The sequence below is a fragment of the Carassius carassius genome, chromosome 25 (genome assembly GCF_963082965.1).
Source record: "Carassius carassius chromosome 25, fCarCar2.1, whole genome shotgun sequence".
NCBI lineage: Eukaryota > Metazoa > Chordata > Actinopteri > Cypriniformes > Cyprinidae > Carassius > Carassius carassius.
In genome coordinates, this window is record NC_081779.1 from 2,497,204 (window position 1) to 2,641,382 (window position 144,179).

Here is a 144,179-nt window from a genome sequence, read left to right on the forward strand (position 1 = left end):
ATGATCTTTTTAAACGAAGCCAAAACAATTACATTCCCTTGACATTTGCTCAAATTTCCAAACTATGCAGAGGATCACGTCATCATAAATCAAGACTTATAAAAAGCTGATTTCATTCTTGGGAGATGAGAAAACTGCAATTCAAATAAAATAAGGACAGTACTGTAAACAAAAATAGCGGTTAGTTTCATCTTTGTGACGAACAAAGCAGGTTCTCTAAAAAATCCTGAACTATGTCACAGTTGGGTCATGCTTTTGAGCAAATAAACACTGACGCAGAGCTGCACCTTTTACACTGGCGCTGAAAAAACACAGCAAGTGGCGAGCAGGGAATTGGAAGGTTTGATACTTTTGGGGTATGGAGTCTCTCTCTCTCTCTGGTCACCCAGCTGTGCAAACATCCTTCAGGCTTTGTTGGGGAACGGCAGCCAGTAATCCAGGGAAACAGTGGGAAGGTGGCAAAGCCTAGAAGGCAGGTCTCTGTCTCCAAACACAGTAAACGGCAACAGAAAAAATAGATAAAACTCTAGATTTGTATATAACTTCATATTATGATGTCACTGTATTAAGCCCCGCCTCTTTGAAAGTTCAGAATGTTGCGATGTAAACTCTTAAAAACTAAGGTTCCAAAAGGGTTTTTTTTTTTGCAGTGATGTAATAGAACAACTATTTTGGGTTCCAGAAAGAACCTTTCAGTGAACAGCTCTTAGAAAAGGCATGTTTCACATCGTAATAATCTAAAGAACCTCTTTCCACTGTGAAGAACTTTTGTGGAGTGGGAAGATTCTATGGATGGTAAAGGTTCTTTATGGAACCACAGATGACAATAAAGAGCATTATGTTTAAGAGTGTGCATTATGGTTGGGATAAAATGGTCGGGCAATTTCATATCTCCCTAAGGATATTTTCCCTAAGCAAAATATCTCAGTATATATTAAATATATTATTGTATATGCTATACATTTTATGCAATATATTAAAGGGGTAATTGATTGGTTTTTAATAAACCTTTTAAAAAAAACTTTTTAATAAAACTCTGTGCTATAAAAACATGTATACTATCATATATATATATATATATATATATATATATACTTATATCCTGATTTCGTTTTTTATATATTTACAGTGGGTATTTTAATTTCTAATTTAATTGTATTTATTTATTTTTTCATTGTGCTTGTTATTTTTTATATTATTATTTATGTTTTATTTATTTTTTAGCTTTAGGGTAGGTTAAATTTGAATTTTTATTAAGTCAACTAGTTTTTTTTTTCATTTTATTTAAACTGTATTTTTAAGTGAACAATTTTTTTTTTTTTTGCTTTTTCGGAATATTGGCAAAATTATCCTTTAAGGCTTGAAACATATTCTATGCAAGCACATGAAATGTTTGTTTGGAGCTTGTTCAAATCTCAGCCCCTTAGCAAACACCATTAATCACGCCAGTGATCTCTGACTGCTGTGTGGTCTTTCAGCAGGTTTCTCTTCTTGTATCTGGAAAAGGTTGCACACAAATGTGTGCACATGTAAACTCTCAAAATCTCACACCAAGCCTGTGGATATTAAACAGTGTGGTTTCTCTAAAATAGGCTTTTACAAGCAGGCCGAGGAATCTGGCGGTGGGCGGAGCCTGAATGTTTATTGGTCTTTTGTATTGGCAGTCTTCTCACTCACACTGGGGGAAGATCGCTCCTCAGGCTCCACACAGCTGGAGAACCTCAGAGAACCTTCTGAAGACCTGACAACCAGTGTAGGATTTAGCAAAGAGTACTCTTGCTTCTTGAGTTGCTATATAGTTTCTGGATTCTTTAAAGCTGAAAGATGTAGAATATCATTCAAAAGTTCCTCATGTCAAAAATGAAGCTTTATTGTCTTTGATGGTTCCTTGAAAAAACTTTAAGCTTAACCTTTCCTTTGCACAAAAGGTTCTTTATAGTGGGAAAATGTTCTTCAGATTATTAAAATGTTCTTACACTAAGAAAAAAAAAAAAAAAGTTCCTTTAAGAACTTTTATGGTATTATGATGAAAAGCCATTCTGGAAACTTTATTTATAAAAGTGTTGGGAAGATTTTTTAGTCTTTGAAAGAAATCTCTTCTGCGCACCAATGCAGCATGTATTTCAAGAAGAATTCAAGAGTTCAAGAATACAGTAAAATAATGGGTTCGGAATGACGTGGGTGAGTAATTAATGACATAATTTTCATTTTTAGGTGAACTCTCCCTTTAATAATCATACCAACACCAAACATTTAAACAATGGTGTCTTTCTAAACTTTTATTTGGCTTCCCGATGATATTTGATTAGTCAAGAATATTAAGGATTAAAGATGTAATACATTCTCTGACACAGTACACTTCAACCCTTCACAGACACAAACTGACCTGTTGGCTTCATCAGAAGGTCAGGGTGCTTGTTTTTCCGGCCAAGATATCCAATAAAGCTGCAGCGCTGATTGAACTTCACTTAACAGTAACTATTCTGCAAATGATAGTTGAAGATCTCAATCTATACTCACAACTGCTATCTAGACCAGATATATTGTCTGTCCTTCAGTCTATTAGTGTGTCTGAGGTACGGTCACCATATTACTGGTTTTACTTGGCTCACATCCTTATGAGGACCATTAGCCATCCTGAAGCAAGTCCTTTAAAACATCCAGTTTCATGTTTCTTTGCTGTTTTTAAAGCTCCAGATCTCAGGGCAGGTCATTTATCTGTCTCTTTTTTGAAGGCCTAAAGATAAATGTTGAGATAAATCTCTCTGGTGATATCTGATACAGTGTTAAAAGTCCTAGATGGATGATTTGATAATCGGAGAAGTGTTTTAACTTCCTTGTTAATGGTATTGCTGTATATAAGCATCAGGCTTTAGAAGTCTTAAAATATCATGCATTAGTTGTATGGACTACTGTTTCAGAGCTCGAATACATCATTGATTTTATTGAAAAGCATTCTTCTAAACTTTTTTTCCCCCCACAGATCACAGAAATCCATACAGGTTTGGAGCAACGTGAGGGTGAGTAAATGACAATCTATCTATTAATCTAATGATTAATTTCCGATTTATTGTTGCATTGTGGCCCAAATGCATTATGAACCCATCCCACAGGAAATACACCAGTTTTGATGCTTTACACCAAACCAGACAACATCAGCATCTGACGAAACACATTACTGATCTCACCTGGTAGCTGCTCATTTACTGTGATTTTGTGTGATAAAACTGAGATTATAAACATTACAAACCCTGTTTTAGTTTAGAAGAAGTGAATGGACTTAAAAACAGGTGAAAAAAAACTGTGAAGAAAGGACACTTTACACTGAGCCATAGTTAGAGACCAGAAAATCACAGAGGAACTGGAGCGCTGAATGATTCATTCATCACACGATCAGATCTGCCAGTATTTTGACTCATTTCTGAGTGACTGTGAGGCGTCTGAAAGGAGATTTGATTGAGTAACTTGTAGATCTGTTTCATACGCTTCAGTCCGGTTTGGAGAACTGGTTCATCTAGTTCACAAAAAAAGAATCAGTTCAAAAGAATGATTCATTCATGAAATGGACATCACTTTTTTGTCCGAGGCTCTGTATTACAGGTAATAATGCTATAAATAATTTTCAGTTTGTTGCACAGACTGATTGTTTCACTTCATAATACCACAATATATCATCAGGAGCCATGAGTATTAATTTTGTATTTTTTACTATTATTATTTTTATTATTAGTATCAAAAATGCTAAATTGCATTTTATTAATCACCAAGAACAAGGGTTTCAGTTAAAAATCTTCTTTACTGTTCTACAGAAGAAAAAAAGTCTTACATCTTTTATTTTTGGGTGAACTATCCCTTTATGGTTGCAGGAAACTTTTCAAATGGCATTAAATATCAATTAGAACATAATTTCATTGAGGCTTACTCCAACCACTAAAATGAAATAATATTAAATAATAAAAAATCTCATTATATTTAACTCTAAGGTGGTTAATTGTTGTAGTGCTTCTCTTGGTGGGAGTTTCTGGTTGGTTTTGCGGTTAACTTCACCTCTCAGCTGCTCATTTAACACCTCTCTGAAAATTCATCACCATCGCCATCTTTCTCCCCGGCCAAGATTACGTTCCGTGTTTGTTTTGTATTCTGCTCAGTCGAGTAATAGCTGATTTTTTTTTTGTAGTCTATCCGCAGATCTCCAACAACAAAGTGAGAGGAAATGATCCCGAGTGGAGCGCTGGGAAGGAGGGAGAGAGGAAATGGAGGAAAACCCCCAGGCTGAAGAACTGGATCTGGCAGGTCTTGGGCTTTACCCCACACTACCTGCAGGGCTCAGATAGCCTCTGTTGGGTTTTCATGTGCTTTTATGATGCATGATATGGACTGAAAGCCCTTGTGAGATTCTGTACTGAGAAAACACACTTTTGTCAGGTGGCAAACGCTCTGGCGGTGTAACTATTTCAATGCCAAACTCAGTCTGCAATTACAGAAATGAAAAAATTACACAAAAAAACGAATAAAACTAAAATTAAAATGAAAACTAAAAATATAAAAAAGCGAATTAAAAATATGAATAGAAAACCTTGAGTTATTTTTAGAGCGAATTTTATGTTGTGTGTTGTTATAATTAACTAAAACAGAAATGTTGTTAATTGAAATAAAGCTGAAATAAAATAAAGTGTAAATATTAAAGAGAGAAATAAAACTGAAATTATAATTAAAGTTGTTACCTTAATGGGCAACTAACTGAAATATGTCAAAATGAAAAACTAAACTGAAACAGAATGAAATGAAAATTAAATAGAATTTCTTTTAAACAATAAAAATGACAAAAGCACATACTGTAACTAAACTAAAATGAAAACGAAACCTAAAAAATGTAAATAAATGCTAAAACATTTGATAAATAATCCTAAAATTTTACTGAAATACTGATTTAAAGGGACAGTTCTCCCAAAAATGAAAAGTCTGTCATTTTTTACTCACCCTCTTGTCATTCCAAACCTTGACTATTTATTGAAACACAAATGAATTTTAGTGAAATATGTATGCTGCTCTTTTCTCTACAATGGAGATGGATGTTTTCTCTAAAATATGCCTTAAATTATCATCCGCTCCATGGATATGTAATGTACAAGTCGTATGGATGCTGTTATGGTGCGTTTTAAGTATTTCTGGAGCTTGACAGCGACCGTCTTCATTGTAAACGTTCTATTTGTGTTTATTTTGGGGTGGGTATTACTGTAAATTGATTTCTGTTGATCTATGTGCAGGTGTTTGTTTCAGTGGTTCAATTTACAGCTCAAGGCGTTTTCAGAAATCATCTTTGTCCTCAGTCTCCTGCGCTTTCGTTTACCTACTGTTCACACAGGGAAACATGCACTGCTCAGCACGGACGCCCTCATTGTCTCTTTACTGTATTTCTTCTAGTTTTATTTCTTATTCAAGATCAATATTTACCCAGCAGCCCCTGGGGCTCAGGATTACCTCATATTCTCCAGGTCCAGCTGTGCTTTCTTAGCGTCTCCATAGCAACCTCAGGAATGTGCACATCATGTTTATCCTAGTGCCAGGAAAACCGAGAGAGAGAGAGAGAGAGAGAGAGAGAGAGAGAGAGAGATTAAGGAAAGGTTTCTCTGCTTGAGTTACAGGTATCTGAGTTAAGCTTGTTCTTTGCTTTAAACCTTTTCATGTCATGTGACACACATAATGATTAGCAGTCACTTCACGATCAGATAAACGATCATTCATAAGTCTGAGGTTGATATTGATATTTTTGAAAGAAGTCTCTTCTGCTCACTAAGGCTGCATTTATTTGTTAAAATATCAGTAAAAACAGAATAATTGTGAAATCTTATTGCAATTCAAAATAAAAGTTTTTTATGTGAATATATAGTCAAATGTAATTTATTCCTATGATTTTTCATCATCATTACTCCAGTCTTCAGTGTCACATGATCTTCACATGATCTTCAAAAATCATTCTAATATGATTTGCAGCTCAAGAAACATTTCTGATCAGTTTAAATCATTTTAGCTTTAGTTCTAATGTTGTTCAAAGGATTCCAAAAGAATTCTGATTATGAAACAATGTTGCAACTGAATTATTTTTATCAGTGGAGTAAAAATAAACAAAGTAGCTGCTGCTATTTTGTGTCTAAATGTCAGTTACTCAATATAAGTTTCTTTTTATTGAACTATTATATTAAAACACAGGAAATAATATACTGAATATGATACTTGGCAGAACAACACTGCTTAAAAAAAGCATAAAGTATTTTCTTTAAATGTACTGGCTGTCTGATTCTTTCTTTTCAAATGAAGCATAAGTCGTTTGGACATTTGGACATGAACAGATTTTTATCTTCTGGCATGGTGAGGTCATGCCACCATCATCTAGCCTTTAATGATGATGGAGCGTTTGGGTTTCTGTCTGTATTTAGCAGATCAGCATGAGTGTTCCTTACCAACTGAGAGAACACATAAATCAGCAGCTGCTGACTGTGCTCTGGACCAACTGCATGAAAACCCACCATCCTCCCACACACATCTCTCTGCTCCTCACATCACACTCATCCTCTAAACACTCCACCACCGATCCACTGCTTCTTCATAAGAAACAGATGGATGGATGGACACATCTATAAATAGATGGATGGATGGATGGATGGATGGATAGATAGCTAGATAGATAGATAGATAGATAGATAGATAGATAGATAGATAGATAGATAGATAGATAGATAGATAGATAGATAGATAAAGAGATAGATAGAAAGATAGATAGATAGATAGATAGATAGATAGATAGATAGATAGATAGATAGATAGATAGATAGATAGATAGATAGATAGAAAGATAGATAGAAAGATAGATAGATAGATAGATAGATAGATAGATAGATAGATAGATAGATAGATAGATAGATAGATAGATAGATAGATAGATAGATAGATGGATGGATGGATGGACGGATGGATCGATAGAGAGAGAGATAGATAAAGAGATAGATAGATAGATAGATAGATAGATAGATAGATAGATAGATAGATAGATAGATAGATAGATAGATAGACATATCGATAGATAGATGGACATATAGATAGATAGATAGATAGATAGATAGATAGATAGATAGATAGATAGATAGATAGATAGATAGATAGATGGATGGATGGATGGATGGATGGATGGATGGATGGATGGATGGATGGATGGATGGACGGACGGACGGACGGACGGACGGACGGACGGACGGACGGACGGACAGACAGACAGACAGACAGACAGACAGACAGACAGACAGACAGACAGACAGACAGACAGACAGACAGACAGATAGATAGATAGATAGATAGATAGATAGATAGATAGATATTTGTGCACTTTCGTGTGATCTGTCATGTTCTTGATTTAGAGAACTCTTGGTTTGTGATTCTCTTATAAGTGAACAGTGGAAATTTTGTCTTTTCCATGGCAACCGGCAGCTATTTGCACTAATTTGCAAAAGAAAAGCTGTGGAAGTGTAGTGTGCTCTGGGGGAATGTTATATTTGGTCTTCCACAGTAATAGAAGTCTCATTATTTAGCCTCTCAGTGCACCAGGAAACCGAGCAAACAGACCGAGTGACCCTTTGTCAGGCACCTCGTCCCCTCTCAGGATCATTACGGCCCTTAGCCATCAAATGGCCCGGCGCAGCACGAAGAGGCCAGGCGGATGTCCCTCAAGTGCCCTTCATTGAGTTAGTAAAACAGATCTGGAGGCGTAAAAGAGGACACGCTTTGGGTGGAATTAAGAGACATATTAAAACAGCAGGACTGGGATCATGGACTGCTGCCAATAGGATCTAACTTCACGGATCTGACCGGATTTGTCAATTGAATTTGGTGATCCACACGACCCGGACAAACCTGGCCACGTCTTCAAAAGCAACAGTGGGTTTAAATGCATGAAGTCTGATCATGTGCTGTCTAATCACAGTGCATATACTCTAAAAAGTATGGATATGCAAAAGTCATTTCTGAGTCCTGCAATGCTTGATTTGGTCACTGACGTGGACTTCATGGAGATATGCATGCCAAACACACCCGGTCTGGCCCTAAAGGAGACCCGCAGCACCGACAGCAATGGACTGTACCAGGACTTGACATCCATCCACGCGCTCGACATCTCAACAGCTCGATCGGATGACTTTTACGACCTGTCATCGAGCACCTCCTCTCCGGTGAGCGCCAGCAGCGGGAAACCCAAACGCAAACGGGTGATCAGCAGCGTCCAGCGCCAGGCCGCGAACATCCGCGAGCGCAAACGGATGTTCAGCCTCAATGAGGCGTTCGACCGGCTGCGCAGAAAAGTGCCCACGTTCGCCTACGAGAAGAGACTGTCCCGGATAGAGACTCTGCGCCTGGCAATCGTCTACATCGCCTTCATGACGGATATTATCGAGAACAACTGAATTTATTGTCAATATTTCAGACACATTGTTTAGATGAACGTTTATCAAGGTACTTAAAGTTTATTATGGAAAAAAACATATATTATAATGATTATTTCTTTTATCATTTTTGGCCTACCTTTATGGCATAGGTTCTGTATGCTGCAATACAATTTGGGCTAGAAAATATTTTATGTAAAACTGTAATATTTCATCATTTTACGCTACTAAAAATAAAGGATTCAAAATGCTTTTTAGGTTTTTTCAAAGAACCTTTCGTTGAACAGTTCATAAAAGAACCTATTTTTTTCGCTATAAAGAACCCTTTGTGGAATGGAACGGTTCTGTGAATGCTGAAGCCAATAAAAATGATTAATTGTTAAAAGCGTATCTGACTTTACAGCTGAAAGGTGCTTTAGTCCAAAGCTTCTGTAGGAATGATCTATTATGATCTTATTTGACTCCTAATCCTTTTGGATATTGCGTCATATTTGTCAAAATCCGTGTTGGAATAATGTTTTGCTACAAATCTGTAGATCCGTTTTTTAATCCAGAAACACTCAAAAAGTAACTCTTCATGTCCAAAGGTGGTGTTTTGGCCTATTGATAATAAGCTTATGTTATATTATAATTTTTTAAATACCAATAGGATTTTTATAGGATTGGTTCTAAATAATATTACATTTCCAATAGGGATTCTTCATAAGTTGTTGCATTGACTTTGGATTTGGAGGTGGTTTACGTTAAAGTTATATTTTAGAAATCACATTAGGATCGTTTAGCATTGGTTCCAAATTAAGGTACATTTTCAACATGAATTTTATATGAATTAATGCATTTATTTAGGATTTCTCAGATTATGTTTGGGTGGTTTTGAGGTGTCAATTACAATAATTTAAATATTTTTCTTAGCTGTAAATCAAACACAAATACTATCTCTGTTTCTACTATAATACTTCATGTTTATTCTATTGTGAACAGCGACTAACGCTGTTTCTTTGTAATTGTTTGTGAAACGCACTAGCAATTTTCCGAGTGAAAAATAGTTTCTACACCAAATAATTTTTTATTTTAGTTATGTGGATTTGTTTCAGGACCGTCGACAGATCTCAATGGACACATAGCTAAACCAAGAGGTAAACCAAGAACAGGTGCGCCGCACCACGATGACGATATATGACACTTTTGTATTAACCTCTACATTTTTAAACAGAGCATTGCAAGTCATTTCGATCAATTATATATAAATAAAAATATTAACGCATATTTATCCGTCATTTGTGTGTTTGGAGTGAATCTTCACAAGTCTCTTCAGACGTTAGCTGCGCATTCGCAGGATGGCACCCATGGATAAGTTTCGTCAATGCGCCCCCTTGCGGAGTCTGTAAAGGGTCTAGTGACACGATAAACCTCTTAGTGGTTTCAATTTGAATTTATAATGCTTCTATGTTCTATAACATTTACATTTACGTCGGTTTGTGCGGATAAAGCGGGCGCTTTGGATGTATGTGGAAGCAGAGGCCGGTTCGGGGAGCGTGTTTGTGTTGGACTGGAGCGGCCACACAGTTTGCGCGTCGTCTGCGCTTGGCGACCCGCTGCGTAAGAAAACGCAGCAGAAGGAAACCTGACTCTGCAATAACACTAACACAGACATGCATTTCAGAACATGTTCAAATAAACAATGAGGTCTACTTAGAGAACCCAGATTCTCTCTATTCTTTTACAGTGACTTGAGGTGGATTTCAGCCCGCTGGCTGAGAAGAGCGACAGATATTCAACTCGCAAACTGGCGGTAAATAATATTAATACATTAACGGCATGATTAATGCTTTAAACGTAAAGCATATCGCTGCTGACCAAAGCAAACCTTAAATGTAAACTTTTTAAACGCACTTTTGGTCCAACATTTGCCAGATCGCGAATCATTTCTCCACTCATTCCAGAAATCACGTTGAAATCTGTCCAAGTGAAAAGCTCTTTTTAATGATTACATATATGAACCACTCTTATGGATTTGGCAAAATAGTCAAAGATTCATTACTGGCTGTTTCACGATTTTGATCGTTTTTAGTGTTTTATGTGTTTTTATAGTTCTCTATCACAGTTCAAACATCTGCAGAAGAATATGTCATCTGTTCATAAGTTCAGCCTACTACAAATTTGTCATCGCATGTTTCAATATTGAATGTTTCAGTATTTCGTCGGATCACATTGATATTTTCACAGTTTCGACATGATGGATGCTTGATATCATTTTTAATATGCTAGGCAATATGTTAAAGTCCAAAAAATAGATTCTATTCCAAATCTGAATTCCATAAACATCAACATTGGTTTAAGAATGAATATGTCATCAGCGCGTACGTCGTGTTTAGTTTAAACGCAGCTCTGTGATTGGCTCAGATGATTGCGATAAAGCACGACTGCTTGCATAACAGAAACCTTTTGGATCGCGCTCCTCTCCTGCCTCTCCCCTCTTACGTAACCGCGCTTCTCGTCCAATCGCAGGCCACCCCAAAAAGTTTGCGCGTTCCAGGCTATAAGAGCCTCCAAAGTTCCCTTCAAGTTTGAGAAACACCTCCGTGACGCACACGAGGAGACACCCCGTTCCGCCGGACAGAGGGAAAATACATTTTCTTTGTGTTTTCCAAACATCAATGTTTGAGGAAGAGGCGATGCACGAGGAGTCCAGCTCCACGGAATCTCCAGTGGACAGTCTGGGAAACAGCGAGGAGGAGCCCGACAGACGACAGCAGAAACGCCGCAGCAGGAAAAGACGCCCGAGAAGAAAGAGCGGCGAGGACTCGGACAGCCCGACGAAAAGCAAAAAGTGCAGCAGCGGCAGCGGCAGCGGCAGCGGCAGCCCACAGTCTCTGGAGGACCTGCAGACGCAGCGCGTCATGGCGAACGTGCGTGAGCGCCAGAGGACTCAGTCTCTGAACGAGGCGTTCGCGTCGCTGCGCAAAATCATCCCCACGTTACCTTCAGACAAGCTCAGCAAAATACAGACGCTGAAGCTCGCGGCCCGGTACATCGATTTCCTGTGTCAGGTCCTGCAGAGCGACGAGCTGGACTCCAAAATGTCCAGCTGCAGTTATGTGGCGCACGAGAGACTCAGTTACGCGTTTTCCGTGTGGAGAATGGAGGGCGCGTGGTCCATGTCAACATCCCACTAACGCACGGGTGCGCGCTTTCGGTGCAGCATGGTATGCAGTGCAAAACCTCGTTTTGGTTAAAAGTCACTCGACAACAGTCAAAAGTTTGGACACACTTGACTGAATGATTGATTTTAAAAACTTAAGACGTAAAAGCACATGTTTAAAATTTCACATCAGTTTTTTTAAGACTAATAGGCTATAAATATTTACCTGAATTCACCCCTGTATTATTATATGGAAATTGAGTGGATAGTGATGGAAAACTACCTTTAAAAGCATCCCAGGATGCACCTTATGAATGTCCAAAGCGAGCTGAAATCTAAACGAAGCTCAAATATAAAGGAGTTAATTTTTGTCATTTTTTGGTCACTACATCCTTCACAACGTGCTATTTCTGAGTTTTAATGATTTTACTATTATTCTACAAAGTAGGAAAAAAAAGGTCAAAATGTGCAGATGTGTCCAAACATTTAACTGTTAACTGATGCTTAAATTAATCTTTGTGCTGATGTTTAATGTTCTCCAGCATTTTCAAAACATGGTTCTATAAAAAAGCTAGTTTTGTATTTTTAATGTAGTTCATAAATTAGAAAAGTGTTTTTTATTGTTCATGCAACCATATATATATATATATATATATATATATATATATATCTTCTGGCATACAGAAATATTATTAATGCTTAGAGGTCAGTTAAATGCATATTATTATTATTATTATTAGATAAATGTATAATATATTAAATCGTGGATTTTTAAACATTATTATGTTTTCTCAGATTGTGGGCATTGAGCATCGAGTCAGAGGAGCTGAACTCACTGGAAGGAGCGACACGAACATTAGGAATATAGAGGGAAGGTTGTGGAGCGTCATGACGCCGTTGCGAGCACTTACAGACACGGGAGCAGGAATTACAATCAGATCTGTGCTGTTGTGACGGAGAATGTGGAAAACATGTGCTTCTGTCTGTCGACCAACAGAGAGACTCGCCGCTTCTGACAGCAGCCGTCATATTTATGACAGAACGAATGAAGGAAATATGAGAGAAACTCTGCTCATAACACTTTCTCTGACTGCTCCTAGTAAAGACATTTATTTATTTATTAATGACTGTCACAATGCAGAACAGATCTGGTGTCTATGCATTTTCTATTTTAAATACGATGTAAATATGTGTATGTTTTCTGCAATAAAACATGGTTTGAAAATGTACTAATTTTAGCATGTTATTATTGCAGTTTTCTGCATTATGGATTAAGAAGAATACATGAAAACAAACGACAATAAGCTTTTACACATAAACAAATGCAGTAATCATTCAGATAAGATTTAAAAAAATACCCTTGCCTGATTTGCAGTTTTTTATTAAATAAATGTTTAAAATATTAGTTCTACTTTGTCATTGACAATAGGCCTGCTTTTAATAAACATTTATTTATCTATCTATTTAATTATTTTTTGCAAGAAAACTATTTAACAATATCATTTCGAAAGTTACAATTTAGATGACTTATTCTAGCACGGAAATGATGCTCGTGTTTTAATTTTTAGTTGCTTTCGCTCCGAATGCATGCTTAATTTTATTTAGCACTTATGATTTAAACATTTGAACGATATAAATGCACCAACTGGACAAAATGTGTTACACATAAATCATGTTTGCATGGTATTTTCTACTATAACAAATAACAACACTTAAGAAAAAAATAGGAAAGATGAATAATGATAATTAAGACATTTGTGTCGTTTTGAGAGGAGATTTTAACCCAAAAGGAGAGCAGGAGGTCTGGAAAAGCGCTTAGGATGTTGTAAAGAATCATTTGAAGGTGTGAAGGGCTCCGAACATGTATGAATTCCCAGATGTCTATAAACTGAGGGGTCAGGAAGGTCACAGAAAGGTACAGCGGGTCAAAACCACAATTTTAAAAACCTTATACTGATTTAGAAAAAAATCAATAAATCATCAAATGAGGTAGGCCTACTAGTTAAGAACAGGCTAATCAATTTTGAAAATACATATAAAGTGGGAAATTGATTACAGAAAGCACCACGAAAACCAGCGCGTTCATCTCAGACAGCCATTGGAAAGCTGCAAATAATGTTTGCAGCATATAATTTGAACATATTTTGTTTTAGGAGACTCGTGCACGAGCAGGGTGTGATTCGGGTGTTTCTGCTGTCACTGATCTCTCCAAACGCTTCCCGTCAGAAACACGTATGTTTCTCGATCCGGGAGTTTGGCCTCTTGGTGAGGGAGAGAGAGCTCAGGCACCTGAATCAAACTTATTTCTACCAGATGTTGCTAATATTTTTCTTAACGTCACGTGAAGAGAACAGATGTTGAGTTGCACAGACCCGCCTTCACTTGCACGCAGTCTGACACAAATATCCTTCGAGTTTCTTAAAAAGAAGTTAGACTCGATGGGATAATGATGGGAGAGAGTGAACCTGGGTTTTGTGGAAAGCGTGTGTGTTTTGAAATGCAGCAAAAGTACGTGGAAAAGTCAAGGATTCGTTTTTCTTTTGCCTCGGGTTTCTGTTGGGAGTTTTGGAGGGATTTCATCATGCACTGAGGATATACTTCTGGTAATTATTTCTCTAAAACTCCGATTCTCTTTTGGATCTGGACTCGTTTTGAACTTAAGTTATCGAGCTGAGCTGGATGCGTTGCAACGCATGCTGCACTTTTGTGTTTTGGCTTGTGTTTATCATCCAGGTGGATGCTGGAGTGCCTAGAAAAGCGCTATATAAATGTAAGGAATTATTCATTATTATCTAGTGATTTTTTGACTAAAATTAATTAAGTATGAATTCTAATTCCGATTGGAATGTTCCTGTTTTTTTAAAACATGCTCAGAAAACAAATAAAATACCTTTACTACAAAATCAAGCATGCATTATGACTGCAGTTATTTAGGCCTTCTGCAGGATCGTCTGAAATCGAGCAAGTCCGTGTTGTCTTAAACTTGAGTCTAAGCGGAGAAAATTCCTGATGTGGGTGAATTATAGAGAAGTGCGCGTGCACAGCAGCTCTTTCACGTGTCATCGGGCTCTCTGAGTGTGCGAGCTGATTGCTCTGACGTCATGATTTAAAATCTAAAGGCCCTTGAAGACATTAACGCTCCAGCACGGGTTCAGTGTGTATAGGGAGAAACCTGCAAAATTTAAATAATGATAAATAAAACAAATCATAAATGACAAATCATGTCTTATATTTGCATAAATTCTGCTTTTAAATTATCTTTACAAATAAACATGGCTTGACTGAATTAAACAGAAGCATTTATATAATAAAAAAGTGCATATAAAATAGAATTGCACTGAAATTATGTCAGCAAAACAAGTCAGGAAAATAAATTGAGAATTAATTATTTTCTGTTTATATTTTATCATGATCTGGGGAAATGACTCTTTAACAGGTATCATATCCAATAAATATCTTGAATCGAAACCAAAAACATTTTTCCAAATGTATTTATGAAATCTATGCATCGATAGTGTGGATGTCTGACAGCTTTTGTTATGCATAATAACTGGGAAAAATAAAGATTTGCTATATTTGATAGTATTTTTTATGAGAAAGAGGAAAACTTTTAAATTCATTGTGACATTCATTTTAAAATACTGTTTTTAATTTTGATGTGAACAAATGCTGAATATAAAGACATTCACAGCAACCCTTTTGATATCTCTGAAGACCATTAAAGAATTAGGCTGCTATGTCAAAATTAAAAGAAAAATTAAAAAATTGTATTGTCTCTGGGATCTGTGCAATAAAGTCAAACTCAACTTAATTAGACACAATACTGACTTCTGCAGAGTTTTTGATGCTGCAGTCAGTGAGGTCAAAGGTCAGCTGTAAATGTGTATTCACAGACTGTTTGGTAACATGATTGCAAAGATGAGATTGTCCCTGACATGTTGAGTTTAATTTCATGCATTCTCGGCTCAATGGAAACTTCTAGCACACAATGATGCTCGGCTCAACAATGATGCTCTCAAACTGCTCGGCTCAACAAAGTATGTCCGTCCTGGAAGACTAGATTAATATATGATTTGATTTGAGGGAAGGCCTTTTCATCTCTGATTCACTGGGATCTGTAAGTGGAAACACATGGATTCAGCTCTTTCCTGTCACTGCAGCAATCCTATAGAGGAGATTCTGATCATATTTAAATGATTATGAGCAGCTAGATATTGTGTGCCTGTTTTAATCTTGTCCAAAGATTCATCACCCTACATTTCATTAATATTCAATGCAGATGGAGAAATGCAGATAATTCAGCCACAGCTTAATCAGATTGTGCTTGAAATGGCATGCTGTCATATGTTTTGTGCACAGCATGCTCATTTTCTATGCGCATGGAGAACCTTCACATGCTTCCTATTAATAAAAGACCTGTCTAAATTCTGCAATTAAAATGGGGCTTCGTTTTTAGTAGGATGCTAAAAACTCATATTTCTTTCTTATTCACATCGATTGTTTTGATGAAAACAAGCCTCCCAAATAAGAAACTCAGTGTTGAAATCTTAAAATTGCACAAACATGACCAACCAGGACATTTTATTGGTGTTAAAAGTCATCCCACACAATAACAGGAATGCAAGATATTTTCAGAACTTGAGCAATATGAAAGCATTGGCTGCATGCTGTTTTGTGGCAGGCATATTTGATTAAGTTTTTACAATGAGGCCTCTTACTGTGGTATACTGTATTTGTGATAAACCCGCCTCTAAACAACACACAAAAACAAAACAAAAAAGTTGGTTTCTTCACATCTGGGGCAACTTAGTGGCTGTTCTTGGCCAGAATAAGCTACAAATTGAACCTGACTTTATGTTGCAAGTTTTGCTTACACAAGGGTTGTGGCTTAGTGTTTAGACTGGTAAATCAAAAGGTTATAGGTTCAAACCCCTAAATGAGTGATTGTGCCTGCAGTAAAAAAAGTTGTGTAAATCACTCTTGGTGTGTCTGGAAATTAAGAATAACATGTAAAATCGAATCTTTCTTATAAAGCCTCACAAATGTGCCCCAGAACAAGGCATTACGCCAGTACCAGACTCTAAGTGTCTGCTTTACCACAACCGGTTTGTCCTGGTCCTCTGGATTGGCAATACAATAGTGGGTTTATTTTGTAGATGTACCACCCAGGCAGCTGTAATGCCATCTGTTACAGGGCAACTCATACACGACCGCCAGCCCACATCTACCTGCCCATCAGCCGACATGTGGTTTCTGAGAAAATAAACAGGCAATCAGAACGCAGTTCAGTGTACACACAGACATCACACGCTTTCATGCAGGATAAAAGAGCTGTTGTCTGATATTCATTTGCGTTTGCTGGTTGCCCCCTGAAGTAAGTCTCAGCCTGTCTGAAGAGGGTAAACACAATGTAAAGTAGAGAGAAAACTCTGATTTAAATCATCCTGTTGCTGTCCAACAGATTTCAGTGATGGAGAGGGTGTTTCTTCAACTGTGGGAGCTTTGGGAAATTAAAATCCCTTAAAACCAGTGTGGGGAAAGTTACTTTTAAAAGTACTGCATTGCAATATTGTATTACTTCATAAAAAAGTCACTAATTACGTCACTTTTTGCGTTAGGCTACTTTTGCGTTACTTTATAAATTAGACAGGGCTTGCTTACTTCGTTTTTAAATAAAAAAGTTATATTTTTGGCAAATATAAAAGCCTTTTCACACCAAAAGTGAAATGAATATGTCTCAGGCTGAAGGGAAAGTAAACTTACGTCCATATAGTAGAATGCAGAAGAAGAAATTTCAGCACACTTCAGTGATTGATAAAAAAAGAGTGATTTTAGCTTAGTAGTATGGTTGAACTGGATCATCGAAGGTCAGAAGCAAAGACATTGGTTTATAGAATGGGATTACATTCATAAAGGATATTTGTGTTGTTTAACCTTTAATTATTGCAGGTTTGCATCATATTCTGAGTTGCATTATTTTTATTCATTTTGAGGAATACTGAATCTGTTTTTTTTTTTTTTTTTTTTAAGTGAGATGAATTAATGCATATTAATATTTATTTTAGAAGTATAGTAACATCTTATGATTTCTCTCAACATGGGGTCAGGAGAGTTGTCAATCAAAAAAACAACAACAAGTAACTCAGATATTCTGTTGTAAATGAAAAGGTAATGCCTTATTTTACTAGTTACTTGAAAAAAGTAATCTGATTACATGACTCATGTTACTTGTAATGCGTTACCCCAACACATGTCAGACGCACTAATTTGTTTAACTTGACTACTAAGAATATCCAGAAGTGAATTTGCATACATATGGATTTCATAGTTAAAGATTGAAAGTTAGAAAACAATAAAAATCCGGATGAAACAATGAATATCTTTACTTAAAGAGCAGAAAAAATAACTTAAGTGATGTGAAGACCTAAGACAGTATTCCTGATGATCACAGTTTAGTAGATCATTGGTTAAACTCCCAGGGAATGACTGAATTGATAAAAAAACAAACGTATACTGTACCTTGACTGCATCGTTGTAATGTAAGTGACTTTGAATAAAAGTGCCTGCATAATACATGAATAGAGATGTTTAATGTGACAAAAATTAAAATGTGGACCGTAAAGTAGAAACCCTATATCATGACTAAAATGAAGGATGTTCTAGGAACCAGAGAATATAAAGGACTGAGTCATTTACTGACCTGTTTCACTAAGATGTATGAAGCCAACTCCCCTCTGACTTCCTCTGTTTCTCCTCTGGATCAGATCCCTGCTTGGAACAGAAAGTTATGAGTGTGCGTTTGCCCTGCTTTATTCCCCTGAATAGCTGGAATACAGACCAGGTCAAATCTATTCACTGGAAACTTTTAAAAGTGAAATATTTTCATTAGACTGGACCCTGAAGCTAGCCCTCGGCATGTCCGTTTAAGAGTTTTCACGCCCCTCGCCAGGAAAATCTGACGGATGGATCAGACACACAGCACTGTGCTTTTTGTTCTTGGTTGACAAACACAACCCATTGTTCTGGGGGTACACGGTTTGGTTTTGTGTTCAGAGATTCAGCATTAACTAGTTGAATTGTGGCGTGATCTGGATGTTTAACACATCGAGCAGACAGACTTGAGGCGTTGGACAACTGGCGATTCATCCAAAACTGAGAAAAGTAAGAGATTTTTGGAGTGGTGGCCTATAGTGGTTAAAGTAGTCTGCATGTTTCTAGAAGTCAGTCACAATTTCCCATCGTTTCTACTATCTTATAAAAGATTACGGAAACAAAACTTTATTGTGGAAAATACAAGTTTATCACATCACATAAATTCTGGCAGAAGTTTCACAGGTTGTCAAACTCTGCTATAGATTCTGATAATGGGATGTGCATTGAGAGCTGAAGTGCATTTCTTCTTAATCTGCTCTTAAACTCATTGTTGGAAATGCTGCATGAGATGTACTTTACCCCTGTGTATCAAATAGCCACATTCTGACAAACTAAAGCAGAGAGTACTGTGCTGGACGGCATCAGGGGAGGTTAACGTTTCAGAGAGGATTTTTTAAAAGATCTGCTTAATGCATCTTTGTCAGGCTCTCCTGGAGGGGATCTGTAGGGGGTAAATGCAGACCAGCATCCCCCTGGGGGGTAATTAGCCTTCAGTGACACCTCCAAACATTCTGCTGCCCCCCTCCAGGCAGAGCTTCAAGGCTTCATTTAGCCTCGTTGACTGGTGTCACCCTGACAGAAATGCTAAACAGATACACACGTGTATAAAGTTCATCATGACCGCATGATTCGTGCTTCTTTTCAACATGTCAGCCAGTTTGCTCAGGGTACATGCATTGTCAAGGCTACAAAAAAGTTCTGTTTGCGAGCCATTTAATTTCTTTGAAACTATTTTTATTCAGAAATTGCTAAATTTCTCAAAAAACGACAAAGAAATGGCAAGTAAATTTTGAAATATTTTCTAGTAAAATGTACTTGTTTTTATTTACAACTTTAAAAAATAATTATTTACAGTGTAGAATAAAAAAAAATACAAACAAACGCATAAAAAAGTAACACTCTGAATTGAACAATACATTTTGAAGTAGAAAATTTGAAATAGTATTTTCATGTAAAAAAAAAAAAAAAAAAAAAGTACTCCAATAATCTTTGTTTTATTAACAACTTTTTTTCTTTTCTTTTTTTTTTGTGTGGTAATCTTATATATTTAATTTTTCAATGGGAATTTTTTTTTTATCCATCATAAACATTTTTTTTCAAAGGCAGGCCATGTGTTATTTCATTCTTGTACATAAATTATAAGAAGATAAGTGCAATATAAGATATATAATTTAAGGAATACAAATACAATATATAATTTAAGGAAATCATCTATCATTAAGAATAAACTGTATTAATGCAAAATATATATATATATATTTTATGCATCAGATAAAATCAGAATGAGCTTTATTGCACAGTGTGTTTCCATGTCAGTCATGATGCTGCCTTACTAGGGAGCTGCCTATGTAGACAGCAAGGCAGCTCATGCTGAGTCACAGCTATGGCATTTTAAGTGTGTATTGCGTTCCTGCTCACCTCACTGTAAGAGTGATTCAAACAGTTTCACATCCTGTCTGTTACTCTGAGTACTTCAGAGGAAACAAAAAAATTACTCTGCATTTGAAAAATCTTTCCTTTATGAGAAAATGTTGTGTACACATGCATCATGTCATTGCTAAAGTATGGCAATGTGATTCTCGAAATGTCAAAAACATCAATGAAGATCCGAGAAGTGAACACTTGCATGCAATCCACCCACCAGAAACAATTAAACTGCACATGCTGCATTTGAAGAATGCTGAATTATTACACGTTCGTTTTAGTTTTAATGCATGTTCCAGAAAAACATTCCTGAGAAGTGAGAGTTGAATTTTATTAACCCTCATTTGTGGGTGATTAAAACCCCATCTCTCAGATCCAGATTCATGAAGCTTGATTTGCAAACTCTGGTCTGAATTACGTTTGCCTGCTCATCTCTAATCTCACTACAGTAATGTTTCCTTCTGAGACTGCATGTGTCTGATTTGTAAACAGTTCATTGTTTTGACTCAGATCTTTTCAATGAATTGGATTTTGTGCTGCATTTCCCAAAATCAAGCAACATTTTAAGTTTTTAAGATTGAACTTAAATTTACAGTGCAACAATGTAAAATGCAGTGGTGTAATGTAACAAAGTAATTCTTCATTACATTAGGCTCCTCATTTATTTGGAGAATCTGTGTTTTATAGTTTTTATATTTCTGTCAACTTTCATTTTCACTCCACTACTTTCCTTATTAAAATGAATACTTTTACTCCAATACATTTCCCCGAAACATATTTGTTACTTTCTAAAAAATAAAGTTGGAAGAACAAGAAGTGTTGTCTTAACACATGCACCATGTGATCTATATCACAAGAAGAGTGCCATTTTTTCTCCAGATATCAGCATCAAAACAAATGTAAGATTGATTTTATACAACTTTAATAAAGATAGCATTGGTTGACTTATATTTTGACACAATATTGCCTGTTTTTGCTCAGTTTTGCCAACAAAAATAGTTCCAAACAAAGATCACAGCACTGTTTTGCATCTCTGAGAAATGTTTCCTTATTGAATGTATCAGCTTTTTGAACGAATCAGTGGAATGAATGCTTCAGGGACTCACTCATTATCACAATTAAATGCTTTGTTCCTGAATGAATCACCTGTTTTAACGAATATTTTTTCATGTTTTAAATAATTTCAATTATTTCAATGAAAAACTATCACATGTGAGCTGTTTTTTTTACTGTAAATTATAAGATGACTATATTTAATGGTATTTAACTGTAATTTTGCATGAAATGCCCCAGTAGATAAATTTTTCACCATATACTGTTTAGAAAAGAAAAGTTAACCATTTAACAAGTTTTAAAAGTTTTTACCGTCTTTTACTATTAAAATTATGATAAAATACATTACGATTATTTCATGGTCTACACCACGGCTTTCAATCTTATAAAAAAATTTTTGGATTAGTTTAGGTGTTTTATAAAGGCTTTTCAATTCAGTTGCCCAACCAAAACTATTACAAACAGACAGTGTTGGGGAAAGTTACTTTTACAAGTAATGCATTACAATATTGCGTTACTCCCAAAAAAGTAACTAATTGCATTACTTAGTTACTTTTTGTGGAAAGTAATACGTTACATTACTTTTGTGTTACTTTTTCTCATTAGGACTTTTCTCAAAAGTTTTATGGTTGAATTGGATCATCAAAGGTAAGCAAGAAAAAAAACATTGCTTAAAAAATGGGATTGAATATGTATAATCATATTTTTTATTATACATACAAATGTTTAACATATTTAATTATTGCAGGATTGCAACATATTCTGAGTTTGCATTTCACAGTTTTTATTGATTTTGAGGAACACTGAATCTGTTTTTGTGTGAGTGAGATGAATAAATGCATGTTGACATTTACTCCAGATCTACACTAGTATCATGTTCACACAACGCCTCCTGATTTCTCTCTACATGAGCACTGGAGAGCTGTCAGTCAATACAGGGGAAAACTAAGTAACTAGCGTTTACTTAAAAACTTTTGTTTTTACTTAAAGTAATGCATTACTTTACTAGATACTTGAAACAGTAATCTGATTATGTAACTTGATTTTGAAGTTGGCAATGCTGGTTTCTAGAGGTCAGGAGCAGGTATCTCCTGTGTGCACCATTGCTCCACAGAGGATAAGAAAAGTAAAGACAGAAAACCTGAAACAGATGGTCCATCGCCCCATGCCGTCTCAACCAGCAAGCGCCGCTCTAGCACTTCATCACCCCTGCATTTTCTGCCCCCCTGCCTGGGTAAAAGAGCCTCTCGCACCCTCAGCTCCTCCGCGGGGGCCCGCCAGGACTATACGGAAGTGTGAAGCTCAAGTTAAAAGTTGTGGTCAGATAAGAGGTTTTAAAAGCCCAAATTGGGTTTTTATGTCTCAGTGGGGTGTTGTGAGTCCTTCCTCATTAGGTCTCCGTTCCTCCCTCTTCCCAGGATCTGTTTGCGTGTTAAATTAGTTTTTAGTGCCGTTTGCAAAGTCAAGCATCACTGGTACTATTGCTCAAACTTAGGGTAATGATTTCAAACAACTAATCCTGAGAATTAAACTAAGTTTGCATAATGCATCCAATGCCATTTGTGCTACAGTGACTAAATAATCACCTAAGAACCACTCGCAATGTGCAAACAACGCAGTTTATCCATGTAGCAACCCCCTGGCATCATGGCAGCACGTTTTAAATCTATTTGACCTTGTCTTCATTAAAACCTGTAATTATGTCCTGTTTTTATATATTCAACTGAAATACCAAGCTATAATTAATAAAAATAAAACTCGTTCCACTCATTTTTTCCACTTTTCTTTCTCTATTGTCCTGCCAACGCTTTCTCATGAATTCCTTTATGAACGGTAATATGCAGATGAGGTCAAACCCAAGCTTTCAGTTGCATTAAAGGGATATATTTACTCACCCTCACTCACTGTGTGAGTTTCTTTCTTCTGTTGAACACAAAATCTGAAATTTGGAAGTATGTTGGAAAACAAAAAGTTCAAACAGTAAATATTGACTTCTATATTATGGAAAGAAAATACTATGGAAATCAATGGCTACTGTCAACAGAATGATAATAAAATAATAGTAAAATATTGTTACAGTTATTGTTTTTGAAGGTGAAAAAGTGGTAGTTTATTTTATTTTATTTTACTGTAAATGTAAGTAACTTCAATCCAAAAAACGTAAAAAGTTGCTGCCTTTTTTTCTTCGTTTTTTTTTTACGGTACATTTCACTATTTTTTGATAATGCCATTTTAATACACTGCTGCTTTTAAATTAATCACATAAAAAAAAAGAAAAATTTACTTACAAAACAGTCACAAAAAATTGAATAATTTACTGTCAGAAAATGCAAAAAAAAAACATCTTTCATTGGTCATTCAAACAGATAGTCCCGCCCCCAAACTCACGCCATTGGTTGAGCCACTGTTGCTGTGTTCGGCTCAAACTATAAAACAACAACAACAACAAAAAACACCACAACGTTTTAACCTATGAATGTCTTTCATCTCTGCATATTAAACTGAAACAGGGAGGTGTTTTAACTGAGAAAAACAACAGATAGGCTACATCACCTGTCATTAATCATTATACTGCGTGAGATTCCCATCCAGTCTTGAGTTTTTCTGCACCTCCTTTTGGCAACCTTTCAAGCCACTTCCCTCCACATTAAAAAACCAATATGGATCAAATACATAATGACTCTTTTCCTGTGCTGTAAACTCCAACGGCAAACGGACAATAATTAGAGTCTCGATGGCAACAGGCCAAGCAGGCTGAAGTTTAGTTTGAAAACTCGCGTTAGACTGAAGTTTAAGACACTTCAAACAGGCCTATGTGAACATGAGAGGGAGAAAAAGAGAGAGACACTGACAAGGAGAAAAAGAAGGAACGAATAAATGGATTTGAATGAAAACATAGTAAAAGAGAGAGAGAAACCGAACAGATTTAGACTAGGTCTGGATTTTATTAGAGCCAATTACCTTATCTGTTTCATCTCTGGAGTGACCCGCGGGCGCACTGGTCCAGACACACGCTAATACACACACACATGTAACCATACTCGCCGAACATATTCAAACACACACGCAATCTCCACATGAGTGCAAACCTACCAAAAGAGAAAAACCAGCCACGCTTCACTGCTCTTAACTTCAGCGCAACTCAAAAGTGCCATGTTAGATTATTTGTCATATTAAAGTAAAAAGAAATAATGTTTTTCTCTCTTAAAGGCTTTTATATGCATAATGTTCTTTAGTGAAAGTGTTGATCTTTCCACTGTGCAGCATCTGAAGAGTCATTCAAAGCTAGCCTATTTGAACACAACAAAATACAACTGTGTTTTGCGGCTCAAAATGTTGTTAAACATCTGTTCAGCACCAAAAGCCCTCAAAATGCCACATTTAATTCTAAAATATTAAGGCCCGGTTTAACAGACAGGGTTTAGCCTAAGCTAGGATTAAGCCATTGTTCAATTAGGACATTTAAGTAATTGTTATAAATATGCCTTAGCAAAAAAAAAAAAAAAAAAAAAAGCATCACTGGTGTGCATCTTAAGACAAAACAAAGGCACTGACTTGTTTTAAGATAAGTCATTGTGAGTTTTCTTACTCAATATGATAAAAAACTGTAATACTGTAAAATAAAGCTGTTCAAACTTATTAAACATTTGCTGACAGCCCAGTGTTAAATTGATATCTTTTAACAATCAAACAAGTCTTTGAGGCTTTCCTTCAGGACTTTGCATGCAGATGTGGCTAAGATGAGTGTCAAAATCTTAAATATTTTTTTTGCATTGCAATTATGTATCATATCTTGTATCATTTGATTAATGCATATCCCCAGTTGCTATTTGCTTTACTAAATTCATACTCATCCTCACCAAATATCTGTCCACCGTAGCAATTCAGCTGAAGGAACCAATGAAGGAGACCGAACAAAATAAACAACGACAAAAGAGTCGGTTCGCTAACCTCCACTGATGCTAATTCTGCCTAATGAATCATGACACAATCAAACCCAACCGCAGAGAGGAAACCGCTAAGATAAACACATGCGATGTTGCTAAACCTTAGCTTGCTTTCCTTATTTTAATTCAAAGAGCAGAAGACTATGAAATACAGTGATCACCACACAGAGAACCAAACACGGTCCAAACCGAAACCTCCGAAGAGATTCACTGCCATGTTTGATTAATGGCTTTGAATATGAGAGGAAAACAAACTTTATGCTATGCTAACAAAGTCCCATTGCACTTGAGGCAGATGAATGGGAGAAAAAACCCTCAACTTAAACCACTTAAGAGCATCTTGGTATTTAAGATTGACCAAACTAGTCTAAGATAGCAAATGCTTTTCCTATTACTGGCAAAGGCTAAGCAAAGCAGCTTAGAATCAGCATAAACTGTAAGCAAAACCAGCTCGATATACAGGGTTAAGATGGTTTTCATCTGAAATGCATGAAACCCAGCTTATCATATAGAGCAAGTCACACGGTTTCCTTTGACAAAAACCCAATAGGATTTTTTTTACATTTGCATTTGGAAAAGTAGAATAGTTTGCACGAGTGCAATTATTAACACAATGAGCGACTAGTGAGTAGATGAGTTAATCTGTTGGATGTGATGGTGTTTAATGTCTCGATTTAGCTACTTGTTAGCAACTGAATCTTTAAAGACTAGTAAAAGCTTCAAGAGGGGATTACTGTTGTATTTTATCTCATAGAATAAAATATTAAAACAAAAGAATAAATACGGCACTTGCAAATGTATCAAAACACAAAGTATTCACTCGTGACATTTCAGAGCCATTACCTTCATCATAATCGTTGATTGATATAATAAAATATAAAAAAATTCTTGAGCTTGTGTTAAACACAGACCTTATTTCAAACATTTAACCAAAAAACATTTAAAAAGAACCCACTGATTTTACTGTAAGAAGACAGAAACTGAAGTTCAGAAATGCAACTCGTTTCTGGGATTTAGACTCGTGAGGTGATTTTAACTGCAGCATTTGATTACCATTAAATAAATAAATGGTGAAACCTGTCTGAGATGGTATAGCAAGTGCCCCAAAACCATCAAATGTGGCTAGACCAACACAACACAACACCGTCTGGTTTATGTTTTTTTCCTGAGCTAAAATGTTTTAGTGGGGAACCATTGTTTTCTAGTATAAATATATATTAAATTTGGCCTTGGCAGCTAGCTGAAGTATTGATATTTATGTTTTATTTATAGTTATTTTATTTTTAATTTAAAAAAATGTACCTTTATTTTACTTAATTTCACTAAAAAATAGTTATAGTTCACTAAAATAGCCTTGTGCAAAACATAAAGTATCTTTAACTTTGTAGCACAATGCACCTTATTTATGTGTTACTTCCTGAAGTTCTTACATTAGAGAGAGAGAGACCTTCACACAAGCACTCTGCGTTCTGATGGCTTCCATGTGTGCCGAGTCCAGCTCTCTGTCCGATGTCATATCCTGTTCCAGTCTGGATGTGCTGTAGGGGTCTGCCGTGTCACAGAGGGGGAGTCTGGGTAATGACTGCAGGAGACCCTGCAGGTGTGCAGCTCTCCTTCCAGACACATATACCATGCCTTGTCAGAATCTCGCTTTTTTAATACCCAATGAAGCCCATGTTTACCCCAGGAGATGATTTTCAGGGGCATTTCTAAACTATTTGTCATATACCTCAATTTAATCAATGCTTAACTTTCAATGTTTAATATTTAACTGAAAATATTTAATTTAAAACATTTAACATTATATATACACAATTAAATTAATATCAGCTCATGTTTTGTATAAGACTTTTAAGGGTCTTTTAAGGGTCTCCACATGAGCGTGTCATCTCTGACACTGATACTTTCACATACATGTTTACTTAACTAGTATTACAGTTTTCTTCGATTGCTAAACGACAGCGAGCACAACTGGAGACAAATGTGCAAAACTCTAACTACAGTCTGCACAGCAGCAGTTCATGTGGACCAAAACTCTACACACTTATCCCACGACTTTAACCACAACCTGCACAACACTGTGGATTTACAGCACTTTGTTCAAATGCTAACACACTGCTGTCAAAACTGTGAAGCACACATTCAAAACAGAAGAGATTTCAAACACTGCTGATTGCAATTTCAAGATTAGCCCCTCAATTATTTGTTCGAATTACAGTATGTACTTTTAGTTTCTACCTTTTTTTCTCCTTACTGTAATTGTTGTAATTACTGTAAAATTACTACAGACTATTGAAGCCAACTGCTAATTTTCATTTACCTTAAAGAATTGTTATGTTCTAAAAATGTAAATAAATCATGCGAAAGAATGTCACTTGTCTTTGAAGAAAATATGACTTTGTATGAAGTCAATGAAATAGTTTAAACTATTAAAATGAAAAGCTTGTATTTTCTGTATTGGTGTTTGATGCTAGTGTTTTTCCTCTCAGACTCAGTGTGTTCAGGGTGACAGTGTGTGTTATCTCGGTGAGGGTTGTGTGTAGTGTTTGGTTGCACTGAGCCTGTTTTGAGCCGTGTGTTAAGAGTTGTGTTGCTTGGAATGAGTTTTGCAGGTGATGTGAACTGTTTAGCTCAGGTGACTGTTGCTAGTGCAGACTGTAGTTAGAGTTTTGCACATGTAGCTCCAGTTGTGCTCACTGTCATTTAGCAATCGAAAAAAACTGTAATATATTTAGTGGGTTAAATATGAATTTAAAACAATTAATACATTAATAAATACACAATAATTTTTTAAGAATTTTATTTTAAATTAATTACTGTAAATTCTTTCTTTCTTTCTTTCTTTACTCAGTATGGTACACAATAATCCCATTCAAGTCTATGTGAGAAACGAGATAGGTCAGAAGTAATCTAAAAGTGATCAGAAAGTAATCAGACTACATTACCTAATATGTTTAATCTAGACTGTTACTATTCAATTGTAAGTAATCTACCCAGTGCATATAGATGATATTCTCAGAATGACAACAGATATAAACTAAAATTTATAGTAAAAAAACCCTGACCCTATTTTGCAAGTAAAAACTTCAGAATTACTAATTTTTTTCACATTTTCATTAATTTATTCAGACATGTGATCTGTTGACTTTGCATGAACCCCAGAGTGAAGCTGTCAGTTAAATAGTTAAGTTGTGTTTGTGTGTGTGTGTGTGTGTGTGTGTGTGTGTGTGTGTGTGTGTGTGTGTGTGTGTGTGTGTATGTGTATGTGAGTGTGAGTGTGTGTGTGTGTGTGTGTGTGTGTGTGTGTGTCTGTGTGTGTGTCTCTGTGTGTGTGTGTCTGTGTGTGTGTGTGTCTGTGTGTGTGTGTGTGTGTGTGTGTATGTGTGTGTGTCTGTGTGTGTGTGTGTGTGTGTGTGTCTGTGTGTGTTTGTGTGTGTGTGTGTGTTTGTCTGTGTGTGTGTGTGTCTGTGTATGTGTGTGTGTGTGTGTGTGTGTGTGTGTGTGTGTTTGTCTGTGTGTGTGTGTGTGTGTGTGTAGCATCCTCCACCTGAGCAAACAGGAAACATGGCTGTCTCAGAGAGAGACGGATGATGATAGTCAGCATATGACAGACAGATTGAGGAGGAAAAGAAAGAAAGGACTGTTAGGTCAAGGATGCCGAAATATCAAGGAGTCCCAAATCCCAGCCTAGTCACACCAAAACATCTCTAAAGCTGTTTTTACCTCATTTTTGGATGATTCCATAAAGTCTTGGTTAGCTTGCTAAATGCACAAATGTAAACACAAATGCTGATCACTCTGTGTGATTGAATCTGACATGTTCACAAATGTACATTTATTTATATTTCTGGATTTGGTGGATGGATTTCCTACAGCTTAAAACAGTAGAGCACGCCATTAGCAACACCAAGGTCATGGGTTCGATTCCCAGGGAACTGATACAATGTAAATGTGAAGCTTGAATGTGAAAGAAATGAAGAAAGTAAACTTTCATCCTGTCACACTCTCTTTTTTATCATTCAGTTATGTCCAAATGGATCAAATTAATATCTTAGCTCTTGTTCATTGAGAAGGTTCAGAGATTGTAGAGAGAAGATGGTGGATTTGTGCAGATGTTTCTGAGATGCGCAGCTCTTCCGTCAGTCAAAGCACAACACACACAGCAGGAGTCTTTTGAGTCCTGCTGACCGCTGACACACACACACACACACACACACACACACACACACACACCATCTGTCTCTGCTTTCATGCAAAACTAAAGCTTAACTCAACTACAGAAGCACATTTACTTCAAACAGCAGCCAAAGAGACTCTTGGTATGCAGGCGTCATACAAAACAGAAGCAGAAACAGACAAGAAAAAACTTTCACATACTTTGCAAAGCCTTCTGATAATTTAAAGTTCACTGATATGGGAATATGTATGGTATATTGATAATGATGCTGATAATACTGTAATTAGATGGGTCCAGTGTAATTATACATATAATACGGATAGAGTGTAATGATAATATATCATCTGTCTGGAATATGAACACGTGATCTAAAATCTTATATCTAACTGATCAATTAAGATTTTCGGTGATGAAGGACATTTTTTTCTTTGTCATTGGACGGATATCGTCCTCTGTGTGAACAGGCTCATAACAGATATTTTAGTATCATTGATAAAATATACAATTGGTAAAAAAAAAAATTAGATTTTATTTTCATATTTTCTGTTCTTCTTACTTTTTGAATTTTTATTTATTTATTATTTTTTTTAGTTGTAGTTTAATTTACTTTTAGTTATTTCAAGTTAAACTACAGTTTTTTTTACAATCACTTTGCTACTATTTTCAGAACCTTGATGTCATTTCAAAACTCAAAACGGTTATCACTTGTAACACAGGCTGTCTAATGCTCAAAACATTGCCTTGCGCATTCACATCTTAAAAAGAAATCTTGCACTTGCACAATCATTGGTTCAAAACACAAATTTACTGTGAAATACCATTGAAACATAACTATAGATCACCCACACACAAGCAACCGATAGTTTCACTGTGTCATTGTTCGTACAATCATTAAATATTGTAGAACAAAATAGGTGATACAGGTTTGATTATGGTACTACATGTACAGTAAATACATCTCTGTAAAAGTACTGCAGTAGTAGAGAGAATACTACAGACACAGTGGAATCATTGAACAAAGTTTGTAATATATTAATGCAAAACACTACAGTACAATCACACCATAGGTTTATTTGAATCAAAGCAAAAATAATTTGCAATGAAATAGAAAAGAAAAGACAGTACTGTAAAACATCAAATGCAGTGTTCCTCAACTTGCTTGCTTGTATTGTAAGAAAAAAAACAGTAGTGATTACTGTACTTCTACATGGTCATCAACTCTGTGTTGTGGATTTGGCCACAGGTTCTCATCTACATCACAATGGATGTTTTCATTAGCCAAACATCTTGGAAAAAACCTTGGGGCATGGCGAATTCAGGCCTGACACTGGTCTGCTGTGATGTCATTACAGGCGTCATCCATGGCCTGGAGAAGAGTGACTTGTTCATGAACCTTCCATCTCCATGCGGAGAAAAATTCCTCAATCGGGTTAAGGAAGGGAGAGTATGGGGGTAAATACAGGGTGGTAGATTGTGCATGGGCCTGAAACCATGCTTGTACCACATGAGCATGATGGAAACTGACATTGTCCCACACAATGACATTGGTCACACCTTCAGCTCTACAAACCTGATCGAGCTCATCAAGAAAGGTGACAAGGAGAGCTGCATTATATGGTCCAATATGAGGTCTGCGTCCCACCACACCATCTTCTGATAGCCGCACACATGGTAATGTTGGCCCCACGTTATTCAGGTACTTGGATGGTTTCCCGCTGGCCAATGAAATTCAGACATCTCCCCCTTATCTTGGCCAGATTAAAACCTGCCTCATCCAAATATATGAATTTGTGATGGTCATCATCAGCATCCAGCTCCATCACCCTCTAAAAATACATTTTGGAAAGAGATTTAGAGATTACTGTACAATGTAGAATTTTTGGCAATATTTTTACAACAGCCATCTTGAAACTGAACTTACCTGAACATACTCCGTCCTCATTTGCTTCACTCTGTCTGCATTTCTTTCGAAAGGCACACGGTATAGTTGTTTTATAGATACCTGGTGCCTTTTCAGTATGCGTGCAATAGTCGGCAAACTTATGGATCCCACATTGTTGAACATGTCTTCATTGTCCAAGATATGCTGGCGAATTTCTGTAAGGCAAATATCATTTCTGGCCCGAACCAAATCAACCACAGCCTGCTCTTGTTGGTCAGTTAGAATTTTGCCTCTGCCTCCACTATTTGGCCTGGTCACAGAAGTACTGTCAATACTGTAAATAGTCTGAAAAGGTGGTACAGTATTTGGGGCCATAGACACAGTGTCTGATGAAGCATTATGATAAGATATTAGGCTTCATCCATGGATATTGTAGTCTAATTGGTTCATGCTCCACGCTAATTGGTGACAATGAATCTCGTTATCTTGAAACGTTCATGATTTACAGTAAACATGGAAGATTGTTTGTGAGTTTCCATACTAAGAGTAATGCAACAGTAACTTATCATTTGAGCAGTTGTATCAATTGATAGTTAGAACATTGTAAGGAAATGAATAGACACTCATTTCGAATGTAATGTGTGAATTGCCTTTTGAAATAGTAGCACTTTGATGTTAAGTTGTGTCATATTGAACGGGTGATTTTTGTTGAATGAACAAATGATCTAAGTTTTATGTGTATTGTATCCAAGCAATTGAGAAAAGGGTTAGAGTTTTGAAAAATTTGCAATTTGATCATTGGTTGTGAGTTTTGTGTCTAGAGTTGGGAAAAAGGACATCAAGGTTCTGGAAATAGTAACAAAGTGATTGTAAAAAACTGTAAATGAGATATGTCTTGGGATATAACTGAAATAATTTTTTTTTTATGGATTTAGTTTTAGTTAACGATGATAACCCTGATCAATATGAATGCATTATTTCAAAAGTTCAGAGTCACCAAGGCTGCATTTATTTGATCACAAATACAGTTAAAACAATAATATTGTGAAATGTTAATACAATTTAAAACAGCTGTTTTCTATGTGAATATATTGTAAACTGTAATTTATTTCTGTGATGCGCAGCTGTATTTTCAGCATCATTCCTCCAGTCTTCAGTGTCACATGATATTCAGAAATCATAAAAAATATGATGATTTACTGCTCAAGAAACATTTCTGAATATCATCAATGTTGAAAACAGTTGTGCTGCCCAATATTTTTGTGGAAACCATGATACATTTTCTTTTTCAGGATCCACAGATGAACAGAAAGCTCAGAAGAACATTATAAATGACGTTACTGTCCCTTTTGATCAATTTAATGCATCCTTACTAAATAAAAGTATTATTTTCTTCCTGACCCTAAACTTTTGAACAGTAGTGTATATTTTAATGTGAAGAAGTCTTGTGTTTAGTATCCATCTCCACTAACCTGAAGGCAGGAAGATTTCCTGTACAAATACAGAACAGTGATTGTATTGTTTTCAGTTTTGGAGCCAAATTGGATTTGTGAATTTTCCTCTATGAATAAATACATCCAGAAATACCGCAGAGTGTTTGCAGTGAAGTGTACCGTATTGTTGCTCTTTTCTTTGCCGTGTTGCTCTAAAGGAGTTTTTCCATTTTGGGGTTCCTCAACCTCCAAATCCACATGAAACAAACCGAATCCTGCTGGATTAGAAACAAAATGCCAATAGAAATAACCAAGACAGAAAGCATACAGTCTCGCTGTAATACCACCCTCATCCTCGACCCCCAAACAACACCAGCCCTCCAGCCCAAAGCTGACTCACAACCTCTCTGCAAAACAATATTTATTCTTCATCTAAAAATTCCTTTTGGAAAAAAGGAGGAAAAACAGATGTCTTTGTCTCACTGGCTTGGGTTTTGACACCGATAGCCTTCACGGTTTGGAGCTTGAAACACTCCAGACTGAAGTGGATCAATCATGTCGGACACAGGAGCAGTTGACTCCAATCAAAGACTACAGTACTACAGTAAATGTCAACCTGACATGATTCATTCTACACTTTCATAATGGATCTAACGTATTCCTATTCCTCAAACTCTCCGCCAGTGTTTTTTCTAGCATGTAAGTCATGCATAGAGGCTGTGAATGTTGGGAAGTCACGTGGTTTCATATTCCGAGAGATTCGTCTTCTGGAATTATTTCGTAATTTCTTTCACAGCTGGAGTTGCCCAGGTTTGAATGGCTGTTTTGCAACTGAAAGCGTGATTAACCAGTTTATCATGCCAGGTAATGCTGTCATGAAGTGCATCTCTCCGCCTGTCTCCATGTCTATCTGTCGCTCTCTCTTTATACCACTTCATTCATCTCCAGACTGCTCTGTCCACACCGTCCAGATAAGCCAGTTCAATATTTTTGATGGAACTGTATATTATAGTTGTTGAAATGCAGGAAAAGTCCAATGCATCGGTTAGATTTGCTCTGGCCGAGATTTACTAGGGTCATATTTATCTGCCGCCCCAATGGACCGCTTTAAAAATAGGGAGGCTCAATCCAGCAGCACATGAGATGAAATATAAACTCCTCGAAAATAGAGGATCAGTCAAATAAAGGGCTATTTGAGTGGAACACAAATTTTCACTCCGAGAAAATGGCAAAAAAACATCACTTTATGAAATGTGCAACCATGTTTTACTGCTCAAAATGTTAAACATATTTCCAGATGCCAGTGTAGGGCTTAACAGGGTTTTGCTCCATTAAATTCCTTAATTTCAAGTGAGTTATTGATACGATGCAGAATTCCCAACTGAATTTGGATGTAAGGCAGCAGGATTCAAGATTCAAGAGTTTATTGTCATGTGTAAAGGTCTTTCACACTATACATTGAAATTCTTACTCTATGAATCCTCTCAGCAGCCTCTGACATAAACAAGTTAAGGACATAATAATAAAAGACACAATATGTAAATTACAAAATTACTACAATTACAATATCCTGATAGTGATTTTTCATTAGATGAATTTTATTCATTAAAAGAGATTAAAAAGTTTTGCAAATTATAAATATACATATAAAAAATTATATAAATAAATACATATATATATATATATGAATTACATTTAGAAAATGTAAAATGTAAAATAAAATAATATACATTTATATATATTATGCATGTAAAAAGAAAAATAGTCTAAATATTTATAATTAAATTTTTTAAATGAAATTTATATCGTTTTTATGTAGATATTTATAAAAAAATATTTAATATTTAATAAAAAAATATAAAAACACACACACACTATATATATATATATTTTCCCAGAATGGATTACCTGTGTTGTGGCCATTTCAGTTCAAATTCACACAATATTTACATTCTTCTTAAGTCTAATATATGCAGGACTATCAAGCTTCAGAAATCACAGGCACTCAACCCTGCAAATCTCCTGTAATTCAGTGCCAATCAAGCTGTGATGAGCGGTGCATACAGTCCAGTTGCACAAACTTCACGGTCAAGCTCGCTTTGAACATCTGCATTTGTGATGAAGCAAACTGAGGTTTCCGTGCTGTTGCAGTTCAAGGGGCAGATCCCCCCCCCCAAAAAAGCTTTCCGCTATAATCAAATGCTAGATTGCAATAGCAACCGTCCTGTCTTACTGAGCGCTTGATCAAAAAGCAAAGCAAGGGGCTGAGGAAGGGCTTTCCGCTGGCTCTCCTCTCTCACACACAGGGGCATTTGTTCTGCAGCGGGGGCTTGATTTGTGGTCACGTCTGAAAGCAGATCTGCTCCCTTTGACCCACGTTAGCAGGAGGGAAATCAATGTGCTGATTAGGAGAGTGGATCGAGTTTCTGATTAAAACCACAGAGTGTAAAAAACAAAAAAAACAACAGACACTGAATCCTCTTCTCAGTGCAGGAAGATTCCCAGAATTCCTTTAAATGAGGCATCAGTGACATCACAGCCTGATAACGGCACAGACTGATTCGGGTCGTCGAGTTTAGGGATGTGAGTGTTTTTTTGGACGTAAATGGCTGAAATGAATAGTGAGATGAATTAGTCAGCACTCACACTTTTACAGGCAGTAAAAGGATTGATTATCTCGCTCAATGTGAAAAAAACCTCTCAAAACACCTTTGCAATAACATATCCTTTTAATTTTTTGCTTTGCAATTATTATGCGAGTAAAAATATTGCATAATAATAAGATTTTAAGAGAGTAAAAGATCCGGAAATCAAACTTGTGCCAGACTCAAATTTGTTCAGTGTGAAATCAATTAGAACTGGGATCATTTTGACATTTGGATTAAATGAAAGAGCCTGAATATAGTTGAAAATCAGTAACACTGTATATGAGCACTACTAGTAATAGTGATACTTGCCTGTGCACACACACACACACCTAAAAATTCATATTTGCATTGATCACAGTGACAAATTGACAACTAACAGAGATGTGTAAAGATTATATAAACTGTATCTGCTTTCAATAAAGAGAGTCGCAATCTAAAGAGCATCTCAAAGAATGAGAGAGAGACGGACAGAGAGTGAGCCAATGAAAAACTACCTTGCTGTGGGCTATTTGTGTTAGTAAGTAAGTTAAGTATAACCTCTTTAGCCTCGGCATACCAAAAAAAAAAAAAAAAAAAAAACTCATTTTTTGATGTGGCTCTTAAATGAAGAAAAACAAACATGGATGTATTACAGAGGGCAGAGCAGCTCTGATTCCAAGAGATATGTGTGTAATTAGATTCATGCCATTTTTTCATGCCTTTTATTAAGTTATAGGGAGTTTCAACAATATTTTTGTGAACCGAATTCCTCCCTCTTGGGTTTTTAGGCATAAGAACTGGGAGAATGTAGACTGATGATGAATGATACTTTTAAAGAAAAGACAAGTGTGAGAGAAATGTTACAACTGAAAACTTATTCAAAGAGAATGAGAAAAATACTACTTCAGCTGAGAATATTAAAGGAACAGTTCACCCAAAAATGAAAATTAGCCGAAAATGTCCTCAACCTCATGTCGTCCAAGGTGTAGGTGTGTTTGTTTCTTCATCAGATTTGGAGAAATCTGCATTTCATCACTTGTTCACCAGTGTATCCTCTGCAGTGAATGGGTGCCGTCAGAATGAGAGTCCAAACAGCTGATAAAAACATCACAATAATCCACAAGTAATCCACACCACTCCAGGATCTGGAGATTTGTAAGAAACAAATCCATCATTAAGGTGTTTTAACTTTAAACCATTGCATCTTGATAAAATATGAAGAAATATGAGTTTATAATCCATAATAATCAGGAATGAAATCGCAACAGATCAAGAACTTTTTACAGTCCAAAACAGCTCTAAACAAACATGTGGGTGGATTTTGATGTGAGAGACAACAGGAGATGGACTTTTTCACTGGAGGAAACTCGAAACTTATTATCGATTATAGATTCATATTTTAGCCACCAACAATGGTTTGAAGTTTGTTTCAAACACACTTTTGGCTTTAAAAGTCATTAACTGATGCGCTGGAGTGGTGTGGATTTCTTGTGGATTATTGTGATGTTTTTATCAGCTGTTTGGACTCTTGTTCTGACGGCACCCATTCACTGCAGATTATCCATTGCTGAGACACTGATGCAATGCTACATTTCTCCAAATCTGTCCCGATGATGAAACAAAGTCATCTACATCGTGGATGGCCTGAGGGTCGGCAAATCCCTAAAATCCCTAAACTCATTCATTATATCATTTTTGTGTCTCGTTGATTAATTTTTACCAGGTAAAAAATTAAGCATTTATTATTTAACATGTGTTGTTGCTAGTTAATCAACAGTTAGTGCTATATAGCAAACATACATGATTTCATGCCAAATAGTAAATGCTTAATGAGTAAAACAGCATTAAGCTCATTTTTTCACATAACCATCCTCAACCTAAAAGCTCCACTTTTCACTGCAATGATGATGCAACAGAACACAAACCATTCAAAATCCCAACATAAAAGGATATTGAACATAAAAGGAGCCATTTTTCTCAGCTTGTGCAGAAACGCTTAAAATAACTCCCAATTTTAATGTTTGCTCTCCACATGAAGTCCCATGCAATGCACACTGGGAACTACAAATCCCTGGCCCACGTTTGCCAACAAAAATGATTCATGCTTCCAATTGCCTCTAATTTAAAAGTTGCAACAAATTGATCATGAATATGTTGCATTAGTTAATTTTAATTCAGTAAACTGAACAAGCAGCTTGAGTTGCATCAGCAGGACTTTTAATCTTTGAGGCACATTTACCAATTTAAACTCACACTGCATAAATTATTCCTGATCTTGCATACTATTTACAGTAAGACACATCTACAATGATGAGACACAATCATGCTGATGTGCATTGGCTGAAAGACTGATGACGTGTTTTTGATGGGATTGGGTGAGGTGGAAGTCACCTAAACCTGAATGGATGAAGATCTCTTTGGACTGGAGTCTGTCTCCCATCTACAAAATGTCTCTCCATCACCCATCAGATAAAACTTTTCTCTTTTGAACTCCAGAAGTGAGTTCTCCTCCTCCAGTGGTCTTATCTCCCATAACTTGAGAGGGAGTGCTGATCCTTCAGAAGGGTTGAGATAACAGCGTGGACCATAAGAGCAATCGGCCTGACAAACTCATAAACCAGCTCCACTAAAGGCTCATTCATCTTTCTATACATGAGCTCTGTGTGTGTGTGTGTGTGTGTGCATATTACATTGTTGGTTTACTGAATTCCATGGTGCAAGACATTTAAAAGGTCAATTCAATAATTAAACTAAAAATTGTGTCAACATTTATTCACACTTGTGTCCTTTTATATTTCCATTCTGATATTCAGTGGAAAACCGCTCATGCCAACGCTGCCATACAAAAAACACTTCAAGACAAGGCTGTCAAGCTTTAAAAAGACAAAAATGTAGTCAACACAACCTGAAAATTGTATGGTGCACTTGTATAGAGTGATGGAGTAATAATGTATTTTTGTAGGCCAAACCAGAAGTCCGCATCACCCTGGTTGCCTCAAGAAAAGCTCAATAGGATTTTTCCACCGGCTTTTGGATTATTGCAGAATATGGGCTCTGTGACCAATAAAAGTTTATGATTCTTTATGATCACAAATGAGCACAACTCTGATTAATTTTGAAGCCTAGATACAATCTGTAAAACTGAAAAGCTAAACATCACAGTTCCACGACTTTAACATCACCCCCATTAAGCTTCTGACAAATCTATTTACAAGATATTTTCTCTGAAAGTTTAAGTTAGAATAGTGTGCAACAGAGCAATTATAAACAACCTGTTCAGTTCGATGACGTTTAATGCCCATGACAACCTCTGCAGTCCCGTTTAGCCACTTGTTAGCAAGTAAAAGCTTCAAGGGGATATTAATAATGTATTTTATGTCATCGAATAAAACATGAAAATATCTTGAGCTTGTGTTAAACGCAGACCTATTTCATGCATTAACCAAAAACCCTGCAGAACGATGGAGCTTTAAGTTAAAAAATGCAACTCGTTTCTGAGTTTTGGCCTAAAATAATGTTATCCCTACAGCACTCTATTCAAAGCTCCATATAGCTGTTGGCAAAGGCATTTGGAGGAAACCCTATCGCCCCCTCGAGAAATGAGGTTCATTAACACCATTGTAACTCAATGGGACCACATACCTACAATGCAGCATTGTTGAGTCAATCATTTTCATATCCTCAACTTATATTGGAGCATGAGCAAACATCTCTCTATAGCTACTTTTAACTTTGTTTCAGACGATTGCATGAGTTCTTCAGATGTTATCATGCATTTTTAAGATGACAGAATATGTAATTAGATGACAAACACAATTAGTTTTAATGACAGTACTGTGCAGTTGACAGTGTGTTTGAGTGCTGTTGACTCTGCATGCTCTAACACGTAATACCACTGCAAACGTCAGCAGGCAAAAAGCTAACATGCAATGCAATAGAAGTTTTATATTAAGGTTATCAGGCAGATAAACTGGCAGTAACATTTGTGTGCATTAATTAAATAAAAGTAGTTTTATCATTGCAAATCCAACAAAATTACACAAAAAAACAAAGATATCCAAAGATGAATGAGATTTTGTGGTCAAAATGTGGTGTTTTTACCTTACGTTTTGACTTAGGGTCAACTTCTATGCTATTCACTTTCCAAAAGCATGCTTCTGGTCTTATGGTGAATGATTCATCAATGCACAAATACTGCATCTAATAACTTGCTGACCTACAAATGCCTCCAACCACTTTGCTCCATTTTGCGAAATAACTAACTTTTTCCATGATCCAGGTGGTTAAAATAAAGTTTGACCTCACTTTTCTCTGTTTTGTTAGATTACAGAGCTAAAATGCGTTTTGTGCATTACTTTATGTTACATTTAGGTGTGGGATTTTTAAATATTGGTGTAATTTGCACCTGCTTCCGCTCCAAAACCAAAAACCAATGTCTACGCTGATTCCCACCGTCATTACGAGACTTTAGACAGCTGCACCCGAGAACAGTGATCATAAGTTCAAAACAAATTCATTCATAAACAGCAGAGTGTTTTGATTATTCGCCTTTAGCGGCTGCTGCTATGTTATTGTAGCCTTTAAAATCTACAGTGATAAAAACTCATGCTGACTTTTTAAAGAATGAACCTGTTAGGCTTCATTACGAGTATTTTCAGTTCTGTCAGTCACTGGAAAAAAGGAACAGAGAGCAAAGGTTTGCGGTGGTCTGCATTGAGCGCATGGCTCATTGCGTCATTTATCCTGTAAAACTCAATTTTCTCCATCCATGCTGAAGCTGTAAGTGTTGCCTAACCGAACAAACCCATGTATTATAGTAGACGGGTCGCTCCTAGTCATTTTGCTCAGGATGAACAATCGGACAGCTCTTGGCAGCTTCAGAATCAAACAGAGAGGCTACACTGGGCCTGTGTTAGAGTCCAGGGTGGTCTGTTTTATTGTCACACATCGAGTCTTTTCCTTTAGCCCACTGCCAGCATTGTCCCACACCAACCGTGCGGTAATAATGTACGGAAAGAATAACAGCCACAATACATTAGCGCTTTATAGCCAAGCGCCTGCGCACACAGAAGAATAATAAACCAGATTCCACATGCACACGGCTCATCATCTCTCCAACTTTCAAATGTCTTTCCTAATACTCTGTGCTATATTTTTTTCTACAGGTGGACAATGTAAAATTGCCACCAATCACAGAAGTTACGACTGTTTTACTAACACAGGACATCAATTGAGGAACCGATCAAATACCATTAATGAACAGCCACCCCAAAATAAAAATCACCATACATTCCAGATCTGCATGCCGTTTTTGCATCCACAATACAATATACACAATATATTTTCCATATTATGACAGTTTATAGTGTTTGTTATGGAAGCTTGTTTCCAAATGGGGGAAAAAAGTAAATTGCTACCCCCCCCCCCCCCCACTTCACAGATATAAACTCGCAATTGTGAGGAAAAAAGTCAGAACTGTGTGATTAAAAAGTTGCAACTTTCTTTTTCTTTCAAAAAATTAAATGGCAAACTTAGAATTCGGAGAAAAAAAAATTCTAAATTGCGAAACCTAAACTTAGAATCACGAGATGTACTTTTTTTCTTGCAATTCAAAAAAAAAGAGAGAGAGAGAGAGATTTGAGTGGTAAAAAGTCGCAATTAACCATTTCATTTTTTTTTATATTTTGTTGCAGAAATGGTCTTTCACATTCAAGACCAAAATGAATGTGTTTTGAGAGCTTCAAAACTTTTTGTTTGTTCTTCAGACAAAACTCTTGCACTTTAATGGTGCTTTTGTGTCCTTTACAGTGACTGAAAAATAGCCTAGTTAAATTGAAATTGAAGTGACATATTTTTTTCTCCTCTATTTCTGTTGTTTTTACTAGAACACCCAGTTATGACATTTTGATTAAACCTATCAAAAAAAAAATTAAATGCATAGACCAGGGGTATCAAACCCAATTCCTGGAGGGCCAGAGCCAGAGCTGCAGTTTTGTTTCAACTCTGCTCCAGCACACATATCATGTAGTTTCAGATAAGCCTGCAGGACTTGATTAGTTGGATCAGGTGTGTTTAATTAGGATTGAAGTTAAACTCTGCAGGGCTTCGGCCCTCCAGGAATTAAGTTTGACACCCCTGACATATGAATTAAGATCTATAATATACATTTGAAACAGCATTTCATGTCAACCTTTTGATGATTTCTCTTTCCTAACCTTGCACAATTATAGTTTGTTGCATTTATTTATAGTTTATTAATTGCATTTAGCATTGTTTTTCCCACAGTTTTCCCCTGACAGAACAAACCTGCAAACCACCAGGTGAGAAGAGTTTAAAATCTTTTCAAACATTCAGTGAGTCTCAAATATATTTCCCCACAGTCCGCAATGCCGGATTTGTTTCTTCAGGGGCGCATAATTCTCTGCATGGGTTTTGGATGACGTCATTTGAGCCCCATTTCAAAGCATAAAAATGAAACTGTTTTATGCATTTAACACTATTTTATGGCAGTATAATTCTTAACACAGCATCTTGCTGACCCTCAAGGTAAGTCTTTGAGCTTTTCGAATGTGTTGATATCACATATTTTATGCACAACACAAAATTATTACCTTTCACACTGGGGTTTCTCTGCAGCACAGGTCATGCTGCAAGAATGTGCTTTCCTTCTCTCCCTGCCATCTTGAGTAAAAGAAGGGAATAATAAACTTCTCGTGGGACCTCAGTGTCAATGCAATAACAGGGATGGATGTTTTGTTTGTTTAATGATCAGCTCCGAAGCATTTCTAGATTACCCGGGATAATTGTGAGGTACACGTAAACTGAACACGGGCACTTTGTTATGATTATTTCCCTGGTGGAAGGGGGTACGGTCTCCATAGTGTTTGTGGTTCATGAGCCTCCCTGTTCTCCAAAAACATGCATATATTCTGGTTTATCAGTTGCTTTACAATCATTTTGCCTTCTTCACTTTTAGTACTCCCTTTATGTAATGGTAAATCCTCAGGTGATATAGTCAGCTTCATCAATTATAAACCCCTTCTGGATCAGATATAGCTGCTGAAGTGTCTTCTGGTTGTTGTTGTTGTTGCTGATCTTTTCATTTTCTATTAATCTTTGCGAAAGAACTCAGACTCAGGAGTCTTTCTGTGATGAGTGACAAGTTTCTCTGTCAGAGTCGATCCGTACAAGATCATTAAACTAAACGACAGGAAGTTTCTCATCAGTAACCTCAACAACACACAACACGAGGGGTTAAAACAGCACAAAACACTCCTGAAAAAAATATATATATTGGCAGTTTATTTCTCAATCCGGTCCACGCATGTGCTCCAGTTTGATCCAGCACACATTCAGCCTTGAGCAAGAGTTTTTGCTTAAAAAACCATTTAGCAAGGAAAAAAACCATGAACAAAACTACAATTTAAAGGTTTTTTGAAAAGATTACTGAGGTATGTTTTAGAAGAAAACATGGTTTCAGTTTCTCTACTTCAAAATGTCATGTTTAACTCAACGTGTTACTTGCTCTTTCTTTGTACTTGTGAAATGTAGCTATTTCTGAGTGAAAACTGTTTCTACACATTTTTTTAAATCGTTAAAATGCAATAAACACGGCTTGTGTTGATCAGAATGTGAGGTGAATTATCGACTGCTGAAAACTATGAAACGTTCAACTGATGTTTAGAAACCAAAAACTGTAAGCACTTCTGCTGTTGTTTATGCTTTTATAAAATGTCAGTTTTGCTCATGGTAAATATTATGCATACTTCCGGGCCTCTGTAGTTTATGGATATATAAATAAATAATAACAGACAGGTTTACAAAGCATTTTCACTGAATGTTCTGCTGAGTTTGGCACACAGCACTGCTTAGAAATAAAGGTTCTTTATTGGCATTGATGGTTCTATGAAGAACATCTAACATCCATAGAACCTTTCCATTCCACAGATGGTTCTTTGTTGTGGAAAAAGGTTCTTCAGAATAATCTTTGCAATTAGAAAAAAACGGTTGTTACACTCTTAAAAATAAAAGTTCCAAAAGAGGGTTTTTGCAATGATAGAAGAACCATTTTTGGCTCACCAGAGAACCTTTCATTTAACAGGTCTTACATGAACAAATTTTTTTTTTTTTTTTTTTTTTTTAAGTGTAAAGAACATTTTCATAATCTGAAGACCTGTTTTCACTATAAAGAAGCTTTTGTCCATTGGCCATTGTCATTGCATCACTGAAAAAGAGTGTGAGAAATCAATTTTACCACAGTTCAAATAGCGATAAATACTACTTACACAAAAAACGAATCATGTAAGATATTTATACTTTAAGTTATTTGCACCTCAGTGCACAAATAGTCACTATAAGTAATCATAACAAAAAAAAATCATACAATTATTGTTGTCTTTTGTCCGTGCAACAAATTTAACATAAAATAAAACATAAATGGAACATTAAAATAACTCTGATTATTCAATTTCTCCCATATTATTATTGTTATTTTTTTAGTTGCTTTTACATGAATCTTTAGTGTTTTTCATCATGCTGATTTTTGGCAAATTGCATGGAAACCAGTTTGAACCCCAATACATTTGAAAGCTTCTGTGGGAAACCCCAAAAGGTTCTTTTATTTCATCACCTGCAAAAACCTTCTTTTGAAATCTTTATTTTTAAGCTTACCGCCAAAACCGCTTTTCCTGCTACTCAGATTTGGCTCCAAAGTGAACAAAAATCAGTTATGCAATGCCTAACATGTTACTTGCACCCGTCAGAATAGCTGCTAACAGAAGTATCCCATGTAGCATTTAATCTGCGGCGTTGGAGTTTGCTTTCACAGCTGGCTGCGGATTCAGGTGGGCCTGTTTTCTGCCGGTGGGAAACCCTGCTGAGGCTCAAGATGAATGGCATACCAAGATGGAAGGCGGTATTATTGGGGGCGGGTGGAATAATTCCTCTATTTTGAGGCATTTACTAATCTGTATGTGAATGATGTTTGCCCTCATTTGTGGAGAACCAAACGGCCCCTTGCTCAAAATAGAGAGCAAATATCAAATTGGGGTCTGACCGCATTTTCCAGAAAATAAGTGTACAAAACCAGGATGCTTTCTGAGTCGAGAGCGTCTGAAAGCAAACCAAAGGAAGGAGTCACTTTACAGCAGCTGGAAGAGCGTGGGAAATAAATATTAATTTGACGAAAGATGTATGGCGTATTTAAATCTTTCATTTTCTAGATGTTGGTCAAACATAGTCAGAGATTTGCTTATATATGAGCATTTATTTTTATTGTTTTGGTTTAGGTCAATGCAAGTTAAGTTCTATCAACAGTCACATTAACAAATGCAGATTTAGTTTCAGTAAATAAGCAACAATTACAGTAATGCACTTACTGCACTGAATCATGTGAATCTGTCGTTTACTGAATCTCTGAATTTGTACTACCAAAACTTTTTCCTGAAGTTCATAAGAATATTTTCTTAAGATTGTTCTGAAAATAATATTCTTAAAAATCATAATTCTTAAAGTTAAGATAACCTCCAACTTGTCTTAAATTCTGAAAGGTAACTTGTTCAATGACTTTAGTGGGTTTTTTCAATATTAGGCGCCATTACAACATAACAATAGCTACTATTACTATAGGGATCACAGTTATTATAGTTAACTGGAACTCAAACTGCAAAAAAAATGCCATTTTTGATAGAGGAATTAAACATTTTTAGCACATATTTTAAATGTAAAAAGCCATTTTCTTGCTTACTGATTTTGGACATACATGGTTATTAAGCAATTATAAATGCATAATGTTTAAGACTTGTGTTAATACTTTCAAAACAATTTGTAAGCTGCATTTATTTGATCAGAAAAACAGTAAAAAAAAAAAGTTAAATTGTGAAATATTTTTACCATTTTCTGTGTGAATGCACAATTACTCCAGTCTTTAGTGTCACGTGATCTTCAGAAATAATTCTCAATAAATATTTCTGATAATTATAAATGCTGAAAATAGTTTTTTGTGGAAACTGTGATACATTTTATTTTCCAGGATTCTTTAAAAAATAGACAGTTCAAAAGAACAGCATTTATTTGAAAAAAAAAAAAAGATTCTTATAAATGTCTTTATTGATCCACTTAATGCATCTTTGCTAAATAAAGATATTCAGTTGTATAAGTATGGTAGTGTATATTGTGCCATAAATGTGTAACCTTTAGCAAAGCCGAGTCCCAGAGGTCTGAGATGTGATGGTCGTATATCTGCGTCAGACACATTCCCTTGATAGCAGCCAGAAGATCACAGATTCTCTTAAGCACACTTCAAAGGGTTAACCTGATCCCACAGCTCTGCTCTGAGCACAAGAGGTTAACGCAACGCCTGAGACATGAGGAACTGTGGGAAAAATGTGAGGTAAAGACAGCGAGGTCAAAACGGAGAGATCGCAGTCCCCTTCGCTCAGAATTACCTTCAATAATGCAACGAGTCTGAGAGGTTTAGAGAAGTTTTACAAACAACTTTTATTTTAAAACTATAATTTCAACGTAAACATGACCTTTGACACAATGTTTTTCATGCAGTTATTGTTTCAATCTAGCGTAACAGTGGGTAATAAACGTTATTTACATAGCAGTGAAGTAAAAACAGGCTCTTGTTGTACTTTTATGGCCACATGATTAAGAATCCGTCAATCATTCGTTTCATTAGTGTGATTAGTGACGGCGATTCTCACAGGCCTTCAGCACAGTGTATGATCACAAACTGATAATGCAAATTCACAAAACTTTATACATCTCTGTGCTGGCGTCATTGTGAACTGTGAAAATCTTACATTTTAGATGTTATAGACATGAAATATCAGTGTTTTTTCCTACAAACATCACATTGAGAAAACGTTTCGTCATTGACACCATTGGTGAATCATATTATATTGTATTACATAGTATATTGATTCTGTTCACTAACAAATGAGAATCAAACACCAGGCAAGACATAAGACACATCTAAACACCAACACAGACTGATCTGAATCACTGAATCATGTGAATCCAACAATGAGTGAATCACTGGATCACGTGAATCCAACATTGACTGAATCACTGGATCATGTGAATCCAACAATGAGTGAATCACTGAATCACGTGAATCCAACATTGACTAAATCACTGGATCATGTAAATCCAACATTGACTAAATCACTGAATCATGTGAATCCAACATTGACTAAATCACTGGATCATGTGAATCCAACATTGACTAAATCACTGAATCATGTGAATCCAACATTGACTAAATCACTGGATCATGTGAATCCAACATTGACTAAATCACTGAATCATGTGAATCCAACATTGACTAAATCACTGAATCATGTGAATCCAACATTGACTAAATCACTGAATCATGTGAATCCAACATTGACTAAATCACTGAATCATGTGAATCCAACATTGACTAAATCACTGAATCATTTGAATCCAACATTGACTGAATCACAGGATCACGTGAATCCAACATTGACTAAATCACTGGATCACATATATCCAACATTGACTGAAGCATTGAATCACGTGAATCCAACATTGACTGAATCACTGAATCATGTGAATCTGACATTGACTGAATCACTGAATCACGTGAATCCAACATTGACTGAATCACTGGATCACGTGAATCCAACATTGACTGAATCACTGAATCACGTGAATCCGACATTGACTGAATCACTGAATCACGTGAATCCAACATTGACTGAATCACTGGATCACGTGAATCCAACATTGACTGAATCACTGAATCATGTGAATCCGACATTGACTGAATCACTGAATCACTGAATCACATGAATCCAACATTGACTGAATCACTGGATTACGTGAATCCAACATTGACTGAATCACTGGATTACGTGAATCCAACATTGACTGAATCACTGGATCACATGTATCCAACATTGACTGAATCACTGAATGATGTGAATCCAACATTGACTGAATCACTGGATCATGTGAATCCAACATTGACTGAATCACTGGATCACATATATCCAACATTGACTGAATCACTGAATGATGTGAATCCAACATTGACTGAATCACTGGATCATGTGAATCCAAGAATGAGTGAATCACTGAATTATGTGAATCCAACATTGACTGAATCACTGGATCATGTGAATCCAACAATGAGTGAATCACTGAATCATGTGAATCCAACAATGAGTGAATCACTGAATCATGTGAATAATTGACTCTCTGGACTGCACACGTCACAAACACAGATCCCACATAACATAACACTGAAAACCCAGGGCCGGATTCACAAAACATTCTTAAGAATAAAATAATTTGGACTGCTCGTACAGTATGATTTAATTCATTTTGAGTCCTACATACATATATCTGAGAACGTTTCAAGAATAACACTTAGGGGCATTCTTTTAAACTTCTTAGAGTTAATCTTGAGGAATTCTTTCTTAAGAAGATTCCAGTGAATCCTGCCTCTGGATGGATCATTGCCATCATCTCTTCCATGTCAACTTCAGTTTTTGTCCGCGATCGTGAAAAACAATGAGTGACCGAATAGTTTTCATTCCAACAATAAGTGTTTTCAGTAAATGTAGGCACATCACTAAGTTGTATTGCGTTTACACTGACACTGGCCATTGGCCGAGCACCAGAAACCAGACAAAAACAGTGACAGTTTCAGGACAAGGACGTTGTTTAGCATCATTTCTGACAGACGTTCAAGCGGCAGCAGAAAAGCTCACTAGCATCATTTCCTCTGCTCACATGACAAGCAGCTGCTGCGCTACTGTTGGTTTAATGTGGGGGGTAAAATGAGCTCCATGGTCATCGCTTTTCTTTATTTAGCTTCACACACAACAACAATGACCGAGAGGGAAGATCACAGCAGAGACAGAGGTCAGAGGTCAGGGACAGTGTCACACTAACAGGGCTGAGGACGGACACAAGACAGACAGGCACATGTTCGCCCTTATACTTTCTGCAGACTTTCTCTTTCCTTTCAGGATTCCTCTTCACTTTCTTTTTTCTTTCTTACCACTCGCTGTCACTCTTTCTTTGGTTAAACCTCAAATAAAATGTCCAGGTCACGTTTCACTCACATTTTACTGAGTTTTGCTTAAAGTAAATGGAACCTCTTAAGTAAGATTTATTTATTTGTATTTATTTATTTTGCATTGTGATGGCAACAACACATGCCTTTCCCCCCAAATCTTCAAAGAAAGACACCTTATTAATGTAATGCAAAATTAATTAATCAATTATTGGTAGTATTTTTGCACAACGGCTTAATATCTTAATTAGTTGGATTAAAGGTTAGTTTTTAAAAAATGTTGTAATATTTTAAACTATTACGGTAATTCTCTCCCAACTTTTCAGCATCATAATGGATCTAAATGAAAATTATATTATTTGTAGAATCTCTGCAATCTGGCAGTATTTGTTCTAAATATCTGCCTTTAATACATGCCTAAATAAAAATAAAATGTTGTATTTCTTACTTTATTTAATTTTATCGAACCCAATGTCTCATAATTGTAATGGATCTGAACATTTTGCTTTCAAGTTAAAATATTCTATAATTTAAACTTTAAAAAATAAATGTCACAATGCAAAAAAAAAAAAAAAAAAAAACCTGTAAAGCTATATTTACTTTAAGCAAAAAATATTTTAGAATATTGTTTATATATATATATATATATATATATATATATATGACCTAGACATTATTTTTGGAAAGTTCCATGAGATTCAGCCCTTCCTTGCTCATCTCTTTCTCTTTTTCAAACATCAGTTTCCGTCATATTTTCCAGACTGTGTTCCTTCTGTTCTTCACCTGTATCTCTCCCCATGTCCTCCTCTCTCACGTCCCGTCTCTCTTCCTCTCTCTGTGTGTCCTCGGGATCAGTTTTCAGCCGGATGACCCTGGTGTGGGCGGCCTCGGGGTCACTGTGAGAGTTTCTGTGAATGACTCCAGCAGGGGGCGGCGTGATCTCCGGCTCTCTGTGCTCCACAGACGCTCCCTCGTCCTCCTCCTCTTCCTCCAGATGAGTGCTGGGGTTCCTCAGCTGCTCGATGGACTGAGACAGAACCTACAGAACAAACACGAGAGAGAAAGAGAGAGAAATAAGATGTTTTTCATTTTATATCATCACAGCTGATTCGATTCCATTACTCGTAAAGCTTCATGGGATAAGTAGTTCATTGCATTAAATAAAGTAGGGTATTTTTCTTCTTCTTCTTCTTTTTCTTTTTAGATTTTCTGACTTTCTAAAACCTTGTCAGTTTGTTTGGTTCATATGGAGAAAATTATTTGGAGAGGTTATTTTGGCATTACAATTGCACAGTATTGTTAATCTAGCTTTAACTGCATTGAGATCAGTTACGCGTCATATTTAATTAGAAGTGGCACATTATTACTATATAAAAAATTATTGCTATATTATCATAGCAATTATATATATAAATATATATACATACATATATATATATATATATATATATATATATATATATATATATATATATATATATATATATATATATATGCTATAATTATATAGTAATATTTGTTTAATAATTATCATTAATAATATTAATTATATGTTATTAATTATATAAATTATATATTATTTGACCTTTAATTACTCTTTATTTTAATGCTATTACTTTTATTTATTTATATTTTGATCAGTTTACTTTAAACTAATTTTTACTTTCTTTTTCTTTTTCAAAATACCTGCCTTTTATTTATGCATAAATAAAAAGCAAATTTGTTAATTGTTTTTACTATATTACAGTGGGTAATTGTCTTCCAACTTCTTAGTATCACAGTGAATATTATTTATTGTAATCTTTTATTTTTTTGTATAAATACAGAATATTATTTGTTGAATTGTTTTAGATAATAATTAATATTCTATAAATTATTTCAATTTTAAAATTTGACATTTCATTGATTTTAAATTTTAATGAAGAATTGAAACAATTATTATCACATCGCAAATTAATTAATTTATTTATTTAAATAAAAATGACAAATTAAATGCATTTATTATTTATATATAATTTATTTATTTAAATATGACGAACATATTTTTGACAAGTTTACTGTTACTATTATTGCTACATCTGTCATTTATTTATAAAGTTTGTTCAATTTACTTTGCACTCATTCATCCATTTTTCAATGTTATAACTTTTAAAACTTATTTGTTTGAGTAAATGGTTTGGAAAAGTACTTTTGGAACTTGAAACAGTGACTGAGTTCAGTTATGTGTCATAATTTATTAGAAATGACACATTAACATCATCTTTCATTCTTTCTGGTATCCTCTTGTTAAAGTGGCTCATTAAATCTGTCTCTCTCCCGAACACGCCGCCCGTCTGCCCTCAGTCCTCCTGTAAAAGGGTCAAATAATACCAAACCCCCAAAAACAGCAGCTGTAAAAGATCTAGATGAAATAAAAAGTGGATGAATGATATACAAGGATACATGTGTGTGTTAAACTGCCTGCAAAATCCTCTACTAGACCTTCAGGAAATGAAAGAGAGAGAGAAAGTAATACTGAATAGAGGAAGAAAGCAAAGTGTTAATAGAAGGAAAAAAACAGGGTGTATGGGGCACTGAATAAAAACTAAAACTGCCCAGTTTAATCATTTCGTAATGAAAACTGTACAATTTTCCAAAGCTAAATTGTAAATATTCAAATAAAAACTAAACTAAAATAAAATATAAAATGTATAGAAAATGAAATGAAATATTGATTGTTTGAATGAGAGTGTAAATGTTACATGAGTTAAAAGCAGCCGCAGGAAATCGTCCTGCTGGGATTTATTCACTTCCTCTCCTTGTATTAACTCACTTCCTGTCTCAACGAGGCATCAGTCAGATCAATTTACACTGTCATTTAAGAGAAAAGAGCCCTTAAAAACTCCTATGAGGACCACACTGCAGGAAACACAGGTTAAACACACACACACACACACACACACAACGTCCATGCACACTCTGAAATGTTGTGAAATCGCTGCAGTTCTGAAAGGCACATTCATGTTCCTATCAATCCATCGATCATCATGTCATCATCATGTCACACTCTCCTTGTATGATTATACACACACGTTCAGGGATCATGAAGTTTAAAGGAATTTCTAACTGTAATTTTCAGACACAGTCTGCTGAAGTTGCTCTCACACAACCCAGATTGTGTTTTGTCGCTGTATCGCCGTTAAGCAAACTCTCTTAAACTCTCTATTTCAGATACGTTTATCTATTACAAGGTGATAAATCATGACAGTCCTTTTTGTTGTAATGATGCTCTATCCATTAAATGATCCTGAATGGAAAGCATGAGGTTTTAGTGCTTTTAAAGGCCCAAACCTTTGTTTAAAATAAAAATCCTGAACGTTTGAATGCAAGTCTAAATGTTAAATGTGTTAAAAGTCCCATCAAATCATCCTGCGGGGTTTCCAATCATCCAAAATACAAAAAATTATATTACAGTAATTCCTTTCCAACTTCTCAGTATCTGTTTTTTAAAAAAAGTGAAATTTTTAATTAAGAATTGTAAAAAGGCGTTTAAAGGGCCTCTAATAAGGGCTTTATTTTCTTAAAGCCAGAATATTTATTTTCATTTAATTTCCTGTTTCATGAATTCAGCCCTTCCTTCCTTTCTTTACTTTTTTATTCTTCTTTCAAAGTTTGACCAGTTTTATTTAATTCCAGATAAAATGTGAACTAAAACAGGGACCCAATCTTCCGTTGTTCTTGTTGGAGCTGTGTTAGCCGAGTGAGCTGAGATACCTGGCTGATGTGGACGTGCTGGTGGAGCTGTTTCTGTTTCTCCATGAAGTTGTGGTGCTGTTGCTGGAGCACGAGCTGAGCCAGTGTGCTCTGTGGCAGCGGTGCTGACTGCGTCCGGTTCAGAGGTCGGTGCCGTGGTAACCTGCTGCGAGAACTCCCTGACGCACGCTCCTTCATCACCAGAGGAGACGAGGACAGCACAGGAACACTACCTGTGACTGAGAGAGAGAGAGAGAGAGAGAGAGAGAGACATCTGACATTTCATATGAGCCGCTCACACAGGATGTGAAAAATAAAAAAATTAAAAAAAAAATATATATATATATTAAAACCAAATAATAAATGTTTTATATAAATTAAATATTTGATGTTTGAAAGCAAGTGTAAATGTTAAATCTGTTAAAAACACTAAAAAACCTATTAGTTGTATGATTGTATTTTAATGCTACTATTATGGTAATGATACTTATGGTATTAATTTATACAGTTTTTTAAATTCCTTGTTTACTTTGCACTATATATTTAATGTTTTTTATTATTGTTAGGAATTCACTCCATTTTGCACCACTGTAGTTTTAGTTTGTATTATTTTTATTTTTATTTTTATTTTTATTGTTTTCATTAAATGCAGTTAAGAATCTACATATCTAGCACACTAAGCCAGAATTTAGATCAAGAATTTGAAAGAATAGGTTTTGAAAAGGAAAATTATTATATAGAGAGCTAATAAATTTATTGTTAATTATACTTCATTGATTTGGGAAGATCAGAAGCTCTGCTGCAGTATTATTTTACTATCACAAATATATTATTTTTATCAAATTTAAATAATATATACTATAATAATGATATAACAATAACATATATCAACTTAATAATATAAATAATAATTATAATTAATATAATTGATAATATCATTTTTGATGGTTTACTTTTTTTTACTATATTTTAATGCTACTGTTACTGTAATGCTCATTTATTTATGTACTTAATATTTATTTAGTATAAATGCATTTATCAAGTTTGTTGAATTCTAAGTTCACTTTGCACCATTGTTGTTTTACTTTGTATTATTATATTATATAAGTTATTCATTTTTTGCCACTACAAATCCATTCAAATGTATCATGTTTTAATTATTTTAGTACTTAAAATGAAACCAAACAAAGATGAGAAATGATGCCTTGGCAACTAACTGAAATAAAAAAAAAGGTTAAATTTTTTTACATTTTATTTCAAGTAATTGTTTTTTGTCATTTTATTTTTTACTTTAGTTTTAGTTAACTTTAATAAAGTTGCGCCGTCACTTTAAGAACATGCACTTCCTGTGTGCTCTGCTCACCAGGTGACATCATCCTCTGCTGTCTCTGCTCCTTCAGCAGGAGGTGTTGCAGGAGCGCCTGCTGTCCGTGGCTCACTTTAGCCTCCATTGAGACGGGCGACACGGCGGGCGCGAGTCCTTCTGCACTCTGATCCTTCAGCGCCGTTCCCGTCTGAAACACACAGATCAGACAAACACTATTAATATTCAAAGTTTGCCTATTTTTGCATTTAGACACGTATTTTCACTCAAGCATGAGCGAGACTTACATAACACCAGCATATGAAATATTAATAACAGTGCTGTTTTAAAAAGCATCCAGTCAGCGTTTGTACCCGGCGTCCATCATAAAGTGCTCATAATTATCAGTCCACATCTAGAGGTCCCTAGTGAGTCATTCAGCTATTTTCAAATGTGAAAGTGTTGAAAGTATTTGGTAAAAGTGATCCATGTTTTGATATGCTGGCATGTTAACGCACTTTCCTGACACCATTTCTTAAACTATTAAAAGCCTGTGATGAACGAAATGCCCTGAAACACTAAACCAAGGGCATGTTTACCTAAGGGCTAAAGATCCCACGGGGTCAGAGGTCACGAGCCCCAATAATCCACACAAGCACTCAGAAAATGAGACGTGCTCCTAAACCCTCCGCAAACAACAGCTCAAACCTACATCTCTGTAAAAACACGGCTCATCTTTGCGCTCTATAAAGAGGATCATCTCATCTCTGTCTCCTAATACACATGGCACATTCCTCATACAGTATTTTGTGCTTTCACCACAAATAGATGCGACTCCGTGTCTCACTGTCTCCTAAAATACCTTTCTTTTTCTGCAGGATCTATTTATTTCTGTTGGGTAGCAGATCGAGAGCTGGCGATGCTGCTTTTGTCTTTAGGCCTCATATTTCTCAGGAGTTGCTCTTTCAAAGAGCACGAGACCTTGTCTCCAGATTTTCATGAGTTGCTATGTAATTCTTTCTTTCTAAGTTTGCCAGGTGGTTGCTGGCATGTGTAAAAAGACATTTAAGAGATTTCATCAGTGTTATTATATCGAATTCATTGAATTCTAGTAAATGTGAAATAGTTGCAATGCTATAGATCCAGTCAATGCAGTTCACAGGTTTCATAAAAAGAGAATGATGTCACTGTAGAAATCTAATACAGCAATGGTTGTACATGAAATAGCTGAACCTGAGAAGCAAAGCAAACGTAATGACATCAGAAATTAAACCTCATCATGTTTTAAAGAAGAGTGGCTTGATTTAGTGGTGGAAATAGTGGATGATAGACACAGAACATATTATTTCTTGGTAACAGCCACTGTAAAAATGTTTTCTCAGGTAACCTAAAATGTGCATCATTTAGTTAGATCAAGGTTTAAAATCAAATATAAACAGTACATTAAAGTTAAAAGTTACACTGTTTTTGTGTGTGTGCTGCTGTACGGGTCTGATATAAAGAATGTTTTGCTGAAGTGGCCAAAATGACCATTGCAACGCGACAAAACAGTTGGCTTTCATCGCCGCTAGTTCTTTGAGGTTGCCTTGGTGTGTCCTGGTCATAATGTACTTCAGAACCTGATTATATAAATCAAGCATTTCTAGGTTTTTGTTTTTGTGTCTTTGTGGAGTTTGATGTGTCTGTGATAGACAACTTACGCAGATGTGTGCGTGAGCAGGGTGCAGAGCCAGCGTGAGGTTTGGCAGAGAGGGGGACGTGTAGAGATTCAACAGAGACATGGACCCCTCCGTCTGTAGGACGCCCCCCTGAGACAGACAGCGCTGGAGGACAGACAGACAGAAAGCATTACTTCAGCTCTTATATAACGCATTCGAACACTAGCACAGCAGCAATAGTACAGCATGATATTGAGAACATCTGAAGAAGGAGAACCAGTAGATCTCCCATATCAATGACGTAACTTTGCATAAGCATTCAGAGGGACAGAATTAGATATTGACATATGAGCTTCCTCACTACAGCAATCAATCTGTGTATGTGTGAGCGCGCTTTAACCAGTTGTGATGTGACAAAATCACAGCCAGAATGCATTCTAGGTTTTATTAAAGTATACATATAACTCCACGGAAGGGGATTTTCACTTTAGCCCTTTGACGCTTGAGTGGTTGCTAGAATGTTAGTCTGTGTGGTGATGCTATGAATTATTTAATTAATTGTGAGTTACATTTGTTGACATTTATGCATTTTAGCAGATGCAAAGCGACTTACAGTGCATGCAGGATATACATTTTTTTAACCAGTATGTGTGTTCCATTGGAATTGAACCCACAACCTTTTTCAATTCTAAAGCAATGCTCGACCACTGAGCCACAGGAACTCACAGGAACACAGTGTTGCTGGGTGGTTGCTCTTCTGAGTGTTCCCCAGTAGTTTTTAGGTTGTTTCTCGAGTGTTTTAGGTAGTTATGTCAGTCAGTATCAGTTAATGGTGTGAATGTTAATGATATGAGGTCATCTTTAGGTACTAGTTTTGAAGCTCATGAAGCAGTGAAGTCTCATGCTCACACACATGGCTGGCTGTAGGGCTGTAAGCATGAACTCATTCGGCCGTGTGCCTACAGGAGGAGAGGAGAGTTTGGCCCGTGAGGAAATGCTTGGGCAGAACTTCACAGGAGAAACTAACCTCAGCATCCCAGAACACCTCACCCCTTCCCCAAACCACCAGCATAGCCAAAACCACAGCGGAAAAGAGCTGTCACAGTTAGTACAGCACATCACCATCAAACATACTCACACACACGCACACACACACACCTTAAACTCCATTTAACTCTACTGCATGCTGCACTGATGTTCTGATGTGATTTTAAAGTCAGTGTTTGTTTGTCAGGCTGATGGTACGAGCGCCCTGGGACGGGGTCTGTGTACTCTCAGCTCCAAACAATGGATCATTGGGGGCCCGACTCCTACACCCCTTAGTCTGATAAGAGTAATGAGACGTGGGACCATGACCATTTTATTTAGTTTCAGTTTTATGGGCTGTATGCTTCAGTTCTCAAGAATGCAATCAAAAGCTCGAAACTGCACGCAAGCGCATCAAACTCTGTTCCACAGCTGCCTTTATGTGCTGAAGGATACTAACCTGTTTGCTTAAAGGGAGTTTGTTAAAGAGGACATTTATTAGAAAAAAACAGGAGTTCATTAAAAGACACTGCAAAAATGGCTCAGTAAAGCAACAGAGTTCTGAGAAATGCTTATGCAATATTTGTTTGCTGAATTGCCACTTGCTTCAATATTTTGTTATACAATGTCATGATATTCAGACATTTTTATTAATACTTGTAGCCCACAAGTTAGTCATTTCTCATGTCAAAAGGTTAGTCATAAAAGAAGCTATATATAAGTTTTTACAGTGACAAAAATAGTATAAATGTATATTTACATTTACATTTAGTCATTTAGCAGATGCTTTTATCCAAAGAGACTTGAAAATGAGGACAATAGAAACAGTCAAAATCAACAAGAGAGCAATGATATGCAAGTGCCATAACAAGTCTCAGTTAGCTTAACACAGTTCACATAGCAAGGGCTTTTAAATAATATAATAAATAAAAAGAAAACCAATAGAATAGAAAAAGAATAGAGAAAGCTAGTGTTAGAGGTCTTTTTCTTTTTGCTTTTGTTAATTGTATAATAAATGAAAAGAAAACAGATAGAATACAAAAATATTAGAAAGCTAGCATTAGTTTTTAGTTTAAAAAAAAAACAAGCAGCAAATGAATAGGGTGTAAGTTTAAAAGGGACAAGTGTTTTTTAAGTATAGAATTAGAATAAAGAGTGAAAGAGTTCATATTATTATTATTATTATTATTATTATTATTATATTAGTAAGTATATATGGGCATTACATATATATATATATAACATACATATATTACATTTACAAAAAATATATATATATATATATATATTTACTATATAAAGAAAGATAAATGTCTGCCAACTAACTTTTGTGAAAATAAAATGTCAAAATATGGGTGAAGTAATGTTCCATAGTCATTCAGCCTAACAGATATAATTATAAATGGTCCTTTCTGGACCTCAAATCTGATTGGCTGAGAGCCTTTTTCAGGAGTGCAATATTCTAGTGATAACTGAACTCCAACCAGTTCACCATTTGTATCACTCCGCTTGCAGTTTGTCTCACGGTGAGAATCATGGCAGATGCCCAAATCCACTATAATTTAAAGAAAAATACTGTTTTTGTGTCACAGAGTGTAGATTCAAGTGTTTTTTTTTTAGTTGAGAATATGCTTGTTTAGACTTCAAATATGCAGTTTATTAATAAAGATGACGTATGGAATTTTGCCGTTGACTCTGATGTCTCTATAGTGGTTAAACATGAGATATAATTCGTTTGAGGAAATCTAAGGTGCTATTTTTGGACTTAATCTATTATTTGTTCCAGAGCAAATAGTTTTGGCTGAGGGCAAAATTTCTTAACGTTATATTTTATGTAACTTCAATGCTGTATATCACGAGCTGCCTTTGTACTTTTGACTGAGTTGCCTAGCAACTTTTATGATGGCTGTTGTTGTTGTTTATTAAAAATTCTTGTACTTTTGACTGAGTTGCCTAGCAACTTTTATGATGGCTGTTGTTGTTGTTTATTAAAAAATATTATAAAAAATATAATACTATATAAATAATAGTATTTAATGGTAGTATTTAGTTTGGGGAAACTGCGTGTGTTCGTGATGGCGATTTTATTTACATTGTACAGGTACATCATTCAGGTTTTTCTGAGTGAGTCCTCAGTAAAGACTTTTATATTGAAAAAGACTGAAACACGTGGTGAACATGGAAGTTTTTTTAACAACAGCTTGTAAGATGCAGTTAAAAATGCAGTGAGCAGAGCTGTCATGGGAAATCACCCTTAACAGATGAAAGGACAGTACGACAAAGAATTTGCTTTCCTTAGTGGGCATTCAAACTAATGTTTTATTGTGAATATGAGATTGAGCTTAAAAATGAGTGCTGTACCAGATGCAGGTAGTCACACTCGCTAAGTCAATCTTTCTCTTATAATACATGACTACATAATACAATAAACTTTAAATGAAGCAACTCAACTTTCCTTCCTTATTGAAGTTCTAAAGTAACGTTCTTGAATTAGTAACGATCTTGAGCTCAGCTGTTAAACTCTCAAACTGATATTTAAATCTGTGGCGGAAGGAAGTAGTTCTGCACAGAAGAGGTCTTTAAAGACACTCATTGTTATTTCTTATGTATTTACACTTGCATGGCAGCAAACTGTTTTATAAATGCAATTTCACAAAACAATGTACTTATTCTGACCTTTACCTATTAAAATACTGTATGTAAATCAGTGATCATACAACATTTAATTCTGTTTTAAGTGCTTAGAATTTTTTGCTAATAAATGGGTAAAACTGGGTATATATTATAAAAAAAAAAACATATGTAAATTTTTAAATGTAGAAGTGAGATGAGTGTATTTGTTACCTTGATTTGAGTGGTGCTGGACCGGCCGTTCTCATTGTTGCACAAGCCAATGGGTGAGCTCGGTCCAGAACCTGCAGGGCTCTCATTGGCTGAAGAATCTACATGGGAGGAAAACAGGAAGTGCTTAAAGAGACTGCAGCGGTCAGCTCTTATACTGACTGTGAGCTCCGCCCACAGTTAAAGCTCATTGGTCTGTGTATCAAACATCAAATATGATTTGATTAATTAAGATTTTGTCTCTTCACATAAAGTAGTTTGCAGCAGATCTGTTTTGTCTGATATAAGGGCTGTCTATCTGTGTTTCAGGTAACAGATAGGGGGTTGCTTCCTCACCTGTTAGTTCAAGAGTTCGTTTTTTCAGCGGTGTAACGAGGACACTGCCGTCTCTGCGGCGTATCGGTCCGCTTCGTCTCTCAGAAACTTTCTGCTTGAGTCTGGAGCGCACCTTCAGATTGGGCTCAGACGCTGAAGGGAGAGAGAAAACTGATTAGGTTAGTCATTATTTTTATTAATTATCTGATATTTGGCTATTTTGGGATTATCATTTAGTTCTAACATCTATTTATACTGTTCTCAGTGGATGATAAACAATTTCTTTATCAATTTTTACAATAGTAAAAATTTTATTCAGTGCCACTTCCTTTCAGTAATTTTGTGTACATCTCATCTGCTGTTTATATTGTATAAAATACCATTACACATTGCAAGAAATGCTTTTCTCACTCAGTGTTTTGCCATTTTTCCAGTTCAAATACATAAACATTCCTAAAACAAGACATATTACATATATCAAGTCTTATTTTCTGTAAAAGTTAATTTAAATTAAATTAATGTAGGCTTCCAATGGGGTAAGTGGGGGATTTTAAATTAAAAAATAACTTTTTTTTTTACTTCTTTTTTTTTCAGTAAATGAGACTTAATATCTTAAGTCATTTTGATTTTCAAAATGTATCTTGATTTAAGCAATGTTTAAATATTTGTACTGGAAAACAAGACAAATAATTTTCCATTTTAATGCCCTGTCAAACATAGATAGAAAATCTAAAATGTAGAAAATATAAAATACAATAATAAAACCATGACTTCAGCGCATAAACACTCATAGAAGTGTTTTAACAGACAGCTCACAGAACCTGCTGAGTGAATGTGTGGCTGCAGTCCAGCTGCACTGAGGAATTCTGGGATATCTAGCAGCTGTAATGAGGTAAGAAGTGGAAGATCAATTCCATTGATCATCTGGAGGACATTAAAACTGTCTCCACTGGCTGTAGGAGTCCAGGACCTGCCAGATTGCCAACCACAAACCTTGACGGTAGCCGTGTTTAAACCAACACAGAGATATCGGCACCGACAGAGAGAGCAAGAGCGAAAGAGAGAGAGATTTGGCTTTAAATAAGGGGAAATCCTATTTTTTCTTTCGTCTCACTGTGACCTGTGAAGTCCCAAAATTCCCTGGATTTTACTCAGGCTGGGAAGGAAAGCCAGCAGCCCGACTGACGCCACCTACCGCCGGTCTGACCGCTGAGTGGGCATCAAACATACACACATCAGGAGCCCGACATGATTACAACACACTGTGAGCTGAGAGCAGAGATGAAAGGAGATGAGGAGGAGTATGAAAATAAACACACACACATACACACACTTCACTGCCAAGATTGATTCATGAGAATATACTAAAGTGGTCAAAAAAAAAAAAAACTAATAATAATATTTGTATAAATAAAATTGGAATTAAATGTAATTGTATTTATAATAAAATAAAACAAAAATGTATTTCAAATATAATTTATAATAAAAAAAGATAACTAACAGATAACTTTAAAATAAAATAAGATAAACTAATATAAAATAAAACATTTGAAATGCAATATCATTGTATTTATAATAATATAAAAATAAAAATGTTTAACATTTGCAATTAAATGAAAATTTATTTATAATACAAATAAAATAAGATGACTATATCCTATCCCTAAACGATAACATGTTGACTAAAAAAAACATTTTTGCATAGTTTTAAAATAAAGTAAAATTCTAGCTCTTAAAGATAGTTTTAAAATAACATTTAAAATAAAATTGTGTATAACACAATTATAAAATAAAATTGAAAAGTAAAATTAAAATTAATTAAAAATATAATTGTAATTATAATAAAATAAAATGACTGCACACTACCCCTAAAAGATGGGTACCTGTTGACAAAAGAAAGTTTATGAATAATTTATAAATAAAATCCTACCCTAAAAGATAACTTTAAAATAAAATGTATAACAAAATATTAAAATAAAACAGAAATTAAATATGAATGCATTTATAATAAAACAAAAAAGCTTGAATGTGAATCCTTCTGAATGTGTTTGACTTCACAATCATGCATATAGTTCAAGGATAGGGAAGTTTTATGTTTCCGAAGTTTTTACCACCCCTGTAACCCTTCAGTCCCTTCACCCTTCAGACTCGTTTGGGAAAAGCCCAACATGCAGTGTTTTGGCCAGAATTGTTTTTTACAAGTAATAAAAAGAACATTGTAGAATAATAATATTGAAGACGGCTGACAAAAAAAAGGCGATTGTAAAAGGATGCTTATGAGATTATAGCGATGGTGAAATACTGTTATTTCGTCACTCTGACACACATGATGAATAAAAGCTATTAGAAAAATGCCGAAAAAATATTTGCCCAGCAATTAGCTGGAAGGATTTACACGTTTTTAATGCGTAGGGAAAATACGCAGAGCGGTCGGCATGTTTACGTTGGGTAACGTCATTAAAGGGCAATTTCAGCAAACTTCTTTAAACCAACAGCTGTGGGACGGAGGTGCACGAGATCCATCCTCCCAGATCTCACGTGCACCTGCCAGGCTTTTTTAGCTGCTGCTGACCGGTTCCATATGTACACAACCCCGACATAACCACATGCTTCTCATCTGAGGAAACTCCTCTGAAGTGCTGTCAGACTGCAGGACTGGGGTTACCAGCACAGATTATTAACCACTAAACCACAATAGCTTATAAGAGAGTGTCAAATCCACACAACAATACCACCAAAATACCACTGACACTGCAGTAAAATCAGATCAATACAGGATCTGCATCAGACCGAGTTTTGAATTTATAAATTATTTTAGAAGACAGAAGTGTCTAATACCAAAGTTAAAAGTTTCACTGTAGTAGAAATGAATTTATTTAATGTTTCATGAAAATTTTAGTGTTTAACTTACTTTCTTGATGTATAATGGTTGCCAGAGTGTTGCTATGTTGCTGTCTTGAGTAGGTTTTTATTTTTTATTATTTTAGCACATTTCTGGGTAGTTGCTATGTAGCTATGTCTAGGCTCAGTTACATCTTTCCAATATGGCACAAAAAAATTATATTAAAATATATTACAATCTTAAAAATACATTTTGGGTGAATGCAAAATTTATTTGTTTAAAAAAAGATTTTGGACAATTTAATATATTCACACTTAAATAATATATAAATAAATGTATCAAAAATATATTTTTTTGCATTTATATTTGTGATACATTGGCCTTTTTTCTACATTTTAAAATATGTATAAAAAAATAAATAATTATATATAAATAAATATATATATATATCGGTATTCAAGTGTCTCTCCTGCTGTTCTCTTTCCTTACACAAACAGACCTGTCACCTGCACATCACCAGCACTCAGAGTCCCGCCCCCCTTCACACCTGTCAATCATTCTGCCGTGAAGGTCCTGACCGGGGCAAAGAACAAACACTACCTTCATGATCACCAGCCCCCCATCCCCCCCATTCTGAGCAGGAATCTACTGGGAATGAGGCTTCAGAGCAGTGTTGCCAAGTCACTGGTTTTCCCGTATAATTGGGCTGCTTTTATACTGTTGCTGCAGGTTGTTTTTCTGTTTCGTTTTTTACAGGATGAAGCAAAGCGTCCTGCCACCAGGAATGCTATTTTGAGCGCATATTTCTCCCAAAATGGGATTGGTCTAGTTTTGAGTAGCTGTTAAGCTGGTTTTGTTAAGCAGACCTGGCAACCCAGAAGTCAGATATTTCAGTTTATGCATGAAAAAACTTTTTTTTTTTTACGTTTAGCAGTGCTTAAACATCTTGAAACATCATAAAAAAGCCTAAAAGTCATTCCCTTCAGGCACAGAGAGGTGTTTTGTGTTTTAATTGGCTGTGTCTGCTCTATTCTTGTTCGTTCTGATCTACGGTCTGAAACCGGAGCCGCAGGAAGTGGCCCTGCAGACCGTCTTGTCAGCGTTGACAAATTATTCCATTGACAAAAAAAGCTGGCTGTTTTTCTTCTCATTTTTTTTCTGTTTTTGCGTCGTTCCTGTTGTTTTTGTATCCCCACAGCCCCCCCATCCCCCAATTTACCGGACGGGCCTCTTTTTAAAAACTGTTACCTGAGTTATTGAGAGGGGATGAAAATACATCCCAGGGTTTCGTGCTGATCTCTGATGCGGTCCGAGGCGCACGCAGACCCCTGTGCTCAGGAAAAATCTCTCCGGAGGTTTGCGGTATTCCGGCCCACTGAGAAATTCCGTGAAAACAGTGCCTGGATGAAAACCAGGTCTATTTTTGAATTTCCTTTGAAAGGGGTTTCAGTCTTATCATGGAGTCAGGCATATCACCTTCCTCTGCAAACTCATCTCGAAACCAGACTCGCAACGAGACGCCGAAATACATCTGATCATGTTGACTCAAATAAGAGTTCCTAGAAAAATATGCATGCTTTCAGATGTACTTTTTGTTGCAGTGTTTGCAAAGTCACTCTTACTATCACTATGTACACTAAAGTTTGAGGTCGGAAAGATACTTTTCTTTTTTGAAAGAAATTAATGCTTTTATTCAACAAGGATGCATTCAATTGATCAAAAGTGACAGTAAAGACATTCTAAAATGTTACAAAAGATTCTATCTCAAGTAAATGCTGTTCTTCTGAACATTCTACTCATCATAGAATCCTGAAAAGTAAAATGTATCACAGTTTCCACACAAAAAAAGCGAAGCAGCACAACATTGATAATAATCAGAAATGTTTCTTGAGCAGTAAATCATCACATTAGAATGATTTCTGAAGATCATGTGACACTGAAGACTGGAGGAATGATGCTGAAAATACAGCTTTGAGTCATTAAATTAAATATATATATATATATATCACAATAGACATAAATACAAAAAAAATAATAAAAAAGGTATTTGCACAATTCAGAGGAAAAGGTCAGCATTGCAAGATATTAACTCAGAAATCTGACTTTATATCCGAGTGCTTATCTCACAATTGTTTTAACTGTATTTTGTTCAAATAAATGCATCCTTGTTGAGCAGAAGAGACTTCTTTCAGAGACTTACCAGCCCCAAACTTTTGAATGGTAGTGTAAGTTATGTATTATAATAAAAAAATCACTTAAACTGTAGTTTTGATTAAATAACTGCATCTTAGATGAGCATAATGTTAAAAAAAACTCCAAACTATTGAACATTACTGTCACTAAACTCTCAGACATTTTAACCTAGCAGGCAATTAAAACATGCAAAACAATCCTAAAGACACGGGGTCAAAGGTCAAATGCTCACAATGACCATCCTGAGCGCTCCTCTGAGGTGATTCGTCCCCATACGACCCAAAGCCACCTACTTCCTGTTAACCTCTGCGCTCTGATTAGGGGGCAGAGAGCTGGACCCGGTCCGTCTCTACAAGCCCTCCGCTGGATAATTGTTAGCAAACCTCTGCACCAGCCGCCCCGGGGCATTCAGCGGGCACAAGTATGGTCATTCTCACTCTGCTGACCCGACAGCTAAACAGGGTCACTCACCGGTACCATTGAGCCGTGCCCACAGGCCACTGCGCTCAGTGACATGCTCAGTTGACTCCTGACCCGGCGATAAAATATCGCCCAGATTCATCTGCAAACATTTAGGCAGTGTCACCTCCACCAGGACCCCGTGACACTCGACTAATGCTGTTATATTCTGCACGAGCAGCAGGAACACACATCTGCTCGTGTCACCATGACTGTAGGTCACTGGGCTCTGTTCCAAAACCTAGTGAGCACCCTTTGTAGACAGCATCAGAATTATGCTGCCTTCTGTCAAAATATCCTGTCAATCTCCAATAAGAATCATACATTTTATTTGAACCTGGATCACAAAACAAAAGTTTTAAGTGTCAATTTTTCGAAATTGAGATTTATACATCATCTGAAAGCTTTCCACTGATGTATGGTTTGTTAGGTTTGTTTAGGTAGGAAGTTTATAAAACATCTTCATGGAACATGATCTTTACTTTATATCCTAATGATTTTTGGCATAAAAGAAAAATCGATAATTTTGACCTATACAATGTATTTTTGGCTATTACTACAAATATACCCCAGAGACTTAAGACAGGTTTTGTGCTCCAGACACACACACACACACACACACATATATATATTTGTCCAAATATGTAATACAATTACATATTTGAAAAATATGTTTTATTACATACTGAAAATTATGAATGTACGTAGCCCAGCACATGGCATGCAAGAAAAAAATTATTAAATTGTGTGCACAATTTACTACTTCATTCCCTCAATGTACTAAAACATGCACACGATTTTGCAAATCGAGGGAATGCAATGATAATCGTGTGCATGTTTTAGTACATTGAGGGAATGAATTAGTAAATTGTGCACACAATTTAATTATTTTTTTCTTGCATGCCATGTGCGGGGCTCCATAGAGTTTAAACTTAAAACAAGAAGAGAAAAATTGTCTTGTTTTCCTTCTGAATTAAGTAGATTTTTCTGGCCCCACTGGCATACATTTGTTCTGGTTTTATTATGCCTAAACTCACATTTTGATATTAATATAACATTTATTAATATAACACTTAATATGATTTCAGAAAAAAATACTTAATATTTTGTCTGTATTTCTATTTTATTAATATATATTGCATTTACTCAAGTAAATATATCTTAATTTAAGAATGTTTAGATATTTGCACTGGGAAAAGAGACAAAAAAGTGTGTCCTAAAATGTATTTTCTTATTTAGTGTTTTATTATTATTATTATTATTATTATTATTATTTATCTAGTATAAATATCCAAACATTCATAAATCAAAACACAACAAAAATATGTATTATTTATTAAAAATAATTTAGCATTAAATCTTATTTTCAGAAAAATTTAAATGAAATGAATTTATGCTTAAAGCAAAAAAAAGGAAAAAAAAGAAAAAACATGCCATTAGGTTAAAAATATATATTGTTTTTATTTTAAATTACATTTATTTTTCTTACTCTCTTGGCAGATATTTTTTCTTGCTAAAAAACAACAACAACAAAAAACACAAACTTAATTTTGAAAACTAAAAAAAAAAAAAATTCCCCAAAATATTTTAGCTTATTTAGTATTTTAGTATAAGATATTTGGATATAAGTATTTGTTTTCTTTCTGTAAAATTCATCCAAATTTAATGAGTTTATGAGAAACAAAAATCTGCCAATGGGGTTAGAAAAAAAATCTTTTAAATTAAGTTTATTTTTCTGACCTTTATTTTTTTTTAAGCAAAAAAAAAAAAAAAAAATTTAATTAATTTTGATTGATTTATTTATTTAATAAAAACAGCAAGGCAGCTCAATAGCTTTTGAAACAGAACAATTCAATCTGGACTAATCAAATTGAACAATGTAAACACATTGTAAGACCTCTACATATATTCAGAATGAAGAGCCACACACCCTTCCCATCATCCCACTGCCTTTCTCAAAGACCCAAACCTGAAGACTTCCAAACATGTCTCAGATAAGAGTGGTTTTGTAAAGATCATAGGACGGCGTGACCTCTGAACTCTGACCTACCAGTCTTCCTGAGAGGGAAGTCCTCTCTGTAGTCCAGGCCAGAGGTCAGAGGGTATTTGAAGGTGGGCGGAGTCTCTCCTAGAGGAGGTGAGCTCTGCTCTGCAGAACCTGAGTGGGCGGAGCTGTGAGAGATGACATCATCAACACCACCTTACAAATGGAAAAAAGTCTAAAATGCTCAAATCTGCAGGAGGCTGATGTACCTGTACCACAGTTTGGAGCGGTTGAGAGGGTAACCAGCGCTGGACACAGATGGGTCTTTAGCTGATTTACTCATCAGAAAGTCATGCAGCTTCTGACGGACTTCAGTGCTCGCCATCGCACCTGCAGAAAACAAGTCAGAAACAGATTAAACCATCGGCTTTAAGCCTATATGTGATTCATTTACAGAGTTAATATATAATGGAAATGAACAGTTAATAGCATGGAACAGTGCTTAAATGTTATTTTATTAAATATTCATTTAAATATTTATTTAATATATTTTCAATCTATTTGTTAATATTAATTTTTTTGTTTTTAAACCCTAATTTCCTTGTAATCTGTTTATTAATGTAAAATTCTGTATGCTATCTTTATGACAATTTCGTATTTTAATTTCTATATTATATCATTTATAATTACTATTTAAATATAATAGTTAATTATAGTTTTATATTTAAATATTAAGTACAAATTTAATTAATATTTCACATATTTTTATATTCATTCACATTTCATTATAAAACAAATTAATAGTTTGTTTTAAAACTGTATGCCATCTCTATGACATTATCTCAAGCTTATTTTTATATAATTGTATATTTTAATATGATCCATAATTATTATCTTAAATTCTTAAATATAATTTTATATCCAAATATTAAATATTTCATACCTTTTATTATTTGTTCTTGCATAGTTCATAGTTTATTTAGTTTTAAATCATAATAATAATAATAAAAATGTTATCAAGTAATTAAAAAAAATCGAATTTTCTGTTCTAAGTATACTTCACAAATTAAATAAAATTTGAACTGTCTGAAAAGTTAATATAACTTTAAAGCACAAATATTTTTTTATATAGTGAAGTCAATGCATTTTGATTTTGATATTCTCACTCTGCTCAAGTTACACGTGCAGCTCAGAAATTAGAGCCGTGTGCAGAAACAGCGTCACCTAGTGGAGATTGAAGCAATCTGCAGGATTAAGTCATACACGAAACGTTTCCGGATATAAAAATACAAGCAAACCCAAAAATACTGCTATTATTTTTATACATGTATATAATGATTCCCATGTATATCCTGAAGAAAAACACTATAGGACCAGTTTGGGGAATTATCAAGATTTTCCATGACTGTCACTGAGGCCTGGTGGCAGGAAGCAGTTGTATTCTCACTCTCTTTAGATCTCTCCTTCCTCCTGTGGTGCTGGTGTTTCTGTGTCTCCCTCCTGTGAAGCTCCTTCTCATCATCCTCTCTCTCCTCCTCAGCCACCAGCCGACGCTCCTCAGCGAACACCTCCTGCTGCTGTCGGAGAGTTAACAGAGCCTGCTGGAGCTGAAACAGAGAGAAGATCAACAGAAACATACAGTTTAGAGGGGAAAAAACCTGGCTGGTGTCCATATTTAGAGATCAAAGTGGCCTCTGACTGACAGAATGGTGATATACAGTGGCACCAAGAAGGGTTTGGGCATTTAAAGCACACTTTATCTATAAATGTCATGTATTGAATAACACAATTTGACAGCAAATGACATTTATTTTAAATAGGCTTGTGCAAAAATACTTTTCAAAGATTAAATGAATAATCGCCCTCAAGCCATCCAAGATGAGTTTGTTTCTTCATCAGATTTGGAGAAATGTAGCATTGCATCACTGTCACATCAGTGGATGGTCTGCAGCAGAGGTGGAAAGAGTACAAAAATATTCTACTCAAGTATAAGTACCATTACATTAATGAAATTTTACTTAAGTACAAGTAAAAGTACCAGTCTAAAAAATCCACTCAAGTAAAAGTAAAAAGTAGCTCATTTAAAATTTACTCAGAGTAAAAATTACTTAGTTACATTTTAACAGTGGGAGGGAGTCAAAAATGGGACAGGCCAAGGGTATCAAACTCAGTTCCTGGAGGGCCACAGTCCTGCACAGTTTAGATATAACCCTAATTAAACACACCTGATCAAGCTAATCTAATCATTTAGGTTTATTTGAAAACTACATGATATGTGTGCTGGAGCAGGGTTAGAACTAAACTCTGCAGGGCTACGGCCCTCCAGGAACTGAGTTTGACACCCCTGGGATAGGTCTATTAATCTCAAACTAGTTGTTTTTAATTAAAGGAATCAGTTATTTAGAATAATAAAACATTTGGGCTGTTACCAGGCAAATCAGTATCAACAAACTCATCTTTTAATGCAGAGGAAATGCAGAAGCTTCATCGGACGTGACATTTAGATGTATTACACTGTTTAGTGCAGGACAAGAATGCATTTAACCTGCAGTTACAAATGCATGAATAATGTTTTGATATGCCAGACATAAAATGTTGAATACTCATTTGAAATTATAAAAACTTAATTATAAAAAATAAAAAATCAAAAGATACTTTAAATGTGAAATTAAAATGGCCAGTATGTGTTAGCAAGTCACTGTTAATAAGTGAGTCATTGTGATTGAACCGAATCATTTAAACGGTTGATTCATTCAGAAACGAAACACTGTCATGTTGCTCAGAGATGCAAAATTTTGCTTTGGTGGCTGTGTTTGGAATAAATTTTTGTTGTAGAAATAGAGCAAAAACAATGGCAATATGGTGTCTAAAACACAAGTCTCTTAGTTTACTGTCCTGTTGTAAAAAAAAAAAAAAAAAAAAAAAAAAAATATATATATATATATCAGTGGCGGCTGCTGGTCTTTCAAAGAGGGGAAGCTCATTTTCGGCCTACATTATAACCCTCTGATGGTCTTCATTTGTAATGACACTCGGGGTCTTTTTGACCCCAGACAATACCATTTCATTTTGTAATAGTAAAATATTTAAATTTTTTACAAATATAATTTTACTCTGTTCATTTATGTTTTTACTAAACTTTGTACAGTTTTTGGAGGATTTAAATCTTTTACATTTCTATAAATAAATAAATATTTATTTAAATAGGCTTTTTTTTTTTACAAAAAAAGAAAAAAGCATTTCAGGTAAAATTCACTTCATAAAAGACCCAGATTTCTAACTTTCATACATGGGGATACCATGGATAATTTTATAAGGTTTAATGTAAGATTTTTGCCCATTTTTGGGGAAATTCAGTTTAAAAATTGTAATAAATCACTTTAACCACTAGATGGCTATAGTGTGTGTGTGTGTGTGTGTGTGTGTGTGTGTGTGTGTGCGCGCGCGCACATTTTCAATCTGTCTTAGTTACCAATTTACTTTTGTGGTGGTTCTGCATTTTACAAATATCAAGAAATATTGCCGCAGTTTGTCTTTCGAATACACTTGAGAAATCCGCGATCATGGGACTGAGCGTGAAACAGCTTCGCCGACTTCTTATGGTGCAGACCGCTGTCAGTCAAAAGGAGATCGACAGATCCTCCAATCATCACGCGGAAGCCCAGTCTTCATTCACCTCCAGAGACGCTGAGCGTCCGTGGGCGGGACATAATCGCAGCATTTATCCAATGACCGTCTAGCTTCGGAGCACTGAAAAAAACTGTTCAAAGCAGCCCCATCGAAGTCAATGGACGCTCGGCTTCAACAGGGAAATGCACTGTGACGCTACGGGAATGTATGAGAAGAAAATCGAGTCAGCCGACATGTAGCTGATTAACACAATACATAATACACAATAGTACATATTTGACCGTTGGGTTTTTTTTTTTTTACATTAGAGGGGAAGCTGAGCTTCCCTTGCAGTCTTAAAGAAATCCCCACTGATCTATATATATATATATATATATATATATATATATGTGTGTGTGTGTGTGTGTGTGTGTGTGATTATGATTTTTAGAGGAAAAGACAGCATTCTTTGTGTGATTTTGATTCTAAATGATTTTGATTGATTTCATTCTAAATGCATTTCAACAGACTGAATCACACAGTGAAAGAACACTCTAAATGCGCGCGTACATCATTAAAACAACAATTATGATATTATCGCAGACAATATATATCGCACACTCCGCACCAGTCTTTTTGGCTAATTTGTGCAAAACCTCTTGCTAAAATGTCAAAGCATCATTTTAACCACCAATGCAATGACGCAATTATTTAGCTCACCTCTATATGCTTACGTGGGGTTGATGTCTTGTCGAGATTTTATAAACTGCTAGTTTGGTCTCCCTAGGCAAGCACAGCATACACAGCATAATAGAGCATACATATGGCCAGGGGTTCACTTCATTTCCTTGAGTTCAACTTCAGAATATGACGGGGTTTCGTTTTCAGCGGTGTCTGCACCACTAACGCCTGTTTTGTCCGTCTGCATCTGTCTTGTGATTTTAGCGCCAGTTTGCCCTCCTGCCCATTATTTACTGACTTTTTTTTTTACTCAGTAATTAATGTGTTTTAAAATGTAGCGAAGTACAATACTTCAAACAAAATATACTTAAGTAAAAGTAAAATTACAGATTAAAAAAAATACTTAAAAAAGTAGAAGTACACAAAAAAGCTACTCAATTACAGTAACGCGAGTAAATGTAATTCGTTACTTTCCACCTCTGGTCTGCAGTGAATGGGTGCCGTCAGATTGAGAGTCCAAACAGCTGATAAACACATCACAATAATCCACAAGTAATCCACTCCACTCCAGTCCAGCAGTTAAGATGTTTTAACTTTAAAAAACGTTGCTTTTGGCTAAAATATGAGTCCATAATTAACAACAATGCTTCCTCTGGTGAAATCTCAGCTGAATCAGGAGAGAAACAGCTCTAAAATAAATATGTGGGTGGATTTTGATGAGAGAGACAACAGGAGATGGACTTTTTTTTACTGGAGGAAGCTTTATTATGGATTGTGGACTCATATTTTAGCCAAAAGCAAAGTTAAAGCATACTGATGGATTTATTTCTTAAATGCACAGCTTTTGGCTTTAACTGATGGACTGGAGTGGTGTGATTACTTGTGGATGTTTTTATCAGCTGTTTGGACTCTCATTCTGACGGCACCCATTCACTGCAGAGCATCCATTGGTGAGCAAGTTATGTAAGAGAGAACATTTCCGAAAATTGAAATTTTTGTGTGAACTATTCCTTTAAAAATCATTGAAAATGATTTAACCACATCAACTCTGGGGACCCACCGGTGGGTCCAATATTGCATATGCCTAATTCTCAAAAAATCAAAATAACAGCTCAAGTGGTTAAAACACTAGAGAGAAATACTGCAGCATTCAAGCGCAGAAGACCATTACTTTGATATTTTGTGATTTACTTCATTTGTGATGACCGCTTCACAGTTTAACATTTAATTCAGTGGTTTACTTGCCACTTCTTTGTAATAATTTGTAAAGTTTACCAGCGGTTTCTAAGTGAAAATAGTTGCAAAGGAAATCCTAAACAAATAATTTTCATGGCTCAGTTATCAGTATTATAGTTTCTCTATTCTGCACGTACTCACTCGTTCACACTCACTGAAGTAATGAGATTAAACACAGTAATCGCTGACCGAGCAGCTCGGACTAAATCAAATGGTTTCCTGCAGGTCAGTCAAGTGATCTTAAACCACACTGACCTTCATCCGCTTCATCCGATCTACAAATATCTGACACAAACAGCGTTTTGATTTGATTTTGACAGTCAGGGTTGGTGATTTTGCTCAGTAGTGTCACAGTTGATGTAATAAATTCTAAACAGTGTGCTAATCGCATACTGAATGTTTATTTGCAGACTGTGCTGCATTTGCAGTCATGTTCTTCCACGAGGTCAAGGTGAATGAAGGCTTGTACCTTGACGTGCTCCTCGAGCTGGGCCTGATGTTGTCTCAGCAGGTTCTGATGCTGTTTCTGGAACTCGGAGATGAGCAGCTGTTTCTGGATCTGCTGCTGTCTCTGGATCAGAAGCAGCTCGCGCTGTAACTGCTTCTCCCATTCGTCTGAATCACGCTCCCTGTCCAGCATGCTGACCCCAGACGTGCTGCCCACCGCCGACAACAACTCTGAATCTGAGAGAGAAAGAGCAGATCGAACAGAATAAGGCCACATTTGAGATGAGATTGTTTTCAAAACGGAGTTGCTTTTCAAGTCACACTTTTGATTCGTTTTAGTCAACTTGTTTGCTCAGATCAAAAACAGATTACTGCCAAATATTGCAAAAAATAAATTACACTACCCTTTGAAAGTTTGTGATCGGTAAGATTATTTGATGTTTCACAAAGATGACCTTTTTTTACTCATACAGTAAAATCAGGAATATTGATAAATATTATTGTGATTTAAAATAACTGTTTTCTGTGTGAACATCTGTTAAACTTTATTTATTGCTGTTGTCAAAGATAACAGTGTCAGGTGATCTTCAGAAATCATTCTGATATGCTGATTTGCTGCTCAAGAAACATTTCTGATGATTATTAATATTGAAAACTGTGATTCATTTTATTTTTCAGGATTTTTTTGATGAAAAAAAATTCAAAATAACAGTGTTTAATTGAAAAATAAATCTTTTGCTGCATTATAAATGTCTTTACTGGCACTTTTGATCAATTTAATGCATCATTGCTTAATAAAAGCTTTGATTTGTTTCAAAAGAAATATAATTTTTTTTTACAAATACCAAACTTTTGAACAGCAGTGTACATTTAATTGTAAAAATATAGTGCCCCTTTAAACAGTAAAGGTACTTTTTAACAGTAGATTAATACTTTCAAACTAGGCTACGTGCACTTTAAAATAGCTTCTCAATACAGATCTGAGCTTTGCATCTGTTAATTAGTTGTAAACATGTCAACAGTTTAACTAACTTTAACTAAATTGCTCATCAAGATTTTCTTTGATCTGTTGCTCGACTATGACAGCTGTCGACCTGAAACTGAGACAAGTGTACAATAATATACTCAAATTTGCATTGCATTATGAATTGTGTTGTGACACATTTCTCTACGCAGCAAAATGTGAAAGTGAGAAGATTGCTTCACATTTCAGACAAATTAATTCCCCCGGTTTAATGCTCACATACAGACTGCAAACTAATTGTGTCAGAAATGAAGGATTGCAATGTTGGCTGCATGAAAACAACAAATTAAACCCTTCTTTAGGTCTTTAAATAAACCCAAGGGCAATTACAGGCATAATCTACAGGGAGGGTCTTTTTATGGGGTCTATTTCGAATGCCTTGAACATAAACATGGAGGTATTTCAACAACCTCCTGTTCGAGGCCCAACTCTTATTTGAGCTCAATCTAAAGCGAGACAGCATGTGACTGTCACATTTGAGCTGCACTTAATGTATTTTTACTCATGTGAACGAAACGGTGAGAAAAGGATAGGCGTTTGGCGTGTATGTGTGTAGTATGTGTGTGTGTGTGTTTAGAGAGAGAATGATCTGGCCTCGTGCCTTAAAAAAGCTGCGCTGTAAAAACTCACTCGTAAACATGCCCTTAATCTGCTGCCTGAAGCAAACTCCTCACTGATAAAACTATTAGTGCATGTGCTGCTTTCCTCGTGGGTTCATCTGGCCCACAAATGCAGCCATATAAGAATGAAATAAAAAACAATGAGATATATTTGATCTCTTTTAGTATCAGTATCAGTTTCTCAATTGTTTCTCGTGAAAAGAAGACCCCAGCAATCTCAAAAGCTGAAAGTAGAGAAAGTATTATTGATTGTGAGAAAGTGAGTCTAAATTATGACTTAAGGTGTAGATGGACAAAAATGTATAAAAAGTCATAATTATGACTCAGTGCATCATTTTATTCTGTCATAATAATAACTTTTTAGCATAATATGACTTTTTGACTTTTTATCTCATATTTATGACATCTTTGTAGTCATAATTTCAACTTTTTATCTCATAATTAAGACTATGTGTGACATCATTTTGACTTTTTTTCTCATATTTATAACTTAGATTGTGAAAAATTCTACTTTGTCTACTTTATCTCATAAATATGACCCAATATATTATATTCTGACTTTTTAATCTCATAAATGTGACCTAATGTCATAATTTTTACTTTATCTCATAATTAAAACTTAGTATGCCATAATTGTGACTTTGTCTCATAATTATGACTTATGCCATAATTTATACTTTTTATCTCATAATTATGACTTCGTATGACATCATTTTGACTTTTTATCTCATATTTATAACTTAGTTTGCAAAAAATTCTACTTTGTCTAATTTATCTCATAAATATGACCCAATATATAAATATTCTGATTTTTTTATCTCATAAATGTGACCTAATGTCATAATTTTGACTTTTATCTCATAATTAAGACTTAGTATGTCATAATTGTGATTTTGTCTCATAATTATGACTTATGTCATCATTTCTACTTGTTTTCTCATAATTATGACTTCGTATGACATCATTTTGACTTTTTATCTCATATTTATAAATTAGTTCGCAAAAAATTCTACTTTGTCTAATTTATCTCATAAATATGACCCAATATATAAATATTCTGACTTTTTATCTCATATATGTGACCTAATGTCATATAATTTTGACTTTTATCTCATAATTAAGACTTAGTATGTCACAATTGTGATTTTTGTCTCATAATTATGACTTATGTCATCATTTCTACTTTTTATCTCATAGTTGACCTAGTCATATTTTTTACTTTTTATCTTATAATTATGACTATGAGATAAAAAGTGATAAACTATAATATAAAAATAATATAAAACTAACTTTCAAAACATTTTTAATGTCATAATTATGCCATTTTAATGATTATGATTTACCAAATCATGATTCTTTTTTTCTTGTGTGGCGGGAATTGGGCTTCGATACAAAAGATATCTCAATGTGCTCAGTTTTGACATGTCTGAAATCTCAATATGAACTCATAAATTTCATACTTTATCTATATACTCTTACAGTATGTCAGTAATTCTCTCTCTTGAGTCTATTTTTATTTTTTCCTCAAAAATTTTAAGCGGAACATCTGAGACAAAGTTCTCCATGAAGTCTCCTGAGCTATGAAAGAAAATCCTCATTGCAATAAAACTTTCGTCTGGTCGCACACAGTTATTCTTTGACGGTAGGTTATGAGGCTAACTATGTAAGAGGCGACAGTTGCATTTGACTCAGAATATCGGCATCACGTTCAGGCGTTGAAATAAAAACCTGTGGCGTTGTGAAACCATCTCTCGCCACAGAGACTCCATCGGGCCCCCGGCCCAGAATACACAGGCCACAAAAAGCACAGACCACCAAAACAGAACCACAACACTGGCCAAAGGTGTCAGTCGACACCAAAAATACTGCAGCATGTGCTCTGAATGCAATAAAAAAGCCGAGACGTACATGAAACGCAACTCTCTGTCTGACTAAAAATCTCAAAAAAATTCTCCCGCTGTTATTAAAAAACAGAGAAAAGAGTGTGCATTATAAATAAAGCCTTCCGGTATGTAGTTATGTGAGGAGTTAACTCAGACGGAATGATAACCAGGGCTAATCTTAGCATCCTAATGCCTTAAGCCTAAAATACGGTGACTAAGAATAGTCGAGCTTGAAGTCAAGAGGCCAGAACGTTCAACATGCAGCCGCGGGGCAGTAACGGAGCACAGAGGCACAGAGGGGTAAATAACTGCCCTCTCACGCCATTCCTAAAGTGGGACACCGCGCACAAACACACCTGAACACAACACAACACACTTGTCAAAAGATGTTTCTTAGAACCAACAAATCAAGTATGAAGTAAACATGCATCCACCTGCTAAACGCTGATTAGACTTGACAGGACACTACCATTCAGAAGTCTAGCGTTCTAAACGAATGCTTTTATTCATTAAAAGTGACAGTGAAGACAAAATAAATTTCAAATAAATACAGTTCTTTTGAACTTTCGAATAAGCAAAGAATCCTGAAAAATAAAATGTATAACGTTTTACACAAAATATTAATTTTCAACATTGATAATAATCAGAAATGTTTCTCGAGCAGCGAATCAGCATATTAGAATGATTTCTGAAAGATCACGTGACACTGATGCTGAAAAGTTAGATTTGCATCACAGGAATAAATCACAAATATTCACATAGAAGACAGTTATTTGAAATTTTTATAATATTTCGCAATTTTACTGTTTTTACTGTATTGTTGATAAAAGTTAAATACAGGTGGGCAGAAGAGACTTTTTTCAATGTAAAGTATATAGCCTATATATATAAATATCTTACTGACCCCAAATTTTTTTACAGTAGTTCAGTGTGTTTAATACATTAGTTGCTTCTCAATTTGCATACTATCCATCCTAAATATTATGCAAGACTACAATTTGTGCATTCCAAATCACTTTACGTGAAAACAGCATGCTACAATGCCTAGATCAAACTTTGAGTTTGTGACAAAATCACTTTCGACATTTTTAGCTGTAGAAAAAAGTACATACATACAGTGCATAGTAAATATGCTAAATGGGACGCAGACACACACTTGGAGGACCTTCTGAGGAAAAAAACACCTCACAAAGAGCACATGCTATAAGCAGAGTCCAGGTCACATCACTGCGCTGTTCAAAACTCAGTGAGTGAAATCTGTCCCTGACAAGCTGCTGGACTCGATAATCAATAGATATTTATAGAAGCATACTAGAATCGTACTCTTACTACACAGCAAAAAGTATTTTTGTCTTGTTTTCCTTTACAAGTGTCTAAAATTCTTAAAACAAGATACAGGTATTTGTAAGAAAAATATTTTTGCAGTGCATTTCTGCAGCGTGTATGCAAATGTTGTTATTCACACAGAACAACTAAATGACTGAATACATTTGCAAAAACTTAGCACACACCAAAGCACTTTGCTTGAGATACAGTATGCCACAATGCAATGCTCTAAGTGACCTTTCATTTCCAGCAAAAGGGAGTTTGTTTGAGTCCAGCTGCATTAAATGGATCAAGATTTATGAGGATATACTGATCTGAGATCAGAAACCTACAGCTGGATTTTAATGAAGCCTGAAACAGGCCTGATGAACAGGTGAGCGTCAGATGGAAACCTGTTTTGATTCAGTGAAGTGAGTCACTTGCCTTTCTAAAAATCAAACAATGAATGTGAGATGAAACAAAACATGAAGATCTCAGTGATGTCTGGATATAGATTTGACCTGGTTGGGAGATGTTGAATCATCCACACACACTCAGATGTGAAATTCCCCATAACTCACATCACAAATACAGCAGAGATATTCAAATGAACTCAATCATTTCTCATCAACACCTACCAAGAGCAAATGATCTGAGTTGCTCTCATAATCTTACTTTGTAGCTTTGTTCTCTTACACATGACAACCATTTGTCTTTATACCTCTCTTTTAGATGAAACATTTGAAACAAGGCTGATTTATAAATGATACAAATTAAATGTATTCTAATCATAAATCATAAATATTAATATAATTAAATTTGTTATATTTCAATATGTTTTTCACATTACAATAATCCGCTTTCTCATTCTAATTACTGGTAATTGAAATGAATTAAATAAATAAATTAAATAAAAAAATATATAAAATATGAATAGATTTTGTATTACTTTAAATTATTATTTTATTTTGTATAAAACAATTATTATTATCATTAGATTTATTTAGATTTCTTAATACAATATAACTTAAATTATAAAGTATTTTTTTACTGAATTCAATACATTAAATTAATTAATATTTAGAATTTAAAAAAATTGTCTCAGTTACAAATTAGCTTTGTCTCAGACGTTTCTCCTTAGCAAAAATTAAAATATTTAAATATATACAGTATTTAGATTTAAAAATGGTCTGTAAACATAACAAAATTAAGTGAGTTTATACTTAAATCAAGAATAAAAGCAAATCTGCCAGTTGAGGTTTTATGCATTTTTAAGCGAAAATTTAATTTAATTTTGATAGATTTTTCTTTGTATTGTATGTCATTTTGTTTCTCCTGTTAATATGCCTTGATTTAACGTTTTGATATCTGTCCTGGAAAATGAGACAATGTGTGTAGACAGCAATAAGAGCAAATGGAGAGTATCTCGATAGTGATCACCAACAACTCATTTGTTAAATCTTGCAACATTGTATCAGACGGAATTCCATCAGTGGAATTCTGAGAGGAGCATCTGACAGAGTTGTGCTGTTGTACCTGAAGCGAAGGCAGTGCTGTGAGAGTCCAGGCGTCTTCTCCTCCACTCTGCAGTGATGCTGGAGTCAGATTCATAAATGGTCTGCAGCATAACTTGAGCTTCAGACCGTCTCCACGCGCTCTCAGCGGCCTCTGCTCCTGTGCGGTGTCCTTCAGGGTTTTACAAGCTTCTTTGTGCTTCTTCTGTGAGTTTGTCTAGCTGTCCCTGCTGGGTTTCTTCAGGTAGATGAGCGAGGAGACTGCCTCTCAGCCTCTGCACAGGAAACTGAAGCAGCGCTCTCACGCTTTCTCTCTCTGTTACTCTTCATCACTGCGCTGTCTCTCTCTCTCTCTCCCTCTCTCTCTCGCTCTCTCTCAGGTGCCAAGAATAGCAGCACGACCAGCCCAGGACAGAAATAGGCCGGGCCAGACCAGGGGAGTAGAGCAGCGGCCAGACGCTCAAAATAGCAACACAAAAACACAGCTGTCTGGCTTCATCTCTTCCCTCTGCTCTCTCTTTCTCCTTTCATTTATCTCTGCATGGGTGAATCGCTTGAACAAACCACCAGCTCCAGTTTCACCACAAACCCAGAGGAAAGAAATATAAGTATAAGTAGGTTTTAGGTAAAGAAAATGAAGGATGAAAGGCATTGTGATATTATTTGCATTAGAATTAAGCACATATCCACCTATTAAATTCTCATGACTGTGAAAAAAGAACTTACTTATTGCTGTAACATGAGAAATGTTATTATCTTTTAGCATTTCATTTACTTTAACAAAGAAAACATTTTTAAATATCATTATTGAAATTATTGCAAAATTACTCAAATTAAATTTGATTGATTTTAAAATAAAAATGTTATTTTTTTATTTTTGTATTGTAATTTATTTAATAAAAATGAATTCAGTTCAAATTCATTTTTTACTTTATAATTGTACTGTAATATAAAAAAAATGTAATATAAAAGTTTTTCATACTGTAGAAAGGAAAATGCTCATTCTTAGCATTGTAGTTTATTGTCGTGGCCTAATGGTTAGAGAGTCGGACTCCCAATCGAAAGGTTGTGAGTTCGAGTCCCGGGCTGGCAGGAATTGTGGGTGGGGGGAGTGCATGTACAGTTCTCTCTCCACCTTCAATACCACGACTTAGGGGCCCTTGAGCAAGGCATCGAACCCCCGACTGCTCCCCGGGCGCCGCAGCATAAATGGCTGCCCACTGCTCCGGGTGTGTGCTCACAGTGTGTGTGTGTGTGTGTGTTCACTGCTCTGTGTGTGTGCACTTCAGATGGGTTAAATGCAGAGCACAAATTCTGAGTATGGGTCACCATACTTGGCTGAATGTCACTTCACTTGTCAACTTGGTCAAAAATGAAAAATATAAATGCAGTAGCATTTTCATTTACTTCAACAAGATATATGTTTATTTTTTATAATTATTGTCGTTATATACAATTATTCAATTTAGATCAATTCTAAATTGAAAATATTTTAAATTTGAATACTAAAAATAGAATTTTCATTTACTTTAACAAGAAAAATATTATTATTGTTATAACAGTAAAATTACTCAAATTGAATACATTTTAAAATGAAATATATGAATGTAATTTGACTTTTTGTGTTTGTAAATTAAATAAAAATAAAAATAAAAATGAATTACACTTGGTAAAACCTTCACCCTAATGTACTTTATTATAGAAGCACTATATCAAAGTTTTTCACAGTGCAGTAATGAAAATAAAAAATTAAATAGATAAATTGTGGAGAAATGTGGTTAACTGTCACAATAATGTCACAATGCAAAGCATAAATATTTATTTATTAATATAATTTTAACATTTATTTCATAAAATTTTAGCCATATCAAGAATTATTTTTTTATTGCTGCAAGTATTGAGACAACTTAAAATAAATTTTATTATAAGACAAAACTTCAAATAACATTTTTATATATATATATATTATTTTTATATATAACATGGGGTCTAATTATATTCTTACATTTATTCTTTTAAATGACATTTTTCACATTTCTTGATTTCTTTCCTTTGATCTTTTGGGAAAATACAAGCCAGACGTCTTTCTCCTCTGACTCTGAATCAGTTTCTGTGTCAGGCTGTTTTTCCTCCAGCTCGTGTGGACAGTCTTTCTGTCACTGTGTGTTTGATCCTGCTCTCAGACGCTCTGTCTCGTCTCATCTTCACCTGTTTCTCTCAGCGGTCTAATCTCAGTAAACGCATTAGCAGCACGAACGCAGGCCTGTTTCAAAGGCGTTGTGTTGACATTAAACAGTCCACTTCCTGTTTCCCAAAGCTTCATCTGTAAACAAACTAACAAGTCTTTGATTTGAAGAATAAAGAGATGACTTTTGACTTTGCAGACCAAAATGTCTCTTCTCAGATACTTTGCATTATACAGTAGTTAGACTTGGGTGTTTAATCTCAGGAGAATCATCTGAAAAGCAAAATTCTCCATTTGATCTTATTGCTGTCTAGAGAAACAACTGAGATATTAGAGATTTGGGATTCTTTATCCAAATTCCCTGATGAAACTCATTTAATACTTTTATAAATACCAATGAAAAATACTTAAAATTGTACTTTTCAAATGTTTTTGGAGTGTATAACTGAAGCAATATACATATACTGTACAACTTCCCAAATTTCTTTTCACGTTGGAAAACCAAAAACCAAAAGAAAACAAGCTAATAATAAGATTAAATCCAATATTTGGTGATTTACATGGACTTTTTAAAGGGGACTGGGAACACCCTTCAAATCTCTCTCTTCACAGAATGTTATTTCATGGGCTCTTTGCTCTTCAAACAACATCATGAAAACACTGGTAAACCACCCTGTGGGGAAAACACCTGACAATCAGCCAGTTTAAAAGAATAATAGCACGTAAAACACCGGTTCGTGACGTGGGATACCCTCAGGCCTGCTGAATGAATGAGGAAACGGAGGAAATCTTTTTGTAATCCAGAAAAAGCACGATTCCCAGGAGCGAGACATTCCTAATGCTTGACAGAGATGAAGTTCCTCTGTGGCAGCAAATGGATCACAGCACTATTTTCCCAAGCAGTTTTTAGAGCAGTTTGCTAAAGTATGCATCACCCGGGACCTTAGCAACCAACCAGAGCACCCTAACAACCGCATGACAACACCATTAAAACAATACTTTATGCAACACTTTAGCATTGCACTTGTGCATTTTGCATGGACAAACACTGCATGCTTTCTTGTGAATAAATGCATTTATTGATTCTACATGCTTGCTCTTGATGATACTTATTGAACTGATTCTTGAACACACACAGAGACCTACAGTATAGCTTTCCTGATCTTCCTCTCCAGACAAAACAATGGATGTGTTGTAAAATAGGTCATCTGCACAGGTCTGGGACAGAGAAACAGACACTCCCAAGGTAAAAGGGGACAGATAAAAATATCCACACCAGCAAAACAGCCTGTCCTATAAAGACCAGAGTGAGTACTGAAAACTGTGTAATGCACTGTATATACAGTTTGTGATTGCTTCATGTGTTCCTGTGGCAGTATCTATACACTACCTGATAAGACTATAGATGTGAAACTATGCATTATGAAATTAAAAATATTTCAAACAGCAGCTGCATGCTCTTTCATGAAGTTAATGCATTACTTGTTTAATCCAGGGAGTGTTAAAGCAAATAATTATTTTGAATATAACAACAACAAAATCATAAGCAAATCAGACACACTGGACACCATCTACATACCAATCCTCACAACACACATGCAATGAATAAGACAAGGCACGCATGAATCAATAGGGCTTTTGGGGTTTGTTTGCAACAGCGCCCTCTGAAGTACACAAGTACATGGGATTTTTATATATTGCTGGTGGAGATATGATGCAAAGCAGATGTGTGAGTGAACTACTGTTCAAAATGGGTCAGTCATGTATTTTTTGAAAGCAATGAATGCTTTTGTTCAGCAAGGATGCAATAAAATGATAAAAAGTGACAACAATGTTGCAAAAGAGTTCCATTTCAAATAAATGCTGTTCTTTTGAGTTTTCTATTCATCAAAGAATCGTGAAAAATAAATAGTAGCACAGTTTCCACAAAATTATTGGGCAGCACAACTGTTTTCAACATTGATAATAATCATATAAATTTATTTTTATCAAGCAAATCATCATATTAGAATGATTTCTGAAGATCATGTGAGTCTGAAGACTGGATTAAAGTATTTTTTAAAGAAATAAATTCAGCCTTGGAGACCAGAACAGACAACCAACTTTTAATCTGTTGTGTGTATATGTATGTTCATTGAATGTGTTTTATAAGTTGTTTATCTGTTCATATTTGTGTGTTTTGTATGTCTGACTGTGTGCGTGTGAATCTGTGTGTATTGTATTGTGTAACAGACTGTAAAAGGAACTACATTCATATGTCAGTGTGTGAGGAATGTTGCTGGTCTCCACCCAGAAAGCTTTAGGATGGATGAGATAATATGAAGCTAAAGTTTTCAGTGTTGACATCATTCAAACAATCACACCATCTGCGTCACTCAAAACACAACAGATGAGATGAGACGGTCACACAATATACCGGAATATCAGCTGCACTGATTCACGTTACATTCACATGACCTTTTCCCATGTTGTAGAATAATATTAAATAAAAAGTCATTAAAACTATGAAATAACAACTTTAATCAGTAATTCATCTTCAGTACGTGATCAGATGTACATCATGTAAGAGGGAATCTGTCTGTTTGTGTCACTGATCACTGACAGACATGTACCTTCAGACCAGGTGTGTGTGTGTGTGTGTGTGTGTGTGTGTAGAGGTCAGTTAAAGAGAGGCACCTGCATCCAGGAGTGAGTTCATCATGAAGTCAGCCAATGATGAAGAGTGTACAGCATCATGTGAGTCCTTTATTCACAAAAACACATAGAGACGCAAAATAAACTACAGTCCAAACAGCTGATAAAAGCATCACAATGATCCACAATAATCCACAGCACCCCAGTCCATCAGGTCACATCTGGAGAAGACAAAAGCTGAAACAAATCCATCAAGACATTTTCAACTTTAAAGCATTGCTTCTAGCTAAAATATGACTTAATGCTTCATCTAGTCGAAAAGTCCATCTCCCGTTGTTTCTCACATCAGATTGTTTTGGCTTGTAAACATTGCTTGATCTGTGCAGATTGCTCTTCTTATTCAGACAACTTTTTCAAAATGTCTTGATGGATTTTGTCTTCTCAACACATTAACTGATGGAATGGAGTGCTGTGGATTACTTGTGATTTCCTTGTGAATTACTCAAGACATGCAAAGCATTTCTTCGAATCTGATGAAGAAACAAACTCATCTACATCTTTGATGGCCTGAGGCTGAGTTTCAGCAAATATTTTTGGGGTGAAGTAGTCCTAGGTGAGTCACTATAGGCAAAAACATCTTGAGATTTGGGGCTGTTTGGCTTTTTGGTGTTATTTCAGGCTAGTGGAAAAACTCCCAAAATACATTATTTTATTAGACATATACTCATGTTATTGATTTAATTTTAAAATATCCAGTAACATACACTAAACTTCTGAAGGTTTCTACAGAGGTTTCTACAGATCAAATATCATTCACCTGCTTTTATACAACATTCAATTCCTAACAACGTTGATTTTTTTTTTCTGGTTGTTGACTGTACTTCAAGATTTACAGAGTGATAAAATGAGATATCCCCTCTGTAACAACCTTTGACTTTATGTCAACAAAGTGAAACTAAATTTTGATGCAATGTTCAGTTTCCTGTTCCGGAAATGTATGCAAATTATGTTTCATTTGCATACTTTAACCTGACATTAAAAAATGATATTTTGATATTTTTAATAGTTACCTTTCATATTGTTTCACAGTTTGTATTTGACTAAAAGCAGGCTGTGTAATGGCAGTTCAATAATAGCGTCAGACAGTGGCACATTCACACCCTTATTTATAGCAGACCTGTTGATGTAACCTGTTGCCATACAATTCAGCTCTGCATCATATGAGTGTTATGCACAGCAATGCAGTAAGATCAGCTGAGATGCACTGGAGAAACAGCTTCTGTGAGGCGTCTTCAGTGTAAAAGCAGGAGGCTCTGTGTGTGTGTGTGTGTGTGTGTGTGTGTGTGTGTGTGTGTGTGTGGCTGCTGTCAGGTCTATTTATAGCTCAGTGATGTGTCCCCCATGCGTCCTATGAGCAAGCGATGCTGGATATATTCTTTACCTGTTACCAAGAGCTCTACTTTAATAATTATTCAGCAGTGCACTCTCTCACTCACTAACTCACTCTCTCTAGGATTATAAAATGAGACATAAAGCTGACACTCGCCTGAAAAGGTGTATCTCTGTTCCTGTTCGTTTGTGGGATGCTGTGACAGGCGACGGCGGCGATCACACACTCATTCATAAAAACGCACCGCGGATCTTTTGCGCTCACAGTAGACGCGCGCGCGCGCTCACGAGCTCAGCAGCCAGACGCGAGATCTAAAAATAGCGCGACAGAAGAGACGCAGCAGAATAACCCACAATGACTGTTTCTCACATCACCATAATGCCTTATATTACTCAAGACATGCTGACAGAGTAAAGATTATAACGCAATGAGTGACATGCTCTTTTACAACAGTCACATTATAGACATTCTGAATTGAATTGAATTGAATTGAAAGCCTTTATTTATTTGTCATTGTATTTTTCTGCCTACAACAAAATTAGGAGCACTGCTCCTGGGCTGGTGTTAGAAAAAAAAAATATCCACAGACAATAAATAAGACTAGACGGTACAGTACAATTTCACAATTAAATGCAACAAGTGACTGCATCCAGCAATCTGAGTAAAGTGACCATTTACAGTATTGCACGTTGGCCTTCACATGAAATACATAAGTTTATACAAAAGTAAAATTTAATTAATGAGTAACTGTGGCGATTTAGTGACTATGTATTGCACATTGACATATTATTGCACATACAGTATATTATTGCACCTTTACTGTAGTAGTGTGTTTCACATTTAGTAACCAGATATAGTATTCGACCCTAACATATACTATTTAGTGAATTTGTTTGAAGTTATGATAAATAAGTGTTTAGAAATAGTTATACTTCATATTGTAGAATATTGTACATATTGTATAGACAGCAGTATAGACAGAAGAGATTTGAATGAAAAAAGTGACTGTAGTTGAAAGAAAACACATGGTGAATAGTATTAGAACATTAATGCATTTATGCGTTTAAAGTTCTGATAGCAACTGGGAAGAAACTGTTCTGTAAGAGAGTAGTTTTAAGGATCTGATACAGATATGATTTATTTGGCTTTATTTTCATTTCATTTAAATGATCAGCACCATTTAAAGTTGAATTGTTGGGGATTTATATATATATATACTGATTTTTATTTTTATTTTTTGTTATTTTTTTCCATTACATGTATATTTTCCTATTTTTCCTAATTCACAGCACTATATGGAAATTAATTTAGATTTATTAATTTATGACTATACAAAGTTAAAATAAATTATGACATATAAATGTTAATATAAATGTTATCATAAAACAGTGCTGTCTGGAAAAAGAAATATTTTTATGGTAACACTGTCTTTATATTTGTTCAATTGCAAAAAAAAAAATAAACAGTAGCTATACAGTTAAGTTTGTATAATCCATTAATCAAGAAAATAAAAAAGAACAAGTGGGTATAAAAGAAATACTCTGTAAAGTTTACAAACATTTAGGGAATCTTTAGTTCCTTATTCAAAGAGTCTCTAAAACTGTACAATTTTCTTTCAGTGAACAAAATCAAAAGGTTGGGTTTCTTATTAGAATATTTGCATTTATGAATGTGGTGTTGTTTATTAACCATAGGCCTAATCAATTGACATCCATTTACAATCTCTTTCATTAAATCTTTTATACCATTTAAGTCTGTGTGCTCAACTACAGTTCTATCAGTATCACTTTCATCAAGAAAATCAGTTTAATGATGTGTTTTTCTGTACTGACTTAACTGATCATGAACCTAAATAAGGTCCAAAATTAGTTTGGGATCATTCATGATGTCATGAGGAACATTTGGCCTGGCATCAACCGGTCTTTATCCTGTTGTGGGACTGACATGGAGGAAATACAGTAAATGGAAATGGAATCTAAATATGCAGTATGACCTGCCGGAGGATTTGTGCAACTAGAAACAGGTAAATGCATGATGCATTCAAATTAAATAAATCCATAAATAAATACAAAATAATTAAACTTTCACATCATGCAATACTTCATGCTCTTGCAGCTTACACAGAAAATTGGCAACACATTGTGGAATACTTTAGTATTGACAAAAAAAAAAGACAAAAAATGAATTTATTACAGCTGTGCATCTGAACATGTTTTATTGTGTCACATGTTCAGAGCACTGTAATCAAAACTGCTGTGCTGTATCAGTGCTGGACCAGCATACTGCCTTCAGATGACGCACGATTTGTGAACTAATTTGATTGTGAAATATTTTTCCACAAGCCGAGGCACGTTACTATCTTTAGATTGTCGATGCCAAGCAGGGTTTGTGCTATTTAAATGTATCAAAGAGATAATCCAGCACGAGTCACGGGTAGGATAGGTGTGTCATCACGCGCTGACCAATCACGGATAACGCTACAGGTAAACTTTTTGACTAGTATACCCACTCTACAGCGCCGCCCATTGGATAGTTGAGCAACAGCACATGCGAAATAGAACACAATACGGCTCACGACTAATGCTAATAATATAATTAAAAATGAGGCACTTAATTAGAAAATATGTACTCATACATAGAAGTTTATATTAAACAATAAAAGATAGCCGTGTAGGTAATCTTCCGGGTGATAGAATCCTTCGAACCAATCGGAGCCTGCGTTTATTATCACGTGACCTCCCCTCAGAAGCGCGCTGGGCTGTGCGCTCTAGTTTTCGCGCGGAGACTTCTTGGCTTGTCGGGCTCGCGCTCATGGCGGCTGCAGGCAGGGCGCGCGCAGTCCCGAAGCGCCTCGGTTTATGAAACGCGAGAAGGAAGGAGACCGTTAAAAATGTGGCGGGGATAAACCAAACGACCTCCGGTTTTACATTTTAAATAATGTTTGCAGAGGTAAGCCACGATTTCCCCCTCACTGCTCAGTCCGATTTGCTGTGTTTTCACTGTATCGAGCTGCTGCTAGCTTAGCCGTGTGTTACCTGAACAGGTAAACACATAACGTACACACACACATTGAAGTACACACACGGTTATACACATTACCGCACACACATTTTAAATGCGGGATTACACGCATTAATTTGAAGAGATTAAATGTTTCTAAGCGCTGATAATAAGTCTGCAGCTAGCTCCGCTAACATCAGCTGTATTTACTCCATAAGTGTGTGTGTGTGTGTGTGTGTGTGTGTGTGTGTGTGTGTGTGTGTGTGTGTGTGAGTGAGACAGCTGTGTGTTTTCTGCGTGCTTCAGTGAGAACTGGTGGAAAATGACAGATGCGTCGTGGCATGTGTGTGAAACTCTTGCTACTGTTTGATGTTTGTGTCTGGTTGTGTTTCATTTGAGCTTCTCATCATGTTTTTGCACTAACAGGACACATATGATGAAGTAAAATGCCAGTTTTGAGTTTATGGGACAAGCAAAGCCTTGTAGGATAGATCACAACTTTGTTAATGATGACATACCTGATAACAGACACTTGTTTTGTGTGCTGCTACATTATTTCAGTATCTGATCATGTGTTTTTATTCATTTAGAAACCTAACGTTTACCAAAGTAAGAACGCCTGTTTGACTGTGGATTTTGTGGTTCAGGTCATGAATTTGTTAATTTGATGAGAAGCGATGTTATTTTAACCTGTCATCATATGTTTATTGTTTTTTTTTTTTAAATAAACAATTGAAATAGAAAGTAGACCGGAATTGGTGGTATATAGCCTACATGCATACAGACATTAATAACAAAGACGATATTTACAAACATAAAGACAACAAATAAACATTCCTTTGTAAAGTGTATTATATCGTCTTATAACTATTACACCAAAAGCTAGTTTTACAAACGGTTTCTCTTTAAGTTCAAATAAATGTCAACATCTTTCTTATAAAAATTAATTCAGTTAGGTGTTTCCTTTTAAAAATGCATGGAAACTTTATGAACTTAATATGGGTCTATTTTCCCCCTAATTTATTGAATAATATAGAAATTTTTGGATAACTAACTTTCTACAGAATTAGAAAGGTCGTCTCAAAACAAGCAATGAGGTGAAATATTGTAGTTAAACTTTGCACATTTATAGTTTACTGGGTAAAGACAAACTTGCAGCAACTTTGTTGGACAGAATAATTTTTTTTGATGAAGAAGCCAGAATTCTTTCCATTCCAGTGAGATGATAAAGTTGGTCAAGATAAGCCCGACTTTGAGACTGGTCTTGTTTGTGAACGTTATTTCAGTTTCTGAGCATGCCATTTTAAAGTGCCAAATGTGTTTGGCCTCTGAGCAATCTGTAAACCAATGCAAATGTTGTGGTATAGTTGGTTTTGATGACCAGATAACAGTGTGGTTTGCGTGACACTTATTTTGTTTGTGGATGTGCCATTTCAGCCTCAAATGATATTTTTAAAACAAACTCCTGTTTTGTCTGTAAGTGACATTTAAAGGAATAGTTCAGCCCAAAATGAAAATTGGTTGAAGATTGGCTGAAGTTTTTCTTCATCAGATTTGGAGAAATGTAGCATTGCATCACTTGCTCTGCAGTGAATGGGTGCCGTCAGAATCAGAGTTCAAACAGCTGATAAAAACATCACAATAATCCACACCTCTCCAGTCCATCAGTTAACATCCTGTGAAGACAAAAGTTGCGTGTTTGTAAGAAACAAATCCACCATTAAGACATTTTTAACATCAAACGGTCGCTTTTGGCTTAAATATGAGTCCATAATAACACTTCCTTCTCTAAAAAAGTCCATCTCCTGTTTTTCTCTCACATCAAAATCCATACACATATCTTTTTTTTGGCTTGTAAATGGAGCTTTATCTGTGCAGATTTCTCTCCTGATTCAGATCAGACCACGTTTTCACTGGAGAAGGAGATATTATGGATAGAGGACTTAGGAAAAGTCATAACAGTCAATTAGAGAGAAGTGTGGGAACCTGGTGATTTTGAGAATAGGTGTGTTACCTTGTGTGTTATCGGTTAGGCATTGTTGAAACTTATGAGGACAGGCCTGATTACAGGTATTTTAGGCGAATGGTCTAAAGGTAAAACAGTCTACATTTTACTATACTTGTCTTATGAAGACAAGCTTGGCATATTTCATCACTGTAAATCATGATGAGGTCACATGACAACACAAGTCTCGGCTGGCGTATCAGGACTTGAACGCAGTTTCAAAATGTTTCACTAGCCTGATGAACCAAAGCATTTCAGGTCAGCCTTCTGTGATTCATGTGACATTATATTACAGCTCATTTCATTTATTTATTATTAATAAGAACAGATATAATTAAAGGAATGTCATGCACAACAGGGTCATTTCATGTTTGCTTCTGTTGTTTCCTCAGCACTCCATGTGTAAATATTAAGAAGTATGCATACTTGCACGGTACACCGCTGGGTTGTGTGTCACCAGAGTAATGCAAAACTGTAAATGGGCAGCACTTGAGAGTCAGGCTCGTATTTCCCCAGGAGTAGCTCAGTTCACCTGTGCGCTGAATCTGTCCTGGAGTGATTGACATGCTCTCAGCGCGTGCCCTGTTTATGCCCATCAGATTTGTCCGATATCTACTTATGTAAATCTTTTCATCTGCTCATTATCAAAGCTTTGGGAAGCTCCTGGTGATGGGGTGTTAATTAGCTGGTATTATTACTGACAGGCTGTTAATTCACAAAAGCAGGAAGTCTTTTTTGTTGTTGTTGTTTTTTTATATATTTACAAAGCCTTCAAGTTTGAGATATAGATGTTTCAAATTTGACCAATATAAATTTGTATTTAGTTTATATATTTCATCATATTTAATAATAAATGAACTTTGGTAGATTGGTAGAACTCCAGTGTTATTTTAATATCTGTTATATGAATATTTTATATCGTAAATAGATTTTTATTTTATATTTTGCATATTCATTTTATTTGAGAAGTTTTAGCAATTTTGTGTTTTTGTGTCATTTAATTCTTTTTTTTTTTTACAAATAGTTGTACAATATTTTTGTTTTAGTTTATTTTATAAATTTTTAAAGAAATATTTATAATATTTTTATATTTTACATTTTCATTTTAGTTAAAGTTTTATTATTTTCGTTGTGGTTTTGTCATTTGAATAGTGTTTTTTTTTTAAAACTTGTTTTATTTTTTTTAGTGATTTAAACTTAAAAAAATTGAAATGGTGCTAAAATTGTAAAGTGCATAAGTAACAAAATGTATTTTTTTTTCGTTTATTTTTGTTATAGTTTTATATAATTACGTGTAATATTTTTTTGTTTCTGCCAGGTTCAATTTCGTAAGTCTAAATGCTAAAAACAAGGAGAGCAATAGCATGAGCAACTAATATCAAACACACAGTTTTTTAGAACTTTCTTTATTTTACTTTAAGAAAAAGTGTCAGTAAGCACAATATGGTTTATAGAGATCTTTTACTCCTTTCTCTGTAAGTGCCAAGGTTTATATCTGGATTATACACACAGTGTTTGATCTCAGGACAGCTGTACTCGAGCCTAGGATATTTACAGCTCTCTTAAATTAGACCTCGAAGACCAGCCTGAATTAATGGTGAAGCCTGATAAGTTTTGTGCAAGAAACCTTCGAGAACTTCTTGGCACCTACTATGATCATTCACCATCCAACTTGATCAGGTCAGACTGTGTATAATGTCCTTATCTCTGGATATTTAGACCTATAGCGCTTCCATGCAGCGCAATGTAAATGAATTTGACCGTTTAAGAAAGTGGAGCTTGTTTGCAGCAGGTGATTGAATGACATTCGGTGGATAATAATCTTAACCTGACTAAAGTCTTTGCTGACCTGTCCTGTGAGGACACAGCAGGACAGAATGAGATCATCGCTGTAAAGAGGCCTTTTAACTCTACAGCTTTACATCTTTCTGCTGAGAAATGAATGACTAATTGGTTAATCTAGTAGACTGTAATGAGCTCGAAAGCTCACAGCGCTTGTGTCTTCTTTCTGGATGGAAATGATGTGATGTGCTCCGATGTGGAAACATGATAAAGGTAAAACAGCTGTTGGAGTATTGTGTGTTTGATGACAGAGAGCAGCTTTAGTTTTCTAGTGGGCTCTAATCTGCTTTATCTTACTTTGGTGGCGATTAGGGCTGAAACATGTTTTTCAGAGCACATGGAAAGCTTACCACAGTCAAGGATATTTTACAAACACTTAGATTGTATGTGCATTTGTGCAAAACTCTTTATCTAATGAACACAAAGCATAAGCTGCTTATATTAACTAGTGCATTAGACTTTTTTTTAATGACCTAAACAAGACGTTTCATAAAACCAGTGATTGTTGATTTTTCTTAGCCTAGTTTTTGTTGGATTGATGTAGTTGTTTAAACAGGTGATAAAATCCCACAGAATCACAGGACTCTTGTAAGTTGAGTCTTAAAATGTTTGCATTTTTTGGGGGGCTGTATGTTCATCCAGAACACGCAGAAAGAAAATATACAAATATCAGTTGTTTAGCTGTAATATTGTTGTTGTTTGCTGATGTGTCAGAATAGTTTGCCCACAGTTGCTTTGCAGTCCTGTGACGCTCCACTCAAAGCCTGTTTGTTCGCTCCTCTTATAACACATCCATGCATTGTGTGGCTAAAACAGTCTCCAGAAAGCTACAGCAGATCCACAGTATGTCAGCAGAAGTCATCATGAATGGTCTGCTGTGGGCAGATCACTCAACAGGTTACAGAGGTCAGCGGGTCAGGACAAGGGTTTGTGTTCCTGAAATGAATCACAAGGTTAACTCCGTGCTATAATTTGGTCTACAGCTCTTGTGTAGCCAGACTTTTAACATTGCGGCTTATTCTGGTCTGCCCACTTTGACAGGAAGACTCCATCTGATTGACATGTAAAGAAACCAACCATTCATCTTTTATGTGATGTTTATATGGCTCTATTGAAATATGTAATTTTTTTCCAAATGTTTTTTTTTTTTTTTTCTGTTTCAATTTTTTTGGATTCCATTTGAATTGTTAAATTAAATGTTATTATTCAAAAAAAATGTCTAATTAATTGAGATTATTAAATTTATACAATTTAAAAACATATTTAAAAGCGAACAAAATAATTTTTATGACCCTATGAAATGTGTTTTATTCTTTTCTCAAATTCCATTTTATTATTACCTAATTCTTTTTCCATTTCCATTTAGGATTTCAATTTAATGATTTAATCAAAAATATTTCTAAGAAATCTAATTAATAAAAAACTACTTAATTTATTAATTTGTTTACAATAATAGGGTCCAATTAAATTCTTTGTGTATTAATTTTTCTGGTAAAAATTTTTTTCTAGTTTTGACGATGCATTCACACAGAGACATGCAGGAATCATATTTAAATAGTCTTTTTGTGGTGTCATTCACAGTCAGACACTCGTCCATATTGTGATTTTATTTCAGTGTATTGACCTACTTTTGATTTAGTCAAATTTGGACAAATTCCATGACATTCTATGTTATAAAGTAAATTCCATTTTTAGGAAAGAATTCTGTAATTCCTCATTTTTCCCCATCACAGAAAGGGATGAGTTCATATGGAACTAAAATGTTCTCTAAAATATCTTCATTTCTTTCTTTTACTCTTACTCTTTGCACTTTCTTTTCTCTCTTCTTTCTTTCTCAGTCATGTTACTTTGATCATATTTTTGGCTGATGTTTATTTAAGCGGAGCAGGACACACTCCAGGTCCGACCGTTCAGATGCAGAGCGCACAGGGGATGTGTGTGTGTGTGTGTGTGTGTGTGTGTGTGTGTGTTTGTGTGCACGATCGGCTCAGGAAGGGAAGCGCACAGACTGGGTCACCGGGTTTCCTGTCCTGGCAAAAACAGGAAACCTGGCCATTGGACTCATTCACAGTCACACTCACTTCTCTCATTTGTTTCGTCTTAATTTGTTTCCTCCCTTCAATTCTGTTGAAATCCTTAACCTGTCTGCTGAAAGAGCCTGCACTGTGCTTTCAGTTCTTCTGGTTCTCTCTTATGATGATGAAGATTTGGAGCAAAGTGCAGCTTGGCGAGATGGCCTGTAATTTCACTACTTTAATTACAATGTAAGAATGATAGTCTGACCCTTACTGATTATATCTGGCATGGCAAAACAAAAAGAGAAAACCTTTTACCTATATGAGCATGAAAGCAGAAGTTGAGGCTGCTGAAATGATGATGCTAACTCGTAAAGATAAAATATATAATTTTAATAAAAACGTGCAAAATGCATTTGCATGACTGGTAAATTTCTCTTCACCCACTAAACATTTTAGACCCTGATGATGTTCACTTCCAGTTGTTCAGTAGCTGCGATCATGTCATGGTTTTCTTCTGTACAGTACGTTTCAGTTGCACTGTATTCATGCTGCTTTCATTCAGATCAATCAATGCTCTTCAGCATGAGCACTCACCGTCAGCCAAAGATAAGAAATAATGTCATCAACTCTGTGTGTTTCAGGCCAGTCTGTCCGTCTGGGGATGGGGGGGTCTGGGAGTCGTCCTCTTCCTCATCACATTTGGACCTTTTGCCATTTTTTATCTGGCCTTCTACATCCTCTTTTTCATTGGCGGGTAAGTGGATCACGAATACGTCTCATTTCAGTGCGCTTTAAACCGATAGTTCACCCAAAAATGGAAATTACCCCATGATTTACTCACCCTCAATCCATCCTAGGTGTATAAGACTTGCTTCCTTCAGACGAATACAATTGGAGTTACATTAAAAAACATCCTTGCTCTTCAAAGCTTTATAATGGCAGTGAATGGCTGTTGAGATTTTGAAGTACAATAAAGTGCATCCATCCACCATAAATTATACTACAGATGCCTCCGGGGGATTAATAAAGGCCCCCTGAAGCGAATCAATGCGTTTGTTTAAGAAAAATATCCATATTTAAAACAAAACACCGATCACGAATTAGAAGTACAAAATGAGGATTTGTAGAGAAATTGTTTTCGAGATAAGCCAAGAGGAGACTGGTTTTCCTTTTGCTGTAAACAAAACTTGGTTCTCATGAGACTAGCGGAAACTAGAGATTACTTTATATAATATTTTAAATATAGATATTTTTCTTACACAAACACATCCGTTCGCTTCAAAAGGATTTTATTAATTCATTTTTATGATGGATGGATGCATTTTATTGGACTTCAAAATCCTAACAGCCATTCACTGCCATTATAAAGCTCAGAAGAGCCAGGTCATTTTTTAATGTAACTCTGATTGTATTCCTCTGAAAGAAGAAAGCATTATACACTTGGATGGCTTGAGGGTGAGTAAATCATGGGGTAATTTTCATTTTTGGGTGAACTATCCCTTAGACTTCTTCAACACCTGTTGATGCTCCAGTGTGATGTTGCAATCTCGCTCTTCTCTCTTTCTAGGTGCTTCGTAGTGCTTCTTTTATTTGGAAAGATAAACTCTGAGAAACACTTGGAAAGGTGTGAACACTCCTACCTGCCATCAACACAGACGGCCATACTGAAGGTGTGCAAACTCCTGAATGTCTGTCTTCCCTCGTATTCACCACAACACACAAACGCATTTATAATACATTGAATCAGTAAAGTATGACCTGAAGCTTTTTTCTTACAACATTTTAATTAAAAAAATTATAATTAAATGAACATTTTAATTTAATAATAATAGTTTATTAACATAAAAAAAATGTAAAAAAAATATTGTTAAAGTATGACAGGCAGCTTTTTTCTTAAAATTATTAAATGAAATGTAATTAGTTTAATCATAATTTAATAATGTAATTTATAAAATTACTAATTAACATTTAAAAAAATATTTATATTCATAAAAATATGTACATTTGCATTTTTATAATTTCTGCTATATATATATATATATAGATATATATGTATGTATATGTATGTATATTATGTATATTATGTATATATATATATATATATATATATATATATATATACATACATACATACATACATACATACATACACATACATACATACATACATACATACATACATACGTATGTATGTATATATTTTCCTTTTTCTCCCAGAAATTCTCAAATATTGGTGGTAATCAAATAAAAGGCATTAAACCATTAGCAATTCAATTAATCTTTAAAAATATATATTATTATATTGGACATTTTGGAAGAAAGTGTTTGTTGATAATATTAAAACATGGAAGTTTTTTTTTTTGTAGTTATTATTATTAATTTGGGAAGTACATTCTACCATACAAAAGTAATATATTTCTGTCACAGTTTCTTCATATTTTTTGAAGACTTTCTGTGGAGTTTCTGTGTATTTATGACAAATCTGTTAACATTTTTTAAGAAAGTAAATTGCTCATTTTTATTCCATGTTGTCTTCGAATTGCATTCATGTTCAGCTTCTGAGTTTTAATTCCTTGTGTTTGTTTGTCAGGTTTTGGAGGAGATGAAATCAGAGTCCAAACCCATAAAGATTGATCGACGTTTGACAGGAGCCAGTATCATAGATGAGCCACTGCAGCAGGTACTGTCATCATAACCAAACGGGCTAAAAGAGCAGGTCCATGTGCTTGAGGAACCTGTGGTTTCTCAACTAATGAGTTTGTCCAGACTGTCGAGCTTTCGCTTCACAAAAGCCATTTGTTTCCGCCCGTAACACACGTCAGATGCTGGATCAGCACATTTGAGAGTTTAGGCTGTACTGTTTTTTTCATAAAGCAGATGAACACATGACACTGGTTTTCAGTCAATGGTCTCACATGCTTCACTGAAAGTCTGCTTACAATGCATATATTCTGCTAGGGTCAGTTTTTTTTTAATGCTACTCTTGTAGCTTTTATTTTGAAATTTTGGAACAAAACGCCAAATAACAAAGTGTTGTTTTTCTATAATATTGTAAGTGCAGTGTTTGTATGCAGAACAAGTTGGATATACTCGTTCTTTATATAAAGAGCTAAACTATGATATGCTTTCCAACGATATTAACAATAACGCTGCTGAGATTTGAGACTTCATGAAAGTGTTGTCTAGGTCCAGCAGCAGTCTTGGTTTTTGAAACAAAGCTGATGTTCAAAAGTGGTTCCTGATTTTTTTTTTTCTTTGTGGATTAGTTTCAGTAACAGAAAAAAGTAAGACCGGAGAGAAAAAAACAACAATAAGTATCCTGTTTTCCATGATATGACCGCATCTTGTCCCATAGTATAAGACCTCTTCATGAGTGAAATCGTAGTGTAACTCATCCTATGTAAGTCTGCGGTTTTGAGGAAATTGCTTTAAGTTACAGACAGTCATGAGAGTGTGTCAGCAGCTCCAGCTCTCAGTCTGTTCTGCTGAGCTTCACATCTGCTCAGGAATGGCTACCCAGAGTCCTTTGCGGAGAAGTGATGGGGTCATTGTGTCTGTGCCAAAATGAACTGATACAGAAAAATACATTTCCTTGTTGGGGCCCAATGAAATCCAATTTTTTTTTCCTTTCCTAAATTCCCTTTCCCAAATTTAGTTTATTTCTGTTTAAATTTTCTAGATTCCCTTAACAGTTTAATTAATTGATGTGCAATTTAATAATCAAACTTTGACAAATAAATTATTTGTCATATTGTCAAATATTATTATTTCTTTATTTATTTTTACAATAAGGCACAATAATTTTTTTTTTTTAGGAAATTCAGTGTTATTTCTCTGGATTTCTGAAATTTTTCTTGAGTGTTTTATCATTAAATTTGTGAAAAACTACTATTATATATACACATTCACAGCAACCTGTCAAAATAAAAGTTCAGTTTAATTTGAAGAAATTGTGACAGAAGTAAATTAATGTTGCACAGCAGACAGTATATCTGTTTATTAATAATAATAATAATAACAATAATTATTATTATTATTAATAATAATAATAACAATAATTATTATTATTATTAATAAAATTGATTATTCAAAATTAATTAAATTATTAAAATAAAGAAATGCATAAATACAGTAATACAAAAAAATACAGAATTTGGTGACTGCATTTGATAAACAATAAAACCTATTTCTTATTGCCCTTAAAACATATTTTTTGTTAAACTTTTAATAGACTGTATTAAATGTCAGTTTAGTTTAACAGAATTCTGAAAAGTGACAACAGAAGAACAGAATAAAACGGATTTCATGTGGCATGTTTGTTTCAGGAAACGCTCATCTGATCCTCTTCTCATGTCGTTCATCAGGTCATCCAGTTTGCTTTGAGGGACTATATCCAGTATTGGTATTACACATTGAGTGAAGATGAAGCGTTCCTCTTGGAGATCCGTCAGACGGTCCAGAACGCCCTCGTTGAGTTCTCCACCAGGTAAGACACCCCTCCGACCCTTTTTTCCTCAGATCTGCTTTAAAATCACTTCTGTGTCCGCATGTGAGTAACTCATGTGAGTTTTTTCAGGGATAAGGCAACACTTGAACACAAAACACACACTGCATTCAGATGTTCTGACACATTTTCCCTGGTAAACAATGTTGAAATGGAGACAGTTTAGTCCGTGATTCATTAAGCGCTCAATATTTCCACTCCTCAGGTCTAAAGAGGTGGACTGGCAGACGTATTTCACCACCAGACTGGTGGATGATTTCGCCAATCATCTGCGTGTTTTCAGGAAAGCTCAGGAGAGGCTAAATGAGCGAGAAGATCCGAAACAACGTAATGGTCATTCTCTTCTCTCCTCTGTTCACACTGTCTGCAAAACCTAAGCAAACAGTTTATCAGAGGCTATGCTGTAATACTGGTAACACTTCATAGTAAGGTCCCATTAGTTTTAATGGTAGCCAATGCATGAATTAACTTTAACAATGCGTATAGGCCTACTGCATTTATGCATAACACACTATTTACTCATGTTTATTTACATTGGTTAATAAATACAACTGTTCATTGTTAGTTAATTAAATAATATTAACATAATTTATTTTAATATTTTAAGTATTAAAAAGCCTTTGTAACTAATATTATTAAATTCTTAAAAAAATATTTGTCATTGTTAGCAGGGTTATTATTAACTAAAACTAATCGTTGTTTGCTCCTTGGAAAAAAAAAACTGAAAATAAAGTACTGAAAACTTTATATAAATATATATATATATATAAATATATATATATTAAAAAAAAAAATATATATATATATATATATATATATATATATATATTAGTGCTGTCAACGTTAACGCGTTAATGCATGCGATTAATTTTTGTCTGGTTTAACGTGTCAAAATATTTAACGCAATTAACGCAGCATCGTTATTTTCTGCCATCCGTTGGCTAGCTTTACATTATATGATCACGCTCTTATTCATTTAAATGCTTTTAAACATTTCAAGCGTGGCAAGACAAAAGAGAATGCGCTGTCTGTGAATGCCCTTATGTGACACGTACACACACACACACACACAATGCATAGACAGGGTGCCAGAATCCAGTTCTCTTAAGCGCTTGAACTAACAATAAACATCCCAAAGTGCCAGTTTTGTCGATTATCCTCATAAGAGCAATCTTAAATGATTTATATAAAGTCTAAAATGAACAAAAAGAGTTGTGAGAGAATGAGGCGAGATCCATAGACAGTATATAAACGGTGAGATCCGCGTGTCTTCTGCTCTTAAAGGGACAGCAGCCAATAAAGCTTCCTGTCAGTAAAGTTAAAGAACAAAGGGAACAGAGAAAATGACTCGCTGCTCTTGACTAAATAACTTTTGTAGCTTTAATAAGGATTAACTATTTAATTTATAGTTTATGCAGTGCAGACTGCATATAACTTTGATAACTTTATAAAATTTCTGTATATTTCCTAACTGTTAAGACAGGAAGGGCAGGAGTAAACATGACATTTATTATGTTAGCATTGTTTTAAGTTTACTTAAATTAAAAACTGTTATATTTTTGAAGCCTAATAATAAATGTAAAAAATAAAAAAAAATTAGTAGCTGTATTAATATCAGTAATACTGGCCTTCATTCATAAAAAGATTATTTAAACAAGTATTTAAAATATACTGTCTTTATGTTGTTTCTACATTAATTTGATTAACTGTGAAATTATTACATTAAAAATATATATTAAAAACGTACAAAAACATTTATTTTTTTTATTGCGATTAATCACAGAAAAAATGTGTGATTAATCGAGTTAAAGTTTTTAATCGATTGACAGCACTAATATATATATATATATGTGTGTGTGTGTGCGTATATATAATATTAATTATTATTACATATTTTTTTTAACTGGTTGCCAAAGAAACGTTTCTCATTTTCATTTAGTTTATATTGGTGAATTTAAATAACTAAAAAAAATCTGCAATACATTTTTTTTGACTATATTAAGAATAAATAAATGGTAAACAAAAAATATTCAATTACTATTTTGAAATAAAATCTATTATTTAATTTGAAATGTAATTATTAAAATTCAGAAAATCTAAAAATAAAAGCTAAATTAAATAGTAATATATATTGCTATAACTGTATCTCAATTAATGTTATTTTTAGGTTAACCGATTGTTAACTAATTGTAACAAATGAACCAGAATGTAAAGTGTTACTGTGTTACTGTGATTCCAAACCCATATAACTTGATTTCCTCTTTGAAATGCAGAAGTAGATGTTTTGAGGAATGATAATTGTGCTATTTTCAATATTTACATTTTTGGGTTAACTAACCTTGTAAAATAGAGTTGGATTAGAAGTGAGAAGTGCAACCTAGAGCCTTGTATTGCATCACAGCTGAATGGACGTGGTGTAAAGAGCTCAGTATCAGGTCTAAAACTGTCATAGCATGTAAAAAATAGTTGATTTCCTAATGCCAGTTCCTGTTCACGGAGTACAGAGCATCTTGATTGGGAACTTGATTTACTGACTCATAGTGTTAGCTTGTGCATGACACCGTTTGTGTGTTTGCGGCAGGTGACTCTTCGGAAGAGTTGTTGGACTCGTTTTTTGAGGCGGAGGTGGAAATGGAGAGGAAGATCTGTAGAGATGTTGTCTGCATGTCACGCAAGGATGAAGAAGGTAAGACAAACACAGAGGATTTGTGTCTATAGACCGTTCAGAGACTCCAGCCCAGTGATTCAAGGCGTGGTTTTGCGTTATATTAACAATAGAAATAATTATCTTGGGCAGATCTTATAAGACTAGCAAAAAATACAAACACACACCCAGTTATTAATGCAGTGAATGGGGCACAAAAGGAGATGTTTTGATGAATATTTATGCTGCCGTTTTCCACGCACTGAAAGTGAATGGGAAAACTGGCTGCTTTGTGTAAAAAATGCACAAAAAACACCATAAAAGAGGTTTGTTTAACTTGTGCGCTTCATTTAAAGACATCTGAAGTCACACAATACAGGCAACCTTCACACAAACCTATAATATAATCGCTATTGGCTAGTAAATATTTCAGACACACACACACACACACACACACACAGGATTAGTGATTAGAACTAAAACTTGGTCACCATGTATGAATGCATATTTGTCATTTTAACTTAACTTAGGACTGGTGGTGATGCTTAGGGTATTGTTGGCCATTCAGGGTTTCAGAAAAAACTAGAACTATACTACTACACTAACAATATACAGTTCACTAAAAATTGAAGAGCTGCTGTGTTAATGAATCTTAATCATGTTGTCAGCGTTACCTCAAACTGATTTGCTGAAATTTAAATAAGGGACAGGTCTAGATGATCGCCAGCCTATAAGATCGCCAGTTTGCACATTAGCTCCGCCCACAACCAAAAAAACTGGTGTGTTTCTGGTGCAGGTTACCTGCGGGATCTCTGTGAAGTGCTGCTATACCTGTTACTACCTCCTGGAGATTTCCACAACAAGAATATGAGATACTTCCTCAAGGTGAGACACACACACACACACATACATGCATGCAAAATCAGGCCCAAATTCATTCACGTAACATCATAACTTTCAGCTAATGTCATGACCAGATATAAAAGGGATGAAAACTGCAAAGCACAGTTTGTGTGGAGAAAACCCTTACAATATAAATACAAAATACAAATACATAAATACAACTATAACCCAAAAATATTAAAAAAAGATTCAAAATATTGATAAAAAGTATAATAGTATCTCAGTGTCCAAAATAGCATTGCTCTTAAAACATTTTGACTCAGCAGTATTTTAATGCATTTATAATTATTATAAATATGATATAATTGTTATAAATGCATTAAGCTAACTTAATAACTCTAACTTTAACACTCACTATTCTAATTCTATTCTTTTAAAAAAATTCTAACTACCTTTCTAATGTTTTTGTACTCTATTTTCTTTTCATTTATTATGTGTGTGTGTGTGTGTGTGTGTGTGTGTGTAAAGATCTCTAACACTAGCTTGCTCTATTCTTTTTTTTAATTTATTATATTATTTAAAATCCCTTGTACTGTGTTAACCTAACTGAGACTTGTTATAGCACTTATATACTGTATCATTACTCTTTTGTTGTTTTTGATTGCTTCCACTGTCCTCATCTGTAAGTCACTTTGGATAAAAGCGTTTGCTAAATGAATAAATGTAAATGTAAGCTGCAGTAATTTAATGCATTTATAGCTAAAGTAAAATATAAGATGAAAAACTTAAACCTGTTAAATCTTGCCAAAGCAACTACAATGAAAATAAAGTACTTAAATTGCTCAAACTAAAAGTATTATTATTATTATTATTATTATTATTTTGCTGTTATTATTATTTGCTGTTTGTTTTCTTTCTCTATTTTGATCTTGTGCTTTTCACTGGGTGTTGAATAAAAATAATAAAAAAGAAATGTTGTCTTGGCAAAAAAAGTAATAAAAATAAATAAAGTACTAAGATTTCTTAAACTAAAAGTAAAATGAAAAATAAAGCTATATAGAAATAGAAAAAATTAAATGAGAGAAGCACATAACAAAATTACTAAAACTTAAACTTAATAAAATAGTAATAAAAACAAATAAAAAATGTATATTGGTAAATACTATAAAAATATACCAAATAACACTGATTGTAATTTGAACAATTAATTGTAAATTAATTTTCAATTAGTGAAGTGTCTAAATTATTCTCTGTGCAAATTGACAGTATATGACAAAAGCTGTTGATAGAGTTTAAATTGCATGTAATCCAGAACAGTCCCTTAAGACACTAGATCTGGGATTTACGGATCTTGATGTTCAGAGGACAGGATTCATGAGCAAACCTGTTAAAGTTGATTAACTGATTGATTCTCTGGTGTCCTGCAGGAAGTTTTGGCCAGAGGTGTTCTGCTGCCCTTAATTAACCAGCTGAGTGACCCTGATTACATCAATCAGTTCATCATCTGGATGGTGAGACCTGCCTCGGCTCTTACAGTCCAGAAGCGTGTCACGAATGACCTTTAAGACGTTTTGCGTGTGTGTTTAGATTCGTGACTCCAGCTGTAACTACGAGGCCTTCTTGAACATCTTAAAGCTGACAGACAAAGTGGACGAGCTGGAGGCCGTCAAAGACAAAGTCCTGGAGGAGCTTCAGTACCTGCGATCTCTGGACACGGGAGGAGACGGTGCACACGCTCACACATGCTTACACACTTACACTAAAATAAACAGTGATTTCTAGGGTTTGTGTTGGAAAATATGAGTGCAAGCTCAGGGCTTTATAACAACACAGTTTACAATATGTCTCCACACACAGATATCAACTTCATTAAGAATCAAATCAATAGTCTGATCTTTGTGAAGAAAGTCTGTGAAACACGGATACAACGGCTGCGATCAGGGAAGGTAGACAAATCTCTCCTGCTTCATTCACATTTGCTTTATTATAATTCATGAATATTCATTAAAAGATTTCAGATTGTATATTTTTAGTCCATTTATGTTTAACAATAGTGTAAATGAAACATTTAATAATTCCTCTTAATCAGGGTGTTTAAAGTTAACTGAAACTAGAGTAACCATTTAAAACCTTTTCGTTTCTTGATATAAAACTGAACTGAAATAAAAACGTTTTATTTCCGCTAGTTGACAAAGGTAACATTTCTCATTTTTGTTTGGTTTGACTTGATGTACTAAAACATAAACTGAAGTATAAATGCATAAAAAGCTATATAAACATGTTTTAGAAACACACACAAAAAAATACAAAACTATAATAAAAAAAAAATTAAATATAAAAACTGATAAAGAAATATTAATAAAAAATATAATAGTATCTTGATACTAAAATAGCAATGCTCTTAATTAATTTTCAGTCTGCATTAATGTTTAGTAGGAGTTTAATTTGTTATAATTAAGACTATATAGAATATATAATTAGGAATGTATAACAAAATTATAATTAAATATTAATAAAAATGATTAAAATCATTAAATTATGACAGAACGTTATACAGATAATTCAAATAATTAATTATTTTTGGAAAATACAGAAATATCTATTGAAAAAACATAAAATACACAATTAAAATTAAATTTTAATACTTAAAATTGTACTTTTTATAATCTATATTATTAACAGCAATTAATTCACCACTTGTTTAACAAATAATTCACATTTAGCCTGCAAAAATGACTATTGAACACATTTTGGTTGTTTTTTCCAAACAGGAAGTTGACGCTTTGAAACTCGCTGCTAATTTCGGGAAGCTGTGTGTGATTCCATTGGAACATATATTAGTGCACAACATCGCGCTGCAGTTCTTTATGGGTGAGTCGAGACGGGTGCACACAAACGGTCTTCTCATTCGAGCGACATCGTCAGCTTGTTCTTTAATGTCTCTCTCTGTAGACTACATGCAGCACATGGGCGGTCAGGCGATCCTGTTCTTCTGGCTGACGGTGGAGGGCTATCGGGTCACAGCCCAGCAGCAGCTGGAGGTCTTACAGAGCAGCCAGAGAGACGGGAAGATTCAGAGCAGCCAGACCACCAAAGGCCTGCTGAGATCCGCCGCGCTCGGTGTCTACGACCAGTACCTGTCCGAGAAGGTGAGGAGATAGATGTACCAGTAAAAAATGCAGTAAGTGTCCATGAAGCGACGTTTGACTGGTTTATTTCCACTCAGGCCTCTCCTAGGGTGGAGGTGGACGAAGCGTCTGTAACCAGACTGGCTCAAAAACTCAGTAAAGAGGATCCCACACCAGAAATATTTGATGAAATACAGAAAAAGGTGATAACTGATTCTTTTCTCTTTTTTTGCATGTATGTGTGATTTGTACATTCAGAGCTGTATGATGTCAGTTTGCATGGTTTATTTTTATTGTCTAGTTATTGATGTATTATATACACACACACACACATGTATAAAAACACTCTTTATATGAAAACTTGTACAACAAGAAGCTTCTCTCAAAAGCCAAACCAGTAATAATAATATCAACTCCACCAGTTCCAAATTATGTTCATGTTTTTTTTTTTTTTTTTTTTTACAACAGTAAGTGCATGTATTCAACCTCCGTTGCAAACAATATAGTCAGGATTCATATTCATTTACTACAGATCAGGTCTGCTTGCAGATTTAGCTGCTGCAAAAAGCAGAAATGACTGAATATATGAAAATATCACAGAGGATATCCCTAAACTCACATGTGTGCAGTTGCATTTTAGTCATCAGTGCTTTTTCTTCTGGTATGTGGTTGCCAGGTTGGGAAGAGGAGAAATGTGTCTATTTAAGGTAAAAGCTCTTACTGGGGAAGTTAAATGTTAATGTCTTAATCTCCAGATGCATGAAAGCTTATTGCAAATGATTATGCTTAATTAATTGAGAGAAGCATAAATCATGATAACAATGAAACAATTTATTCCTTTTTTGTGTGTGAAAAAGGTCTAGATTTAAAACCGATCATGTTTTTTAACTAGTACAAGCTACATATATATTTTAAAAGATAAGATTAAATTTGGAGGAAATATTTGTTTATTTCAGCTGTCAAGAATTTATTCATTTGTTGTACTGCCTTTAAATTATGTATTTTTTAAGTAACTATAGTTAAAAAGGTAATTAACATCTGCATAATCTGCATCTTATGTATTCTTGACACACACACACACACACACACACACATATATATATATATATATATATGAGATTTGGTGGGAGATGTGTGTATTTATATCAAAAATATTTTTACTTTAATATATTTGTGTGTGTGTGTGTGTGTATATCTCTATCTATCTATCTATTTATAATCTATGATTTTTGTTTTTGTGTATTTTTATGGGAATTTAAAACTGAGATTTTCGATGATTTATCATGCAGCCTTTTTTTGACTAATAAAAGCAATAAAAATGCCAGTTCATGAGCTGTCCGTGTTCCTCAGGTGTATGACACGATGTTACGGGACGAGAGGTTCTACCCGTCGTTTAAGCAGCACCCGCTGTACGTGCAGATGCTGGCCGAGCTGGACATGCTGAAAGAGCCCAGTTACAGGGGTTCAGACGACGGGGACGGAGGTGACGAACTCATGCGCTGCCTGATCTGTCATCAGTCAGTCTCTTTACACATCACCTCCTGAAACTCATTATTAATTCTCTGTTTCTCCAGAGTCATTCAACGGGTCCCCAACAGGAAGCATTAATTTAGTATGTCAAATAAAGCCTTTTGTGTGTATATTAACATACATCATGCGTTTTTGAGTGTGTTAGCTTGTTTCTGATGCTTGTGTTTTGTAGTCATTAGATGATCTCATCAGCGGGACCGTGGATGAGTCTGTTCAGCTTCATGCCTTTATCTCTGACACGGGTGAGAGTTTGATTTTAATAGTGTAATAATACCATTCAGTTTCAAAAACGGGCACTCAAAATGTCTTGTTGCTTAGTAAAAACCTTTTATTTTATTGCGCCTGGTTACAACATGATGAAACAATCTGCAGAGGTGAACCTAGTCAAGAATGTCTGGGTCATATTTTACCCTCGTAGCAAAGGAAGCCAATAATACATTTTATGTTAAAGGTGCCATATGTCATGTCTGGCAAAAAAATCAAGTCATACTCCACATTCCATACCAGATGGGGGCAGTATGCCTCAATAAAGTGAATTGGTCTACTCTAGAGTAACAAACGAGAAACGGCATAGTCTCTATGCTCCGCCCCTACCTTCACAACAACCCTACAGCCATAGCCGAAGCCTAAGAGGACGTTTTGCCTCCAGAGGAACGTTGGGTGATGTCAAGTGATTTTGAAACATGACATCTTCAAGCTACTCCCCTTCACCTTTACCAGTGGATATGTTCATATTCGTTTTGTTCATATTACATTGAGTCGTATATACACATTATTTGAATTAAATTAATTTGACAGACAGCATTCTGTCAACATCATTGGTCAACATCAGACAGCTGATGTTGACCAAGCTAGCGCCAACCAACGTAACCAGAGCTGCCAACTCTCAAGCATTCGCTGTGAGACACACGCAATTGACTCTTTTCACACGCTTTCATGCCACACATCAATTTTCTCACGCACAGAAAAACCACGAAGCAAAGAGGACACGGAGACCAACAGACTAAGTTAGACAGAGTATGTTAGTTATGATATAAAAAATGGGTAAGTTATAGCTAACGTTAGCTAATTATCAAACGCAGCTACAGTTAGCCATCGCTAACATTAGCACGTTTATCGAACAGCCTTCGGTACATTTCTATGTTATAACTTCCCGAAAAAAAATACACAAACATATAAAGCAAACTTCTAGCGAAATACTAACAGCATCTAACTTACCAATCCAAAAGAAATGTTGCAAGTTCGGTGTCGAACCTCATTTCTTTCAGGTCCATCAGTTGTCTCCAGCGATTGAAAGCAGTGCCGATGTTTACTCTGGTTCGGCTCCTTTTCTTAGCGGATTTGATTTGTGTTTCCGAGCGCGGTTGTTTCCCTGTAGCGGGTGGTGGTCTCTTGCCAAGGGCTTCAACCATCCTTCCGCTTGATTGACATCAGGTTAGATTACGCCCACAAGCCGTGCGAGTTATTCGTGTATTGCAGGTTGGCTGGTGGTTATGTTGCTTGCATACCGCCTCCCATGGCCGAAACTGGTATTACGACACCTGTCGGGCCGGGGCTAGTAATGCTAATGCTAATTAAGGTTGATATCTCTGCAGCACTATAACTTGACATTTTTTTAATGACATCATCGCCCTTATTTCTTCTCATTCTTTTGAAGAGTGTAGGTCATTTTTTGGATATTTTTACCTCAATTTTTGCACATGGCACCTTTAAAAGAAAATTAAGTCAATTTTAGGCTCCTCCCAGTTCGCATTACTGCAATGCAAGAAATTTGCATTTAAATTGTTATAAATTACTTAAAGCATGCTCTTTATGTAATGGTAGTATTTGTTGTACTTCCTTCAATTTATGCTGGTTTTGTGTTGAATTAAAAAGGAATATAAACTGTAATACATTAGTAATAATCACCACGATTAAGTAATGCAAATCGTGTCACAAACATCTTAAAAGGATAGTACACACAAAAATGAAGATTATCAGTTTGTTTCTTCTGCTGAACACAAAAGAAGATATTTTGAAGAACGTGTGTAAGCAAACAACTGACGGTAGCCATTGACTTCCACAGTACTGAACAAAATTCTGTGGAAATCAGTGACTTTCTGCAAGGGTTTGGTTTCACACATTCTTCAAAATATCTTCTTTTGTGTTCAGTAGAAGAAAGAAATTCATACGTGAAAATAAGTAAATGATTTTGTAAGTATTTTTGATTTTGAAGTGAAATATGACCTCAACCTGTTTTAACTTGCAGTTGTTTTTCGAGTTGGTCTCTAACAAGGCCCTGATTTCTATTTTGAGATTTAAATGTTGAGCTGTTGAATTGAATTTTAGTAATGACTCGTGTAGCTGTCAATACTCGGTGTGATTTCAGAGATGTTCAGTGTGTGTTCTGCTCAACTTTCCTCTCTTCTCTAGTCATCACTTCTTCTCATTTTCAAGCTTCATTTATTTGTCACTTTGTGTTGATTCTTATTCTGTGACACTATCATTCCATCAGCTTTATTTCTTTATTTTCTTATGTTCCTTTTTTCCCTCTCTCCCCCTCTTTGGCTTCGTCTTGTTGTCTTCTCTCTGCTGTGTCTCTTCATCTCTTTCCCCTGCACCATCGTCTCCATCGCTCCTGCCTCTCTTCCACGGTGCTCTGTAGCTGATGCTTTTCTAAACCCACTTCCTGTGGCAGGCGTGTGTAATGATCACGGGAAGACGTACGCTCTCTATACTCTCACCGTCGTACGCAAGAGCTCGGACGGCAGCGAGGACATCTGGAAGACGTACCGCCGATACAGCGATTTCCACGACTTCCACATGCGCATCACCGAGCAGGTGAGACAGATTTACCTTTTAATGAACGTCACACGCCACCTAGCAGAGAACTTTGTTGTTCTGCCTTTAAGTTATGCAGATTTTATATTATATTACTAAATAATAGAAAGAAAAAAAACTGCAAAAAAAGGTTAAAAAAAGGTTAATTGTCAAGAATTTATATAATGTCATATATATAAGTTATACAGATTTTACTATTATTATAATTTTTTTTTACTATTATAAAATAAATATAACAAATCTGCAAAACTTAAAAGCAATACAAAAATCTACCCTGATATATAAATTCTTAACAATTTGTTTGTAATTTTATTCTTAAACGTGATGAATAATGCCATAACTTTAACCCAACTCTCATAAAAAGTAAGTAAAATTTTAACAATTAAAACATCTAAATAAATATGTATATAGCAAAAAAAAAAAAAAAAAACAATATATATAAATATATATATATATGTGTGTGTCTGTGTGTGTGTTATGTATGAGTTTTTTTGCTATTATGGTGATAAGAAGTTTGAGTATTTAAATTTTTATTAATTAGAATCAAAATATTAATATTATTATCATGGGTGTTATTGCAGTAAAAAGGCATTTACAGCTATATGAATTTAAACATATAGTTGGATGTGGCATGTATTGTTTTTATAAAAATGTCATTTTAATCCAGACCTTTATTTGTGTTGATTTTAATTAAGAATTTTAAACCTGGTAAAATGTGTTAAACAGTGATGTGGACTGCACCCATATTGATATCAGTTAGTCAAAATAATGAACATTTTTACTAAGCAAACATTAAAAGAGACGTGTTGAAATCTGTGAAAGCCTGGTGTTTAAATTCTGTGTAGTTTTGTGAACACAGAGTCCATGTTGTTCTGGTCTAATGTGGTTTGATAGATGTGATGTTTACTAACCCATGTGTCCCGTCTTTAGTTTGAGACCCTCGGTCCGATTCTCAAGCTTCCTGGTAAAAAGACCTTTAACAACATGGACAGGGAGTTTTTGGAGAAGAGGAAGAAGGACCTGAACTCTTATTTACAGGTGGGTCAGATCGGGACGGGTGTTTATTTTGGGTTCTGCTGGCTCAGGTGTGCTGAGAGCTGAGTTTGTCTTACAGCTGCTGCTGAACCCTGAGATGGTGAAGGCCTGTCCCATGCTGGTGCCCTACATCTATGACTTCCTGGAGAACAAAGCCTACAGCAAGGGCAAAGGAGACTTCGCACGCAAGGTGAGAAACGCCACATTCACAAAAGCTTCAAACGATCAGTGAAGGGTGGGAGATTTAGCTGATCAAGTTATATCGTGATATAATCTAGGCATTCGCACCGCATTTACACTAAATAACTTCATGCATTTGTATTTATATGCTCCAGCATAAGAAAAACGAATGAATACGAGAATAAAAAAAGCAAGATAATGTCTGTAAAAGAAGGCTCTCCTTTTATTTTTCAGGATTCTTTGATGAATAGAAAGTTCAAAAGAACAACATTTATGTAAAATTGAAATCTTCTGTAACATTATAAATGTCTTAATTATCAATTTAATGCTTCCTTGAGGAATAAGAGTATTCCTTTATTTAAAAAAATTATTATATCGACCCCAAACTTTTGAAACAGTAGTGTATATTTTAGTAAAAAAAACAAAATAGTGCTTTACATGCAGACATGTATTCATTCATCATAAAACCAATGCACTCAATCAAAAAACACTAATACAATGATATAATATAATAAACCCATAGATGCAATCGTAATCTTCTTCTCATCCTTTTGATAGATGCATGGATAGATAGAGAGAGCGATAGACTGAAGGGCGTTCACACAAACTGCGATTTGCAGCGGTGAAGTTAGCATAGTCATTAATTTTCAATGACGATCAAGACAACCTGAAGAATAGTAGAAAGTTGAGCCGGTTTAATGTTAAAGCAGCGGTAAAGACACAATCTGAATGCTGCAGTTCAGTAGGAACAGTGATGAAATTACTCCAGAAGGGAGCGGCCTACAGCTGTTGTCTCCTTGGATTCGCCGTTTTTTGTAAACTTGTCCTGTTCTCTGGACTCGGACAGATGGACACGTTTGTGAATCCTCTCCGGAGCTCCATGAGGAACGTGTCCAATGCCGTGAAGTCACTGCCGGACAGCCTGGCCGAGGGAGTGTCCAAAGTCTCGGCGGATATGGGCCGCATGTCAGAGAAACTTGGCCAGGATATTAAACAGTCCATATTTAAGGTAGAGCACGTCTGGAGGATCTCAGAGCACAGTGGGAAATGTCCAAAAGACCAGATACCTCACGAACTTGACGCTTTGCATGATGGTTGCCTGTTTTGTGTGACTGGGAAACTTTGTCTGTGCCGTTTGTCATTCATTTCATATGCATAGCTTGAGCAGGGGATGTAGGAAGTGTTTGCGCTCGACTGACGTGATTTTACGAAGGTATGTCACCTAACTCCAGATGTGTCTGATCCACAGGTGCCTCCTTTAATTGCAAAGTCTGACATCGATCCCGAACACTACCGCATCTCGGCCCAGCTGGACGACAATGTGAGTCAACATCAGATCAGAAACTTGACCAAATCACTCCAACACAGCCTCAAATGTTTTGTTGTACAATACGTGTGAGGCAACCATAAATAATGGCATTTATTTTAATAATTGTTATTAGCAATTCTAGTGCAAGCTGTGTGGGACAAGACATCCATAAATATTGGTGTTATACCCCCCCGCAAATTATTAATATTTTCTTTAAAGTGAAAAGTGAAAGTGAAGTGACATTCAGCCAAGTATGGTGACCCATACTCAGAATTTGTGCTCTGCATTTAACCCATCCGAAATGCACACACACAGATCAGTGAACACACACACACACACACACTGTGAGCACACACCCGGAGCAGTGGGCAGCCATTTATGCTGCGGTGCCCGGGGAGCAGTTGGGGGTTCGATGCCTTGCTCAAGGGCACCTAAGTCGTGGTATTGAAGGTGGAGAGAGAACTGTACATGCACTCCCCCCACCCACAATTCCTGCCGGCCCGGGACTCGAACTCACAACCTTTCGATTGGGAGACCGACTCTCTAACCATTAGGCCACGACTTCCCCTTTAATTTTATAGTAATGTATTAATATAGCAATATATTTCTTTATTGTTTGTATTTTTATAACTTTATTATTATGAAATACTCTATTTTACAGTACAATAGTATTATCATAATATTGTATTTCTTTATTGATTTTTATTTTTTATAATTAAGTAAAATAAAATATTCATTTTATTACCAAATACTATTTAGATTTTACAGTAAATGAATGTAGTAATACATATCTTTGTTGCTTTTTATTTTTAAAAGTAATGCTGTATTTAATATATTGATATTTGTTTTTTTATTTGTATAACTTAATAAAATATATATTCATTATTAATAAGTACTCTATTTTACAGTATAATATTATTATTACCGGGGTAAACTCCAACACATGGCAGCTGAGCTGGGGGGCTATAAGCAAACCCACACCAGCCCGCCGCCTCTCACCATGGGCAACTCCAGAGTGGTGAAGAGTCCATCCTCTCTCGAGGAGTGTGGTACCAGAGCCCAAGCTGTGCGTAGAGGTGAGTCCGACTATCGCTAGTCGGAACCTCTCTACCTCACGCACAATCTCGGGCTCCTTCCCCGCCAGTGAGGTGACGTTCCACGTCCCTAGAGCTAGTTTCCGTGTCCAGGGATCAGGCTGTCGAGGCCCCCGCCTTCGACTGCCACCCGATTGTGAACCCTCTCGGTGAACGATCTGGGGACTCCATCGTTTTACTGGGGGACTTCAACGCCCACGTGGGCAACGACAGTGACACCTGGAGGGGCGTGATTGGGAGGAACGGCCCCCCTGATCTGAACCCGAGCGGTGTTCAGTTATTGGACTTCTGTGCTAGTTACAGCTTGTCCATAACGAACACCATGTTCAAGCATAAGGGTGTCCATCAGTACACGTGGCACCAGGACACCCTAGGCCGTAGGTCGATGATCGACTTTGTGGTCGTTTCATCCGACCTCCGGCCGTATGTCTTGGACACTCGGGTGAAGAGAGGGGCGGAGCTGTCAACCAATCACCACCTGGTGGTGAGTTGGATCCGATGGCGGGGGAGGAAGCTGGACAGACTCGGCAGACCCAAACGTACTGTGAGGGTCTGCTGGGAACGTTTGGCCGAGTCTCCTGTCAGAGAGATCTTCAACTCCCACCTCCGGCAGAGCTTCGACTGGATCCCGAGGGAGGCTGGAGATATTGAGTCCGAGTGGACCATGTTCTCCACCTCCATTGTCGAAGCGGCCGCTCGGAGCTGTGGCCGTAAGGTTTCCGGTGCCTGTCGAGGCGGCAATCCCCGAACCCGGTGGTGGACACCGGAAGTAAGGGATGCCGTCAAGCTGAAGAAGGAGTCCTATCGGGCCTGGTTGGCTTGTGGGACTCCAGAGGCAGCTGACAGGTACCGGCAGGCCAAGCGGACTACAGCCCGGGTGGTTGTGGAGGCAAAAACTCGGGCCTGGGAGGAGTTCGGTGAGGCCATGGAGAAGGACTATCGGTCAGCCTCGAAGAGATTCTGGCAAACCGTCCGGCGCCTCAGGAGAGGGAAGCAGTGCCCTACCAACGCTGTTTACAGTAGAGGTGGGGAGCTGTTGACCTCAACTGGGGATGTCGTTGGACGGTGGAAGGAATACTTCGAGGATCTCCTCAATCCCGGTGTCACGTCTTCCATTGAGGAAGCAGAGGCTGAGGGCTCAGATGTGGACTCGTCCATAACCCAAGCTGAAGTCACCGAGGTAGTCAAGAAACTCCTCGGTGGCAAGGCACCGGGGGTGGATGAGATCCGCCCTGAGTACCTCAAGTCTCTGGATGTTGTGGGGCTGTCTTGGCTGACACGCCTCTGCAGCATCGCGTGGCAGTCGGGGACGGTGCCTCTGGGATGGCAGACCGGGGTGGTGGTCCCTCTTTTTAAGAAGGGGGACCGGAGGGTGTGTTCCAACTACAGGGGGATCACACTTCTCAGCCTCCCTGGGAAAGTCTATGCCAGGGTACTGGAGAGGAGAATCCGGCCGATAGTAGAACCTCAGATTCAGGAGGAACAGTGTGGTTTTCGTCCAGGCCGTGGAACACTGGACCAGCTCTATACCCTCTACAGGGTGCTGGAGGGTTCATGGGAGTATGCCCAACCAGTCCACATGTGCTTTGTGGATTTGGAGAAGGCATTCGACTGTGTCCCTCGCGGCGGCCTGTGGAGGGTTCTCCGGGAGTATGGGGTCCGGGGCCCTTTGCTAAGGGCTATCCGGTCCCTGTACAAACGGAGCAGGAGCTTGGTTCGTATTGCCAGCTGTAAGTCAGACTTGTTCCCGGTGCGTGTTGGACTCCGGCAGGGCTGCCCTTTGTCGCCGGTTCTGTTCATGATTTTTATGGACAGAATTTCTAGGCGCAGCCAGGGGCCGGAGGGGGTCAGGTTTGGTGACAACACGATTTCGTCTCTGCTCTTTGCGGATGATGTTGTCGTGTTGGCCTCATCAGGCCAGGACCTTCAGCATGCACTGGGACGGTTTGCAGCCGAGTGTGAAGCGGCTGGGATGAGAATCAGCACCTCCAAATCCGAGGCCATGGTCCTCAGTCGGAAAAGGGTGGCTTGCCCACTTCAGGTTGGTGGAGAGTTCCTGCCTCAAGTGGAGGAGTTTAAGTATCTTGGGGTCTTGTTCACGAGTGAGGGAAGGATGGAACGGGAGATTGACAGAGGGATCGGTGCAGCTTCTGCAGTAATGCGGTCGATGTACCGGTCTGTCGTGGTGAAGAAAGAGCTGAGCCGCAAGGCGAAGCTCTCGATTTACCGGTCAATCTACGTTCCTACTCTCACCTATGGTCATGAGCTTTGGGTCATGACCGAAAGGACAAGATCCCGGATACAGGCGGCCGAAATGTGCTTTCTCCGCAGGGTGGCTGGGCGATCCCTTAGAGATAGGGTGAGAAGCTCAGTCACCCGGGAGGAGCTCAGAGTAGAGCCGCTGCTCCTCCACATCGAGAGGGGTCAGCTGAGGTGGCTCGGGCATCTGTTCCGGATGCCTCCTGGACGCCTTCCCGGGAAGGTGTTCCGGGCACATCCCACTGGGAGGAGACCCCGGGGGAGACCTAGGACACGCTGGAGAGACTATGTCTCCCGGCTGGCCTGGGAACGCCTCGGTGTCCCCCCAGAAGAGCTGGAGGAAGTGTCTAGGGAGAGGGAAGTCTGGGGTTCTCTGCTTAGACTGCTGCCCCCGCGACCCGGCCCCGGATAAGCGGTAGAAGATGGATGGATATTATTATTATTATTATCATAATATTGTGTTTCTTAATTGATTTTTAATTTTTATAATTTAATAAAATATTATTATTATTATTTTTATTATTATTATTAAATACTAATTTTATATTTTGCAGTACAATATTATTTTACCAAAGCAATGTATTTCTTTATTAATAGATGTTAATAATTATTACGTTTACACTCTTTATTTATCATTTAATAAAATAATAACATTTATTATTATTATTTTATTCATTGTTATTATCATAATTATTAAATATAGATTTTTTTTTTATTTTACAGAACTAGTATTTTACCAAAGTAATGTATTTCTTTATTGGTTTGTATTTTATATAATTGAAAAAATATATATAAGAAGAATAATTGTCTAATAAAAAATAATTAATTTAAAATAATTGATCTATTTAGTTTGCATCCCCGATAAATTTTTCCATGGCTTGGAATGGGATTTGAATGAGATGGTAGAGTTGAAGCTGTCAGTTTAATGATGTACAGTTGTTTTGTTGTACAGGGGGATGATAATATCCCACTTAGGGTGATGTTGCTGCTGATGGACGAGGTGTTTGATCTGAAGGAGAGAAATCAGTGGCTGCGCAGAAACATCAAAAACCTCCTGCAGCAGCTCATCCGAGCCACGTCTGGAGACACCATTAACAGGTGCCACAGACACACACTCATAGAGACTCGCAAACGGTTGCATTTCTGCTCTCTGTTCAACGGTGAACATTCGTTTCCCTTCACTGCAGGAAAATCGTGGATCATGTCGACTACATGACCTCGCCTGAGCAAGTGTCTGATTACGTGAAGAGATTCAGGTGATGATTTCACTCGCTGTCTGTTTTGACGTGTGTGTGACTCTGCTGCTGATTCTGACTGGGTTTTTGACTCTACAGAGACTCTTACTGGCCAAACGGGATCCTCGCCGAGACGCCGCCCCGCAGAGACAAAAGCTTACGCATGAGGACACGAGTCGCCGCTAAGACCACACTCCTGGGCGTCATGCCAGGTACACACACACACACACACACACATTACAGCCTGGATCTTATGACCATGCATAGACTATAGTGGAAAATCAGATCACACTATATATATTATCATATAATCCAAAATGTTTAATAAATGAATATTTAAGGTGTGGTGGATATTTTGAACTGTGAATAATGTCCATTCTAATTCTGTTCATATATTCGGAGCTTTCTGCATAATTCTACTCTACTATTCAAAAGCTTGGGGTCGGTAACATTTTAAATGTTTTTGAAAAATCTCTTCTGCTCACCAAGGCTGCATTTATTTGATCAAAAATACAGTAAAAACAATAATATTGTGAAATATTATTACCATTTAGAAAAACTGTTTTCTATGTGAGTATCTGTTAAACTATAATTTATTCCTGTGATGCGCAGCTGTATTTTCAGCATCATTCCTCCAGTCTTCAGAGTCACATGATCTTCAGAAATCATGAAAATATTCTGATTTGCTGTTCAAGAAACATTTCTGATTGTTATTATTAATGTTGAAAGCATGATCCATTATATTTTTCAGGATTCTTTGATTCTTTTACAGTGTTTATCTGAAATAGAAATCTTTTGTAACCTTAGAAATGTCTTTGCTGTAATTTTTGATCAGTTTGAATAAGTGTTATTAAAAATAATAAAATAATACACAAACCCCAAAAATCTTTTGAATGGTAGTATAATATATGTATGTTTATATAATAATATATACATACAGTATATAGTGCCAGGGTTTATTATGATTAAAACAAAAAAACAAAAACCATAAAATAAGTTTTTTACTTGAAATAAAAATGAAAATAAATAAAATAAGATATTTAAATTTAAACATTTTAAATGTATTCACTTAGTTTAACTTGATGTACTAAAATAACTATATAGACATAAAAACATACCGAAGCTTTATACAAATAAATTTGACTTGACTTGAAATGTTCTCCTCCTGTCAGATGAGTTGAAGCACATCATCGGGGCGGAAACCACACGCAAAGGCATCCTGCGCGTCTTTGACATGTTCCAGCACCAACCGCTGAACCGCCGGCTGGCCTGCGTCTTTCTGGAGCGCTTCCTGGAGACCTTGTTTCCTCAGTACAAGTTCCCCGAGCTGTTCGTGAAGCTCCACTCGCGCTCGCCACGCGTGCTCAGATATTCGCAGAAATTGCGCAGCTTGCAAAAGAGGTGACAGACGGACGCTTCTCCCGCCGACACGGAGAAGAAAGGAGGGAAACAGAGCCATCCGAACGGCAAACGCTCAAACACACACACACCTCCCTCTCAGTGCCTCCTGGCTGTTCTCCTTTCAAGCACTGTACTGACACGGCCGTAGCATAGAGGAGTCATTTTATCATCGTGAAGCCTTCAGCACCTCACTCACGTCTGAACCACTACGAAAGACTGCAGCGCCCGAGCACTGAGCGATCGATCGTTTGCCGTGCATTTCTGATCTGATGTTCTGAATGACACTGTGTAGATATATACTGGGTTATTTTGGGTTTGTTTTGTATTTGGCATTGGTCGCCTCATCGTCAATACTGTATGGTGGAGGAAATCTGACCGAAGCAACCTATGCACCTTAACACTCATTACAAGCAGAATCATCTGATGAGGCTCGGCAGCGATGTATTATGATCATTTTGTGGACCTGAAACTGAAATAGGCATAACGTTATCCCTCTAAGCCTTTAGCTTACATTTAATATTTAAGCTAATCTTAAATGACTTAAGGCAAAAATGAAAATTTGGTGAAAGTTTACTCACCTTCAGACCATCCAAGGTGTAGATGAGTTTGTTTCTTCATCAGACTCTGAGAAATGCAGCATTGCATCACTTGCTCTCCAGTGAATGGGTGCCGTCAGAATGAGAGTCCAAACAGCTGATAAACACATCACAATAATCCACAAGTAATCCAGTCCATCAGTTAACACCTGGAGGAGAAGACAAAAGCTGAAATAAAATCCATCATTAAGATGTTTTTAACTTCGAACCATTCTTTCCGGCTAAAATACAAGTCCATTATCTATAATAAAGCTTCCTCCAGTGAAAAAAATTATCTCCTGTTATTTCTCACATCAAAATCCATCCACATGATTTGTTTTGGATTGTTTTGTTAAATGGTGTTTGATCTGTGCAGATTTCTCTCCTGATTCAGACAAGATGACTTACACTGGAGGAAGCCTTATTATGGATAATGGACTCATATTTTAGCCAGAAGCTATAGTTTGAAAACAGCTTAATGATGAATTTGTGTCTTACAAACACGTAGATTTTCACTTCTCTAGACATTAACTGATGGACTAGATTCATGTGGATTACTTGGGGGTTACTGTTATGTTTTTATCAACTGTTTGGACTCTCAATCTGACGGCACCCATTCACTGCAGAGCATCCATTGGTGAGCAGGGGATGCAATGCTACATTTCTCCAAACCTGATGAAGAAACAAACTCATGGATGGCCTTGAGGGTGAGTGCATTTTCAGCAAATGTTCATTTTTATCTGAACTTTTTCTTTAATAATGATCTGAGGCCCTCAAACGTATCAAAGCGGACAGAGATGGTGGAATTCAAGCGTAGAGATATTCACAGATATGCTTTAACGAATGTACGTGTCGATGTTTGTGTGCGTCCTGTTTTTATAACTCAATCCAGTGGAGGGGTTTTTAAAAGTACTTTATTTTAGAATAGCAAGTGTAGCACTAAACTGCGACTGTCTGATGCTGAAGACTGTTTCAGTGTGAGGTATAGATTCAGCCTTAATACAAGACCAAGTGACGTGTGTTTAGATGTAGCTTACACACGGATGCACCCTCATACACACACACACACACGTAAAGGAGATATCGACTGTCCGAATCAGATTTTCTGTCAGAGAATATGTCATTCGTTTTTGTGCAATATGTTCCTTTCATGCATGTTATATAATAATCATATATGGGATAGTTTTCAAGTATATTCGAGTGAAGAATTTCCGAAGCCAATCCAAAACCACCGAAACATTCCGTTGTTGTAAAAGGCTTATTTTAAAGGACTTGTTTTATAAGTCGGGCTTTTATGCTTGTGTTGGGGATGTGTTTGTTTTTAATGTTTCGTCACTCCTGCTGTTTTCTTGATGGATTTTGGTGCTTTTTGCTTTTAGAAAACGATTGAAAGCACATTGTTGGTGAACGGATGATCAAAACATGCAAAGACACGAAAGATGCTGCCGAGGTCAGAGGTCGTCTGGCGTTTGAGCACATAGATCTTAAACACTCTCCAGTCATGTGTTGTAGATCTACACTTTATCAGAACATGCATAGGTCATATTTCACTCCAAATTATGATTATTTTTTTCATTGTGACATGCTTTTTTATGATGATTTTTATGATGATGTAATCTGAAAAGTCTCATAAATATATATTACAATTTAAATGATTCTATAATAAACTATAACATTAAAAAATAAATGTAAAATAATTAAAAACCTAATTAAAATTATAATAAATAATAAAAAAATTACAAATATATATATATATATATATATAATTTTTTTTTTTTTTTTTTTTACTGATAGTATCATTATAAATGTATTTTATGTATATTATGCATGAAAATAATTTAATTATGTAGACTTAAATACAAATAAATTATTTTTTTATTATGTAATAAAAAGTTTGATTTAACTAATGAGAATTGAGAATAAATATAATGGGTAAAACTGTTTTCATTTTCTATGCAAACATTATTTATTTAGATTTTGAAGTGAAATATGACCTATAAGTGTTCTTTCCTCTCAGGTTTCACGAGATTCAGCCTTGGGACCTGGTTCAGATCCGCAGAAATTGATGCGAATAGATGAGAGCTGATTCTGTGTTTTAATGAAAGTAAAGATAGCACTTGAACTCTTAATTGAAGGGGTTTGAAGACTGTTTGAGTTGCTCTTGTTTGTGGCTGATTGCTGTGATTGACCAGCAGATGTAATCATGTGATTTGCCTGATTGTGGTCTTTCTCTACTGTGATTGGCTGGCACTGAGAAGCTGAAATCTGCTGTGATTGGTCGAGTCACACAGGAGCGACTTCCCCTTTAAATCCACCAAATGGCCGATACAGAGGTTTCTGATTTGAGTTTGTTTTCTGAATCCCTGTACGTATGAATCTATGAACATGAACTGTGCATATTGGTGTATAGTATGTTTCAGAGGTGTGCCTAAATGTACTGTCAATTATATATTTTCTTATTTTTCTTTAACAAAGTAAGTCGATTTGAATGTCAGGGTCGTTTTAATAGACTGAAAAGGACTCTAAAGGACTAGTGTTCACATTATGCTTCTAAAACGTTGATTTTGAGCAGCTTTACTCAGTATAACACTAATAAAATTAACTCCAACTCACTGCCCATTTCAGAGGGCTGTCACTTACTGTCTAAATGAATGAATGAATGAATACTGTCTGACAAATTCAAATAAAGCCTGTTTGATCAGGAATTACGAATGGCAATTTAAATGCAACAATTTGAGCTGTTACTGTACTTATAAAATCAAATCAACATCAAATTAAAATGCACACGAATTTTGTGTGTGAATTGTAATAATTTTTTCCTCTCTGATTAAGCCAATTCTGAAGCAGATCACACCAGGAGCCTATTTTTATTTCTCCTCTTTTGCAACAGTGTTTGACCACTTCAATTTGAATTGGTTCAACTTTCAATAAAAGGCTGTTGAGTTACTCACTGAAATGCTGAATTTAAAAGCATATGGCTATCCATCTGTCTATCCGACAAATATCTTCCAAAATAAATGGAATTTTACTCATGTTCTTATTCCATCACAGCCACAAAAACTAAAATGTTATTTCTTTGATTAAACACTGGGGAGCGCCATATACAGTTGCATCTTGCATAAAAACCATGGTATAAAATACATCAGAAATATATCTTTTGATGTTTCATCTTTTGCCATTAGATGGTATAACATTATTATTATTATTTATTAGTCTTTTGTTCCTGATGTAACTGACTGATCACCTGGATTCATTAAACCAATCAAGAAGGCAGAATAGATAAATTGGGTATGTTTTCAAATTTACTAAAGAAAACACAAGAAATATGAGCTGACACTCACTCTTTTGATATATTCAAAAATGGTGAATTAACGTTCTGTCGTAGAGTATTATACTTTTCACTCTGCTCATATATAATTTTCATTATTACTGTCCTGTGCAGCTGAATCATTCAGAATGACAGGGATAACCTGAGGCGTTTGATTGAAAAAAAAAATTTGTCTACAAGTTCAGATGAGATGCATGAAAAAGCCAGAAGCACAGAGATGCTCATGATAAACAGCTTCATCTTCTCTTCATACGAGAATGTGCTCAGATCCCTCAACTCAGAATGAGTCTCTGCTGGGACTTAAATGCTCCTCTCTAACACACGTAGATCGTTCTGCAGCAGGAACAATGTTCTTTACCCCTCCTTCACCCACACACTCACACATCTAATTCTGTACACTCGAGCAGGTCACACTTTCTGAGAATTGGCAAATATAATTTTAAGTGTTACATTTTCTTTAACACCTTTTGACCTGTGAAATGGCATCTGCTCTTCTCTTATCTCATCCGGAGTTTTTAATTATTATTGTTCGCTTGAACCATTAAAAAGCATGTTTTGTTAACTGAAATAAATCTAAAATAATATACATACAACACTTATCAAAACATTCATTTTTATTCACACCAAGGCTTCATCTATAGTATACTTTAAAACAGTAATATTGTAAAATAAAATAACCACTTTGTTACAGTAGAAAACTGTAATTTATTTCTGTGATCAAAGCTGTATTTTCAGCATCATTCCTCCAGTCTTCAGTGTAACATGATCTTTCAGAAATCATCAATATGCTGATGAATAAATGCAGCCTTGGTAAGCAGAAGAGACTTCATTAAAATCCTTTAAAAATCATAATGTTTTCAAACTTTTGACAAGCACTGTATCAGATGAAAAGATTATTTTAGTTAGCTGGCAAGGCAACATTTCATATTTTCTGAAAATCAAGTAAATAAAAGCTATCTCCTCTTAGAGCTTTCAAGCTACAACCACCAAACTTAGGTCAGACTGATCTGAATCGGGTTGTATGAATTTTTATATGAGATTTATAGTGTCTTTTGGGTTAGTTTACCCTAAAATGAAAATCCTGTCATTAATTATCACCATGCAGTTCCAAATCTGTAAGACCTCTGTTCATATTTGGAAAACAAATTAAAATATTTTTATTAAATCCGAGAGCTAGATTGCAAAAAAAAAAAAAAAAAAAAAAATGTTCAGCTCTTTTTCTTGACTTATCAAAGGCTTTTGACACAGTTGATCATGGCATACTCCTAAATAGACTCTCCATTTTTGGACTCTCTGAAAATACCATTAAATCTTTCAGGGCAAACACAGTGTGTGCTTTTAAAAGACTGTACTTCATCTATTTTGTCACTTTCCAAAGGTGTCCCTCAGGGGTCTGTTCTAGGACCTATTTTCCTTTTATATAAATAATTTATGCGATAACAATCTGGATGCAAAGTTCCATCTGTATGCAGACAACACTGCTATTTACTGCTGTGCTCCATCAGCTTCACAAGCACTTCATTATTTACAGTCAGCATTTGATATTCTGTTTATGTCAGCTTAAGATGGTTTTAAACACTGATAAAACTAGTTTCATTATTTATTTATTTTTTCAAATTCTAAAGTTTTACCAAGTAATCTTCCTGAAATTATATCCTTTCAGGGACCAAAAATGTATATGTTGTAAATTATAAGTACCTGGGCATCCTATTTGATAGTCAGTTAACTTTTAAGCTACATATTGATAATATAATTAAAAAACTTAAGCTCAAATTGCAGTTTTACAGAAATAGATCTTTATTTTCTTTTAAAGCAAGGAAATATTTGGTATCTGATACCTTCTCACCACTTTTGGATTATAGTGATCTGCTCTATATGAATGCCCCTAAAAAAACTATCTAAAAAAACTTTATTCTGTTTTTCATAGTGTTTTATGTTTTATTACTGGTTTTAGTTATCAAACACATCATTGTACTTTATATGAGAAGGTTGAGTTACCATCGTTGTATACCTGAAGACGTTTTTATTAGTATTGTTATATTTAAAAGTCTATTTGTGGTCTAACTCCATCTTATTTGTCTCTGAGTTTTTTTTTTTTAATCAAAGGTACGCTACAATCTAAGCCCAAATTATCTGTTATATTTTAAAGTTCCTTGGGTTCGAACAGAGCTAGGTAAAAAGGGTTTTGGATATAATGCTACTTAGGCATGGAATAATCTACAAAGCATTCTAAAGATGACCGTGTTTCCATCATTACATGAATTTAAGCTAAACTTTTAGCAAGCTGTGTGTTTTAGCCTTTGGTGAATTATTGCTGTAATCTTTGATTTGTGTTTTGTATTATGATGTATACTTGTACATACTATATTATTTGTTGCTGCTTTCTTAGCCAGGTCACTCTGGCAAAAAAATATTTTAATTTCAATGAGTTTTTAACCTGTTAAAATAAAGAAATTAAGGAATGAATTAATGCTAGTAATGTGCTAAATCATGCTAACAGTTTGCTGGAAATCTACCTTTGGATGTAAGTAGTATTATCATACACTTAATCTCCAATCATGATGATTTATGACCCTGATTTATGGCCTGATTTATGTACGTACAGTCAGCCTTGACTGACAGGTAGTCATATGTCAAAAGTGTACATGGTCAGTTTGGATTGATTTATGACTATATGGCCTGTCTGTCACAGTGGTTGCCATGTCACTGGGTCCTGTCACCCTTGATTGACATGACAGAGGTGTGTGTAAATCAAAAGTTCAAACGTGTCTCAGATATGACTTGTGTTGCATTTATTACTGGATATATGATGGTTGTATCTGTAACCAGATCTGTGGGGGTTTCTGTGGAGTTCCTTCCTGACCTGTTACTCACTTCCAGTCAGGAGGTGTTTGGGTTCTTCCTGGAAAAAAAAAATGGCTGAGCAAAAGTGAGTGTATTGACGCCTTGACAGGATCAGTGTTTGTTTGATCTATATGGTATATGTTGATACCTAGACACCAACAGTGTAGTGTGACTATGACTGGTCTACATCCACCTCTGAAAAGAAGGAGGATGTCTGGAGCCTTTCCAGGTGAGAATTTTATTTTTATTTTAGGAAATGCAACAGGAAAAAAGGAAGTACCGACTTAACATCTTAGAAACATCAATGTTGTCTTTTATGTAGGACACTAGGTTTTATGACTTCTATGACAAGTCAAAGAGGGAGAGAGAGAGAGAGAGAATTATTTAAATCAGCAAATAACCAAGCCACTGAAGAGATAAATAATTTAATGTTATCTGAAATTAATCAAATCAAACAGCTATTCATTAATGTTAAGAAAATACTATCCATAATATGTGATGTGTAAAAGCAGTTGAAATCTCACGCTAATTTTAAAACCAACTTAAAACACACACACACACACACATTGGGTTTCCATGTTCTATGGGACATCCCGTAGACGTAATGGTTTTTACACTGTACAAATTGTATTTTGCATCACCATACACCAACCTTACATATAAACCCTTACAGAAAATTTCGTTCATTTTAAGATTTTCAAAAACACTTCATTCTGTATGATTTATAAACTTGTTTCCTCATGGGGACAAAAACAATCCCCAAGGATTTTGGATATTGCCATCATTGTTCCCCATAACATGGGGTATACCTGAACCACACACACACAGTAAAACTGAGTAAACTAAATTTTAATTATGAGCAAAATCGTATTTGTTGTTTTTAATTTGTGTTATGTAAGAAATGTTTTCATTTAATAATCTATCCTGTAGATTGTATGTGTACTGTAAATGAACAAATATAAATTTTACTTAAACTCAGTAAAATAATTACACCTACCATTTTAAACATGTTTAAAAGATTACACATTGTGTGTCACTAAAGCAAGGCACACTGTCTTTTGTCTTAAAAAATGTTTAAATAACCTGATGACCAGTATTGTGTCTTCTTCATATAATTTATGTACCCAATTGCTTTTCTCACATGAGTAGAAAACTCTTTGGATGTGTTTGACAGAAACATAATTTCTACATCAGAAAACTTTTTTAAACGCACGACTGAACTTTTCTCATTCGACAGAAATACTATTTTCAAATTATTTACCCAGGCCTATAACACCTTGTGTAAATGTTCTTACCTAGAACAGAAAACATACTTTTGACTATTTGACTATTTTGTAGGCATCATGTAATGTTAAATGGTTTACTAAAAAACTGTAATCACCAGCAGCTGTGATTTTCAAAATGAAAGAAATGTACAAGCTAAGGATGTTTCAACTATTATCATCATTTCCTTTTGACCCTGATAAACTGGTAACTAATTTTCTATGCAAGTGACACAATATACAGTTCTCATACTATTTGTGTAAATAGCCGTGCTAAAACATTTATGACTATTTTTGCATGCCGACAGATTATGTCAAGGGTGTGTCACATCTAAGAATCACAATGTTTTGTAAATGACATTTTTCTTACACCTCAAGATTTAGCCATATCAAGATTTTGGACGGCCGTTCACAATTTGTTTGTTGGACTGTACGTTTTTAGGTGATCTTTGTGCGGTGTCATCATAATAGGAATAAATGGAAATTAAGTTACAGTTTTTCTCTTCGAGATATTTCTTTTAGTGCAACTTTGTGTCTGTCCAAAAAGTGTGATCACATGAAGCATCGACGGAAAAATGAAGTCTAGCTGTTTTACACTTAAAACTATTACAACCTAAACAAATCAAGCGGTTCCACTGAAAGCTGCACACTCGTTTATGTTTGAGCATGTTAAAGTTGCCACACTCTTGTTGAGATACATTTTATCCATAACTTTTCGTGTATTCAAGCGACCAAATCACTAAGAAAGAGAGTATAGCAAGAAAACAAATGTTTACAATGTATATAGAATTCAGAATACAATTGTTAAAGTATTTTTTTTTAAATGTTGATTTGTAAATGATATTTTTATTACTCTGTTAGATTTAGTCGTGTTCAGATAGCAGATGAAACGATTCACATTTTGTTTGTTTGGCCGTTTTTGTTTTAAGTCTCCTGTAAGTTCATGCTAACTCTCGCGTGGGAAAGAGAGCGGGGTGAGCACATCCTATTCATTTAAGAAAAATTATTAAACATTTGACCGAACTTTTTTATTATTTTGACAAAACACAACACGGCCATCTTCTTTGATTCAAATAAAGCAACATCTCTGGTGTACGTAAGCATCTACAATGTGTGTATGTGCTAAACATCTTTGTTTCTCCACTTCTGCCAGATTTGTTAGATGGGCTACTGTTGTAATACAAACACATTTGAGAACTACAATGTTCTCGCTTTTGTAATGGTTATAGAAAAATTCAAACATAACTTTTGCATATGGATTATCTGTGAGCAAAACTGACTAAAAGAATCACTGAATTATGAAATGCAAAAGTGTGTACGGCATTTCAGGATTTTAGCTGTAATGAGCACATAAGACAAAAATTATCAATGTGTGACTTGTAAATATGTATAATTTTATTTTATTTATTTATTTATTTTTACCAGAGATCGTTGACTGATCTGTTTACATGTTGTTTTGCAGTTTTCTGATGAAGAGTTTTCTCTGACTGTGGTCAAACATACACTGCCTGTTCATAGGAATTTTTACAGCATAACTACAGCCTAAAAATATTGCCCCTACATCTAGAGCTCTTGTTCATAAAGCTGATGACGATGTTCACGTTTTTATTTGTCATACTCGTTTGTTTCGACATTTCCGCTTGACATTAAAGAGTAGGCCTATGTGTACTCCCCTTCGGCCATAAGCATTAGCATCTACCGTGTGCTGAGATTTTTCTGCTCTGTCCACTTTTGGTGGATTTGCTAGAGGGACTATGTCACCTTGTTGTAATGTGATTACATTTAAGATCCATAAGATTGCACTAAATGCCCTTGAATAGGTTATAGACATACTCTTTTATACAGGAAATATGTTTCCACAACAGAAATATGTATCAGAATAACAAATACCTAATAGTGAAATCCTCACTTCTAAACTATAGTGAAAACTTTTAATGTTGATCTGGCCCACCAGCCGTGTATCTTTTTCATTGTTTTTTAGATAAAGACTATTCTCAGAGTTTGGTCAAACAGGCAAGAACATGAACAAAATAGAGTACAAGATGATTAAATGATTGTCAAGAGAGTGTTTAAACTGAGATTGTGATACACTTTAGTGACACACTACTTCCGGCTTTGCTACCGTTCGGACGTTCTAGCTTACTGCTCTGCGCTTTGCTTCTTATTTCCGTACTTTTCTCTGATTTTTCTAAGATTTCTACATCAGCAGATCAGCACAGTGCTCAAAAAAACAGATTTTTTTTGGCACAAACGCTAAAACTAAAAAAACTCTTTGGGACTGGAATAATACTACAAAAAGAAGACTTTGCCTCCCACTGATAGCAGCTTACATTCTGGAGACGGGAAAACAACTGCCTACATTCATACAGAAGAGAGAAAAAATGCCTCCTGTTGGATCTACTTGTTGCATGAACTGCTGCAAACTTCTACAAAGGATTGTGATTCTTGAAACAAAGTTACTTGCTGGACTTCCAAAACAGACGGAACACTTAGCAGACCGTCATCATGGACCCCCTCAGCATACAGCCGGTGAGTCCCATGAATCTTCTGAATCTCAACAGTTTATACCAAGTGATCGCCACACTAATCGATGGCACAAACAGGGAGCGAGACCCAAAGGAAAACGAAATATCAGATTGTCACGAGTTTCTCGTATTGCTGCCGTAGCATCCTCTACCCCAGATTCGACTATGACAAGGCTTGTGAATACTGGTATTATACCACCCCTATACATCTTGAGAACAGATTTGAAGCATTAATGAATGCGGGTGAGGAATCCCCAAATGTATTTAAACATAGATCTGATCAGCCAGCACCTAACATCGCTACTAACAGGCGCTCAAGGTCGAGCAGACAACAGCTTTCAGCTCAGAGCGCTTCAGAACATTCTGATGAAGCACAAGACTGCAAATCGAATCATCATCCATGTGGGGAAGAATGATATTCGGAAAGAGCAGTCAGAACTCCTTAAGAAGGACTTCAGTGAACTCTTTGTAACACTTCGAAGACTCAAAGTTCAGTCGTTCATCAGTGGACCACTCCCAGCACGTGGAACAAATATGTTTTCACGGTTGCTTGGGCTGAACACATGGCTACAAAGATCTTGTAATATAAAAGGAGTGAATTTCATTGAAGTGAAGTGAAGTGAAGTGACATTCAGCCAAGTATGGTAACCCATACTCAGAATTTGTGCTCTGCATTTAACCCATCCGAAATACACACACACAGAGCAGTGAACACACACACACACTGTGAGCACACACCCGGAGCAGTGGGCAGCCATTTATGCTGCGGCGCCCGGGGAGCAGTTGGGGGTTCGATGCCTTGCTCAAGGGCACCTAAGTCATGGTATTGAGGGTGGAGAGAGAACTGTACATGCACTCCCCCCACCCACAATTCCTGCCGGCCCGGGACTCGAACTCACAACCTTTCGATTGGGAGTCCGACTCTCTGACCATTAGGCCACGACTTCCCCAAATTTCATTGACAACTTCATTCTTTTCTGGGGCCATAGACAATTGTTTAAACCGGATGGCCTCCACCCAAACAAACTAGAGTGTTTAAGGACAATATCTATTTTTCCCTCCGTCATCCTTCAGCAGAGTGTGTCAATCCATTCAGCACACACACACCGGGTCCGAGTCATCATGTGGTTGACATATCCCACAAGGACACTGATAACACCACGCAGCCAAAACAAGCACTGCTCATGGACACTATCCCGACTGAGCCCTGCCCACAGACCTTCTCACAGACTGACTGTGATGTATCAAAACAGCTACAAGATTCAGCACCCAACATTTCATCCATTGTTATTAAGGACATAGCACTATCTGATCACTTCTGTATTTTCTTTGATATTTTGATGTCTGCTACAACTGAATCTAGATCGGTCTCTGTCAGAAGGAGATGCATTAACGAGAACACAAGTGTACTATTTATGGAGGCTATGTCTTTAACACCAAGCATTTCTGCAGACTCTCTTGATACTCTCCTTGATTCATTCAACTCAAAAGTTAAGAATTTTATTGATGATATTGCTCCAATAATAATCAGTAAGAAAACAAACAGACAGAAATCAGTTTGGAGAAGATCAACAGCAATTCAGACTATGAAAAGACAATGCAGAAAAGCAGAGCGGATGTGGCGGAAGACAAAACTTGAAATTCCCTATAGCATCTATAAAGACAGCCTTCATGCTTTTAATGTGAAACTAGCCAGGGATTACTTTCTGGAAAACAGCCAGGGAAGCCAGGACAACATATCACAGCCACCGGAAACACCAGAGACACAGCCCATCTCACCAGACACATTATCACTTTCTCCAGCATCTCCACTTCTGTGCTTCTCACAGAAAATGGAGGAATTGGTGTATGCTGGGACTAAACTCTCTCACTCATTTGCTGCAAGCCCGCAGATATCACAAAAAAAACGGCAGGCCCCAAAACCACCAAAGCCTGTGGTCCCTGCTCATGCAAGAGCTCTTCGACCACTGCCACAATGCCAGGGCCCAAACCCTCTATCTGCTGAAGGTGAGCCAAAAACAACTGTTAGCAGCTCTCAGTGATATGTGTCAGGTCCCCGCTATAATAACAGCAACATTCACAAATGCCTACAGAACAAGCGGGAACCCAGTGTGCCTGTAGCTTTCTCTATTTCAGTTTTATCACATGATAGAAAGTCTAAGGCCATCTCAAGCCGAAGGGCAAACTCATCTAATCTGCGGCCTATTATGCATCAAACTAAAATTGATGTAAAGACACAAAGCTCAGCCATCAAGTTAGCATCTTTAAACATTCGCTCACTAAAAAATAAATCATTTCTAATCAATGACTTTATAACCACAAACAATCTGGATTTTATGTTTCTAAACGAAACATGGCTTGAAGACAGCTGCAATGCAACAGTCCTTAATGAAGCAGCCCCTCCTAACTTCACTTACATGAGTGTTTGCAGGACTGTTAGGAGAGGTGGGGGTGTAGCTGCTCTATTTAAAAATGTCTATCAATGCAAGCAAGTGTCATTTGGTCAGTACTTGTCTTTTGAATATCTAGGGATTGTGCTGAAAGGTACTCCACGCATTCTGTTTATTATTATTTACAGGCCTCCAAAATACTCTCCAGCCTTTGTTGAAGAGGTCAAAGAAATGTTATCAATGATTTCCTCAGAGTTTGACTGTTTTGCTATTGCAGGGGATTTTAATATTCACATAGATAATTCAGAAAACAAAACTACAAAAGAAATGGTATCGGTTCTAAACACTTTTGACTTGACTCAGCATGTGCATGGACCCACACACAAAGGTGGACACACTCTAGACTTAATCATCAGTAGGGGTCTAAACATTTCATCCATTGTTATTAAGGACATAGCACTATCTGATCACTTCTGTATTTTCTTTGATATTTTGATGTCTGCTACAACTGAATCTAGATCGGTCTCTGTCAGAAGGAGATGCATTAACGAGAACACAAGTGTACTATTTATGGAGGCTATGTCTTTAACACCAAGCATTTCTGCAGACTCTCTTGATACTCTCCTTGATTCATTCAACTCAAAAGTTAAGAATTTTATTGATGATATTGCTCCAATAATAATCAGTAAGAAAACAAACAGACAGAAATCAGTTTGGAGAAGATCAACAGCAATTCAGACTATGAAAAGACAATGCAGAAAAGCAGAGCGGATGTGGCGGAAGACAAAACTTGAAATTCCCTATAGCATCTATAAAGACAGCCTTCATGCTTTTAATGTGAAACTAGCCACAGCTAGACAGAATTTCTTCTCAAACCTTATAAACAGTAACTTAAATAACACTCATACTCTTTTTGCCACTGTTGAGAGACTGACAACCCCCCCAAGTCAGATTCCCAGTGAAATGCTATCAGACAGCAAATGCATCCTTCTTTTCTGAGAAGATCATCAATATCAGGAAGGCGATTAGCACATCCTCAAGTAATGCAGAGGTCAGACAGATTAGGCCACAATATCAAAAAGATACTATGTCAATTTTTGAAGCAATTGATAGCAAAATTCTGGAAGACATAGTGCAGCACCTAAAATCGTCAACCTGCTATCTTGACACACTTCCCATATCTTTTTTCAAAAATGTGCTTAACTGCTTAGAAGCAGATCTTTTAGAAGTGGTGAACGCCTCACTTCTTTCTGGGATATTTCCAAACTCCTTAAAAAAATGCAGTTGTTAAGCCCCTCCTGAAAAAGAACAATCTTGATAACACCATTTTGAGCAATTTTAGACCAATATCTAATCTTCCTTTTATAGGTAAAATTATAGAAAAGGTCGTTTTTAATAAGCTGAACAAATACTTAAAATAAAATGGATACCTGGACAATTTTCAATCTGGTTTTCGACCGCATCACAGTACAGAGACAGCACTCATTAAGATAATAAATGATATTCGCTTAAATTGTGACTCTGGCAAAATATCGGTGCTGGTATTGCTAGATCTCAGTGCTGCGTTTGACACTGTCGATCATATACTACTAGAGAGACTGGAAAACTGGGTCGGGCTTTCTGGGATGGTACTCAAATGGTTCAGGTCATACTTAGAAGGGAGAGGTTATTATGTGAGTCTAGGAGAGCATAAGTCTAAGTGGACGTCCATGACATGCGGAGTCCCACAAGGGTCAATTCTCGCATTGCTCTTGTTTAGCCTGTATATGCTTCCACTAAGTCAAATAATGAGAAAGAAACAAATTGCCTATCACAGCTATGCTGATGATACCCAGATTTACCTAGCCTTATCTCCAAATGACTACAGCCCCATTGACTCCCTCTGCCAATGCATTGATGAAATTAATAGTTGGATGTGCCAGAACTTTCTTCAGTTAAACAAGGAAAAAACGGAAGTCATTGCATTTGGAAACAAAGATGAAGTGTTCAAGGTGAATGCATACCTTAACTCTAGGGGTCAAACAACTAGAAAATCAAGTCAGGAATCTTGGTGTGATTCTGGAGACAGGCCTTTTCATTTAAATCATTTAAAAAGCATTGCATGAATTAGATCTTTTGTTTCCAGCCAAGACTTGGAGAAACTTGTTCATGCCTTCATCACCAGCAGGGTGGACTATTGTAATCCTCATTACCATTAGACAGCTGCAGCTCATCCAGAACGCTGCTGCCAGGATTCTGACTAGAACCAGAAAATCTGAGCATATCACACCAGTCCTCAGGTCCTTACACTGGCTTCCAGTTACTGTAACGGCTTGGTATGGAAGACAGGAGGCAAATGCAAGTTGACAGAGTTTATTGTAATGAGATGAGATGGATGAGGGTTGGAGAGTGACGCAGGGACCTCGATGGCAGCACAGACTGGTGAGTAGGTGGGTTGAGTGCGCTGGTAGCGATGACAGTGGTGGGAGATCCGTGAGAGGTGAAGATAATCCGTGTGAGAGAGGAACAATGCAGAGACGACCGAACAAGAGACAAGCAAGAGCAGGAACATGAGAATCAGGACAGACATCTAACACGGAGGACCTCAAACAACGATCTGACAAACAAGAGACGAAAGACAGGGTGTTAAATAGGCAGTTGGAATGAGATGCACCTGCTGCTGATCAGACGATCAGCGGCAACACCCACATGAAACAATCAACATGACGTAACATGAATACAGCTGGAGACGGTGCATTCATGAACCGTGACAGTTACATTTTGGATTGATTTTAAAGTACTTTTACTCATATATAAGTCACTAAATGACCTAGGACGGAAATATATTTCAGATATGCTCACTGAATATAAGCCTAACAGACCACTCAGATCATTAGGATCGAGTCAGTTAGAAATACCAAGGGTTCACACAAAACAAGGGGAGTCCTCCTTTAGTTACTATGCCGCCCGCAGTTGGAATCAGCTTCCAGAAGAGAACAGATGTGCTAAAACACTAGTCACATTTAAATCTAGACTTAAAACTCATCTGTTTAGCTGTGCATTTATTGAATGAGCACTGTGCAATGTCCGAACTGATTGCAATATATATTTTCACTGTTTTTTTTTATTTTATTTTATGTAAAATCATTTTCTAACTGTTTTAAATTCATTTTAAATAAGTACAGTTTTAATAAGCAAGTTTTAAAATTGCTTGTTTTATTCTTGTTATTATTTTTCTTCATTATTATTTTACTTTCTTTTATGTAAAGCACTTTGAATTACCATTGTGGACGAAATGTGCTATATAAATAAACTTGCCTTGCCTTGCCTAGAGCTTTTTAGGTCTAGCTGTGTCACAAAGACACATAATAGCCACTACCTCAACTTGAAAATGAGTCCTGCCATTCTCTTTTCAGACTGCTAATACAAAACTTAATCTTAATACAAACCCGTCTATTACACATTAAGTTAGACATTAAAAGTCAAGGATGCCACAGGAACTATTTCCTTTGTCTGTGTCACACACCTGGACTCATATTGTGTGTTTTTGCCCCTGTGACCCAGTTTCTGTCTTCCGTGTTCGGTTTGATTAGTTCCCAGGTGTGTCTATTCTATTTCCCCATGTGTTCCATGTCCCTGTTAATTTAGTCATGCCATCCACCTGTGTTTCCCCATTATCGTTTGTACAAAAGCCTTGTCCTTTCAGTTCTGTTTTGTCGGGTCTACTCGTCTACTTGTTACTTGTTTACTTGTCCTCTTGTTACCTGTTACTTGCCACTTGCCACTTGCCACCTGTTATTTGCTATTTACCTTACCTATGTTTGTTTTAATAAATCCTTGTTTCGTTTATCCCTCGGCTCCGTGTTCCTTCCAGCAGCGTAAGCCGTGACAGAAGACCCGACCTAAAAAGTTAAAAACTGCGTGTTTTCCCTCCGTTTTGTTTTCCGTTTTTTCACAGTCTTTTTCTTTCGTAGTGTGTCATGGATCCCCTCTATCGCCCCGAATACCTCCTCCTCCTGCTGGAGCAGGAGGGACTCTCTCTCGAGGACCATACCAGACGGTTTCTCTTCCTAGCTAATGCCACCAGCTACCCGGACCACGCGTTGTCGCCTGAAGATGGTCCTCGGGAGGATTTCGCCGCATTCATAGAGTGGAATCTGGTGAGAAATGGGTCACCTCTCACGGTCGGCCCAATGGAGGATCTCGCCAGGTCCACTCTGGACCCAGAGCCCAGCCTACAATCTCCCCACGGTACGAGGCATAAGCCCGAGCCCACCGATGACGGAGAGCCAGAGAGCAACCCGTCAGACCAGGTGCGAGAGCCGGCGACACTGCCCACCACGAGGGAGCAAAATGTGGAGCGCCAAATGGGTCAAAATGAGGGGGTTTCCAATTCACCTATGCCAGATCCTCTGTTAAGCCCAGGAAGGGCTCCTGATCTTCCGTTAAGCCCAGGACGGGCTCCTGATCCTCCTGTAAGCCCAGGACGGGCTCCTGATCCTCTGTTAAGCCCAGGAAGGGCTCCTGATTCCCCGTTAAGCCCAGGACGGGCTCCTGTTCCCCCGTTAAGCCCAGGACGGGCTCCTGATCCTCCTGTAAGCCCAGGACGGGCTCCTGTTCCCCCGTTAAGCCCAGGACGGGCTCCTGATCCTCCTTTAAGCCCAGGACGGGCTCCTGATCTTCCGTTAAGCCCAGGACGGGCTCCTGAACCCCCGTTAAGCCCAGGACGGGCTCCTGAACCCTCGTTAAGCCCAGGACGGGCTCCTGAACCCCCGTTAAGCCCAGGACGGCTCCTGAACCCCCGTTAAGCCCAGGAAGGGCTCCTGATCTTCCGTTAAGCCCAGGACGGGCTCCTGATCCTCCTTTAAGCCCAGGACGGGCTCCTGATCCCCCGTTAAGCCGAGGACGGGCTCCTGAACCCCCGTTAAGCCCAGGACGGGCTCCTGAACCCCCGTTAAGCCCAGGACGGGCTCCTGAACCCCCGTTAAGCCCAGGACGGGCTCCTGAACCCCCGTTAAGCCCAGGACGGGCTCCTGATCCTCCTTTAAGCCCAGGACGGGCTCCTGATCCTCCTTTAAGCCCAGGACGGGCTCCTGATCCCCCGTTAAGCCGAGGACGGGCTCCTGAACCCCCGTTAAGCTGAGGACGGGCTCCTGAACCCCCGTTAAGCCGAGGACGGGCTCCTGATCCTCCGTTAAGCCGAGGACGGGCTCCTGATCCTCCGTTAAGCCCAGGAAGGGCTCCAGCCCCAGAGCTTACTCCAATGCCTGCTCCTCCAAAATTCCCACCCTCGCACCCACTCCTGCCTCCTCCTCCGCTGTCGTCTGGCTGCCCCTCTGCTCGCCCTCAGCCTACCATCATTGTGGTGCGAGCTCAGCGGGACCGCCATCCTCCAGCGACGCCTTGGTCGGCGTCTCCCTCACCTCCGCCTCCAGCCTCTGAGGCCTGGACTCCGCTTCGGCCCGTTGACCCGTCGGCTCCACCATGGCTCCTAGCTCCTTCCTCTCCGCCATGGCCCGGCAGTCCGCAGGCTCTGCCTGGCTCCCTCGTCCCTCCGGCTCCGCCTTGGTCTGGCGTCGTCCATCCTATGCCTCGGGACTCCACTCCTCCAGCTTCGCCTCATCCCTCCGTCCCTCCGGCTCCGTCAGGCTCCTTCATCCCCTCGGCTACACCTCAGTCCTCGGTCACTCTGGCCTCACCGCGGCCTTCCGGATCCACATCGCCGCGTCAGTCACCAGAGCCATCAGTTCCGCCTAGGACCTCCGGCTCCTCCCCGTCACCCTGGCTCTTCGGCTCTCCGCCTCGGGCTCCTCCTCCACTTGCTCCGTTGCCGTGGGTCGAGTCCCTGGAGTCGGTGACCATTCCTCCTCCATGGCTCCTTCCTCCGTCGGCCCCACCTTGGGCCGTTATGGCTGTGTCCTGGGTCCTGCTGGGTACCTCCTGCTTCAGATCCTTCCTGTCTCCTCCCTGGCTCCTCCCTCCGTCATCTCCTCCCTGGCTCCTTCCTCTGTAGTCCCTGTTTGCTGGCCCCCTCCTGGGAGGCTGTCCTCCACCGGAACCTCCTCCCAAGTTCCCACCCATGCCTCCCTTTGTTGTTTCTACGGTGCCAGGACGCACCTACCGGGAGGGGGGAGTACTGTCACACACCTGGACTCATTTTGTGTGTTTTTGCCCCTGTGACCCAGTTTCTGTCTTCCGTGTTCGGTTTGATTAGTTCCCAGGTGTGTCTATTCTATTTCCCCATGTGTTCCATGTCCCTGTTAATTTAGTCATGCCATCCACCTGTGTTTCCCCATTATCGTTTGTACAAAAGCCTTGTCCTTTCAGTTCTGTTTTGTCGGGTCTACTCGTCTACTTGTTACTTGTCTACTTGTCCTCTTGTTACCTGTTACTTGCCACTTGCCACCTGTTATTTGCTATTTACCTTACCTATGTTTGTTTTAATAAATCCTTGTTTCGTTTATCCCTCGGCTCCGTGTTCCTTCCAGCAGCGTAAGCCGTGACAGTCTGTCTCTCTAAACATCACACTGGTAAATAAACCATAGATGACATGTAGAAAGAATTCATTGAAAGGGGCATGTTTTAGTCCATTTTAGATGGTCTGCACCAACACATGTTTTAGATGTTTTAGGTATTCATCAGACTAAAAGGTTTGATTCAGGAAACACATACGACTGGAACGGCGTGTTGTCATGACTGTCTTTATAATCGATCTACTTTTACTTTTAAAAGTGACACAGTGTGAAATTACGGCCTTCGACAGCACGGGCCCCTGAAATGTTGTAGTATATCTATCGTTTTCACAAAATATCTAAACATTTATCTATCTTAAAATATTAGTTATTACGTGTTTACAAAGTTGTCATGTCCGACGTTTACATTTTTAAGAACATTTGATATAGGTTATCGTTTTTTACATTTTATAACATGTATTTTACCAAACCTTGAGGCCTGAAAATAGGGTTAGCATCAGTCCACATTTCAGCTGTCACCAGATTTCATTTCACCAGAAAATGCAAGTGAGCCGAGATTTCATTACTGAGATAATCTACATGATGTGAAACTAGCTCGCAGTTACATTAGAGTTTTGGGTTTTTAGTCTATGTTGAATAGTGTTTGTTTCTTTTCCACATGTTTAACACCGCATTACTCCATTGTGAAGACATGTACTGTCTAAAGCGTTTTTCACTGTAGTAGTCCAACTCTGAAACCAGACCAAACAAAAATTAACTTGAGCCTTAGTTGTAGCAGAATTAAAATGTTTTCTTTTTATCTTTCCATGATTTGTGCGTGTTGTTCTGAACCACGGTTTCATTTTTAACATCACAATTCATATTGTATTGTCCTGTGTGATTGTAAAGAGTTTTGTGTGTGTGTGTGTGTGTGTGAGTGTAATAAACATACTAGTCAAATCAGGCCATGGGTTATTTTTCAGGCTTCTTACAACATTCATTTCAGTCTTAAGATTTTTTACACACTTGTTTTCCCCGGTACAATCATGATTTGGATTGCACGCCTGCTCTATGACCGCATGCATCAGTTTGATCATTTGTTTTCGGTAATGCTGTTTAAACATAGTGTCTATGTAGTCTGTTACATGACACGCTTCCCCCGGGGTGCAGTCGCACTTCAGCTGATCCTCCGTAGCGGCGCCAGAACTCCAGTTGCAATCCATCTGCTTTTGCGCAGTGTCAGACATCCTTTTCAGAATTTAATTCAAGAGATAAACTTTGTACCCTAATCAATATATAATGTTGTCACCATTTCCCAGAATCAGGACTGACTGTATTAATCCACGACGATCCAGGCCTTGTGCAATTTCAGTTTCAATTTCTGGTTTATGGTTTAGATCCGTCGAAGCCTTATTATTTGAAAATTTAGAGACTGCATCAGTTTCAGACAAATTTGATTGTTGAAGCTGATTCTGTCAGTCCACGTAGATAATGTTTTGATCGACAAGATGTTGCAGTAGCTCCGTCGACCGTGCTGTAAAACCCTTGTTCGCAGATCATAAGAAAACCTGCGATAACTGCAGAGTTTATGAGGTCAGCCGCTCACCGGGGATGAGGACTAGCCAAAGTCACGAGGAAGTAGTGGTGGATCTTCTGTACATTCGAACAAAAAATAAAAATGGGTGGTCTTGTTTCTACGTTTCAAATTTTGCTTGGTTGGTTGTTGAGATGGGGGTGTTGCACTCAAAAGTGGAGGAGGGTGAAGGGGCCTAATTAGGGATATGTTTTGACCGGCGAAGCCTAGCTTATGTCACCAAAGAGAATTCTGTCATTTTCACTGGAAGATATTTTGATTAAAGGTTACGAGGTTTATTAGGATTTTTGTTAAGACACTGGCAATTTGTTTCAAGTAATGGTAATGTATTGTGGCTTGGGAAAACTTAATCCAACAGCCATTTATTAAACATAGAGCAAGGAACACATAGAAGGGTGAGTAAACACAGAAAAAGAAACATTACAACATTATTGTTCAGGTTTGTTATATACACTTATATCTGACTGATCATTCGGTTTTAAAATAAATTTAAATTGACTGAAACAGCTTGTTTATCATTGAAAAATTGTGTTCAACATGGGTATGTCACATTGCTCAAAATATAGATGCTTTTTGCAGCATTCGTAAGGGTTGACCTCAGGAAGAGGCCAGTCACGATCAGACTCATCAGAGTCAAAGTTTGTTTCAAAGTCCTCCCGACGTTTATTTACCAGCATGAGATAATTCTGGTCATGAAGCGTTTTGTTCCAACAGGATGATATGGATATGTCGTCTGGTGGCTTGCTCGCATGGTACCGCATACCAGACGTTGTACCATCCCATTGGAAAATGTACCAGATGTTTTCATCCATATTAAAGTTTCTCCAAATTTGATTGTAGAACTGAGAACCTTTCTTTTGCTCTTCCCTTGATTTTTCCTTGGTGCAAAAGTCAGCTCCTCTCTTATTTCAACAGAACTTCTTGGCGGTGTTACACACATCATTCTTCTAGATGTTTCAGGACTGTTTGGAGCAGCGGCAGCCATTGTAACAGGAGCATGCAAGTCTTCTGTGGTTAACTATATGCCCCTAAACCTTTTTTAAATATCACACTTGGAATGTAGTTAGGAGCCCACAGGTGTGAAACAAACAAGGATGTGACACCTTCAGTAGTCATAAAACATTGGATGCTTTAGCACATTCAGTGAGATTATTTTCTCTTAAACAACTGGTGTTTTCCTTGCGAACAAAGCATTAAAATGATCTTGCTAGTAAATCTAAAGCACACTGTTGCAAGGTAGTTTTGTTTACACCTTAAGTTTATGACGACCACTAATATAATTTAATAATGTACAAATCGGCCGAGAACTATTATTATTATTAATGTGTTAATGTTATATTTAAAAGAAACAGTCTCGATTCAGAGTGTTACATGGATATTTCAAGAAAAATATTTTTAAAGATCCTTGTGCCGCATTCTATATTCACACACACATTACCCAAAACTGTGTTAAATACTTAATTTAATCGAGCAAATTTAAAGAATACTGACGTACATAAACACGGTAAAGCAGAGAACACAAAGAGCTCGCTAACTTTACAGCAGTACTGTTTGCAAAAAAAAAAACAGACACTCACACACACACACACACACACACACAAAACTCTTTACAATCACACAGGACAATACAATATGAATTGTGATGTTAAAAATGAAACCGTGGTTCAGAACAACACGCACAAATCATGGAAAGATAAAAAGAAAACATTTTAATTCTGCTACAACTAAGGCTCAAGCTAATTTTTGTTTGGTCTGGTTTCAGAGTTGGACTACTACAGTGAAAAACGCTTTAGACAGTACATGTCTTCACAATGGAGTAATGCGGTGTTAAACATGTGGAAAAGAAACAAACACTATTCAACATAGACTAAAAACCCAAAACTCTAATGTAACTGCGAGCTAGTTTCACATCATGTAGATTATCTCAGTAATGAAATCTCGGCTCACTTGCATTTTCTGGTGAAATGAAATCTGGTGACAGCTGAAATGTGGACTGATGCTAACCCTATTTTCAGGCCTCAAGGTTTGGTAAAATATATGTTATAAAATGTAAAAAACGATAACCTATATCAAATGTTCTTAAAAATGTAAACGTCGGACATGACAACTTTGTAAACACGTAATAACTAATATTTTAAGATAGATAAATGTTTAGATATTTTGTGAAAACGATAGATATACTACAACATTTCAGGGGCCCGTGCTGTCGAAGGCCGTAATTTCACACTGTGTCGTTTTAAAAGTAAAAGTAGATCGATTATAAAGACAGTCATGACAACACGCCGTTCCAGTCGTATGTGTTTCCTGAATCAAACCTTTTAGTCTGATGAATACCTAAAACATCTAAAACATGTGTTGGTGCAGACCATCTAAAATGGACTAAAACATGCCCCTTTCAATGAATTCTTTCTACATGTCATCTCTGGTTTATTTACCAGTGTGATGTTTAGAGAGACAGACAAAGGAAATAGTTCCTGTGGCATCCTTGACTTTTAATGTCTAACTTTAAGTGTAATAGACGGGTTTGTATTAAGATTAAGTTTTGTATTAACAGTCAGAACAGAGAATGGCAGGACTCATTTTCAAGTTGAGGTAGTGGCTATTATGTGTCTTTGTGACACAGCTAGACCAGAAAAAGCTCTAAAGTGCATCACAATCTCAGTTTAAACACTCTCTTGACAATCATTTAATCATCTTGTACTCTATTTTGTTCATGTTCTTGCCTGTTTGACCAAACTCTGAGAATAGTCTTTATCTAAAAAACAATGAAAAAGATACACGGCTGGTGGGCCAGATCAACATTAAAAGTTTTCACTATAGTTTAGAAGTGAGGATTTCACTATTAGGTATTTGTTATTCTGATACATATTTCTGTTGTGGAAACATATTTCCTGTATAAAAGAGTATGTCTATAACCTATTCAAGGGCATTTAGTGCAATCTTATGGATCTTAAATGTAATCACATTACAACAAGGTGACATAGTCCCTCTAGCAAATCCACCAAAAGTGGACAGAGCAGAAAAATCTCAGCACACGGTAGATGCTAATGCTTATGGCCGAAGGGGAGTACACATAGGCCTACTCTTTAATGTCAAGCGGAAATGTCGAAACAAACGAGTATGACAAATAAAAACGTGAACATCGTCATCAGCTTTATGAACAAGAGCTCTAGATGTAGGGGCAATATTTTTAGGCTGTAGTTATGCTGTAAAAATTCCTATGAACAGGCAGTGTATGTTTGACCACAGTCAGAGAAAACTCTTCATCAGAAAACTGCAAAACAACATGTAAACAGATCAGTCAACGATCTCTGGTAAAAATAAATAAATAAATAAAATAAAATTATACATATTTACAAGTCACACATTGATAATTTTTGTCTTATGTGCTCATTACAGCTAAAATCCTGAAATGCCGTACACACTTTTGCATTTCATAATTCAGTGATTCTTTTAGTCAGTTTTGCTCACAGATAATCCATATGCAAAAGTTATGTTTGAATTTTTCTATAACCATTACAAAAGCGAGAACATTGTAGTTCTCAAATGTGTTTGTATTACAACAGTAGCCCATCTAACAAATCTGGCAGAAGTGGAGAAACAAAGATGTTTAGCACATACACACATTGTAGATGCTTACGTACACCAGAGATGTTGCTTTATTTGAATCATAGAAGATGGCCGTGTTGTGTTTTGTCAAAATAATAAAAAAGTTCGGTCAAATGTTTAATAATTTTTCTTAAATGAATAGGATGTGCTCACCCCGCTCTCTTTCCCACGCGAGAGTTAGCATGAACTTACAGGAGACTTAAAACAAAAACGGCCAAACAAACAAAATGTGAATCGTTTCATCTGCTATCTGAACACGACTAAATCTAACAGAGTAATAAAAATATCATTTACAAATCAACATTTAAAAAAAAATACTTTAACAATTGTATTCTGAATTCTATATACATTGTAAACATTTGTTTTCTTGCTATACTCTCTTTCTTAGTGATTTGGTCGCTTGAATACACGAAAAGTTATGGATAAAATGTATCTCAACAAGAGTGTGGCAACTTTAACATGCTCAAACATAAACGAGTGTGCAGCTTTCAGTGGAACCGCTTGATTTGTTTAGGTTGTAATAGTTTTAAGTGTAAAACAGCTAGACTTCATTTTTCCGTCGATGCTTCATGTGATCACACTTTTTGGACAGACACAAAGTTGCACTAAAAGAAATATCTCGAAGAGAAAAACTGTAACTTAATTTCTTAATTTTCATTTATTCCTATTATGATGACACCGCACAAAGATCACCTAAAAACGTACAGTCCAACAAACAAATTGTGAACGGCCGTCCAAAATCTTGATATGGCTAAATCTTGAGGTGTAAGAAAAATGTCATTTACAAAACATTGTGATTCTTAGATGTGACACACCCTTGACATAATCTGTCGGCATGCAAAAATAGTCATAAATGTTTTAGCACGGCTATTTACACAAATAGTATGAGAACTGTATATTGTGTCACTTGCATAGAAAATTAGTTACCAGTTTATCAGGGTCAAAAGGAAATGATGATAATAGTTGAAACATCCTTAGCTTGTACATTTCTTTCATTTTGAAAATCACAGCTGCTGGTGATTACAGTTTTTTAGTAAACCATTTAACATTACATGATGCCTACAAAATAGTCAAATAGTCAAAAGTATGTTTTCTGTTCTAGGTAAGAACATTTACACAAGGTGTTATAGGCCTGGGTAAATAATTTGAAAATAGTATTTCTGTCGAATGAGAAAAGTTCAGTCGTGCGTTTAAAAAAGTTTTCTGATGTAGAAATTATGTTTCTGTCAAACACATCCAAAGAGTTTTCTACTCATGTGAGAAAAGCAATTGGGTACATAAATTATATGAAGAAGACACAATACTGGTCATCAGGTTATTTAAACATTTTTTAAGACAAAAGACAGTGTGCCTTGCTTTAGTGACACACAATGTGTAATCTTTTAAACATGTTTAAAATGGTAGGTGTAATTATTTTACTGAGTTTAAGTAAAATTTATATTTGTTCATTTACAGTACACATACAATCTACAGGATAGATTATTAAATGAAAACATTTCTTACATAACACAAATTAAAAACAACAAATACGATTTTGCTCATAATTAAAATTTAGTTTACTCAGTTTTACTG

The 144,179-nt window shown here is 36.3% G+C and overlaps 4 protein-coding genes and 1 long non-coding RNA gene across 8 annotated transcripts; 3 read left to right on the plus strand and 2 right to left on the minus strand.

The window, feature by feature from the left end:
• The first annotated feature begins 8,027 nt into the window (after window positions 1–8,027).
• Window positions 8,028–8,469, plus strand: LOC132104834 (fer3-like protein). Its single transcript, XM_059510366.1, has one exon. It carries the CDS (start codon window positions 8,028–8,030, stop codon window positions 8,448–8,450), a length of 423 nt encoding a protein of 140 aa, XP_059366349.1. The 3' UTR covers window positions 8,451–8,469.
• A 2,508-nt stretch (window positions 8,470–10,977) lies between these two features.
• On the plus strand, window positions 10,978–12,800 carry LOC132104610 (twist-related protein-like). Its single transcript, XM_059510171.1, has 2 exons — window positions 10,978–11,635; window positions 12,367–12,800. Exon 1 carries the CDS (start codon window positions 11,087–11,089, stop codon window positions 11,603–11,605), a length of 519 nt encoding a protein of 172 aa, XP_059366154.1. The 5' UTR covers window positions 10,978–11,086; the 3' UTR covers window positions 11,606–11,635; window positions 12,367–12,800.
• Window positions 12,801–16,137: 3,337 nt separating this feature from the next.
• Window positions 16,138–22,478, minus strand: LOC132104611 (uncharacterized). Its single transcript, XR_009423558.1, has 3 exons — window positions 22,343–22,478; window positions 18,272–18,339; window positions 16,138–16,824 (listed from the first exon to the last, which is right to left on the minus strand). It is a non-coding gene; the product is annotated as an uncharacterized LOC132104611 (long non-coding RNA).
• Window positions 22,479–48,699: 26,221 nt separating this feature from the next.
• Window positions 48,700–83,954, minus strand: LOC132103900 (histone deacetylase 9-B-like). Of its 3 annotated transcripts, none has more exons than XM_059508965.1 (11): window positions 79,016–79,236; window positions 72,670–72,884; window positions 68,122–68,281; window positions 66,944–67,064; window positions 66,741–66,862; window positions 59,218–59,349; window positions 58,885–58,982; window positions 55,057–55,179; window positions 53,417–53,567; window positions 52,075–52,286; window positions 48,700–49,360 (listed from the first exon to the last, which is right to left on the minus strand). In XM_059508965.1, the coding sequence occupies exons 1-11, from the start codon at window positions 79,104–79,106 to the stop codon at window positions 49,052–49,054; spliced, it is 1,734 nt and encodes a 577-aa protein (XP_059364948.1). In that variant the 5' UTR covers window positions 79,107–79,236; the 3' UTR covers window positions 48,700–49,051. The 3 variants fall into 3 exon arrangements, with proteins under 3 accessions (XP_059364948.1, XP_059364949.1, XP_059364947.1); XM_059508966.1 differs by lacking the exon at window positions 79,016–79,236 and adding an exon at window positions 83,855–83,954 and having other exon boundaries at window positions 48,702–49,360; window positions 52,075–52,292; XM_059508964.1 differs by having other exon boundaries at window positions 48,703–49,360; window positions 52,075–52,292.
• A 4,021-nt stretch (window positions 83,955–87,975) lies between these two features.
• On the plus strand, window positions 87,976–118,057 carry LOC132103901 (sorting nexin-13-like). Of its 2 annotated transcripts, none has more exons than XM_059508967.1 (26): window positions 87,976–88,151; window positions 94,709–94,821; window positions 95,635–95,737; window positions 96,658–96,747; window positions 98,432–98,553; window positions 98,777–98,898; window positions 101,153–101,257; window positions 102,012–102,100; window positions 103,486–103,569; window positions 103,646–103,784; window positions 103,916–104,004; window positions 104,830–104,929; window positions 105,011–105,207; window positions 105,285–105,389; window positions 106,537–106,669; window positions 106,761–106,798; window positions 106,889–106,958; window positions 109,361–109,536; window positions 110,467–110,574; window positions 110,651–110,761; window positions 111,599–111,760; window positions 112,001–112,072; window positions 116,366–116,511; window positions 116,601–116,669; window positions 116,748–116,860; window positions 117,821–118,057. In XM_059508967.1, exons 1-26 carry the CDS (start codon window positions 88,140–88,142, stop codon window positions 118,051–118,053), a joined length of 2,901 nt encoding a protein of 966 aa, XP_059364950.1. In that variant the 5' UTR covers window positions 87,976–88,139; the 3' UTR covers window positions 118,054–118,057. The 2 variants fall into 2 exon arrangements, with proteins under 2 accessions (XP_059364950.1, XP_059364951.1); XM_059508968.1 differs by having other exon boundaries at window positions 87,978–88,151; window positions 109,394–109,536.
• The last annotated feature ends 26,122 nt before the right edge of the window (window positions 118,058–144,179 follow it).

Coding starts and splice junctions, on each gene's coding strand:
- LOC132104834 (XM_059510366.1), top strand. CDS start 8,028: ATGCTTGATTTGGTCACTGACGTGGACTTCATGGAGATATGCATGCCA.
- LOC132104610 (XM_059510171.1), top strand. CDS start 11,087: ATGTTTGAGGAAGAGGCGATGCACGAGGAGTCCAGCTCCACGGAATCT.
- LOC132103900 (XM_059508964.1), bottom strand. CDS start 79,106: ATGCTGCAGACCATTTATGAATCTGACTCCAGCATCACTGCAGAGTGG. Junction 72,885..79,015: donor CAGCACTGCCTTCGCTTCAG/GTACAACAGCAC, acceptor TTTCTCTCTCAG/ATTCAGAGTTGTTGTCGGCG. Junction 58,983..59,217: donor ACGAACTCTTGAACTAACAG/GTGAGGAAGCAA, acceptor CCTCCCATGTAG/ATTCTTCAGCCAATGAGAGC.
- LOC132103901 (XM_059508967.1), top strand. Junction 98,554..98,776: donor CTCGTTGAGTTCTCCACCAG/GTAAGACACCCC, acceptor TCCACTCCTCAG/GTCTAAAGAGGTGGACTGGC. Junction 102,101..103,485: donor ATATGAGATACTTCCTCAAG/GTGAGACACACA, acceptor GGTGTCCTGCAG/GAAGTTTTGGCCAGAGGTGT.